We start from the raw sequence: 144,179 nt of genomic DNA, 5'->3' as shown, positions 1-144,179 counted from the left end.
GCTTCTGAACCTTCCATAGAAAGAAATAAAAGTGCTGATTAGTTTTTTAATTGAATTTTTATTTCAGTTTTCTCAAATCAAATTCTTATGATCCTTTCAGCATAAGTTGGACAGGAACACAGCCTATATCTTAAATTTATGCTTCAGACTTAATTGTAAAGCTATGTATCAGGAGTTACTGTATGAACTGAAAGGTCAATTTACATATCCATTCTAAATCCCAGGTTTTAAAATGTAAATGAAGTGGCCTGGCAGGAATAGGGGTGGCAGCACAATAGTCCCAGGAGAGCAGGCAAAGATGAAGAGTATTCAGCTCCGCTCCACAACTTCAGAGATTAAACATTATGTTTGTGTTAAATTCAGTACAAGATCTAAAATGCAGCCTTGTCAAGTACAATACCCTGAGAACAATGGGAATCCAGAGTGACAAGGGGGAAGTGAATATGCAATGACTGCTCAGTCTGTCTCATAAGAATGAAGTTATCAGGCAATGGGTTTAAAAATAAACAAAATTACCCTTTCATACAGTGAGGAATTGGGGAATGTGTTGTTATGGGATGTTGCTGATGACAAAATCATACACGGGTGCAAAAGAAAACCAGGAAAATTCACAGAGGGAAAAAAAATTGCTTAGTGGATGTGGTGGTTTTTCTACAGCCACCGGCTTCATATAGAATACAGACCTGGATACTGAAAATGCAGCAGGGAGAAATACTATCCTCCACTTATGCTGTTTCTCATCATTTCCTCTAGAGACTGGGTCTGGAGTGGGCAGATGCCTGCTCTCACTCCACCCTTCCTGCCCTCTTCACAGAATCACAAAGTTGGAAGAGACCTTAAAGACCATTAAGTCCAACCCGTTCCCTGACGGGAAATCCATGGTACAGAGTGCCACATCCAATCTTAAACACATCCAGGGATGGTGACTCCACCACCACCCCGGGCAGATCATTCCAGTACTTTTATCAGTCTTTCCATGAAAAACTTTTTCCTAATATCTAACCTATATTTCTCTTGATGCAGCTTGAGCCTGTGACCTCTTGTTCTGTCAGTTGCTGCCGGGAGAAAGAGACCAACCCCCACCTGACTACAACCACCCTTCAGGAACTACCCTCCTAACACCATGGGGCTCACATGGTCCTCACACATCCCAGCAGGCTCCTTTCTAGCACCTGCCACTCTTCTGCCCCAGTTCAGGCAACAGCTCCTCAATTTATTTAGAACAGCCATGGCCCTTCTCCAGCTCTGTGGCCTTGAGTCCAAGAGCAGCTGGATGAGCTGTGATCCTCTGACATGCTGCCTCTGGCAATGGGGTCACTGATAAGGGAGCACAGTTCTCAACTTTAGACAGGGAGACATCAACCTAGCAAGACTCCTCAGGGCTGGCCCTGCTCCATGAACTTGCTTTTCTCTCAGGATCCAACGAAGCCTTATTTTATGCATCTGAGCGAAAATCATGAAGAGAAGAAAGGATGAGTGGAGAAAAGGATTTTGAACAAAATTTTAGACAAGAATGCTCATTTTTTAGCTTTACTTATAAGCAGGAAAAGTTATTATTAGAGTCTGAAATGATTTCATATAATGCCACCCTCTGTTCTTCATACAAAAGGCTCTATTGCTATTTAAAAAGGAATTTAAAAATACCAAACAGCCAATGGATGATTTAATAACACTGCTTATAAAACTAATTGTGTGTAACTGAAAAGCTCTCCCTGGGGTCCCATTTGCAGGAGGGTTAAATAGGATTATCAAATCTAAAAGAATAAAAAAGACAAAAAACTCCCAAAGCCCTGAAACCCCAGGAAGAAGGAGTTGGGACATTTTGCTGAATAAATTATAGACCTCAGTCATTAGTACCAGGGGATTATCTTATAGAAACAGAAATTTGAATTTGTTTCATATGCCTGCAAGATTTTTTAAAGGTTTTAGGTCAGAAGCTTCATTTTCATACACACAAAAAAGTCTTTTCACCTGGGGACCTCCAGCCAACATGATGACTTCAGTGGGAAGCCATTTACCCTTCATGTCAGGGTATCAAACATAACAAACTACTGTAGCAAAACTAAAGGGACCTTATCCTTTCCTCGATTTTTATCTGCCTATAGAAGTTCTATATTGCTCCATAAAGCAGAAGTGGTGGTGTAGATGAGATGAGGAGAATGAGAATGACCAGTGCAGATCCATGTGGAGATTGGTACAATTTTCCTCCACAGGTCCTGGTTGGAAGTGTTCAGATGGGAAGTGTTCAGATCAGAAATGCTCAGACCAGTCCCATGCTACAAGCATGCCTTTACAGCCTTCTCATCCCCTCAAATTCTCTTGCCCCTCTCCCCAGAGGTGTCCTCTCCTCAGCTTAGCTGGCAGTGAGTCATTATAGACCCCACTCCACCTCACACTTCAGCTGCTCTCCCTCACCCACTGCTCTGGGTCCTGGGAAATGAGATCCCTATCTCCTCTGACCCCCAGTCCTCTGTGCTTTCTTCTTTCTCCAAAGCTTCTCCTAAGCTGAACAACCACTTCCAACAGCCTTAGCTGCCTGAGCCTTCTACCACCTGTAACACACCTCTGTGAGCTGCTCTCCAGCCCTTGCCTGCCCCATGCCCACCCCACCCCAGCCCTGCAGGTCCTTGCAGGTTTGTTACAAAACCTGTGTTACCTGTTGCTCCATTTCTGGTCAGTCGATGCTCTCCCTTAGCGCCACAATGGCTGAGCACAGCCCATTGTTTGGCTCTGTGCTCAGGAACAGACTTCAGGAGCCAGCCCCTGATGAGACTGAGAAGAACATGAGCACAGGCTGCCTCAGCCAAAAAATCTGCCCACAGATGACTTTGAAGGCAAGAGAGCTGAATATATCCAGACAAAAATCAAAAGAAAACACAGAAACGTGGTACTTGTGTCCTTAAATAGACAGAAACGAAAGATAAAATATGAATTTTGACCCTAGCCTAAAGATACTTTCTCACAGTTTTTTGGTTTCTTGCTATTTTATACATTTTAAATTAATTAAGCAAAGATATTTAGGAGAAACACTGTAGTTAAGGCCAGTATCTGTTTAATGCAAGGACTTTAACCTCAGACACCTTTTGTCCTTTTGAAAGACTTCTAACAAGTAGGATTTTACTTTGGAGATTGGGTTGCATAAAGGTAAGCACTGCTGACACAGAAACTCAGCATGTTAATCTAAGAACAATGTTGACAGACTGTTGCATTTCTACAGAAATTTGTGTCAGGTTACTTCACCAGAGAAGGAAAATATAACAAAAGACACAATAGACACAATAATTAAAACCACAAGATATTAACTGCTTGTCAACACACTTCAAACCCCACACATTAAGTCCTCTTCAGTTTATTTTTGCCTATTTTAAGGTATGTCTGGAGAGGAGAGGAAGGTAAAAGAAGAGAGAGAGGAAAAAGAGAGGTTATTATTACTCGAATGATTATGATTGTTAGCCATTTGTACTACATCAATGGCTGGTTTGAAGGCTGAAGATCTACAGTGCAGTGATCTCCAGTAACGAAAAGGGAGAAGCAGCACAGGAAGAGAAGTGAAGCTAGAAAAGCCTTTTTTCAAGGCCACAAAAAGGACATCTCCAGGACCTTTCTAAACTCTTTCTCAGGCCTTATCCATTAAGCATTGCTACCTTAATAGTTATGTGGATTATCATGAAGCTGTATATTAAGAAATACTTGTGGTTTTGCACAACAAGGTTCATGGGTTCTTCCAGGAGCATTTGCAGGCTATTCAGAGTGTGCAGGTTTTTGTCATACAAACAGCCACATATTCTTCTCTTAGCCAAACTGTGGGCATCCTCTGCACATGAGATCTGTGCATCTCACTGCACTGGAGAAAGTATCCTCCACCTGACTGCTGGTCACTTCTGGGAGGGATCATTGATACCTCACCACATGCAGATGTGGGATGAAGCTTTAGGAGAGAGGAGCTAGCCTGCATTGCAACTGTAGGACAAAACCTGTGATGAACTGAAAGATTAGCTATGTAAGAGATACTTTTATTCATATACTAATGGACATCTAAGTCAGGACATTTTTGTAGAAACCCTGACTACTGTACATCTTTTATTTCAGCCTTCTCAATGTAAATGTGGCCAGTAACAATAAAAGCTGGGAAATATCTTTAGCAGAAAAAGACACTCACAGAAGAGTCTCCCTGTTTCTGTGTAATGGTCAGCTGCAAGTAACACCAGAAACTGTGTAACACCAAATCAGGAAGTTTATCTGAAGAAACAATACTTAAATAATCCAGATGTCTTTTCTACGTAATGTCAGGCACATATCTAGAAAGGGCAGCAGTGAGTTTTTTGATCACTTTTTATCAATTAAATATTATTTCATATTTCACCACTCCCAAAGGGAATAGCTTTCTTGTAACTGTATTATTTCAGCTTTATTTAGCAGACTGCCCCTTTCAAACAAATATGATTGATTATAAGAAAATATCATCCCAGGCTACTTAATCTAAATGAGAATCTAGACCCACCTACAAGTCTCCAATAAGGTACTGACTTTGCATAATTTTTTTCCCTCAAATTCAACTATTTTTATCCTAAGGAATACCCATTAACTTAGAATAGTGCTGCTAGGTCTCTCTTTTTCTAATTAAAGCAGAAGGGACACATTAAAAGATGTTTAAAAGCAAAAGATGGTTTGGATGGCTTTATTATGTGCAGCAATAATAGTTTTCACTGTCCTATGAAAATACTTATATAACAACAGTGGCCTGTATTCTGATGGCTTTATGTCACCAAACATTACAATTTTAGGACTGCAATCTTGCAAATGCTGACAAATTACCCTGCCAAATCTCACACTCTTTCTCTCTACTTACCTATATTAAATGGCCTATACCACAAATTATCAGGGATTTTTCCCTTGTTTTTAGAAAAGGCACTTAAAAATGTAAATTGTCTCTCTCCCCAGTCTCCCTATTTTTCTGTGCACAAGGATGCAGCATTCGGTACACAGTACAAAGAAACATTTTTGTGGGAGGTACTTATTGAAATGCTGGCAGCACATGACTAAGATTATAATGAGCACAGAAGTGCTTACACAAATGCTTAGAAGAAGCCAGCACAGTACAGAGTAATAGGCAGAAAAATAATTGCTGAGGTTAGTTAGAGAGTTTCTGTATGTCATTATTAGTTATGGCCCACCTAAATTTTGCAAAACAACTTGACAAAACAAAATGAATACTGATGTCAGCCATTGTCTCAAGTCACAGACTAATAAAAACCACAGCAATTTTTTGTCATTCTGGATGTTTTTCTCTTTCCTGTGTTTCATTTAGTGGAAAAACCTCATAGTTTCCATGCATGAATGTAATAATAGAAAAACATATATTCCTTTTTCTAGCCTTGTTTGGTTCATATACAGTTCTGGAAAATATTCTCCTGTAGCTGGTATTCTCCCCAAAAAAAATGCAATCACTTCTGAACACAATACCATAACCATACTCTAGTTTGGATTATTTTGCCTGTGCTCCTATTTGTCATTAGCTTAATTATTGAAGGAGAGGATCAGAGGAAAGTTTCAAAATTTTAAGTAAGTATGAAATACCTCCTGAATTTAAAATAATGGCATTAAAATTCAGTCTTCATAATTCTGTCCTTTTTTTTTAATGATCATTGGGTTCTTATTTTTGGCTTTTAGTTGGTTTGTTTGGTTCTGTATTGTTTACATACTGCTTTAATTTCCCCCACTTCACTGCCATATTAACATCAAGACACATTAAGTTTACTTTGAAGTCAATATATAACACTATAACACTGTCTTTGTGTTTCATCACTCTTCTATTATAGCTAAACCTATTTCAGCCTCTGACACATCTTGGCTATTGATGTAAACATTGAAAAAGCCTGTGGAGAAATGTAGTCTGATGCCGATAGGACACAGCTGAAGGTCAGGAGATAATTTAGGCCAATGTATTTAAAAGATTTTATTACTGTGCTATTTGTAGTAACTGATCCAGAAACAGGCAGAATCAGTACAGTTATGCTAAGCACTGCATAAAGTCAGAGGAAAAAGCAGTTGTGAAGATCTCCTTGAATCAACCACAGAATTCAACTGTAAAGGTCACAGAGATGCTTTTCATCTATGCTGAAAGGTCACAGATGTCCACTAATTTACAACTGCCACAGTCCCTTTGATCATGACTGTTATTTAAATACCATTAGTCATCTGATTCTGCAACAGCAGTTTGGGAACCATGGATTTAGTTCTCTTGCAAACAAGGAATTCACACATTAATATTCATGATTGACTGCACAGGACAAGTGAAGGTGACTGACATGAAATAAAGAACTGAAAATCATATGTTCTAGCCACTGTACCAGCCATTTATTGCATTGGCTCCTCCTGTGATGTTTAATAGACAGCAGTCAGCTGAAAATTCAGACTGACCTAAATACCTTGGTTTGAGCACTATCAGTGTGCCTGCTCTCATTATTCACATGTCCAAACTCACGGAGCTGACAATAGAAATTATCAAGAATTACAATCTGGCTCAGCCATCTGCCTAGGTCAGCTTCCAGAGCTGCCTACTTCACTGACTTCTGTGAGTTTCTGCTGCAGAAAAACTGGAGTCCAAACATGCATCTCACAGTCTTGCTGCAACATGAATTGTTTTCATGGTCACCACCTTCTACATGGTCACCACCTTCTACTTCTTTCACACAGCTGTGGTGCCAGATCTTTAACTGGCCTGAGCAGCTGGAGTAGACCTCTCACTTCACAGATCCTCTGGAGGGACTCAGGGTGCTCCAGCACTGTTATGTAAGGAATGTCCTCTTGATATTTTATCACCATAATGTTTCAATTCATTCAAGGCAATTCAAGGTCAAATTCAAATGAAAGCACACATTTGTGTAAATCCAAAGTAGACAACACTGTTATACTTATTTATACAAGACAGATGCAAATTTGGGAAGAAAAAAAAAAAGCTAATCCAGTGTCCTTAACAACACTTAAGAAATTAGAAATATCACTCCTTCTACACCTTTTATAAATATGGCCTGCTGTCACATCCTGCCAAGGTGCTGTGTGCCTGAAATTCCTGCTGCTAGAGTCAGTGATTAGACAGATCACATCAGAGAGCACACTGTGTCAGTGTGGGATGCTGACTTTTACAGCCAGTCTCCTCTGCAATTATAAAACATAATACATAAACACACAACTTTAAAAATATTTTTTTTAAGTCTTGTTGGAAGTGTGCTTTAAGTGTGCTTTGAAGTGTGCTTTCAACAGTGACAAAAAAGAGCTAGCCACCCTCTTTACCATCCAAATGAGAAGCGGCTCTGAAGCTCTTTGGGAGCTGTGGCAACTGGCATCTGAATTTTACTGCAAAAGCCATCACGTGTTTGGAGGCATTTTGTAAATGGCTGGATGGTTTTGTCAAGCTGCTTTTATATGGTTACCTTCTCCTGGGACATATATATCTGTGAATAAACCTAGGTAACTACCTGTAAAATGAGTCGATTTGATGCCAGCAGCAGGATGACAAGAGCAGGGTAAACTGGATAAAGTTTAAAAGCAATGCCCCTAAGGGAAAAGCACTCTAATTATTTTTCAGTAACACTATTTTTTTACTATAAGCTCTTTACTTTTGATATTCACTGATCATAAACTTCAAGTGCTGGGATCTTTTTCACTTCTCTTACATCTATATTGTAAAATAGCTAAATATGTCTAAAATAGGAATTAAAAAATATAGTGTTTACCTAACTGCCTGAAGTATATAGATTATGGTTCTCATGAAAGATAAAACAAGGTCCACTGTGGAGACTGAGAAGAAAATGATGGCTCCACTTCTGATCTTGACACCTGGGCCTCAGACTGAGTCTTTTTCACCGTTTTCTTATACCTTGGATGCTGACCATCTTTAGGAGTTTAATTCACTCTCTGTCATGGCATTTTCCAAATACTGAATAAGAGAAAAAATACTTCTTTTTCTCTTCAAACACATGCCTTTGTGGAGAGAAAAAAAATCCATACAAATACAGAGCAATTTTTAGAAATATCTAGTTTGGCATAATTTTAATATCCTTATTTAAGGACTTTGAATTGTGGTTTAGTTTTATATTATAAAATACCATTACAGTCAGCTGAGGGATGCCTATCTGTGCATGTGCTATTTGATCCCTGTAAGACTTCCCAGCCTAATTCAAAGGGAAAGCAAGGGACAACATATTGTTTGGATATTGCTTATTCTAAATAGGGTTATAAAGTTGCTTGGACACATACCAGATATTTTCTAAGTACTGGAGACTACGTTGTTTTATGTTTTAACTAAGCCAAGTGGCCTCACTACAGTTTTCACTGTTCATATCTGCAATAAAATCTACTCTCTTGGACATGTATCTTTTTCTCATCTTTTAATGAAAACCACAAGTAATCTAAGTCAGATGACCGAGCCAGATTCCACCTCTTAGAGTTCTGACTCACCATTTAGTAGTGTTAATTGAGCAACACAAAGAGCTGTAAGCTCTTAATATTTAGTATTTATTCCCAGAGACTAATGTAAAACTTTTAAGACACCTTAAACTACACCTGCATGGCCTGTGCTGGTTGAACATTCTAGTGACCTCTTCTTAGGTGCTCCCTGATTAGCAGCTCAGCCCAACACCAGCCCTTCAGTTAGATGTGTCTCTATCTTGCCTCTCTTTCTAGAAAGCATTCTGCTTTGTCCTATGAGCCAAGTAGAGCTCCTGTAGCAGGCAGATCATCACCCTCACCTTCAAAACACATGACAAGAAATGCACGATCAAGAAGATAAATATCGCAGACCTCTGTAGTGAGTGGGCAGAGTCACAGCACAAGGTCCAGATTTGGCTAAAACAATTTAGAATTCCAGTAACAACTACTTAGTTCAGCATGATGTTGACTTTTTCAAAAAGAACCATGTGCCATATATTTCTTATGGACAAGTTAATTTTTGTTTTCTTTCTTTCTTTCATGCAAAGAAGTAGATCATCCTAACTAAATTACAATGAACATGTTTGGAGGAGGGAGGGACTAAAAATCTTTTAGCACTTTGTCCAAGTCTCATATAATGCCAGGAAGAACTCCCTAGACAAGGCACTGGGCTCCCCATCAAGTGTACACCATGGCATGACAGGGCAAAGCAAGCAGGGACAGACTTGTACCCTAACACTAAATGGAGAAAGGAAAAACATATGTGTGTGATTTGAAAGGGTTTTCACTGCAATGGTGACCTAACACTTCTAGTTGGGGGTTTTTTTTGATAAATGCAACTCTAGTTTAGAGAACTAGTAGTTTCTTGGTGATGTGTTACTTAATAAACATCATAACCACCTAAATCTCTTACCTGTTAAGTCTCCAGTCTAAAGGGTTGCAGTCAGATCTTGGTAGTAAGAATCCCTTTCCATATTCACTGGCGAGACCCTAAGGCACAGTTATCAACTCTTAGAGTCTAAATATTCATTAAACCTCCAGATTCTAGAAGCTTATAGTTCAGAAAATCTCGCTTTGCATTTTCTTTTAGGAACCAAAGGGTTGCAAAGGAAAGGGTGCAAAATATATTTGAAGAGCATATCTTAAAGTAAAGCCATAGGGTAAGTATAAAGCATACAAAATGCATTTTATAACTTCTCTTCTCCAAGATTTGTCTTATGATTATGAAACTTCTGAATTCTTGTGATAGACAAGTGTTTTTATAGAAAATACTTGGCACTTTTGATATCCTCTTAAATATCTTCTATTTCTGCTGCATACTGAGAAAAAATTATGAAGAAGCCACATAAGCGTTAAACAATTTTGGTGAACTTCCAGCTGCATTTTTAGAATAGGTAAGATTTGCCTAGAAGCTATTGAAATTAATTTCTCAAGCAAAGACTATTAATCCCTACAAGAAATAGAAAAAAAGTTGTACGAATGCTCTCCAATAAATCAGAATATAATTGCAAATGAGCAATTTGTTTCTAACAAAAAACCAGTCACTTTGGCAGCTATAAAGAAAAATAGATTTTACTTCAGCATTAACTTACTGGAGCGTAGCAGTCCAAGCAGCAGAAGTGAATGTGTAAGCAGGGAGATGAAGAGTTTTAATAAACTAATTCTTATAATAGCAGGCAAATTTTTTTAAATCAGATTAAAGACAGAAGAGAGAATCTCTGGGCAAAAATAGAAACAATTTTAGAATTTAAAATCCATATTAAAGGTGCCTATTGGTGAAACTAACAAAAGAGATAACAAATAACAGCAATTTAAAATATGATTCCTTAATGTTTATTGATACTGTTTTATTAGATCACTACATTTCTGTAATGATATTTAAGTCTATTATATTGAGTTTTTAGCAACCTTTAGAAAAATAATTCTGATAGGGCAAATTGGAAATCAGTATTATGTTTTCCATACTTATCAGAGATGAACTCTGATTTAAATAAAAAATCATGGATCATCTTGTTATAGTTTCATAATGACAATTAAATTATCAGGTTGTCATGCAATACATCTATATGTTTTAATGAAATGAAATGGAAAATAACATGGTAAGCTCATGTGACAAAAGAAAAAGCTCTTCTTCCATCATCCTCCCTAGCCTTGTTCTAATGAGCAAAGCTTTACAGATAAGAAATGATCCCATTCCAGCTGCCTAATTGCCCCATAGTCCATTCAGTCTTCGAGCTGCTCAGCAAGAGTGGCAACAATGGAATCAGTTTTGACAGTGATTTTTTGCTTAATAGTGGTGTTAAGCTGATTATAATTCTAAAGACTGGACTAAATACGCACATGCATTTTTAATAGACCATTGAATACAGATAGACAGTTCCTTAAGATGGGGGATTTTTTTTAGCAAAATCTCTTTGACAGAGAAATCTCCTCTCCAATTTATTCAAAATACTTGGATAAGATTAAAAAAAATTCAGGAGGACTTCAGGAAAAAACAAAAATGAGGGGTAATAAAAAATCTCCTGCAGTATCAGAATATTTTTGACATTTTCTGAACAGAAATAAATTGGCTAATTCAGACACTCTTTAAAGAAAAACATCTTTCAAAAATGGAAAATAAGTAACAGAAAATGCATGGTTTTAGCTTTGGGGTTTTTTGCCTTTTTTTGTTTGTTTTTTTTCGGGGTTTTTTTAAGTTCTTAGTTTTTTCTAGAAAAAAGTCTTTTGAGTCCACCTAAGAATTTTGTTTGATCAGTAACTGAACCACAATAAACTAAACCACAGAATTATTTGTAAAACTGCTAGAAAAAATTTGGGATCCCAGAGCCAAAAGGCAGCCTTGCATTCTGCAACAAGTGTGCAGGTCTGGTCCTACTTTTGGGCTCCTGAACTTGCCAAAAAATTGCAAAAGATGAGAGTTTTACCAGTACAGTGTCAAAATACAGCTGGCATAGCTAAGTCAAGATGTCTTTCTCACCCAGTGCATTTAGAAGGAAATGATCTTTCTCTGATGTCTGTAATATCTTCCCTTTCCAAAAGTGAGACCCAAGGTAAGCACTGCATCTCATTTCTATTTTCAAACCCTTTCCTGTGATGGTAAGGGCAGGATTCACACAATGCACTGCAGCACGCAGTAAGTGGGGCTGCACAGGAAGGGTGATGCTGCCTCAGCTCGAGGGTCTGTATTACAGTATTGATTTAATTGCACAAGGTTAACACTGAGCCAGCCCTTCCATTCTGTACTCATTTTTCAGATCTTTAACTGTACCAGAATTTGTGTCTAAGCTGAAACCTATCCTCATGACTTATCCTGTAGAAATTGCTTACATTAACTATCACGTCCCACACTTCTGAAGGAGAGTTTATAAGGAACTCTTTCAATGGATTCATCAAAATATGGTGATGACTTAACTAAAGTCTGAGATTTTCAAGATAAACTAGTGGCTTGAACTGTCTATTTTTGAATCACCAATTTAAAGCCATTTTGAAAGGATTGTGTTTCAGAAAGTGTTCTTTGAAAATCTGGCAATTTAAGTGTTTAGTCTGCTAAAAGCTTGATCAGAATCTGTGGTTTGGGCCACTCTGATAAAATTATATTGGTGCCATGAAGTCATTTACTGTTCTTCAGTGGGTTAAATTACAATGAAAATCTAATTACTGTTCTTTCAATTTTTGGTATATTCCTTCCCTAAAAGATCCAGCTAGCAATAAGTCTTCAGAATGTTTTCAGATAGGTTAAATTTTCAGCTCGTATTAAGCTTCTAAAAGGCATCATACTGAACATTTTTGGAACATTTCAGATTACCTGTCGGGTCCGGCTGTCTGTCTCTGCCCCGACACGGGTAGAGTGGTTCTTTGGTGGCGCGATGCAAAGGACGAGTCTGGACTCTTCAGTTTTTCGGTCTTCAGGTTGTTTATTATTTCTTATCTACAAAATTTTCTGTCTGCCCAACAGAGGTCTGATCTGCAAGCAGTCACAGGCACTCTCTGACCACCCACGGGGCGGTCATGTCTTTTTATACTAAAACCTACGTATACAATATTTACCTTTATTTCCCAATGCTTTTCGCCCATGTTAGCAAGTGCACCTTCACCATAAACCAATCTCTAAGTGCCAACATCATCACAGGAGATGGAGGACAAGAAGAAGAAAGAAGAAGGACAAGACACGCCCCGATCCCTCCATCTTGTCTCCATAACCCCCCTGTACCAAAAACCTTAAAGTCTATATCTCACCCTCTAAATGTGTCTCTTTTACACCTTGTACTCTAAAGTGATTCTCTTGTCCTCAGACTCTTGTTACTTCTGTGGATGGATCAAAATCAAGCCACCAAACACTCTTGGCAACATTCCAGGATTTTCGAGACCCCCCAAGGGTTCTCCTGGCATCTCTGGACATCGGGAACGATGTGCTGAGATCCCACAATTACCCATACAGTCTTTCTTGAGCATCTGGTGCATGCATCTTTTCCTAACACTTGAAAGAAAGGGGTGTTAGGTTCATCTTTATTTTACAGTTGGAAAACTGATGTACCTGAGGCCAGATAGGAAGCCTGATCAGAGGAGTACCTTGGAGTTTTCTTCCCAGTTTCCCTGTCAGACTAAGGCCTGGGAAAGTAATTGTTTGCCCATTCTGTACTAGCAGTACTGGCAAGAGGATGGCACTGTCTGTTTCCTTATCTCTACAGTTTCCAGATGTACAGGCTGAATATCACACGTTTGACAGTTCAGATGTCATGGATTTCTTCCCTTTCAGCAGCTTTTCCTCTTATTATAGAGAAGTAGCATAGTAATGGTAGACAGATGCAGGAAGCAAACTATTTACCTTTGCTCATGACAGAGTGAGTCAAGCTAAATGGCAAGTTTTATTTTCCTCACTGCAAAATGGGCATTAAACAAATTACAAGTGTGTTAAGAAAATTCAGTTCAGCTTAACTTCCACTGAAATCAAACATTTTTGTGCCTATTTAAAATACTTTGGTAAATTGACTCTTTACCATCAGATCTGTAGTATCCACTACAATTAAGTATTCCACCTTAATGTTTCTAACAATGTATTTAATAAAAAATAATTTTTAACACTGAACTGAATGCATGAATAATCAACCTTGCAGAGGCATTTACAATGGGTTCAGAAAAAGGATCAGAGATAAAATATTTAGGTATTATATAAAAGCAATTTTGCTCAATAGAAATCCCTAGTTGTTAAAGTATGTTTCATTAAGTTTTTCAACCTTCACTCTGAAAAAAATTTTATTGAGGGGTTGTCAAAAACTGCAAAAAAATTTCTGTGATTTGGTGTCATTTTAACTGGGTTAGTACATATTGGATATACTGGTTTTAGGGAAGATATTCGCCAGGAACAATTATTTTGAAAAACAGAAATTCAGAACAATTATTTTGAAAAACTGAAATTCTGCTTGATTACTTAAAAAATAAAATTAGAGTACTGCAATTATCTGAACTATTACATTACCAGCAGCAACCATAAGTGCTGCATTTCTTTTTTCCTTTTCCTGTTCTACAATTGTACCTTAATTAAAAAAAGAGTAAATTTAAAGGATATTGTTAGTCTCCTCACTTTCTATTTGCATCAGTATTCCTACTAGTAAAAAAACCAAAAAAGAATTGCATTAAAAGAGAAAATAATTTAAAAATTGATACAGTGTGCTGGAATATATTATGAAGGCAGGAGCAGTCAGAACACCTGGAGGAGCTTTTCTTGTGGGAGAAAATGTGGGGGTTCATTATCAGGAATAACCTACCAATAAAGAAGAACTCACTGCTGAGGGTGTGAGAGCTGCACTTTTAAAATGCCACACATTTGCTGACCCCACCATAAAGTAGAGGAATAGGGTTGATGACCTTTTAAAATGCCTTCCAATCTTGTTTTTCCATAATCCTATGATTTTTATGAAATATGAATCTGCAAAATATATTGGCTGATCTTGTAGATTATTTAAAATGAGCCAAGACACTCTGGAGTAAACATCCACTTGCCTCTAATCCAAGAGCGAAATTTTTGTTTTCCAAAGCTGTACTCTTTACATAAGCAGGCAATTTGAGTAGTTAGAAAAAGACTTTCTGAAAGCACTTTCCCAGATAACTCGAAAGAGAAGCTACAGTTAAGGCAAGGAAAGGGAAAAATTTTTTCTGTAACACAATTTCGAAAGAACATTAGAGCAGGTTGTTATTCTGATTTTCCAGATGTGATACTAAGAAAAAGGAATTGCAATATGGATTTTTTGCAAGCCCATTGGCTGGTACTTTTGAAGAGTGAGAGGTTACACAGAATTATTCCTGTGGACTGCTCTGTCTATACTCATACTCTTGCTATCTCTTGGATGTCCAACTACTACATTTTTAGGTCCTCTGTGATGAGAATATATTCTTATTATAAATATCATATATCTGATATGCCTGGATGGATTAATTGCTGGATTTCCTAGATGCCACAATGAACAGCAGCCATGAGATACAAGGAAGACTAGTTCCTCAGTAATGCAGGCAATTATGAAGTGAAGCTTTCATATTTTAAGCTTCCCAATCTCTGCCTAATTTCCATATTTAGTATCTTCTTTGACCACTGTGTTACACATCTTTCTACATCTTTTTTATAGCTCTATGCACAGAAACTTCTTTACCAGTGCTGGCATATCATGGCACAGTTATGGGGTGTGTTGTGACCAGAACTGGTGTGGACATATAAAGAACTTTAAAAGCTCTATTGCATGCCTTATGGACATTTTTATCTCATGTAAGATTTCTACCATTTCTGATCAATTAGTTGGTTACATGTCACTGGGAGATGGTGGGTTAGTCTCAGTTATAGATGTATAAGTTAGCATTCAGATGTCCCATGCAGATATGAAATGAGTACAGAAAGTTGCATTGCATTCCCCAGGAACATATTCCTGAAACTTTACACTCCTTCTCCATACTGGCCTGAACAGTCCAGCAGTGAGCCCTGGAAGACAGATCAAAGCTGAGGTCCAAGGACAACAAAAACCAGCTGGTTTCTCCAATAGGATGGGCATCTGTACAAGAATGGAAGAGTCTATTTGTGCAAGAAACAGAGATTTATGGGATACTTCTATCTTTTCCAGAGTACCTATGCATAATAAGACCAAAAATAAAATAAAAGCTGAATCTAAAAAAAACCCAAAACCACTCCCCCAACCCCCTTAGAAAAAGTACAGAAAAAAATATCTGTCAAACCCCAACTTCATATTATTCAAGACTTATGCAGGGACAATGAAGCTGCAGAGCAAGCTGCAGTTATAATGTTACTTGATATGAAACTCTTTGGGTATCAAGCTCAGCAATTTTCATTAGGAAGGGTTTCTCAAGTTGCAGAAAACTTTTTTTAGTCAAAACTACTGACCTATCATAAATACTGTTTTCCTTGTACTTTGGACAGTCAGATGAGAAGTAAAAAACTTTGGGTTCAAAGCCAGAGGTGTCATAATTCAGACCAGGAAATCTGAGTCATATTGCCTGTTCCATGCTTTCGTGCCTCACGTGCAGCCCAAGTTTCCTTACAGCAGAAGTCCTGGGTATTCTGGATTAGATTTGATAATGCAGTATTTCAGAAGTGGGAGAGAAAGATTAGGAAGGTTTTGCTTTCATCCTGTTTCTGATCAGTAAATTTTCTAGAACTGTCATGTAATTCTATAAGGCAGAAATAGCGTTATGCCAGTAGCAGCAGGAAAAGTAAAGGTGGGAACATTTAGCAATACAAGGTTCAGATCTGGGTGATGTCCCTGCCCTCCACTGTGTGATGCTGAGCAGCTTGGACAAGAGTTTTTAATGAAAACCCCAACTGTAATATTTGCAGTATCCTGCAGGCCAACTGATGGCCTTGGGCATACCAGATAATAAGAACAATTCTCCTGTGGTTTTGTGTAAAATGCCAAATACCTCTGTGTTCCTCAGGTTTGTTGTCTGTGGTAGGTCATTTTTCTGGTCAAATTATCAAAAACACTGCATGAAGCAATATGTTATTTTAATGGATTCTGCACCACATTAATGATAGTTCTTCAGCTGCATAGAGGTTGTTCTGTGCTAATGTTCAAATATGCTAAATTTGTCATTTTATAGCCACAGTAAGCCACAAAGGCATGCTTCAAATGATTTTCTTTTTTTCAGGTGATCAATGTAAAATTTACCATGCTACCCAGAGTAAATAGTTTCCAGTGTACATTTCTGCAGTGCTGAAATGAAAGCCTTCATTTTTTTAGCACTTTTGTTGTTTTCTGAGAGTACAAGCAAAGAATGTAGACTGTAGATGCTTTAAAGAATTCAGTAGTCTGAAGTCATGTTGCTATGTTGCATCTCATACTTGAAAATAAACTGAACACTTTAAAGCCAACATTTTTTCCCTGAAACTCACTTGCACAGCTTATCTCAAATTTTCATGGTTTCCTATCCATTAGAGTAAAAAAGAAAATTGATACAGAGAAAGTCATTCCCCCCTCCAGTGTTAGAAAATAAGCCCATAATCATAGGTCACTTAGCAGCTAAAATCAATATAGTGCTAACTAAGAAAAATTTGAACACCTAAAAAACACTCTGAAAAAAGTCATAATAAACTACCATTTACCAAGCAGCCTAACATTATTGAATCTGTGGGAAATCAGGAACGTCTTTGTGCTTAAAAATCAATGATGTGGGTACTTGAGCTTGAACTCAGCATAGAATCATCTTGAAAGAAATGTCATTAATATAAAAAGAAAGCTATTCATTATTTCTTCAAGTCAGATAAAAAATCTTAACAAATTCCTCTGATGGAGTGTGCAACCATATATATTGCTGTGATGAAAGACAGGACACTGATCTCAATGGCTCTAAGTGTGGAAGGTGAAGAAATGGGTAATTTTATTTTGCTTCCTTGGCTTTTTCAGCAAAGCTGGAAGAATTTTCTGGAATGATGAGAAACCAGCTACACAACAAGGTGACCCTGTGTGAACACCCCTTTCATTTACTTAGTGCTACAATGAAAGACATCCCTTGACAGGGTGGAGTCTTTCAGTCAATACCCAGGACCTGACTCAGAGCGTAACAAACACTTCTCAGACTTCTAAATAGATAAAAGGCTATATTGCACTTTAAGAGAAAGAAATTATCTTTCATAATTAAGAGGATCATTTTGGTACTGATTTAAATAAAAATCTTGTTCATATTAATGAAATAATAGTTCTCCCAAAAGAGTGAAGACTTTTCTATAGGAAATTATGTTCCCTACAAGCTGTAGACTTATCACTGGCTTCAGGTATTTAAAATCCTGTAATTTGGTGAAGCAATAACATCTAAAATAAACTTTACAAAAGGAATGTAGATTTAAAAAACCCCTCTAAAAAAAATTCATGCAACTCTTTTAAAAAAGACTAAATGGAAACTTATAAAAAAGGGCTTAAAATAAGAATTTGGCAGAATTGGTTTTATTAAACATTTGATAAAGATATTAGCCCTAGCATCTAAAACCAAGTCTAAAATATGTACATGCAACTTGAGTTGATGTAAATATTATTTTTTCCTATAGCAAGTGAACAATCCAGTAACTTTAGCCATAAATTGGATCTGTTAACTGTGTTACATTGATCTTAACTTTGAATAGCATATCTTGCCCTGCATCTCAGAAAGTCACCACTGTAGATAAAAAGCAACCTTACAATTTAATTATTCTCGTTAGAAAATTTTTAAAGGAATATCCCCTTTGTACCTGCTATTCTGTTTGAATTGCTCCATCTTTATCCAGACATCTCTCTACTCATTAATGTATCATGAAAACAATAGCAAATGCCTTTACTAGCATGGAAAAGAAATAATGCTAAATCTCCAATTTCTTTTGCTTCTTTACCTCTTTTTTATCATTATTTCATCATTTTTTCATAGTAAAGAAATGTAATAAAATTTCCTTAAAGCACTTCTTATGACGTGTTTGCATCACCACTAGGCTTGTTACTGGTATATGAAGAAGAAAAACTGGACCTTTTCTATGTTACATTGTGACTCCAAATACCATAATGAAACCCCAAAATTATTAACAGTGTATTTCTATCACTGCTTTTAACCTTTCAGTTAGAGACAGTGAGTTCTGTTTACACAAGTCTTTGAGACTTAAAGAAGAGACTGTGCTGAAAGTTTTTTTTCCCCTATGAAATGCATGTCTGAAAATAGCTAAGCATTTCACAGCTGGTAAAACAAGTAACTCCTGGATTAATCTCAATTTATTTTGAGGACTGACACTTCTTGCTGTGTGTTCTGAAAGTCAGCCATTTAACTGAATACCATAATTTTCTTCTTTTTAAAATAAGTCTGATGGGGGTTTCTCAAGGTTACTGCAGTGGTCCCAAGTTACAAGAACTACAGGGCTGTATTTTACAGGAGGCCAAGATCATGATTTCTCTCAGCCCACAAGTAATTCCATGAATCAAAGTGCTTTGTGCAATCCTGAAATGAAAAATGCTACATAAAAAAAGTTTTTATTATGAGGTTTTGCCTCAAAGCTGTTAAAAGCTCACATTTCTTTTGGATAGAAGTGGTTATGAGATTTTAGATGTAATGCAAAAGAAAATGCCTTGCAGTCTGTTGAGCTTAATATCGGCTGGTTGGAACTGGCATAGCTTCCTCATAAACCACAGTGGCCTCCAGAAAAATTATTTGTTCAGTGATAAGTTTGAAAGATCTGTGCAATGACACAAGTGAACCTACATATACCACACTGGGACTTCAGCGACATATACTGACATTTTCCATAGAAAACAAGACAGAATGGGGACATTTAATAATTTGATCTTTACCAATGCTTCTGAAGTATTATTTCAAGTGCTGGTCATAAATCACATGTATTTTTATGTTACTGAATTTGTCTATAGGCTTCAAACCCATGGAAATTCGAATGGACTCCACATTCCATAACTGTTTGCCGGTGTATAGACACAAAGAAAGGCAAGTGAACATCACACTAATATTAAGGACACATTGATTCTGTCATGTTATTTTAGCCCAATTATTTTTGGACAGAAAGTTTATTGGAATAGACTTGTTTTGTTTAGACAAAACAATAATGTTCACATTTTCCTTCTGGGACGATTGATATATGAAGGCTCTGAAGTGCTGCTGAGCAAAGTAAAGGTATATTTTCTAGGATACTATAAAACTGTCAGTTCTGGCTGAGATGTTTCTGATAGTCTCACTACTGAATGTTAACCTTTCAAATACTATTCTGATATTCTTCATGATCTGACTTGCCTTAATTATCAAAATCTCCAAACAACGTTTCAGTAAAGCATTACTAATAAGGGAGGTCTAAATAGTCAATTTGCTTTTTAATGTAAGACCTCCACATATATCAATACTTCATCTAGAAAATTTCTGTAAAACTTTATGAGGTTTATGGTGACTAACTTAGTAGCTGAAGGCTTCAGTTTCAGTTTCAAGAAAACCCATAATCCCACACCTTGGCTCTGAAGGATTTGTGCCTGGACGTGAGCTGGAGTCCAAGTATTCATGGAGTTGGGGATGGGAATTCTGGCTGTACTGTCACACTGGCCTCCCAGACCAGCTGCTGCAGGGTCACAGGGCTTGTGACCCACAGTGTTCTCTCTCTTCTGTCAAGGTAAATACAAACACTCCTTTAAAGAAAAGAAAAAAAAAAAAAGAAAATCCAAGCATGCAATGGTACATTTTTCTTCTAGCAACTATGTGCAAGCCTGGCCATTCTGCAAAGGGATTTCACAGCAAGAAAGAGGCATGTTCTGGAAAACAAGTTGTGTATTCATATTGCAACTTTCTCACTCTAAATTTACTCCATAGCCCAGGAGCTGTTTCTACATACATTGCTTTCAAATATTGCTTGCAAAAAATAGTACGAGAGAATGCATGCTATGTTAGTATCCTAGCCTAGCAGAGTGGGGGGAAAAGCTCCATGTGTCAAGGGTGCAGAAATTGCTGTCCCGTTTCTCAGGTGCTGTCACACTGTTAAATGAACAACCAGCATGCTCCAACACTAACCATTTGGGAAAAGCTGGAGGTAGAAGCAGGAAGTCCTGCAGAAAAAACGACTTCTTGCTGTGGGAGGTTAAAAATAAGCAAATGTATCAAATACAAAGGAATAGCACCAGTTAAAAGCTCATCTTGGAGCAGCAATTCATGTGTAAATGTTCCTTCTGAGGGGAGCTGCAGGCTGGGCAATGTGTTGCTGGTGTAGCCCGTGCCAGGTGACCCTGGGCAGCAGTGGACTGTGGGCAGTGAGGAGCATCAGCCACTGCCTTGGTGAGAGTGAGGGAGTAGCCTGAGAGCCATTGCCTGCCTGGGACTCCCCACACCAAACCACCCTGCAGGGTTAGTGTCTCTGCAGCAGCACAGTTTGATCATCTAAAAATGATGGAATGGAAATTATGTGCCCAAAACCAGTAACACCACTGTGACTGTAGGCAGAAGATTTTAAAAGCATTTCCGTTCAAGATACCTACATTATTCATGCCAAGTTAGGGCACTATAAGCTATATAAAAATTATAAAGTACAAGCTATAAATTTCTCTGACTCTCTGTGCCCCAGTGCCTCTGCCATAAGCTTGGCTTTCTGAGGACTGAATTTAAATAAAAGGTAAGTTAGCTGTGGAGACTGAAACCTGACTTATTTTTTATTATTCAAAAGAATTCCATAATTGATCTCTTAGGGGATTGGAAAAACAAGGATTACCTATTTTTGAGGCAATGCCTACTGTGCTGAGGTCCTAGAGATCTGTCTCTGCCGTAGTTTTGTTTTGCTACTTCTTTATGAGGTGTTGTGAAGCTTTTGAATAGTAACCCCTGCATAATGATCTCCCTGGTGGCTCTGTCTCTCCTGGGTTACAAAGGCAGTGCTGGTATTGCCGCAGGGTCCTCTGCGAGCTGCTCACTTCTCCATCCTTGTGAGCATTTTGTAGTTTATTCACCTTTGCTTCTCAGCTCCACCAGGAGTTTTTAAAAATATCCCTCATAAAGTTTTACACTGATTCAGCATCAGGTCTAAGTAACAAGGGCCTGCCTTTGTGGAAAAAAAAAAATCCCAGCACCTTTCAGTACCAATTTTCTTTTCAAATGTTAGAATTAGTGGCTGCTTTCTGCAGAATTTACTATTTATGACTTCTGTTGGAAAACAACTTTGTTTTTCTGTAGCTTTCAGATTTATTCATGCAGAGTGCACTAAGATCTTTTTTGGAAATAAAAGAGCAAATAAGCCAAGCATATTTATAATGCACTCAAAATTCTATTTTCTGGTAATAGCACACGGATCAGTTGAGACAAAGTTAGGCAAAAGGATCAGCTGGGCCAAAGATCTTGGGACTTTATCCATTTACTAAAGCCCCCTCTTTATTCAAATGGTGAAACAAGGCTTCCTTGTTTGTGTGTTGCAGGATTAGCAGCGTATTTTAAAGGTAGATTCATACATAGCCATCCCTTTCTAGTTGTAAAAGTGACTTTAGAAAAATAGTTGTTTTAAATCAGCCTGCTGGCCACTGTTCATTAACAGTAAAGAATGCTGATATTGCTATTCCATTTGTCCCTTTGTAAATCAGTTCCTTTTATATCGTGAGCTCCTTCCTTCTTTTCCTCCCTCATAATTTTCCCTTGAATTTCCGGTGAACTGGTTGTTCTGGCATAGTGAGCACAATTTGTTTCTTATTTCTGCACAGTCTATACCTAGACTGAGGAAGAAAAAGGTGACTGGGGAAAGAGCATGAAAGTGCAGTGCTGGTGAGGTGTCCCAGGTGCAGACTCTCTCCAGAGGGACATGTGATATTTTTTCATGAAGTGTGACATTATTTTCTCTCTTGTCCCCTTCTTTACATTTCCACCAATACACTGTTGCAGATTTACTGTTTGATTCACAAAATATTTCCTTTCCCATAGCCAATATTTCTTGAATGTTAATGTTTCAGCATTTTTCTTCTCAGCAGTGCAATAAGTGTTTTCCTTCGAAAACTTTCCCTGTCCCACCTGTAAGGACACCGTGGAGTGTCCTATCTCTAGATTTACATTTCTTACCATTTTAATTATATTCTGGTCACAGGTAGTATCCTGGCCATTTTCTATTTATGAGAAGTGAGCAAACATCTTTCTCCAATTACAGGTTAAGTCCATTGTAAGAACAAGTCTGATTAAATAATCAAAACTTGAATGACACAGAAAAGTGGGATGAAGAAAAGGGAAGTGATTAGGCAAGGGGGAAAAACACACAGGAAATATGAGGAAAAAACTTTCAAATGAAAGTGAAAATAATTACGAAATGGGAAGAAGGTGACAATAATTAAGAAATGGGAAGAAGGCAAACCTCCAGCATATTTTGAATTTAATGGAATAAAAACATAGGTTTGACCTAAAATGCCTAGTGACCCACCTTATGCAAATTCTAAACCCTCTGCACTCCAAGACAGAAGGCCTATGGAGAAACCATTCCTAAGTGATTTTCTAGTACATGACAAACACTGTTAGAGTTAGGCTATAAAATCTGCATTTACTTCTGCTGCTTCAACAAACAGTCTGAGGAGTTCAAATGAGTGGTTATTCAGCTGTTGGTAAAGACTGAAACTTTATGAGAAAGAAATGTTTAGATTACATCGTGTTCCATCATACTTTCCTAATGATTGTTTAAAAAAAAAAAATCTGTCAAGACAAAGGAGAAAGTCATGAACTGTTAAGTCTATGTCTTTCCTGCATTGCCATGGCTTGGTTACTGTCCAGCTACCAGCTAGCAGTAATTTAATACTGAAATGAGGCTGTTTGTACTTGTTGAATACACTGTTTGAAAACCCTCTTGGTATTATAAAGTGGCAGCCAGCTACTGGTGAGGTTGAGAAACCCTGCTGTTCCTGGACTCTGAAGGAAGGCAAGGAAATTCAGGGAAGGCTTAGAATGACAGTGGTTGAAACAGAATAATCCCCTTGCTACCCTTTAGCAGTGTGGACTCATTGCCAATACAAGGTAAGCTTTGCCATGACATGCTGCCTGGAGCTGGGACAAAGCACTGGAGGAGATAAAGCCTCAGTGTTGGTTTGAAAAAGAAGGAATATTAACTCAAATGTAAGATTCTAACCCCCCCAAAATCTGTGCTATATTCTGAAACTTCATGGTTAGAGGGCAAAAATTATATCAGAGATGAAATATCCCAGCTTTGTAAGTAAGGAACTGACATGACAGTGGAAAATTTTTATCTGGTTTGGTGTTTATAAATATAATAATTATTTTTAAAGTTCAGGGATGGAATAATACATTCACATATCCCCATGGAGCATACATCTTAAACAAGGTCTTTCCTCCATCAATTAAGTGCCCTAAGGGTTAGCCTGCAGAGTCAAATGTGCAGGAATTCTTCAATAATCATTTCATTCTGGTTTCTAAATCCTCCAAACTTGGAATTTTCCCTCTTTGACCTTTTTAGAGCAGGTCGGGGTCCTTTCTGCCCCTTTCCCCATCCAGGAGACATCCCCACCTACTTGTGGCATTCAAAGTTTAGTAATTAGGATGAGGGAAGTTGTAGAAATTTATTACAGGGAGTCTGTCAGAAGTTACTATAGCTGGTCAGTGTTTATATAGCATGGTATTTTGCACTTCCCGATATTTTATTTCTGTGAAGTAGTAAAACATCTCCAGCTAAAAAATCCCTTGGAGCAGAAATTTATTTTATTGAAACATGGCAGCCTCTCTTTGCCTTGTGTCAGCAGCAAGAGTTCTGACTTCTCCATGTTAATCAGCTCTCTGATATTGGTGTTGCTGAAAAGGACTACTTGGATTTTCTCAGTTTTCCTTTCCTTCCAATACCTTACTTTTTTTCTGTCAGGCATCTGTACCCTAGTTTTTTATACTTAAAAATACTTATGTCATTATAGATAGGGTATTTTTGGTCAAGAGCAAAGAGCTAATCTGACAAACCTAATGCATTTTCATTTCATTCAGTTTCTGAAACATCTAATGTCATTGATTTTCACAAAGGTATCCCTGGGTTAGCTGCTTAATCCATATTTTATGCTAACTCTTATAATTAAAGCCTGACTTAATAAGAAGTAATGATCTAAAAGATCTTCAAAGGAATTTTCAACAGTTGCCATTGTTGTTTCACTGACCACAGTGACAAAAATGACAGTAGAGGCTAAGTGCTCTTTTGCCAAGTGAAAAGGGTCTGTGTTTAGAAAACATGCCACAGTCCAAAATGAAAATAAGAAATCCAGAACCTCAAAAGAACCCTAAACTCCACCAGACAAAAAGCAGTCTTATTAAGAAAAAAACCCAAATAATCCTGAACTTCAAGTTACTTTTTAGTTTGAAGGTTTTTGGTTTTGTTTCTGAAAATGTAAAGTGAACTCAGAATAACTTTTCAAACTTTACCATGCAGTTAAAGGCCTAGAGATTTCACCTAAATGAAAGTAGAAAGTCTTACAATCACCAATCTTCAAGAGACAGGTCATTTACTTAAGCAGAAAATGTCAGGAGACTTCATCTTAAAATCACAAAAGTGCAGAAAGGCACGTTCCCTGCAAATCAAACCTATAGAGTTCTGGCACATTTGGGTTCAATCGTCTTTATTTTTAGCACAAATCCATTTCAAGAAATAGCTTTAAGAGTATTGGAATAAAAATCACACATCAAAAGGACAAGATTGGTGTGGAGGCCCATGGCAAACCTGGAAACTTTGCTTGCCATCAGGGATGTGGAACAAAGGCACAGCTGTGCTGTTGGGGGTTAGCACTACAGCTCCTCATGTGGGGCAAGGTGGGAGCAGCAGGGTGTTTCAATAGCACCCAAACCTCTGGATACTGCTGAAGAAGTATTATATATTTTTGGAAAACTTTAAAATTGTTGAAGGACTTTTCAAATACTGTAACTGCCTAATTCTGCAAATTCCCCAAAAGTGAGTTGAAGGTAGGCAGTAATGATCATGTAATTAATAACCTTGAGCATGACTGGGAGAATGTCAATGAACCTTGTGTTTGAGATACCAGAAAAGAGCAGGAAATAATATTAATCCCGTATTAATTTCTCCACAGACATTAGATTTCCCTAAATCAAATTGCATAGAAAATGACTACTATATTACTTCAGTTACAGTAGCCATTCTAGTTTGACAAGTGCATAAAACACAATAAAAGGCTACAGTAATTTGTAAATTCCAACCAAGTCCCTTGTATAAAATTTATAGTTCTGAACACTGTGAGGAAATAAAATAAATCTTTACAGAAGAAAAATCTATTCTCCCTTGAGAGTAAAGTGGACCTATTAACTGACATTCAATATTTCTGTAAAAAATCTCTACTTTTTCACTTTCTTATAGAATTCAGCAGATTCCTTTGTACTGCAGCTTCCAAATTTCCATAGCAGAGGGCAATAACCAACAACAGGAGTTTATGCTTCCATTGCTCATTGTCATGTGTTGCAACTTGTCTATGATTTGCATTAATTAAAATGCCAGAGCTTTGCCATGATGCAAGCACTATGGTCTGGACTCAAAGAAAATCTCACCAAACACCAAAGCAAAAGCTCCTGCTGGCTTGCCTGATTAGATCTTTTTATATCTGTGCCATAGACATAAGTTGGTCTGTACGTCTTGGTACATATGGAAATTTAGGTAAATTGGAATTTAGGCAAGGTAATTTTGATTTTTTTTTTTTTTTGTACCTTAGAAGAAGTATATTCTTTCCAATTTTGTTATTTTAAAGCAGTATTTACTGATACCAGCCAGTCATTTTGCTGTGAAGACTACATTTTGGAGAATCATAGCAAGTTAACCCACAAGCCAATGAGCTCCTACACATGAAAGAAGCTATCCAGATGACTTAATGGTGCTACAGCCACAAAATGAAGACAGCAATAATCAATTGGATATTTTGCACATTTCCCTTCTTAGAATGCTGCTGTGTATGCTGCTGAGGTCACTTTGCTCCAGATGAATAAACGTGGGTATGTTTAATACCTCTGGTTTGATAACAACATATGTTGTTCTAATTAAAATTTACCAGGTTTTGACGTCTGTTTAGACTCCTTGATAAGTTTCTTACCAGAAGAATTCAAGATACTGGAGCCTCTTGTAACAGTTATATATGAGACAAATTATGCAGAATTTGGTAGACACAGCACCGATACATTCACTTGTATGTGGCAGAGATAGGAGTTTATGTGGAGCATAAATCTTTTGCAAATACCAGCTTTTCTTCAAGAAATGGTTAGACCACTTCTCTGAACTGATGCCTTAAGTTTTAGCTTTCATATTTTCCAGATTCTGTACTGCATTAGTATATAACTCTGAACTGCATGTAAAGTGCTGGCAAGTTCTCTTCACAGTTTAGTTAGACAAATCCTTTTCCAGCCTGAGGACCAAGGACATCATTGCAGCTTCAGGCCCAAAAAGTATAAAACCAGCAAACTGAGGACAGCAACCTGGGAGGATGGGACTTCATAACCTGAAGCTGTAATTGGACAATTTACCCCAGTATGTAAATGAACCAAAACTTACAAAAGTGTGAAAACTCGTGACCCAGAGTCCATCTTGGGTGTAGCCATGGCCAGGATCTTGTACCGCCCAAGGTGTACCCTTTGAAGGCCTTTCTAATAAATATCTACTTCATTCCTTTAACACTGTTCTAGGTAGCCTCATAAGGCATCAGGACCATTGATCAGAAAAATATCACCACTGTTTCTTCACTTGCTTTATTAGTTAGTCTGAAAAGGTCTTGCAGGGTTTTAAAGCCATCCACCATAAAGAACACTGGTTATATGTAGTAAGAGAAAAAGAAACACAAGGAACTTTATGCTATAGTTTGAAAAATACCTTTTTGTGTACATTATCTGCAGACTCCATGTCACAAGTCCAGATGCACTTGTGTTCAAAACACTTCATAAAGCTTATAATGTTTACTTTACTGTTGATTGCCAATAATTTCTGTTTTTTCAAAGCTTTGCTCTGGCAGTATTGGGATGTCCATTACAGCAAGACCTGGACGAAGTGGTGAGAGATCTTAACATGTCAGAAGGCAGATGGAGTGCTGGGCCTGTTGTTTCTAGCCATAAGATTCTTCCCCTTGGACATTATTTGCAGGACACTGGTAAAAAGAATTCATTCTAGAGATGATTTGTGTCAGAGTCCGCTGAAGCCCCCTAATGAATCTAGAAATCTTAATGTTTTAAAAAACAAACACTCATCCCCATCCCTAAATGAGCTAGAAAATGTAGTAGCTCTCCATACTGTGAAAGGCTTTGGAGTTCTGTGGAAAAAGAATGAAATAAAAATTCAAACATTAAATAGGTAATTGGCAGCAGCAAAACTCCCAAACCAAACTGCCAACCAAGTCTTTGAAAGTTAGGATCTGAGGCAGACATATACTGCCCAGAATTTTTACTGCACAGTATGGCTCACAGGCTTTATTTTCTTCATGTTTGTAACACAATACTGTCCCTGGAATTCCAAAACTGTCAAATCTAAAACCAAGGATTGCTTTGAAGCGTTGAGTGCAGAGTGACAGTACCCTGTTGGAACTAGTGGATCTTTATTCTTCTCACTGACTTTAGGAGCCTGTCATCATTTCATCCAGAGATTTGTATTAAAATCCACCAATATTCCCAACTCTCAAAAGGGTAAATGAAAATCTTAAAAACTGGAGAAAGCACAGCATTTTCTATGTGAATGGTGGCTGTCTCTCTCCCTCCTTTCCCAACAGATCTGCTCTCTCTGGGCGGGAGGGGCTCTGGCCAGGGGATTTGCTCACCCTGCTGAGCAGCACTCTCTGCCAGCCACAGATGACTCATCATGTGCCCTGAAGGAGCCCCAGCCTGACACCTCCGTGCAGATGTCCCAGCCACTGAACATTAGTGTTCTGCACTCTTTGCAGCCCTCAAATTTAACACCCAAACTAAAAAAGCACTCATGATCATGCTTTTAATCTACTGCATGCATACTGAATTTTCCTAATTATGGATGAATGCATAAAAAGTGACCCTTCCTGTCTCCTGAGGGCATTATTACTACTATCTAAACCTAGAAATCTATTTCTATTTTAAATATATATTATTTCTCTGACCCCTCCCACACTGCTTTCCAGATGAAATCAAAAAACCTCTTAACTGGTTTTACCTGATTTCCCTGAAAATAAAGGGTTAGATTTGATGCAACTTAGAGAAGGAATTTGAAGGTAGTTCCAATTCTGAGTAAGAAGATTTAAGTCATTGCAGAAAAGGTAGATTATTGCTCATATCCTTTTATGAACAGTCAGAGCATGAAGAGCCATTTCTATACAGCAAATCCACGTAATAAACTATTCTTTTTGACAAACACACTGCTTCAGTTGCTTGGATTACTGGCTTGTGTGACCTCAGCCACACACACACACACACACACACACACACACACACACACACGACAGAGCCCAAAATAGAACCAGAAGATGAGTCATGATGTTCAGGAAGGATTTCAAAACAAATGGACCTATTTACTTGTGCATCTGTCTCCCGAAGCTGGTACTGTTTTACAATGGTATTATTGATTTGTTCTCATTATCTGCATCTGAGAGGTTAGTTTGTTCTTGTTTTTGATTGGGGGGGAATTTGCATTAGGTAATTAAAATAGCAGTTTAGCTCTTCAGAGGAAGCATTTCAGGAATAAATATGACACACACATTCTGATCTAAAATAGTAGCATCATAACTAAGATATCCTCAGCATTGTAGGAACTGTGCTTCTTGCTTGCCAAATGCCAGGCAATTGCACAGCAGTTTATTTCAGCATTAGGAAATATATTAAATAAAATTCTTTTTTTGTCATTGTATGAGGGATGCTCCATGCTTTCACAGATTGACAAGGCTGCTATGTGGTACACATGCTAACAATGTGATATTCATTATTATATCTACTTAATATTGTAATTGCTGTAAGACTAAAAGGAAAGATCCAGTCACAAAGACTATAAGTGTTTGCATGAAGGTGTTTTTCAGGTAGAGAGACATCTGTTTTAGCAGAAGCCCCAGTGCCTTCCAAAAGGTAAAAAACAATAAAGTCAGCCAAATTCTCAACTCTTTCTTTTGACCTAGCACTATTTTACTTTGACTAACAATGATCTTGTTTATCTTTAAAATAGAATTCTTATTCTGAAATGGTTCTTGCATTTGACTGCCAAACTCATAATGTTTCATCAAGCCTAATTATCTCCTTAATATGATGCTACTTTAATACAAAAACAAGATGATGCTTTAATTTTTTATTACTATTATTATTATTATTTTTTAATAAGTTCACTCCTAAAGCATTAAGCCAACTGCTCTTGGCATGATAAAACGTGCATTAACTTCAGTGGAATCTGGATCAGACCCTAAAAGCAAAAGATAATTAGTACATAAATCTCAGGAACTTGTTAGCTACCTTCCAGTGTAGCTAACTTAAATGGCAAAATCTCTGCAAGAATATTATAGATCTAATTACTTGTTATGGATTTATGTTAGCATTGCCCCATATGAAAGACTCACCATTTATATGATTGAAAATGAGAGGAAAACAAACCTCTAGTGGACAAAGTAAGAGCTAACATTTACAGCTGAAATTATGATGTTTATCACATCTGAGCCTTTCTGGAAATCAGTAGGTTTCAGGAAATGAAAACAGAGCATTAATGATTGCTTTGCTTCAGTAATGAAAGAAATAATGAAGGAAGGATTATACCAGATACTGCTTGTACCACAGACTTAAGGTCACCAGGAATTACCTGTTTGCTTCACAAAGGCTTGAGTGAAGGGTCAAAATTTCATAAGTCCTTCATTCAACAAGATATTGATAAGAAGAATTCACCTCTAAAATATGTCAATGTCACAAAAGACACCGGCTGATTTGATGTGCAATTTAATGTACAGCCAGCAGGCAGCAGAGGTGACTTCAGAAGGACTGTGATTCACTGAAATGAAACTGAGTTTTAATAATCACCTCTTACAGCTTTTGCTTATGGAATTTAGCATTTGCCTTTGGATTAATGCTGTTTAATTTACTAAGAAGATATTTATATTTCTTAATGATGCTGACCAATAGCTGAGTTGATACAGACCTTGTTTGTAAAAGACTTCATTCTGACTCCCTTAAGGTATTTCAGACTCCAGACAGGCAACAAAAAAGCCCAAATAAACAGTCTGAATACTGATACAAATACACATTACTGAATATTGTATCCAAACATACATATAGGGCTGATTACAATAAAATAATAAACCCCCCTTTTGCTAATATATTCAAGCAGCAATTGTGTCCTTTATTAAAAATCACTTGTTTCCACTCTCAAACTAAAGACTCCTGAATTTTTTAAAGAAACCCAAATATCACTAGTATAAAATGATGATCAGTAAAAAACATCATAAACCCCTCATTTATATTGGTAGATGTAGTCATAAAAACCCTCATCATTTTTGACTCTTTTCAGGCTAAGTAGTGTTTTGATTTAACCAGTGAAGTCATAGATGAGCTCGCAGAATGCAGTGATCATTCTAAAAATAGGACTTTGGCAAAGACAGCTTTGGGTCACTCAGCAGACTGTGCGTGTTACTAAGCAAACTTATTAACAGGTACAGTTTTCAATCCTTCCCTTGCTCCTTTTGTCTCTAGAAATTTATGCTGCTTATTTTTACAGGTATAGAGTTATAAAAATACTATTGCATTTCATTGATTTTTTTTTTTTATAGCAGACTAGTTGACTTCACAGTGTTTTAAAGAATATTTTACTAACTTATCTACAGATGAAGTGCTTACCTTTCCTTTTCCTTTGACCAAATTTCCATGGAAACTGAACCCATTGTGTCCTCCTGCTGGCTGCAGTTCTTGTCTACCTGAGATAGCACTTTGATTAAATGTGTTTTCACAGTTAACTAGTTAAAGCCATTATGAGTCTTCTCCAAAGTCTTTGCTAGTCTTTAAAAAAATGTTTTAATGTTTTGAATTAAATTTAACATGTGCAAGCAGAACAAAAAATAGTATTTCCTGACCTATGTCAATGCTACTACTGCTCAACTATTTCAGTGGAATTACAGAACTTTAGCAATATGTGATGAACCAAGGTGTATCATCAGCTCTTGATACAATCAGCTATGATGTCAGCTCCCTCCTTCACTGATTGTGCCTTTTTTGGTGCCAGCTGCTCCCACAACATGTTTTCCCAAACCTCATTCTCTAAGCCATTGCTCTCTAACTTGCAGACATCACAAAAAAACCAAAACCAAAACCAAAAACAAAACAACTTTACACAGTAATTCCTCCAAACCATAACCGGTTGTAGCATTTTCCAAGATATGTTCCATTTTAGAATGTACTGGTCCTGCTATGAAAGGATCAATAAGTTCTGATGATGGCAGAAAGCATTCCATTATATCTACACAGTCTAGGAAGGACAAAAATTATTTGGGAATTGTATTTGTGTTGTGGGATGAATCAACTTGTGATAGATAGATAGATGCCACAACACCCCAACAACTCCATTGAATGCTGATAATTTTTTTTATTTTCTTTGTTAATGGAGCCAACCTCCTCCTCTAGAAAGTTAAATTGGTTATAATCCTAAATAGTAGATTTTTAAAGTCTGCGACAGGGAGACCTCTACACAATACATTTATTCTATTTCTTCCTAGTCCAACTCTTCACAGTCACAATTTTAATTGTAGATTTCTCTGAAGAATTGGGGCAGGGTGGCAGAGTGCCTGTGTGTGAGTGTTCTTGTGTGAGGAATGTGGAAGTAACAACTTTCCTTATGCATAAGGAATGGCAATTGGAAGCTACACAGTTTTAGCATGTAGGCAATAATAAACTGATTTTTAAAACCTCAAAGTTTTCCACCATAGTCCTCTCCCTCGGTCTTAAAACTGTAGAACGAATTAGTCTCTCTTCCAGTTTGGATACTGGTCACTGAAGCTGGTCATGGAATCATAGAATGTGTGGGTTGGAAGGGACCTTCCAGGTCATCTAGTACCAGCATAGCTGACATGGGATCTTTAGCAAGAAAGAATGAGCTTCAAGATATATATAAAAAAATAACCTGCATTAGAGGTCCTGGGGAGAAACTGATATCTGTGCTATAGTGTCAGCTCACCCCACACCTCCCCAGTTTCACTCTCCAGGGCAGTGCCAGCATGAAGCTTGGATCCCTTACCAGCCTGGAGTTACAAATCTGCTGTTGGATTTGTCATGGAGAGGGAAGATAATTCCATTTTACTGATCTATCTTTTCATGCTACTTATTAATAGTGCCTGTATGACTTCCAGACAGTCTGGTTCTGTACATAAATGGTATAGATTCCCATATGCTACATGCTACAGGAAACCCTCAGTTTTATGAATGGGAAATCCTGATCTTACAGGTCTCTGTCACTCATTGGAGATGACTGACAGTGATTAAAGGCAACAAAGGCTAATAAATTATGGACTTTCTAAACCCAGGTGTCCCCTCTAGGTACACATGGACAGTTTTTCTTTTTTATAGTCAAGAAGCAGCAAGGCCAGGTACTGTTCCATAACCAGAGGGAGCAGGGATTGAGGAACAAGTCCACAGTATCTGAGCATAGAGAGCAGGTCTCAGATGATAGGCAAGATCATTCAATAGTCCAATCATCATCCATCCAGTGCATAGAGATGAGGCAGGTCTGAGGACAAGCCAGAAAGTCATCAGTGAATCATGGTGTTGTGCTTGATTTGACTGGGGTATAGTTAATTTTCTTCATAGTGGTTATTAGGACACAGCTGGGACAGCTGACCCCAACTGACCAAAGGAATATTTCATGCCAGATGGTGTCATGCTCCTCAAATAAATCTGGGGGAAGAAGAAGATAGAGGGAAGATTTGTAGTGATAGAGCTTGTTTTCCCAAGTAGCTATTTGATGTGACGGAGACCTGCTTCCCCAGGATTGGCAAAGCACCTGCCTCCCCATGGGAAGCAGTGAATAATTCCCTGCTTTGCTTTGCCTATTAAACTGTCTTTATTTCAGTCCACTAGTGTTCTTACTTTTATTCTTCTGATTATCTTCCCCATCCCATTGGAGGGGAAGAGAGCAAGAAGCTGCATGGTTTAGCTGCCAGCTGAGATTAAACCACAAGAGGATCAGAGCAAGGGAGGTAAAGGAACATCCACAGAGAAGGCTGCACCATAGCTCAAGAGCGGTCCCAGAACAAAGTGGGCTGGGGGGTGAAAACAGGGAGAAAAAGCTCTCACAAGGCTTCTTGGCAGAGTGTTCTGCAAGTGTTCAAGGCTTGACACTGGCACCTTTACCTCTGTGCATGCTAAGCCCAGGAAGCCAAACCCGGTGTGCTTAGTGCTCTGACACTTGTGACAGCCACTGATGGAGCAGGTACTCTGTATTTATTTTGAGGAAGGACAAGGATAGCCATGTGCTTAGGGATTGTCATCGCAAAGATGTCTCAGATTCTGGAAGTTATATACACCTGCCTCTGAATAAGAGCTTTTGTCCTGGAATTCATACTTTTCTGCTTTTGAAATTTGATCCAGCATGGTGTGCTGGTTCCTGGAAACCATCCTGTATCTGCCTTGTTAGCTGTGTCCTCAAAGTCCAATAGCAAATCTTTCTACAGCGAAGCTACTCATACAGGCCTAGGGTAAGAATATATCATTTTGAGCACTGTCCCTACAAGACTAAATAACTTGTGCAGTAAAATAAGGATCTGAAATAAGGAGAGGATTAAACAGAAGACAAGCATGAAATCACTGGAGTCCATACAAACCTGAGAGTTCTGGTACTGACATAGAATAGAGAGGGATGGAACCTCAAGAAAAGGTAAATTCTTTGTCAGGCTTCTTCAGAAAAGGAGCTGTTTAGCTCATCCCTGGGTGAAGTCCAGGTATGCATTAACATGCACCAAGTGGATAAACTGGCTCTTAGAATGTCAGTGTGCATCAATATGCACAGCTTGGATAAGCACACCCTCTATAATGTGTAGCCAATGTTCTGGCAGAGAATGAAAATCACAAAAGAATAAAAATTTTGTATAGAACGAATGCAGAGTAGGAGTATAATCTGTATTTAGCATAATTTTATTCCAAAGTAGCTTTTATTACTTTTGGTTAAAAGAAATCTCAAATAAGAGAACCTCTGGGCTGCTACAATATTTGCACTCCTGGTTAGTAAGGACAAAAATGAATAAAAAAGACATAAAAGGCAAGACAAAGACTCCTTGGTATGATTTAATATCCTGGAAGCATGAAACCAATGTTATGCTTCTTTGGAAACAGAACCAAACTAATATACAAAACAAAACAAAACAAAACAAAACAAAAAAAAGAAAAGAAAAAAAAAGAAAAAACAAAGCCCCCAAAAACCCAACACTTGCAAACAGTAGTGAGTCACAATAGGCTGCCCCAGGGTCTCGTAGGGCTATCACTCCAAACAAACAATGTTTTCAGAAACTTGTGACATCTTCCTCAAATCTGAAATGCCATAGAATCTGCCACTTTTCTTGAGAGTTGCTGCTAACAACTGGCAGAGACACCAGATCTGAGTTGAAATAAGTGGACTTGAGAGTGGCCCAAAGCTGTGTCAATGGAGACTTAGGTTAAGGGGAGATTAGGAAAGGGTTTTTTACCCAGGGTGTGGTTGAGCACTGGACTCCCCAGGGAAGTGGTCACAGCACCAAGCCTGACAGTGTTAAAGTGTTTGTTCAATACTCTCAGACACATGGTGTGACTCTTGAGATTTCCTGTGTGGGGCTAAGAATTGATGATCCTCATGGGTTCCTTCCAGCTCAGGTTATTCTATGATTCTATGACTTTCTATCTCCTGATAAGGTTGGAAATAACAGCAGAACAGATCTCTTTTGTGAACTCTGCATGTCTAATGCCTGATCCCTTGGGAAATAACTGAATACCATAGATAATTTTGGTAAGAACTAAAATAAATTATAGATAATTCATAAATTTTGGGGTTTGAATCTTATTACTGTACCTTCAAAAGAAATGCATGGCATCAGGGTGTCAAATGGTAAGAACAACTCTCGTACCAAATGTGATGTAGCAGTTGTGCTTATGGATAATCTGGTACAATATGAAGCAGTTTTTTTAAACCCTGATATAATAAATGATCATTAATCAATCCTGTTTAGACTACATGTCCCACTGTCTTTAATTAACCATTAACCTTCAAAGTGCTTAAGTCACTTTTGTAAAAGCATAACAGTAAATGTAATTATTTGAGGGTACTTTAGAAAACTGGATGTGGATGATGGTTAGAGAGACTCTAGACTTCATGTTTGGTCAGTGTTTGGCCTCTCAACTGGAAAAGTGTCGTAAGGAAGGGCAAAGGTGGTTTCAAAGAGAAATACCTTTTCTAGGGGGTCATACTAGTCACATCATCCCATTACATCCCTTAAGTCCTGTAATTCTTCATGATTTTTATTCACCAGTAATCTGAACCACAGGAAGGGTCCAATCTACTTCCTACTCTTTCACATGTGCAGCACAGAACCTTCACCTTAAAGTTGGAATAATGTCCTTTTCATACTTATGTATTATGGCTTTTTTTTCCTTGAAATTTCAGGTACCTCAGCACCCAGTGGAGCCCAGGTTTTCTTTTGTGCCTATTTTTGCAACATTTCTGCCTCTCCTGCAGAATTTGATAAATGAGGAGTTGTAAAGTTGCTTATAAGAATATGATTACACAGAATTAAATTGTCAGGCCCATTAATTATTCTGATGAAATACACAAAGCCAAACAAAGGAATTTCTGTGCCCCCTACAATGAATTGTGGATAGCCAATCTGTGGGCATTTTCACTTTTATACTCTATTACATGCCCCTTAAAATGTAAACACAATCACTGTAGCAGGGCTGGAGTTTGACTCCTGCATTGGTACACTGGCATTTGCAAGGCTTTCTGGCTTAGCCCAGTGAGTCCACCAGCCACCCTGCTGTGCCTGTGGAGCCCTGTGCACTGCAGTCATTGCTCTGCCTCCACTCACTCTGCTTTCATTTGCATTTCATTATGCAAACATGAAAATCATCCATTTTTACCATTACGAACAATTATCTTACAAGGGAAGATAAAGAAGTATTTTGTCTTGTATTCATCCATAATTATTTTGAATGGTTAAAAAAGAATAGGGGAGAGGAGGAATCTGCAATCTAATTCTAATAAAAATACTTATCACACAAATATGAAGCATGCTATCAGCTATATTTTCTTCCAAAGGCACTGACTCAATTGGTATTGTTTAATTGCAAATCTTCCATTGTGGGTAACCACTACAAATAAAACATCAATGAAAAAGAGCATGTATGATTGCAACAACAATGAGGTAACAATACATAAGATAGCAATAATAATTGACAAAGACAGACATTTTCAGGTGTCCTGGGAAGACAGAAGATTTATTGTTTTTTGATGAGAAAATGACCAATTCATGTAGCAACCAAATTAAGAATCTGATGGACTCTGTCATTACTGTTGCAACTTACCAAAATCCAGCCCAATAAGGGGCATGGGGAAGGAGAAACATGAAGAATCAAACTATTAGGGACCCTAATGTACATATTTATCTCCATAACAAAAAGGATGAGTTTTGCTTTGAGGAACAAACCCCGCTTTGTTTGAACTTTGAAACTGCTGCAAATACTACCCCAGAACCTAAAGAGAAGATCCAGGAAGAGAATGAAAACAAAACAAACAGCCCAGAAATACTAGAGATGGTAAAATCCCCCACACTCCTAAGCCCAATATTAAAGGTTTCTTAAAATCCCATTAAGAAGTTTTGTTTAGCACTGAACTTATAACTTTTCCTGAAGTCAGTCTAATAGCTCACTATATAATTTTGAGGAGAAACAACTCTTTGGGGATTCTCTTTCCATCAAGAGTATGTAAATTAGGTATATTTAACTATCAAAAATATACAATTTCTCCTCCTTATCACCTAAAAAAGGTGAAATATTTGATTCTACAATTAACTCCTTCTTGCTGGGCTCCAGTTCTAGAACCAAGTTAAACTAGTTCATCTGTGCAACTTCATATAAAGGAGACTGTAGAAAAAGCCATACTCAAATTTTGTGCTGAACTTCATCCACTTTTCTCATTGCAGTTCTGATTATTAGAGAACAGAAATTATCTGTATAATTATCTGTTAATTAATTATTTCTGTTATAATAATTATTATTAAGATAGTTATTTCTGTTCTCTAATTCAGTAAATCCCAAACTTTTGAGTCAACAGACCATGCTAATTTCAAAATTGTCCATGGAAAAGAACATACATTTACCTAATTTATGACTTAGAAATGCAGCTGAAATTTCCAGACCTATTTGTTTGATTGGCCAAAGGGAGGTTTCACAGCTCCTCAGAGCCTCTGCCCACATCAGAAAAACTTGAGAGAAGAGGTAAAAGAGAGAAGGGTGATAAGTTCTTCCATTTGGAATAAATATAAGAAGTGGCTCTGAAACAGCAGAAATACTGATTTGGACTCTGGAAGCAGAAAGGAAACCAAAGCAGGAGGAAGTCCAGGCTCACACATTAGCTTAGAACTCCCTCAGATCATGGGGCTCACATCTTTATGTTGTTGTATAACAGCAAGGAGGACATACCTGGATTTCCTGGAGAGAAATCATACCTGGATTTCACCAAGAGAAATCTCAGCTCACTTTTAAGCTTCTGAAATAGTTTAGACAAATACTTTAGAGGAAATGTGGCTCTCAATTTTACAACTGAACTTGAATGTTTTGAGAAATGCTTATGTATGGTGTTTGCAAATCTTTTGATCAACGATCTGTAAAGTAGAATAACCTAATTTCTTCCAAGCATAAAAATGCTGGTTACCTTCACTAAGAGCCTTTCTGTCCATCTCATCATTTTATAAGGCTCTCTGACATGCCATTACTTGCTGTAGTTTCAGAGGCTCATTGGAACTCTGCACAGGGCTCTCCTGAGACTCTGGCACTGCTAATACCAGGTAATATGTGTCTCTCTGACTTTGTCCATCTTCCTCTGGGAGAAATCTTCCACTCCATTACTTCAAGAAATGCCTGGGGATTTTTGCAGTTCTTCTGACAGTAACTGGAATCAAAATAAGAACTCTTACCAGCAAGGCTTTAAGAAGAAGTTTTTGTTTGAGCATTGCTAGCTGCACTCTGATGGCTGACATGAGCCCTTCACTAGGATGCAGGGAGAAGTGATTAAGACTCACCAGCAGATAAATCCCACAAGGATTACACACATCTTCTTGTGTGTATGACAATGACATGAACACTAACAATGACATGAACACAGTTTTATTGTAAGATGAATCAAAGGTTATGCAAGAAGGCTTTTTCCATATCCCATTTCCCCATTTGTCTGGAGCTGTCTCCTCTTACTCAATACTTGCTGACACATACCCAAACACTACAAGTCTGGGAACCCACCCTATTCACTGCTGACAGCAGCATTTGTGCTGGTTTCAGGGAAGATTTTTCTTTCAGGTAATGAGGGTCTACAAAGATCAACACTGAACAGTGTGTCCAAATCCTGTCACCATTCCTGTGATGTTGCCTAGGACCAGGTTGGAAATGCAGGACTTTGCAGCAAAGTTGTAGCTACCAGTTCAGAACCAATGAGTTTCAAAGGTCCAAAACTCCCCGTGAGCTTTTATGGTCACCGAAATCAGGGCCCTTTATACCAAGCAGGGATCTGTGCAATGAAGTCAACTTGCAGGGTGGCAGAATGACCTGAAGTTAAGATTCCTGATGAGTGTAGTAAAAGTACTTCCCTCCATTAAATTTCAGTCGTGGGGAAATTAAAAAATTATTAAAGAGAAACATGTTTTAACTCCTCCTATTTACTATCTTGCAAAGCAATATTCCCATTCATTTTACCTGCACTCACTTCTGTGAATCATATCCATTAAGAATGAATATATAGCAGCATATGCTTTCTTTCCCTCCTATGTCATTTGTAGTTTGTTGCTTTCCATTTTAAAGTATATATTATTGAACAGACCAGATGATGAATTTTTGATGAATTCTTGAAACAGGAGCCAGACACAGAACCACTGGTTAAGTAAATTATAACTATAAATAACTTCATAGCAAGGCCAAATACACAGTAAAATGAAGTTTGCATAAATATCTCTTGATTTAATGCCTGTTCTTCCTCCCACTAACATAAATCTCATCAGTCACTGACACACTGGGTATGTTTTTTTTCAAATTCTTTGCTGCTTGATCAGTAAATGCTTCCCACATGGTTGTGATATTTCTTGTACAAACAGAGGATTAATGTCAATTGATACAAGTGTGAAGTGTTCCAGAACATTTTACAGGGCAAGACTGCTGCTGGTCTTCATCCATGTAAAAAGGAATGGGGTTCTCCTATGATCCATATCTTCTTGGAAGTTAGAGGTGATCATAGGCCCTCAGTTATGAATTTCAAGATTTATATTTCAGGAAATTCTGTGTAATCCTAAGTAAGCAAGGAAGAAGTGAGCAATTCCTCATTTCCGATGCAGAATGAAATCTCTGAACATCAGTGCTATTAGAGAAGGAAATTCATAATTGAAAGATGTGATGGATCTTTTACATTTCCTATATGTTAAAATCTGGTTGCAAATTAGAACTGACTTTCCTTTTCCTTTTCTGTTTATTAAGTCCTCCCTGATTAGATAGCTTGTATCTACATACCAATCTGTGAAATAGGTGATTTAGCTCACAGCACTAATTTCTTTATGCAAAAGGTGACAATGTACCTGGAAGAACTAGAAAGGAAAAAAAATCTAATGGAAGAAACAGTTCAGATAAACTCCTATTTTCCTTTTGTGTAATTCTAAATCTAACATAGTGGTAAATGCAGATTTGCCTGAATAAGTTTCCTCACAGTACAAAATTTGACTGGGATAAAGCACATTGCACCTAGAATTTGCTGAGGTAAGTGATCTCTACATTCCTTATTACATTGCTGTTTATTTGTAATAGTCTTTTTTTTTAGAGTCAAAAATGCAGCCTGTGCAAAAGTGGCAGGAAATTATTTAGTTCTGTGATGGTTTTATATATTATAATTCATGGTATTTTGCAGAGTTCACAAAAAGAATATTTTTTCATTATATGTCTTTCTTACCTACATACCTTCCTTTTGCACCAGTTCTTAATTCTGCATGAAAGGAAAAGCAGGAAAAAATACTGAAAAGAAACATGATTGATAAATTATGTTAGTTTAACAACATTTATTTTATGATGTTAAAAAGCTTGCTTGCTGTTCAGAAACATATTTGGTTGCTTTGCTGCTCCCTCTGTCCAGGGTTCTCCTCTGTCACTATAATTTTTTTTTTGACGTGGTCTTTCAATTTAACTTTCAAACCTCATGCACATCACTTTGTGTGTGAATGAAGGAGCTTCCCAAATTTACCCTAAGTTCTGTATGCCTTGCATCATAAAATGTTACTATTGTTTAGAACCTTTTGCAGTTTGTATGGTGATAATTGAAAGGATTAATTTCCTTGAGGCTTGTAATCTTTTCCTTGAGTAACTCATCTTGAAGTGGCTCCTGAACTGCACTTGGATTGTGTTGTTCTTCCTCTTAGAGGGACTTTCAGCATACTGACAATACTTCTGTGAACTCTCTGTTCTGTGTTTGAGTTGTCCTGCTCTGTGCATCCATAAATAAAGACATTCACTGTCATCTCATACCTCAGAGCTGCCAGCTGCAAATGTCATGAGAAAGTGTGTTAAAACTCTTTCGTTGACTAAGTTTTTTCATGACTCTGTACAAATGCACAGCCCGTGTTCTCTGTTCCTCATGCATCTTCTGTGTTCATTTAAACTTTCAAGTTATCAGGGGACTGAGACAGGGACAGCTGGACCATTCATGGGATAAGCTGCAGAAGAGAAACGCATGTGTAAAAACTAGAACAAGTGTTTCAGTAGCTATTCTTGTAACAAGATATTCACCAGAGTCTCACTGCAGCAGCCAAAGCTTTTATCTCTTGCACACACTTCTGCTAGGCTTTTAGGAAAACCATATTGTAATTGTTGCATTGGGTAATCAGGTCATCAAAAAGGATCTTAAAAAATGAGCTAAAATCTCTTTGTCGCATTTAGCTAATGGTGATAACTCTCATGTTTTAATTTGCAAGCATGTGAACAAAAAGCTGAATTCCAATCAAATTACAAAAAAATCCCCAAACAAACAAAGGAACAAAGCAAACCAAACTGTGCCCCCCCCTCCCCCCCCATTTAATCTTATGATTTTAAAAAAAATTTAGAGAGGCAGGAGGAATGAGTAGAACAGAAGGAAACCTGCAAGTAAATTGGAAATCTGATTTGGTTGTTTGGGGTTTTTTTTCCTTTAAAAATCAAACTCTAAAAAAGAGGATTTCTTAAACTATTCAAGGGTGCACAGTCCTTGCTCAACCAAAATCTAGTAGAATCTATTGTTATCCAGGTTTTCCTGAATTTTTCAGGAGATATACATGTATGTTTAATTTAACAATACTGTGTGCAATTCCCTCACTTTAACTGGAGAGAGCCATTTTGTAAGCAGTTAAACATATGTTAAAGTCCTTGTAGATGTATTTATAATTAGCCTCCCTTGGACAAGAAAGATTTGCTTGAACAAAATTGATTTTAATAGGGGGAACCAGACACAGTAGTTCTCTGTAAACATTTAGTCTTCTAGTTATTGCCTTTTTCCTGGGAAACTTGGCATTTGCAGGCATTTGGAAAAGGAAATAACTCCTGTCACAGACTCACAGTGAAGCAGCCACTGGTAAAACTGTTCTTTCAAATACTGACCTTTCAATTTGTCTGTGTGAATGTAGCTGGGAAGTTATGACCTCCAGCTACAAATTAATGACAAATTGCTGAAGGAGTTTTGCCAGCAATCTTATCTTTCTTGTTCAAAAGTTAAGGTGTCGATCCAGAGTCCATGTAAATGAACAGACTGAATTCCCCTACCTTCAATTGCCTTCTGAATGTACCTGAAAATCATACTCATATTGTTAGGTATACGGAGTATATCATCTCTGTAGACAATAGAAATCCTAAATTGCCTTAGAAGATATTAGATTAGAATACTAGAGCCTAGGGTATAAGTTAACAGTGGAAAAAGAAAAGAACAAATAAAATGCATAAAATTTAAAGAAGAATAAACCCAAAGGAGAATGATTTTCTGACTAACAAGATGCACTTATTTGCCTCAGTAGAGTAGGAAAATAATAGGTTAATGGGAAAAATAATACAACCTATTTCTTGGTTTTCATGCTGTAAATTCTGTTGCCAAGCTATATCTTTAACTGTAAGTACCATAGACTGAAATTTTCTCTCACTGAGTTTACACTTATAATTTCTACTGATGTCAAAGGAACGGGTATGGTGTGGAATATATCAAAAGTAACATTAATACCTGAGGAGAAAATTAAGTGGTGTAGTCAATTGGATGTGCTCAAAAAGTCACAACAGTCTTAATGTCAAATGCCTCTTCTTTATGAAGTTTTCTGAGGCATGTAATTTCTTGGATTTCATGTGAAACACATGGACTGATAAAATTTTAAACGCCAAGGTATACACTATAATCTGTGTCTGGATAGACAGACAGATGCCTACACACATGCACACCCAGTAATAGTGTATCAGCAACAGAGAGTGTAGGGTGAAGATGCTTGGCAGATGCTTTTAACACCAAGAATTTTCTCATCAAGGAATCAGTTGCTACTAACTGAAGAATGTGCTTGACATTTCATTCCCTAAAAGTTACAATAAAAGCCAGAATAAAGGTGGGCATTAAGGTTATAATAAAAGAGTAGCACTTTTATTGGAAGTTGTATTATTTTTCAATAACTCATGCTGAGAAAATGTAAGTCTATAAGACTTCTAATATCCACTACAATTCTTCTTTTAATACCCAAGCAGGCGCGGCCATGGCCAAAACTTCCTGTGATTTTTTCTCTTCCATCTACTCCTTTAAATATAATGTTTCAAACCACAGAATGGTTCGGGTTGGAGAGGACTGTAAAGATCACCCAGTTCAAACCCCACCTCCTTCCAAGGAAGGGATGCCACCCCCTAGATCAGGTTGCCCCATTCAACCTGACACCTTGAACACTTCATGGGATGAGGCATCTACAACCTCTCTGGGCATTGTTTCAGTGCCTCACCATCCTCACAGTAATTAACATCCTCTAAATATCCAATCTAAACCTACTCTGCTTCAGTTTAAAGCATTACCTTGTCACTCCATGCCCTTGTAAAAAGTCCCTTTCCAGATTTCCTGCAGGTTCCCTTTAGGTACTGGAAGGCACCATAAGGTGTCCCTGGAGCTTCTGTTTGCCAGGCTGAACAACCCCAACTCTCTCAGCCTGTCCTCATAGGAGAGGTGCTCCAGCTCTCCAACCATCTTTGTGGTCCTCCTCTGGACTCACTCCAACAGGTCCAGGTTCTTATGCTGGGGGCCCAGAGTTGAACACAGGACTTCCTTATCAATGGATTGCGCCTTACCTTCCCCTGAAGTTAGATATCACTGGGTTTGGAACAAGGGATATAAACCAAAACAAGATATGGTTTCTTGTGTTCTGCTCCTGTGCATTTTTGTTAAGAGAATTGTTGAGTTTTAGGCAATGGAGTATTGTAGTAAGAGGGAAGAAAATGGTAGCAATCTACAAAAGGCAGGGATTTTTATTAGCAAAATGAAAGAGAAGAGCACTAGAAAACAGCAGATGCTTCTGGTCTAGCACCAAAAAAACCAATAAAAGATTAGCAAAAAACCAACTCATTGATATTTTAAGTGTACTAGTGAACTGAAAACAATAAAGAAAAAGCTAAATACTGTTGCTGCCCATTATTTCATTGTCACACTAGCAAGCAATTTATTTGTCCAAACCAACCTCAAAGTCAAGGAATTATTGCCTTTGACAAGTCAAAGGAATTATTGCCTTTGACTACTTGGCCTAAAAATTCTACAATACCCACCCCCTAAAAAAGTACAACAAAAACCTCACCAAAAATAAATGATGAATAGACTGAAGAAACTAGAAACATAGCACCTGTAATATTCTCAGTATTTCACAGGTTTTCTCTGTGAAAAATCAAACAAATTTTTACTGAGGTGATCCAAATAATTGATTTTCCAAAGCTGCATCTCTGCTCATTTTCCATTCCATTTATTCTTGAAATGGGAAAACAGAAGCAAAGAGATCTGATTTTCAGTCATAATCCTTTCAGTTATAATTCCCTTCTCATGGCATTCAATAGGAAAAGTAGCCTTAAAGAGAGACTTAATTATATTTTGGCCTGTTTTAAGGTTCTGTTACTGGTGGATCAAATAGCATGGTCACAATAATGTAAACAGAAGCTAAACAACTAAACTACACAAACAGTGCCCATTGGAGCAAGAAGTAAATCCAAGACTCCCAATCTTGTCTTGGAACCCAGTGTTGTCTTTGAACCTATCTTCCTTATAAAATATTACTTTTGGGGGTTTTACTTTTAATGTGTCATGTAAGACCTTTTTCCCTTCTGCTTGCCTGATATTTCACTGAAGAAGTTTTAAAATACAAATTTGAGTACTTTAAAATACTCATTTGAGACAACAAAACATGTCCTCTCCCTAACTGAATCTAGATCCTTTGCAGAACAGTGTAATGCTCTTTTAAATTAAAAGAGAGACAATTTATATCACAGAGAAGTGTTTATTCACAACAAAAGCAAAAGACATGGATAATGCTGTAAAATTAGTACAATTTTTTTCTAGGGATAATTAGTTCAAATTAAATTAAATTATGCACTTTCTGAAAGTGCATGAATTCTGATTCTATTGTTTTCCTTTTCTTAGATGCTATTCAAAGAAATATTTAATCCTGAAAACTGTTCTTTTTCTACAGAGAGTCATAAGATATAAGTGATAAGGAGCAATCTGCTTTAGCATGGATAGTACAAAGCTTGAGAGAGCAATATTTCTAATAGATACCAGAAATTGATTAAATGAACACAGAGTCAAACCTTCAAATGTGAATGCAATTTTAAATAATAAAAAAACACTTACATTTTTCCAGACATATATTTCAGGAAAGCTTACCATTTGTTAGGTCTACTTCATGTAAATTAAAAGTATTCTTTATGGTAAATGCTGTATTTAAATGCCCAGTTCTTTAGATATGGAAATCTAGGATCTAGAAATTAAAGGTATATATAAAAATATAGAAGAGCAGACCTCACCTCACATGTCAAAGTAACATGCTTTTTAGTGACTCCTAATGAGACTATTCAGGATAAACCACTCTGAATTTCCAAGTCCAGCAAGCAGATATCTAAAAAGAAAGACAACATGCTCACCCCAGTTTCTAAACAGACATGCCTAAAACCAAGGTGTATTACTGTGCCTGGAACAAGAGAGGTTCCCCAGGAAAACATAATTCAGAGCTGTTGTCTGACCTGACTTGGAGGGACCCAATAATCTTTTCCCATGGCTAATAACTGTAAGAAGAAAAAATGGCCTGTGGGCAAGAGGGACCCATTGACTAGTTTCAGCCAAAGAGATGCTGGCCAGCTTTTTCTTCTGAGAAGGAAAAGCAGTTCTATTCCTGTGTGTCTTCACAGAAAAAGTCATGAGGGCACATTAGCAGAAGCACTGCCTCATTGGGCTGACTGCAGTCCTCAACCAAGACAACCATTTCTGAGCTCTTGATAACGTGGCAAAAGAAGTGCACCTGGCTTAACACCCACATAACTAATTCAAGAATTGTATTGATTAAGTAATACAGGTTATCAAATAGACACAGTTAAAACAATAGATCTCAAACAAAGAAAATAAAAAAAAATTATAGCAGTTGTTCTCGTCTAAACACCAAACCAAAGCTTTTAGTCAGCTCTTACACTTGTTTTCACTTCAGCATGGGCTGTCAGCTATGCTATGAAATATTTAAATTTTACATAAATCTGATCTTTAATCATTCTGAGACGAAGACTTGTAATCCAAACTGCCTTCAGCAAGAGCTCTGACTGCCAACATAACCAGCAAGTCATTTTAAGAGCATAAAAGAAAACAAAAAGAACTGTATCTTGATAGGCTGTGGATTCACTTTGGGGTTCCAAGCAGTGGTACAGCTGATGCAGTCCTGTGGGTTGTAATTCACTGACATCACTGTCCTGTGGTGGCACAGAGCCATATGTCCACTCTTCAGCCCTCTGCCTGTGCACAGCTCTGGGATGCAAGCAGGCTCAGCTCCATGCCACAGCATTTAAAGCCAGTCAAAGTGCTTGGTTTTACTCAAAGGGCACAGTTTAAATCCCTCCCCCAAAAGAGAATATTTGTTGAGTTCCAGTATGTAATGAAGAGTTCTGTGAGGCATACACATTATCAGCACATGCTTTATGTAGCCTTATCAGAAGACACACACTGCAGGAATGATGATGGCTTCTGTAAATCTAAGAACCTAGAAAACAAATATCCTTCAAAAGCAATGAAGGCAAAATATAACTCTTTAATAAAAGAGTCATCTTTAATGTTGAAGTGTAAGTCTTTTTAGAGGCACAAAGGTTCTGCATACTAAACCTTTTCTTTGAATTTGTTTATTAATTTCATTCTTTACTTTTCTCTATCCAATGTATTTAATCATTTTAGATGCAAAGACTAGATTATAAGTACCAGGATATATTTGACAGAATCCTGATTTTTATGACAAAAAGGCATTTTTTTTGTGCATCTTTTTCCCTTCTCTGCCTCTTTTGAAATAAGATTATATAACTTTTATTAATTTTTTAAAAAGATTGCTTTACTTACATCAAAGAATAAAGCAAGAGCTAAACAGGCTATGAATGCAAAAGCCAGGCATACACAAGCTCAATACAAGTAAGAGAAATGCTTTTCCTTGATGATGCATAACAGAATATAACACTTGTGTGATGTCTGCTGGTTTTACTCAGATCAGAGCTGGAGTTCTGCTGAGGGCAGGGAATCAGACCCCAGGACATGCAGTCAGACAGCCCTGCAGTGGGAATTCTCCTTTTGCACCATGACAGGAACAATGAATTATGAATCTCACATCTATTCCATAGGGCATTCCGTAAATAGAAAAACGAAATGTTATAGTCTATTAGCGAGTGAAACATTCCGTGTGTGGGTACAGGTAAACTGCTAGATGTATGCCTTGTGAAGCATTGCTGAATCAATCTGTGGTTAACTCTTCAAGGAGGTTTGAACAACACCTCACATAGGTCTGTTGAGCTCTGTCCCAAATAAGACTGCTCAAGAGGTAAAGGAAATCAAGGGTGTTGGCAATGGACCAAATTGAAGGTCCCTGTTTTTTGGGGGTTTTTTTTGAGAAAGCATTATCATTTTTTTTTCTTCTGCATTTTCTCCCCTCAAATGTACTTTAAAGAATGAGGTATCTTGATGGAAGATTCTGAATAAATATGTCTGGAGTATGGACACTTATAGAGCTGGTGGGTCACATGCACATAGCCCATTTTCTCTTGGCACAATGGTGCTGGGTAGAGGCTGTGCTACTGACAAATCTCTTTTTTATGGGAGGGATTTGTAAAGCTCTCTGTAAAAAAACCCTGAGATAAATTCAGGGTGACTTAGGAGGTAAAGTAAAAGTGTTATTGATGTTCAGCATAGCCAAGGAGTCAATAATGCAGAATGATGTAATTTAAATTGTAATGCTTTTTATTTTTTGCAGTCAGAGCAGCCTAGACACTTTCTACACTTCTAAGTCCCTGAGTTGTTTGAAAAACATACCCTAACATGTCTTTGGTTGTGTCATCTTGCTTTCTACTATTTTTCAAACATAAAATTCCTGTATATGAAAAACTGGATGTCAGATAAAAATAAAGTAACATTTATTAATGAAAGAGCTTATTCAAACTGGCATTTTTATGTAGATCTGAAAACTAAAGACTTGCAATTACCAGGATTATATATTGTGTCTTCATCCTATCATGTCTCCATAGAAACAAATTTAGAAATTTATTTTTCTAACACATAGTAAGGTAGGGAATTAAACATGGAATCGGAATGTTACTATTTCACAAAGAGCCTGTCTTAGTGAAAACAATAACAATTTTGTGGAATTATGAAATAGTATTGCTTGATTAAAATAAATGTTAAGATTTCAGGCTCATGAGAAGTAATAACAGGCTTCAGGGAATAGTTCAAAATTTTAAAAAAAGCTGATAAAGAAACCCAGGGATGCCAACAGTGTCATTTCCAAACTCCATAGCTCTCTCATTAAATTTAATGTAGGATACACATGTAACCATATAAATCCTCATGGCAAGATTTTAAATGGAAGTGAGATGAGAATTGAATAAGGCTGTGGTTCTGTAGCACACAGGGTGTTGGTTCTCAGTGCTCAGAGCTGTCAACTTGAACTTGGCTTTAACCTTTAGATCTGGAAAGAGGTGACATATTAAGAATTTTATTAGGCATTGCCTTTTTGTCAGTGGCATAAACTTGATATGATTTATTGGACTGCCATGCTGCCCACCACACTGCACAGAGAATCTGAAAGCTAAAATAAAGGGATTAATAATCTAGATGCCAAAATCCAGGCTTCTGTTTTTATATTCAGGATCAGGTCCATAAAACCAGCATTCAACCTCTTGTCTTACAACATTGCTACAGGTTGTGCCTTTGCATGCAGAGCTACCAGAATTCTCTTACCACCTCCCTGACAAGCACAGCAAAGGAGGAAGCAGTGGCTGTCATTGCTTTTAAAGTCAAGGCAGAGTGGAAACCAGGGGACCACCAGTCTAACACAGTTGAGTTCAACAAATAGTCTGAAAGAAAAACTTTCAAATTTCAACTCCCTGGTCCCCCAGATGAGTTCAACATAACGTAAGCTTTTGTCCTTGTATGAGGGGAAAATAATGTAATATCCTGGTTATACCTAAGGAATATACATATTCTGCTTTGAAAATACTCATCAATTTAAACTCCCACCCCTGCCAGTGGGTGCAGTGGTTAAGAGCATCTGATCCTGCACACTTTGTATAGGCTCTGCATATTGGATTGACACCTATATAGGTTAGGAGGCTTATTCACATCTCCAAGACTGTAAGTGTCTAAACCCCAATCCTCTTTGAAGATCTTGTGGCATTTGCTGCTGAAAAAAATACAGAAGTCAGGAAATTCTGGATGTACCATAATTGTGTACTGGGTTTAGCAGAATCATTAAGTTTCTGGAATCATAAATTGTCTTATAGTGTGTCTTACATTTCTCTTTTGGTTGCAGAAAGGCAATTTTCTTTCATCTTGCTTTTAAGCATACTTATAAAATGTAGCATCATGGATATGCTGCGTGGTTCCATTAATACACAGAAATTTCCTTTTTTTTGCAGACACAATTTTTATGGATTTATGCAGCATTCTTCAGCACTTCATCCCTGATTTTGTCTACTATCTTACTGTTTTGGGAGCAATTTGGGGGCAATGAAATAAGCTCAAAGTCTAACCTGAGAATCTTGTCTTTAAAATCCGATGTCATAAGCAAGATGAATGTAATCACCGATGAAAGTTAAGCTTGATAAAACTTCTGATTTCACATTTGTCTACTCAGAAGGTAGTATTCCTGCAAGGTACCAAGTTACACTTGCCTCTGTAGAGACCACATGCACAATTTATTAAGTGCATCTCCACTCAATGAATACATAATTTTACATCTATCTCTGTCTCTCTCTCTCTCTCTCTCTATCTATATCTATGTCTACATCTATATCATCTATATCATCTCTGTCTGTATATCTAATATATATCTATATCTATATCTATATCTATATCTATATCTATATATCTATTTCAGGTGGCATAATAGTACTTCTAAAGGTGGTTGAAATAACACATAAATATGAGTTTCCTTAGTTCTTTTATTTCAAACATAACATCCTTTAGCTAAGATGACTTGGACTGTGTTTTAGAAAGCTCTTCAGAGAGGGATAACTCAAATGAGAAAAGTCTTCAATGTAGCAAGGCCTTTAAAATAATTCCAAGCAGGTGGCAATATCTGAGCCCAGATGCACTTAGCCCAGAGGCCCAGTGGGTGTGACTCTCTGCTTTTTCACTGATTTGGCCATTAACTCAGTCTTATTTGCAGTTTATTGAAAAAACAGTATAGTTTTCCTCTCTTAGGCCTGTTCAGTCTCAGAACTTTGAGATCGTATAATGAAAATTCTCAATAAGTACAAAGTAATTACATAAAATTGTGCAAGAAAAGTTAAAAAAATTGCTAATGAAGAGAAGGCAGAAGCCATTTACTGTAGTTTCTTGAATCACTCAAGCTGTTCATTTCAGCATGCCCAGCTTACAATAAATTCAGTATCAGCATTGTTGATATGAACTGGTTATGTGACATTTGCAGATGTTATGCATGACTGCAGCATAAAATCTCCCTACGTGTAAAATCTTGAGATAAAGTGTGAGAGGTACCTTTTGTTAATTATGCACATTAGCATAATTTCTTCTGCTGCTATAACATCTGATTTTCATGGATAAATCCTGTCTTTTCCTCTTACAACACTGCAGAGCTCTATCAGTGAGTGAAAAGTGCAGCTCAATACACTTCACTCAGGGTAGCTATAGTTGAAAACAGCTGTAATTCTTGTTGCATTCTTCACAGAGAATTCATTAGGAATTTATAAACACTGTTTGACACATAGAAGGAAAGACCAGAGTGGTTTGGACATAGGATAAAAAATCATATTTCATTAAATATTAAAATCATATAGTAGTTTAAAATGTAGTACCTACAGCAAGAATGGCACACATATACATATTATTTATATAAATATATATGCACATACATCTTGCATACAGTAAATACAGCATTCTGATGGAGAACTAGCTTATATTATGGTGTACTTGGTTCTGTGCTATTCACTTTGGTTCTATGGCACCAAGGGTAAGGGGACATGCAACATTTCTCCTTCAAGGGATGTACAGTAGTTTGTATATAGAGCTTTCTTTAGAGATCACGTGGCTCTTTCTGTGATCCTCCACTCTCCAGGTTATTTTTCAGTGCTTAATGCAGAAGGATATCTTGCATATTTTGGTAATAAGCTTGTCTTGATCTCAACTCTTGGCCCTCAGGTTCAATGAAATATTTTGGAAGGAAGGAAGGAAGGAAGGAAGGAAGGAAGGAAGGAAGGAAGGAAGGAAGGAAGGAAGGAAGGAAGGAAGGAAGGAAGGAAGGAAGGAAGGAAGGGAGGGAGGGAGGGAGGGAGGGAGGGAGGAAGGAAGGAAGGAAGGAAGGAAGGAAGGAAGGAAGGAAGGAAGGAAGGAAGGAAGGAAGGAAGGAAGGAAGGAAGGAAGGAAGGAAGGAAGGAAGGAAGGAAGGAAGGAAGGACAGATCTGTATCTATCCCAGAGCAAGTCCAGAGGGTGAAGCCAGAGCAATAACTCTTCTTGGGACAATAACTTGGGACAAATTGGGATTCTGCTGTGGCTGTTGCTGAGCAGAGTCATGGATCTTCTGTGCTGTGAAGGACAATGAGCAACAAGGCTTTGGGAGGAAAGAAAAGATAGGCCTCAAGATACAGAGGAGACCAGATAGGACCAAGGAAGGCTATGGGCAATTTTTCCCTTAAAATGCATAATTGAAGGGTCTCTTCCATGTCCCAGCAGCTTTCTTCTGTCTTTCCCAGCAGATCTGGCTCTGCTGTATTTAAAGATAAATGTATTTCTAGACCATTATTTGTGCACCCCAATTAAACCTCTCTCTATATAAGCTGGCTGCTGCTGGTGCCTTGGAAGGTGCTCACATACAAGGAAAGGAGGGGAATAGATGCACTTTCTATTCTGATTAATTCTGGGCTATATCAACAATGATTCCTGCCTCCCTGGAAACACTCCTGCATGTCTGCACAAAAAGATGTCAGCCATTCATTTGTTCTAGTCAGAAAGGTACATAAAAACTTCTGTAACATTACATCCCTGGGGTCTCCTCCTTTTGGCAAGATTTCTGTGGCTGTAGCAGTAACAAGAGCACTTAAAAGAACTATTCAAGACAGGCCATGATAACTCTCCACCTGCCTTCTTGCCTCCTGTACATGTGATAAACTATATGACAGAATCACAGTCTGTGTGTGTAACGTGCCCATGTATAACACAGGAGCAATATTGTCACTGCCGTGTCAGTAACTGGTCAGAGCTGGTACAGAGCAGGTGCTCAAAAAGTAAGCATACCTGTGACTCTCATATGCAGTATCTAATGAGTGACAGCTGGGATTTGTGAGTGATTTAAGAAAAATGGTTTTTGCTAGGAGTTTTTGGATGAAAATAGACTTTTTTTCAGAGGAAAAAGCAAGGGAAGCAACAAGAAAATGTAGAGGCAAGAAGAAGAAGGAATATAGCAAGGTACTTGTTCTGAAAGATGCATCTCAGAGTTTACTGATTTGAGACATGAATGATTGGGCTTACAGCTTATGTTCTGCAAGAAGTCCATCTAATATAGTCCATCTAATATCCAATAGTTCCATAGTCCTTCTATGGGACTTAAACCCTCTATAGGTTTAAATATCTATGAATCAAGAGACATAAGAGTTAACAAATATGTAAATGAGTAATATCACCTAGCACGTTAATCCAGTGCACCTTCTTCATAGTCATTGTGTCACACTGGCTAAAATTAAGATATTAAACTGTAATAGTCACAGTACAACTGAAGTACAGATGTGGGCCTTATTAAATAAGACATTCAAAAGACTCAATTCTATCTGGCCAAGCAAGGATTTTATGGTAGTGATGCTATACTAACTATTTTTTCTTGAAAACTGACTTTGGACCATTTTATTTCAAACCTCAGTTGTCAGTGTAATCACTGTAACTGTGTACCTCCTGGACTCAGAGATTTTGGTAGACCTTGGCCAGACCATCAGTTATTTTTTTTCTAGAATTTGAAGTCTTAAATCTAAAGATAACTTTTCATGTTTGACCTCTGCCAGGTGTAACCCTAGCTGTGATACAAGGTCATTAATCCTAGCCTACAAAAGGGCTTAATTTCAGAGTTTATCCTGATTGCTTATACTTAGCATTGCTACTGCATACTCTGTTCAACTCTTATTTAAATTATACATCGATTTTTCTCTTTTGTTTTCTTCTTCATCCACTAAAAGGGTCTTTAAATAGACTCATTGCTAGGGAAAATATGCCAGCAGAAAAGAGAGGCACAAGGGTGTGCATTCAGTCAGGTCACAGACCATGGCTTTATCACCAAAAGGTGTCACTAGAAAGTGTTGGGAATGGTCTGTCATGCTTCAGAGATTCTGAGGGACAACACAGCTTTTGAGCTTTACTTTTGTTGCTAATGCACAAGAAGTGATCTGAGCTGACTGTGGTGACTCCTTGAAATGTGCTATACCTGCTCTGCACTGGATATATTACAGATTTTATTCACTAGAATTTAGGCTGAGCAATCAGCATTACTGCAGCAAACCATATTATCATGTACTGGAGACCAGTGAGAAATTAATGAGAAGGACCAGTCAGAAATCAGCTGAAATCAACAGAAACCAAGAGTATGTGCAGAATATTCATTAGTTCAATTACACACACATACTTACATTAGAATAACACTGAAACGATACAGTCAAACACTGTCCAGGTAAGAAGTTTCATAAAAAAGGATGCCTCATCACCCATTATTAATTTTATTTCACATATACATTTAGATATATTCTCATGTTGGTTTTTTTCCACAAAATGTCTGTCTCCTCCTGTGCACAAAATTGGTAATGCCCATTTAATGAATAATTATATAATATATTTATGTACACCCCATCATTTCTAGCAATTACTTAATTTTCAAAATGTGTTTTGAAGACATAATTATAAGGTAACTGTGCTTAATGCTGGCAAACATTACTTAGGAATCAACCTGTGAGCTTGCTCTGAAGACCCTCAGAGTAATTGAAATCAGTATGTCAGTAGTAGCTGGGTCTGGATCTCCTTCACAAGCTCTCAGCTGGGGCCTCACTCAATCTGGTGTGTATTAATGACTGAATCTGCTCAAGATCTTTCTGAGATAAGAGTGTGCTGTTGCTGTTCTATGTGCAAATGGAAGGCATCTAACCTACAGGCATAAAAATTAAATTGAAAAATAACTGGCCCCAAAATTTGTCCATTAAATAAGCAGGTAGTACCCATACTATTAAAATATGAAGCACAGCTTCTATTGGCATGAACAAACTCACACATGCTAGGCAATTCTGCAGTCCATTCTCTAGGCAGAGGAACTTTACAGAAAGTGCAATTTTTCCATTTCTAATTGGTACGGTACTGTGGGTGCTCACAGCATCTGCAAGAACTGAAGTAGGAATTAAGCATTTCACAGTCACCTTATAGATAAAACCCCAATCCAACCCCAGAGTAGGTATTTCATGTCCACTGGAACACACTATGGCTTTTTCTTTAATTTATTTTCCTTGAAGGTTTCTTTGCAAAGTCCTGGTGCAAGGGAGTTCAGCTGTGGTTGGAGAGGGTTTTAAAGGGCTAAGATGAGTGTGCTTTCCCCTGGTGTTTCATCTTTCTGCACAAATTTAACCATTCACCTGCTTTTCTGCTTTACCCATTTTGCTGAACAGATATATGCCTCCTGACTTAAATTTTCTCTGTAGACAACCTTTCTTCTGGTGATTCCTAGATCTGCTGTATAAAGAAAAACATCATCTCATGTTGACTCTGAATGTTGTGTATTTCACTAGCAGAGTAACAGTAAGAGATTCATGTGAATTTCTGCCATTTGAGAAATAAAAGTCACTGGTAGCAACAATTTTAACCACCAGATTACCACCAGAATTAAGATTAACCACCAGAAGACCAAATTGTTTTTTAATTGTGAACAAAATTGTGACACCTAGGAATCCCAGGTTCCATGTAAAGCCCCAGAGAGTATGCACTCCAGCAGGCACACATTTATTGCTTCTTTCTCTGAGTATTGATAAATTATGCCTTTACCTGCCCTTTCCCCTTGGGTCTCTTGTCCCAGTCCAATTTCAGCATGCTTATCCTGTTCAATTCTCAAGCAATTCTAGCTCAGTCCCAATTTCAGGATGCTGCAGAAATCAAAATGCAAGATCAATTACTGAAGAATGTTTGTGTCCTGTAGATGTGTCCTACTAATCTTAGTTGAAAGCTATCAGGAAAATATAAACTTTTGTCGAGTTTCACATACTTAGTGAATCAGAGTCAATAGCTAATTATAAACTGGTATAACAGAAAGGATAGTGTTTAGCAAAAAGCCCAGTGGCAGGGAAAACTTGGAAAAGAAAATGTTTTGGATGCATTGGACTGACAGAAATGGGGAGGCAAACCAAAAAATATTGACAGTTTTATTTGGATAGAAGGATGCTATGTAGGGTGCATCAGTATCAGTTGAATTTGGGTCAGAATGGGTCTGCGGGGGCAATAAAATATGTCAAAGGCCTATGAACATATTGAAGCCCTGACAGAAAGAGAAGAAATGGAAATTATGGAGACTGAGGGCCGAAAAAGACCAGCTGGAGCCAGGGAAGTCACATGCCAAAAGTGGGGTAGTGTAAAGCATGGCTGTTAGTCGTTCCAGATGGGGAGAGTTCTGCATTTTGGCTGTGACAAAGCCCTAACAGATGTTGCCAATTCAAAGGTAAGCAAGAAAGCCAACTCGAAGTGAAGCTATAAAATGAGTCAGAGCTCTGTAAGTTGATGTCAGCCATGAACAGGAGTTACCAGGAGAGGGGCTGCCAGAAACCTGAGCAAAGGGAAGACAGCACTGCTATTTGGGCTGTTCAGAAGAAAATAGAGAAGCAGGTGAGTGGGGAGCAAAGGGAAAGCAGAAAGATTTCTCTAAGAGACAGAAATCATAGTGTTTCTTTTTGGAATGGCTACTTTGTTTTGCTTGAAAGTTACCCTGGAGTGGAGAGTACTGAGTCTTGACAAAGTTATTAGAAAAAGAAAGTAATATATTTGGAAATTCTGGATAATTTGGCACATTTTTTTATGTAGACATTGGTCCCATTTTGACATTTGTGGAAGTTTTGCATCATTTATTTCCGAATTTATTTTTTAAATAACTTCTATTTTAATACAAATTACAGGTTTTTCAAAATGTTTTAATAATAAAATGTTTAGAATTTTTGTAACAAAGTAATATGATTCCCCTAAATGTTTTTAATGATGTGTTTGAAAATATGTTTTATAGGTCATTTTAGTTCCATTTCATAATGAAAAAAAAAGAGCGAAATGTCACCATTTCCTGAAGACCAGAACTATTCCCTCCTGACCTACTTCTTTGCTGCTTCAAAAAGCATTGTGCAACTTGGATTGGAAATAGGAACACTGAACTAATTAAAGTTAAAATAGGAACAGCAAGAATTAAACTAACAAAACCAAGGCAAATGCCCACAGAATGCAGTCCAAGAAAAGCCCAAAGAAACAATTAATACTATATTTCATTCAAGCAATCAAGATAAAGGACACCAAGGTAACACTCTAAAAGAGTGCTGCTTGGGAAAAACAGTAAATGTCAAATACAAAATTAAATCCCTCCCAAGACAATATATACATACAGAAAAAAAAAAAAAGTTCTTGCAAGACTGACAATGATATTTCTACCGCATCTATTCTTGTGTTTTCCATCCATTTCCTCATTGTTTCTGCATTCCTACTTCAACTGCTATCATCTGATTACATAATTTTGCTGGAAAAGCAAATTTTAAAGTATTGCTGCTATTTAATAATAAATAACTTCTGAAATAAAACAATTCCCAGCTTGTGAGTGTTGTTGCTCCAAATTATTTCTGAAACAAAAATTTCTGAGTGAAATAACAGAAAGTGGAGAGAAATCTAAAAAGAGGTTAAGTTTCAATAAATTGTGTTAGAGATGTTATATTTACTCAGGTTAGGAACTTGATACATAGTTTCAACACAGACAGACCAGTTTCTGTTTAAAAAATCCCCCCAAAATGTATGGAAGTTGCTAAACACAATAGGGTTTAACTTGCTAGAACATATTTGTTAGACTATGAAGAGCAAATGCAAGGAAAAGCATAGTTTAATGAGTTGACACAAAACATAAACCCACAAAGGCAAAAAGAGATGTCTATTAGAGGTTAATTTTTTTTTTTTTGATATTTCATGCATTTTTCATCTCAATCACCATACAGTGACCATCCCAGAAAAATGGATTAAGGAAAAGTATTATCAATGTCATTATTTTTGACTACCTGACTTTAGGACTAATGCAGAGAGGTACCATTAATAAAAAGTCTCTAAGAGGAAGATAGTGATGGAGAAGACAGAAGAAATGGTGTGTTACAAGCAGGAAATATAGAAATGGCCACTTGAAAAATGTTGTAATAATAGAATGACAGAATGGTTTTGTTTAAGGAAGGCACCTCAAAGATCATCGAGTTCCATCTTGCTGCCAGTGGCAGGGATGCCTTTCACTGGACCAGGTTTCTCAGAACTCCATCCATCTGGGCCTTGAACACCTCCAGGGATGGGGCACCCACAAAATTTCTGGGTAACTTGTTCCAGAGTATCCCCACTCCCACAGTAAAGAATATTTCCCTTATATCTAATGCAAACCTCCCATCTTTCAGTTAGAAGCCATTCCCCTTTGTCTTGTCACTATATGTCTCATAAAAAGTCCCTCTCCTTCTTCAGGTACTGGGAGGCTGGGATTAGCTCATCCTGAAACCTTCTCTTTTCTACTCTAATGAACAACTCTAATTCTCTCAGCCTTTCCTTCTCTACAAAGAGAATTGAAATTGGTGAATGGGAGAGTTAAGAAATCCCCATGAAAAGATCAAGGATTGTAATTTTACCCCGGAGTTAGTGCAGAGCTGGTGAGGATTTAATTAAGGACACTAGCATTGAAGGAAATTATTCAAGATGTTTAAAGGTCTCACAAAACCATTCCAGGAGTTTTTTGTCAATTTTTTCCCTCATATTTTCTTCTTAAATTGTAGTATTTTCTATTCATTATGACTGTTTATTTCCTATAACTCTATAGTGTATGTGAGCAAAGGATGAATGCTACTAGCATTTCAACAATGAGATTGCAGATATCTGGAGTGGTAACTTGGCAACTCAGCATCTACCAGGTGCCAAACCATTTATTCTCAGCTTCTACAGCAGCATGTATTTGATGTAATGTATTTTGTACATAGCAATTTAGACATTTAGAGAGGAAGGAAATTAAGCTGTGTGAAGAGAAAATGAAATAGGCCTTTCAGGCCAAATATCAGAAAAGCAAAAACTAAGTAATTATGATAAAACAAAACACCGATGGATGGATAGCACAGATAGATGAGAGAAGCGGGGATTAAAAATAGTAGCAAAAGAAATTAGTTTGGAAAAATCCTAACAAATTAAATATTTTAACTGTAGTTTAGCCTTACACAAAATCACAGGACAAGCTGAGTTGGAAGGGACCCACAAGAATTGAGTCCAACTCTAATCTCTGGACAGGATACCCCAAGAGTCACACCATGTGCCTGAGAGCATTGTTCAAACCCTTCTTGAACTCTTTCAGGTTGGTGCCATGACCATCTCCCTGGGGAGCCTGTTTCAGTGCCCAACCACCCTCTGGGTGAACTTTTTTCTGATCTCTAACCTCTCTGGACAGGGGTCCATCCCATGATCAAAAGTCCTCCACAAACTGCTGCAGTGTGGGTGCGCTCTTCTGTGGTGTGCAAGGACAGGCTGATCCAGCATGGGTGTCCCATGGGGTCACAAGTCCTACCAGCAAACCTGCCTGCAGCACAGGCTCCTCTCTCTGCAGGCTCCTGCCCAGGAGCCTGTTTCAGCACGGGCCTTCCACAAGTTCACAGCCTCCTCTAAGGCATCCAGCGTGGGGCTTCTCCTGAGCTGCAGGTGGATCTCTGCATCCCCACGGTTCTGCATGGGCTCAGCTGCTTCACCATGGGCTGCACCCTGGGCTGCAGGGGAATTTCAGCTCTGGCACCTGGACCACCTCCTGCCCTTCCTTCCTCACTGACCTTGGTGTCTGCAGAGTTGTTCCTCTCACGTATTATCACTCTGCTCTTCTCCAGCCACAATTGCAACTGTGCAAAAACTTCTTTTTTCTTCTTCTTAAATATGTTATCACAGAGGCATTGCCACCACTTCCACTCGGCCCGGCCTTGGCCAGGAGCATGTCCATCTTAGAGCCATCTGGAGGAAGTTTCTGGCAGCTTCTCACACTTTTATTTCTGTCAGCCAAAGGACAGACATTTACTAAGCTTTTATTTTCATGGGCAGGTGTGAGGCCAAAACCCTTCTCTCTCACAACTTTGGCCTTCAGCAAAGGAACTTTACCTGGAGCAAGGATAATGATTTGTTACTGTTTTCTGGATGTCTTGTAGCATGCTGATTTTCTCAAAGGCTTTTAGTACTGTACAGACATTTGGGTTAAAAACTCCTCAGTTCTAGTCTCAATGATGGTATTTTTCCAGAGAAGGATCCCAGAACAGACAAAGTTTGTGTCTGAGGGAGAGCTCTTCTGATCTATCCCTATCCCACAGGCTTATGACCTGGCAAGAACCATCTAGTTCTCCTAATATCTGCTGTTTGGTGTGACATTCTTCAGCAGATGGAATTGGATTCACTCTCTTTTCTCCCTTCTCTGAACAATGAAGTTTCCTCTTTGCCTTCCCATGTCTTGTCTGTTGCCTTTTATCTGGGATATTCTGCTGCTTTCTGAAACATTCTGAAATTGCTGGAGGAACTAATAAAGAGGTTTTAAGGTAGGGCATTGGAAGAAGAGGATGTGGGGACCCAGGATCATGGCTGCTGTTGGAGAGGGAATGTGGGACACTATTGACTGGGATTTTGAGAGCTGGGACTGGGTTGGGGGCTTTAATTTTTTTAGAGTATCCTTGCAGGACAAGGATGCTTGAAGGATCAGTGATTTCAGTATCAGTGCTGTCAAATGATCATTCAAGATTTAAGAGTGATTTAAGAATAAGGATTTATTTAGAACTTGGCTGGAAGATTAACTGCTGACCTAGAAACTACTAAATGTGAATGGCAATAGTTTCTGCAGAACTATGGACCTAAAGTAATCTTGTTCAAATTCCCTCTAGTTGTGGACTATATTAAATGTACTTCACAGAGGCAATTGGTAAGGGAAAACTAAATATTAGCTGAAAGATTATAATGTCATAATCTAATTTAAATGCCTGATTATTTGGAAAGCAGAGGTAATATGCACTTCTCTGTGTTTGTTTGTTTTTTCTCTTTTCTAGTCTGACTCATAACAGTTCACTTATTGAGCTTGGAAAGATGAAGATACATTTAAAAAAAGACATGATGATATTTAAAAAGGCTGATCTCTTTAGCATACAATTTATTTACTGTGTATGGAGATAGAATGAATTTATCTTCCAAAGACTGACTCAGAGGGAATGCTTTGGAGGCGTATAATTCCGCTCCCAAAATAATAATCAATCTATATTAGAACTTATAAAATCAAGAAGTTACTGAAAAGGCAAAAAATAACAGAGACAAAAAAAAATTATGAGAGTCCCTTACATTCAGTGCAAATTTTGATGTAAATAGTAAACTCTAGATTGAGAAAAACTATGAAGCAGGTAAAACCCTGCTAGGTTCTACCCTTGTTAAGAAATGGCTTTTAATAAGTGTGCTCAAGTGACTTCCAAAATTTAATGGGAAGATTTTGCCTGCTAAAAATGGGCATCAAGAATTTGCCACAGTGAAAATACTATCTGGTTTCATGTTCCTCTTCTTATCAAAATAATATGGTTTTTTAAAAAGTAACTGAAAATCTACTTTTGCAATAAAGCTGTTTCTAAGAAACATTACATCTGCCAAGAACCCAAATTTAGATAGAGATGAAAGAATTAACCATTATTAAGAACATTAATCAATCTGAGAAAGCCTGTCTGCCTGAATCTTATACAAAACTAAATTCCATCCTAAACTTATCTAAACTATTAGCTTTCAAAAAGTCATAGAATTATATAAACTTAGAATCATTAAGGTTGGAAAAGTCCTCTAAGATCAAAGTGTTGATGATCAAACATCAAGTTTTGAATAATCACAAAAAGAGGTAATACTGTGAGTAGGATATAAAGTAAGATACAATGGGTTTCATTAATTAATTAATTTTGTTGGTTACTTAGTTCTAGGAGTTCAGTGCAATTGTACTGAATGATGAACAAGGCAATAGAACTCAAGTCTATCAGCGCATGTGCTGCCATGGAAGGGAAAACACATGACTGTATACTCTGTGAACTCCATGTGGATGCCACATGTCCCAGCCAAATAACACACAAAGCTGCACAAAAAAATTGTTTCAGCACTTCATGTCCTGTACTTCTCCTCACACTAATCCACCTGGGAGGATGTAGCTCATAAGTTGTTCTAACAGTGCTCAAAGAGAAAGTGTGGATCTTCTCCTTGCGGACAGGCTGGATGGACTCTGGGGCAGCCCTCAGCAAACACCGCACTCACTGCACTACAGAAGCCTCAGTTCCTGCAGGCACAGCCCACGTAGAGCAGGAGCAATCACAACTCTCTCAATTTACAGCGGTGCTGAGTCTGACCAGAGGTCATTGTACTTCCTTGCAGACCTCAGCACTGCAAGAGTTGTGGGCATGTCAGCTCCACTGGACACAACACAGCAGAAAGCAAAACTAGGTTAATGTTTTTATTGAAGTTAAGCTCACCTGAAAGTAAATTATATTCTGCACATAGAATATAGTCTGGGAAAATGTAGAACCACTTTTATTTTTGAAAGCAGTTGAAAATTTTCATTATTCTTCTTAGTTATGGGTAACCAACAGCCTGATAAAAAACCATTTTCCCTACTTCATTTGCTGGGGAAGGCTGTGGATGTGTCTACCTGGACCTTAGTAAACCCCTTGATGCCATTTCCCACAAAATTCTCCTGGAAAAACTGGCTGTGCATGGCTTGGATGGGTGAACTGTTCCCTGGGCAAAAAACTGGTTGCATTTCCAAGCCCAGAGAGTGGTAGTGAATGGAGTTATATGCAGGTGGCAGGTGATCTCTAGTGGTGTTCCCCAGAGACCAATGCTGGGGCTGGTCCTGTTTAACATATTTATCAATGATCTGGATAAGGGGATTGAGAGCAACCTCACTTGGTTTGCAGATGGCACAAAGTTGGGTTGGAGTGTTGATATGCAGGAGGGTAGGAAGGCTCTGCAGAGGGATCTGGACAGGCTGGATCAACAGGCTGAGACCAGCAGTGTGAGGTTCAACAAGACCAAGTTCCAACAATCCCAGGCAATGCTACAGGCTAGAAGAAAGCATTATAGCACTACAGGCTGAGGGGCTGGAAAGCTGTCAGACAGAAAAGCACCTTGGGGTGCTGGTCAAGAGCTAGCTGAACCTGATGCAGTGTGTGTCCAGGTGGCCAAGAAGGCAAATGGCATCCTAGCCTCTATCAGCAATGGTGTGCTGGTAGGATCAGGGCAGTGATCATCCCCCTGTACTGGCCACTGGTGAGCCCACACCTCAAATCCTGTGTTCACTTCCTGGGCCACTCACTACAAGAAAGACATTGAGGTGCTGGAGCATGTCCAGAGAAGGACAACAAAGCTGGGGAAGGGTCTGGAGCACAAGTCCTGTGAGAAGCAGCTGAGGGAGATTTAGTCTGGAGACAAGGAGGAGACCTTACCATTCTCTGTAGCTACCTGAAAGGAGGGTGTAGTGAGGTAGGGGTCGCACTCTTCTTCCAAGTAACTTGTGACAGAACAAGGGAAATGGTCTTAAGTTGTGTCAGGGGAGGTTTAGATTGGATACAAGAAGAAATTTCCTCACTGAAAGGGCTGTCAAGTACTGAAACAACCTGCCCGGGGAAGTGATTGAGTCAACATCCCTAGAAGTATTAAAGATGCATAGATGTGGTTCTTAGAGATGTGGTTTAGTGGTAAACTTGGCAGTGCTACATTAATGGCCAGAGTCAATGATCTAAATTATTCTATGAGTCTATGAGTCTATGATTTTCTCTCTGGTTAATTTTTTATGTAATTCCTCTCACTATGACTCTTGATGACTTTGTCTGATCATGGTAATTAATGAAGCAGTAATATTTATGCTACCCCATCTACAGTACTTATATGAGTAAAATTAAGCATGTCCCAATTAGAGATTGAAATTTCTTCCTCAAAGTGGAAAGGAGAAGAGAAGGGAAAAATAAAATTCTTCAAGGCGACTTGTTCATCCCTGTTAAGGGGCTTTTAGAGTAATAGGTCAACCCTTGAATTGAACCGGAATTTTTTCTTTTGGAGATGTATAGCAGACACATTTTTTTTCTGGGAGAAGAATTTTTTTCTCCCATCATTCATACATCCATTTAAATCAGAGGCAATTTAGAGGAAAAGAAGGTAAATGTCCAGGGCCAAAGTTCTGTGGATTATTTTCCATCAAATTAATTTTTCATGCTTTATCCTACAAAAGATTTAAAATACCTTTTTTGATACCTTACTTTTTTTAAGTTCTTCTAACTTTAGCTGCTCTGACAGCTGTGTTATTAAACTCTTAGTTCATCATGATGGAAACTCATACATAAAACCTGATGTAGTTAAGAATTTAACTGGCAGTACTCATAAATTACCCTGTTTGTGTTAAAAAATAATTTCAAAAAGAGAATGCAGCATTTTTAAAACACCACCAAAAAGAAATCAATGTTCTGCTTGTCCAGTGACATTTTAAAGGGTTTTGGAAGATGAGGTACATTATGACATTTTGCTTTCTTGTGTAACTTTCAGGCTGAGAGAGACACACTTGATGTGGTGGGATAACACAGTAGCAAAAAACAGCCATGAAGGTAAGATAAAAGAAAATAGGGGACAGCTAAATTGGTAAATTAAATCACTAAGTTAAAAGACTTGAGGATTTTAAAAGTTCTGGCTTTACTTTTTGCTTTGTCTTAGCGTGTGCAGTCATCTCACTGATCTATGCCTCACTTGCTCACCAGCGAAGTGAGATTGGTTAATCCTCCTTTCTTAGGTATTCATGTCTTGTCTATCCTAGCATTGCCAAAAGATAGAGTTGTATGGACTGGTCTCTTGATTACTACCAAACAATCACCCTCCACACTGGTCATCCAGGGTTTAGAGCCAGTAAATGACCTTCCTGCAAAGTCTTTGGCTGCATAGAGGCTGTCAGGGTGAAGGTCCAAAGAGATGTAGCTCTTCTCCTGAACACAAAGAGTGTCAAATAATTAGTCATGCTAGATTAGAATTGTTTTATACAGCACAGTAACTTCCAGAAAATCATCAAATGTGCATCTCCTACCTTCAAGCAGATCTACTTCTATATCCACTAGCATATGGTAGAACTGAAAAATATGGAGTCGAGTGGTTCTAAGAGGTCATTTTTATCTGAAAACAAAAGATCTATCTAAACTTTGTGCTGTGTGGTTTTCAGAAAATTTTGCAGGAGTGAATAATAGAATATTTTAATGTCCATATTTCTTTATTTGTCTTCTAAGGCTATACTCAAATTGTAGATCTGTTGATTTTAAATAGTCATGCTGTAGCATAATACGTTCATGTCAGTTATCATCAGCATTTTGTTTCTTATAATTATTTGTGTCCTGTTATTATTTCTTACACATAATCTTGTATTCATGGGAATAACTCTGCTTTGTTCAAGGATGTTATTTGTATGGAAAAAACAACCCTGTAAAAAGGTTTGTAACATTTATAGGATTTAATAAATGGTCTTAATGTCTCTCATTGACGATAGTATGACTACAGCCAGAGTCAGTGGGTTTATCACCAGTGTAGTAGAAATATGTTGGAATATCAGGGTTCTATTTTCTCTACTATGGGGCATTTATACCAATATTTAATTGAATTTACACTCCATTTTATACGGTTTAGAATTGAACTGCACCAAGTAGAATACAAAGAGCCCCAAATCATCCCAGATCGCCAACAACAGCGTTTAAGTAGAAAATTTGAGCAAAAAGAAATTTTCATGAGTGTGAAGAGGGATTTTTGGTCAGGTGTAGGTTGTAAGAAAAGGAGGTGCTGAATCAAAATGGGAGGAACAGCCAAAAGCAAAGTAAAATGTGATGCATGGCAGTCAGTCAGAGACAAGTTACTTGACAGATCTCTGTGTTGCTGTTCCAGTTACTTCATTCCACATATGACTCCTAGCTGGGTAATGCTGAAGACTTTCTTTTTTGCCTCTTTATCTTCCTCCTCATAAGACTTGTTGGGACCACTTTTGTTACTGAGAATGGACTCCTTTTCTTCCAAATGCACAAACCCTTTAGCGATCATTTAATCTTCAGTGGTCTATAGAAAATATTCTACAAGCCCTAAATGACCCACTCTGTAAAGCACTTTATAAAAAACTTCTAATAAACAATACAAACAAGGATTGAAAATTGCAACCAAAAGGTTTCACAGAAAATGGGAGGGGTGGTGGGTGAGGGGAAAGGACAAAAATCAAGGTTGCTCCTGAGAAGTAGTTAAAAGTAACTGAATATTAAGAATATTTCTTAATATGCTCCAGATTATCTAGGCTGTGCTTTGGAGCTGAAAAAAGTAACTGAGGCCTTGCCAATTCTTCCTGTGAAAAAGAAAGTTGAGATTCTTTGCTACATTTTGATAGTATTTGCATTTAGTTAGTACACTCTACTAAAGTCAACAAAGACTAATGATTTCTGACAAGTTCTCATTTATTAAAGATTTGGGAATTTTGAAAGAGGTTTGGGGAGGGGTGGAGATTTTATTGTTGTTCTATATTTTGACTTCATCCTCTGTTGTTTAGGTTTGCAGCTGCAGGAATTTGGGAGGTGAGAGCCTTCTGGATAAAATATTAATTAAGAAAAATATTACCTTTTGCTGCCAGGATTGCTTTCAGTAGTAGATGCTAGATTTTATATTCCTCAGATCTTCCAAGCTTCATTAATAGAATGGCATTTTTTGTTTGCTAATAATGCCAGACTGTGAGTTTATTATGTAATTTTCCCTGGCTAAATGTCCCACTCCAACCCTAGCAAGTGAAAATGCAAAATTTATCAGGCTGCTTATTCCTAGTAAAAGAAAACAAAGCTTTTGGAAGGGGAAGGTGGGGGGGGAGAAGGTTATTTTCTTTCTTTCACAAGAGTTTCCTTATAAAGGTGCAGGTCTTTTTATTTATCCAGCTCTTTGATATTCTTCCCAGCTTAGGTTTTATTATTTTTTAAAAATAAACATTTTTTATGTCATGTTTATAATCATAGTATGCCAGAGAAGAGTTTGCAATTTTACTTTTGTTCAAAGCCAAGATTTACCATAGTTGTATTAAATAACATTTAAAAAAAATTATCAGTACAATTTCTGGTCTAATTTTTAAAGTAATCTTGTTTGATAGTCTGCAATTTAAGATAATTCAAAAGTGTAAAGTTTGAGTTTTTTAAAATGTGAAATAGGCCTTTTTTTTTTAAATGAATTTGGCTGTCTTTGTGGTTGGTGATTATATAATTATCACCACAGTCTCACCCACAAATAAAGAAGGTATATCTTGTACTCTTCCAAATTCTAGTAATTTGGGCAGAGACAATAGCATCAGATAGATTCGGAGTAAAGAAGTCCTTCTAATACGATGTGGATTCTTCTTGAAGAAAAACAACTAGCTAATGGAATTTTATCAGGGAAATTAAATAAGAGTATGACTAAGGAATCTTTGCAGGCTTTTGAAACCTTGCCATATTTTAGCACTTTTCTGGGCTGTCTCTATAGAGACCAAAGTGAACTTAGTAATGTAGATGATCCATTTTCTTCAGATGTGCTCCAAGGAGCAAATATTGGCAATGTGGAAAAATTTGGACTGCCTAATTTATTTTTTTTTCATTCCTGCAGTTACTTCAGTTTTCTAGTCAATGTTGTTAATTTGGCAGCTTTGGTAAGTGCTAATTTGCCATTAAGTGTAAATAGAAAATCAATGACTAACAGCAACAATATGATTTACTGTGACTAATGACTTCAGCTAATCTGTGAATATTGAAGGTCTCAGGGTACTTACTGATGTCAATAGGAATTGGTGGTGATGCTGGTATTGGAACAAGTATTTCTGTGTCTGTTCTTCAGGCAAAAGTCACTCAACAGGATGGCAATTAGTAAAATTTTGTGTTCTTATGAAATATCAGTGGTATCTAAGAAATTACTTGAATGCTTTTTGTTGCTAACTGCAGGAGGTGCACTAAGTTGAGCCTTGCTGTAAAGTCACTTCTTATGTGAAATATGTGCGTTGTGTTGTCAGAGAGGGATTTATGATAAACGGCAAAATAATAGCCCTTCTTAATTTGCATTGAGGTATATTTGCTGCTGTCTTGGTGGTATCCTTGCTGCAAAATATGGTGGGAAAATGCCTGCTTTATCTGTACTGAGAGCAACTACATAAAAGGCTGTAGTCTGCTCCAGATTTTGGGTACCAGTGCTCCAGCTTTGGATTTTCTTTTTTTAAAAAAGAATTCAAGAATACAAAGCTGCCTTGATAAATAAGAATAAAAATAGAAATATATTCAATTCCAGATATTGTTCTCTATTTTTTTTCTACATTAATGTATTCAAGTACTGTCCTTTATATCCCAAGTCTTAAAATCAATGATTCTAATGTCAAGCACCTTAGCTGTTTTAGATAAATATTCAGTATGTGGATTCTGGTTTTTTTCTGCTCCTGGCTTTTTTTCCCATTCAGGTTTATGAGTTCATAATTCATAAACCTTGTATGGAGATCCAGCTGTGTCACTGTAACTTTGAAAGACAAACAAAAAATTGATGTCTTCAGTATCTGGAAGCCCTTAAGTCACTTTCCTAGGACATATGTCTAGCATAAGAAGCACATTAACCCACAGAGAAGTATAGAAATCCAGTGCATTTTGTCTTTCAGACCCTGGCCATTGAATGGGTTGGAAGACTCTTCAACAAGCAGAATTAAACACTCTGCAAAAGCAGCCTGCATTGCAGTGACCATGCTTGCTGGGAAGGGCTGTGCATGCTGTATGAAGCAGTCCTGTGCACATTTCCTTTCTTTGGCTCAAGGAAAGCTGCCGGGAATGCACAGCACGGGATGTGCTACACAGGCACAGTGTCTGTCTTGGTTTGAAAAGACAGGTGTCTGTTAAGGAAGGCTGGAGCCTCCCTTGAAATGGAAAATGTCAACCCTTCCCTCCAAATTATTATCATTTTGAAATTAAGGGGCTCTCAGGCAAAGATATGGGAATAGGAAGAACAGTTCTTTACTAGAAAAAATATAAAGGAATACAAATGCAATAGTTCAAAAAGAAAAAAAAAACACTGACAAAGTCAGAATATCACCTAATACCCTGTTGATCAGGGTGTTGGTAGCAGTCCTGATTAAATGGTGGCTGCAGTCCTCCTGGAGTGACAGGTGTGGTTCTGTTGGAGCAGTGATCCTGTAGAAGGGTGTAGTTTTCCTCTGAAGTTCCAGTAGTGGTGTAGATGGGCCTGGTCCTCTTCTGGGAATCCAGTGGAAAAGACTGCTGCTTCTCCCAGAATCCAGTGGGAAAAAGCTGTCTCTGCTGCTCCGAATCTCTGATTATGTCCAGGTAGGAATGTTTGGCTCCTCCCCCTGGGTGGAGCTTCTCACAGTGAGATGATGTAATTTTATCAGTGAGACTCAGTGGCCCATTAACAGAAGATATCTCCCTGGAGGGAGGATTGGTTGTGGAAGAGATAAAGAAAAACTGCCCAAATAACAGAAGATACCTGCCCCACCTCTAACAGATGGCCAATAGAATACACACCCCCAACCTCAGACAGTGACTTAGTGGGACATTTTGTTTCCATAAGATCAGCACAATTAGAGTCAGGCCTGCTATGTTTCACCAATTTTCCTCTCAAGTTGTATTCTCATTTTGACATGAGAGCATTTGATATGTAACATGCAAATTCTGGGGGAATCGCTGTTTTGATGCCAATTTGGTTATGAGTTTCTGCTTTTAAGCTTGGTAAATGAGGATAAGGAAAATTGTGTGGGAGTCATGAGTAGTGATGTATTTTTTCAGGCAAGGAGTTCCACAGCGCTGGAGGAGTGCTTCTCCAGAGTAGGCTTCATCCCTGGCCAATTCACAGCATCAGGGAAAGAGTTCCTGTGAGTAAATCAATTGTGTTCCCTTTGGCTGGGAGGAAGGAATCAGATGAGATGGACCTGTGGAGGTTTCCTCTAAAATCTTAGGATGAAGAACAAAGAGAGTTTTGTCTTTAAAGCATAATGCCTTTCACATTCAGGTTGTCACTTATTTTTTGTTGTAGGAGGTGAAGAAATTTGGGAGATCACCAAATGTCACAGATAGTGCGAATGTAACTTTTTAAACGTTTTTTAATTAACTTTGGAGGATCACCTTGAAACTTCTAGCTTTCTCTTTTTTTTCCTAAATTACATTTACTATTTTGGGGTTACTCAACAAGAAGCGCGAATTATGATCTGAGGGCTCCTCAAATAAATAATCTTTAAATAAAGAAAATTGAAGTCACAAGTATTAGGTGTCTTTCATAAAAACCTGAAACCTTAAAATAATGCTATTTTTGCTTCTCTACTTCATTTTTTTCTGTAAGTCATGTAGAAGAGACACACAAATTTATTGTAACTCATCTTTTTCTTTGATATACTTCTTTGATAGCTTCTTGAGCCTTTCATTTGGACTAATTTTTTTCATGTAACTTCTTTCCTAAAACATGTGGCTTGTCCCAGTTTTCGAAAGGAGAAATAATGCAAATTTTTATCTTTTCTATAGATGTCTAAATGCTACATTCCTAGGTATACAAGTATACTACACACAAGTATTCTATACCTATGTGTATGTATACCATGCATGCCCATGCAAGCCCATAGGTCATAGTTTACCCTCTGACATGGTGGTTATGGTGAAGAATCTTCATAAATTGGGAACTTATGATGTTTGAATAACTTTTTTCTTCCACAGACACCAAGTTCCTTACAGTATACTTGGGCAGAAGATATCTTTTTATAGCTATCCTCATATTTTTCCTTTTTTAAATTTTTTTAAATTTTATTTTAAGGTTGTTAGTTTATTTTTGCAGAGAACTACTAAAAATTTCATCTACTCTGCCTCACTGAAAAAGTCATTTAGTATGGTCCTTTCCAATATGCTACAGAATCGTTTTTTGATGGCAGAATACTTATAGAGTTTCCTGGTGGCCTTTTTTGAACTCATTTTTTTCCTTGTTTCTATATGAGGCCTCTGTTTATCTTCCAAATTTCTCTGTGTCAGCAGTTGACTCAGATGCTGTGTGCTAGCTGGTGTACCAGCTCTTTGACCTGAACTAACCCTTTCCCAGCTATTCTTCACTTGCATCCTTGCTACTCTGGTTTCTCATCTAAGCAGTGATTATTCTTTATATTCTGTGCAGTGAAATATGATGCAATGTGCTGTATGTTAAATGATTTACAGAGGACTGTGGAAATGAAACAGAAAAACTGTGTGAGAGCTGAGCTCTGAACTCAGTTTCTTGTCTAACTGTAGACTGACCAACCTTCCTTTCTTGTTCAAAAAGTAAAGCAATGAAGCCTTCTAGCTGCTTACTGTAAACAATGTATATGCTGTTTTCCATATATTTGCATTTTGAATCTAAAGCTCAAGGAAATAGAACAGGGAAAAAAGCAATGTTTTCAGGCATAAGAAAACACGTCAACAAGCTGAAAAGGGATGTCAGCTGACTGGGGAACAGAGACAGCGCAGCTGGAGTTATTTTCTAAATTAACTAGTGTTAGGCATTGCAAAGACTTTTTTCTGAAAGTAGCATTAAGTATTTTGCTTTTTCAGCACAGAATTTTTTTTTACCCATAATAAAGAGCCTGTAGAGTATTGTTGTGTGTTACTGGGGCAAAAACATTTGCATTAAGTCAATGAATGTTTTGTCATGGGCTTTGTGAGAGCTAAACAAATTGCTGATTCCACAGCTTAATGACTAGAGCCCATTTCCACATCCATTCCACTCTTTTCCATACCCAAAAGCCTGTCTGCAAGACAGAAAATGAATCTCTTCTTGTTTATCCTTCCCTTGTCTCACTGTGGTATGTGCTGTCAAAACAGGTGCTATAAAAATACACAGAGGACAGTCTCATTAGGATAGTGCTGCTCTGCTTTTCCTGATTGTTAAGATGATAGTGGAGGGCATTAAAGAATAGAGTTCCTTTCTCTTCCACAGTAGTAGCCATCTCTGTATAGCCACATCCACAAAAGGATTTTGGCCTAAAAGGATTCCAGGCCCTCAATTAGATACATAGGCTCTATATACTGATATATCTGACCTGAACTCCTAAAGACCACCAAAGCTGCCATATTTTCATGAAAATTGTGAGACATCCCAAGGAAAATGTGTATTTTCTGCACACTAGCTGGATCCATGGAGGAGTTCTTCCACTTCTGGAAGTCATAAGTATGTGCTTGAGCAGTTATGGTGCCTTTTTCCATCTCAAAATAAGGGGTTTTGCCTGTAAAGAGGGAAGTTCTTGATTTAAACTTTTCTTCCTTTTGGAACTTTGATATTACTTGCCTCAGAGATAGGAGCCTTACCAGTTCTTTTTTTTTTTTTTTAATTTGCTAGTTCTGCTAAAAAAGGCTAGACTAACTGAGCTTAAAATCTGTTCCTTTTGAAAAGGCAAAGAAGATTTTTTAATGTTTTGGAATGCTAGAAAGTGGTAGTCTAATATAGGATACACAATACTCCAGGTTTTGAGATCACCACCTTTCTATGGATGGAATGCCACTTAGTTTCATAGTTCACTGCACTCACTTTCAAAGTCAGACAACTGCTTAATGTGAACAAAATATGTGTTTTCTGTAACACCAACATTAACACAGTTACCAAATTCAGAAACAAATAGTTTATGGGGGATCGCTACCTCTTTTTAACTTCCTGAGTTCTGGACTGTTCACACAATTCAAGTGATCTGGATCTGGAGACAAACCTCTCTTTTTATATTAATGTGTTGTTTCAGGTTGCACTGCATCTTCTCTGCAATATTTCTCATCATTTATAACTTGATGATAATGTTACATTGCACTTAGAAAATGCTAGTGCCCCTTGGGTATGGCTATCTGGAGCCATCTCCTGTTCAGACAGTAAACAGGCTATGTTAATGACCATCCTTCTTAACTAATACTTGGGGGGTTTTATTGATTTGGAGTTCTTAAATTCTGAGTTTCCAGGTGGGATCCAAAGTTTAGTGCATAGCCTTTTGTGTATGAAATCTGTAATTCAGGTGAAATTGTGTCCTGGTTAACAAACTTCACATGACTTTTGTCTGTATAGATTAATACTGCAAATAAATATGGTTTTAAAACAGAGAAAACCTGTTCCTCTATTCTTGTGATTTAATAAAAAGAGCACTAAAAATCTAATTTAGACCAAAAATTGTTCTTTTCAAGATACCAGATTTCTCCATTAGTATTAAATTATTATGATTGAAGAATTTAGTTTGTCTGTGAACTTACATTTGCTCCTGTAATGTGTTCTTTATGGGAGAAAATTATTTGTTCTGATGCAGATATCTCAGGTGAACCCTGATTCTTTGTATTTGATAGCCAATAGAAAGTGTGCAGTGTTTGATTAACAGAAAAAGGCTATTGCTAAATAAATGATAAGAGGTTTTTTATGCTCTTGATCAGAGTGAATGAATACTTAAGAAATCAGTGTTAAGGAAAGGAAAGAAGAAGTTATTAAGTATTAGATTATTGAGTATTATTAAGTATTAAATATCATGTATTAATAAGAAGGAAATTCTTATTAACACAAAATGACAGCTAGAACAAGTGTAGATGTTGTCATGGCATTGTGATGTAGAAAATGAACTTAGAGTTCATAACTTTGTCATTGAGAATAAGAGAATTCCCTCTGTTTGGAATCCTGGATATTCTGGGCTGTTTCTTTGACAACTAAGAAACATTCTGGAGTGCAAATCTTTTTTTATTGCTTTTTTAGTGACCAAATTTCTTAGGTAGATAGTATAAACAATCCAGGAGTACAGAAAATGCACAAACTGCATATTTTCACAAAGATGAGGGTAAAATTACTAGGAAGGAAATATGATGGGCTCACATAAAATGATACCTTAGGACAGGTGACATATTTCCTAGGACTACTGCCTGGGGTTCAGACACAAAGACATAGTCACCACAATTGTACTTTCTTTGAGTTATATATCAGGAAATCCTGAATTCATTTAAAAGCTGACTTCAGCAGTATATTAGAGGTCCATTTTACCATACATCAACTCAGACTCTAAGCAGAGGGAATTGTTTAAAGAAATGGAATATTTTGATGATGGATTTGAATTGATTATATTTAGCAAATAACAATACAGTGGGTGTAATGGCTATGCAAAATCTTAGTATGATGGATTCAAACCTTTTTCAATCATAAAATATACAGCAGAAATGTCACATACCTCTAAAACACCATTTTTACTTGAGACTTGGTAGTAAACTTTGCTCTTATACTGTGTATAGCAAGAGACAACACAAGTAACATAACATACAATGATTTTCCTGCTTAAATTATTTATGAACTGTGATTATAAATTAATATTGAACTTGAATCAAGACAACTGGAGTTCAGAATTTTAATTTAATAATTTTGCATAGTTTTGGTTTTTATTCCTCAATTCAAATAACTTTCAAATTCACATTTTTATCTCCCTCCTTGGCTGGGAGAGGTAGTCACAACTCCACTAGCATTCACAGGGAGTATATAGTTAATACTTAAAGGAAAAATTGCTGTTGCCAGCTGCCTATGAACACCAGCAGTCTTCTACAAGCACTGGCTGTCTTAGTCCTAATGCAGTCTTATAGTTTCATTGCAATACCTGACCAGTATTTGGAAAAGCTTGATGAGATTGTTGAGTTCAAGGTGCTCTTCAAGTGTGAAGAAAATGCTGCACATGGGCGATTTTTTGTTTATTTTGCTTGAATAGGCAGATATCTGATAAAATTTTCATTTAAAAAGAAGTAATTTTGAGTATGAGACCATGGATGTAGAGTGTAAGATGCCAAATAATTTTTGTTCATAATTAAGTGAACATAGGGCTGTGTTGGAAACCTGGCATCTCTCCACAGCGTCTACTACTAGAAACAATATATGTACAAGATAAAAAAAATTCACTACTAGTATTTGACAAAAAAAAATTAAAGAATTTAAGAGATCATTAAAAAAAAAATCTTTACATTTTTCTTGCTCTAAATAACATCAATTACATTCCTGTAAGATGTAGCATGTCCATAACTCTACCACACTTCAAAAGGAGTGTTTAGTATGATGGAAGCTGAAATTCAGAAGGTCTAACTGAGTCAGCAGGGTGACATTGTGTATGAAACAAGAAGTGTACCTAGCTGATAGATACAAATGGGGTTCATCAGAGGTCCATGCCTGAAAAAACATGCCCTGTCTGCCTCCCCATTGGTGGCAAGAGCAAGTGCTTCTTGTAGCAGCTCTGTCAACATCACTGCCAGGATCTAAAATTATTTCTGCAGGATCTCTTTATGGAAAATTGTTGTCATGTGGACTGGTTTAGGAATTTTTTTGCTGATGTCTGGGGACTGGTTCACTGGATGCCTAAAAGAAACTCCATGGGGATTGCTACCCAACACATCTGTAGTGTCAAGGGAGGCCATATCAAAGCGGCCCAAGCCTTGGGCTCACAGAGCAGCATCTGAATGCTTTACCCTCTCTTTATATAGCACAGCCTATTTTTGCTCTGCTTTTTAAAGGGAATACTAATTGTAATTTTCTCCTTGATGTGGTGCAAAAATACATGGATCCTTCTAAGGAAGGACTGATTTGGAAGATCTGTTCTGTTATTTTTGCTAGGCACTAGCTTCCTTGCAGGCAGAGACAAGTAGCAGTAATGATGGTGCAGGATTTTGAGAAGTGAGATCTCATGTCTAGGTTAACTTCTCTTTGGGGGCCGTTGATGAAAGAATCCTAGTCTTCAAACTAACCTGCAAATCACTCCCTTATGGAAGTCTGCACTCCCTGTGGAGGGGAAACAGTGAAGAAATGAAAGGCAAAGATGTTTAGTGTTTGCATAGCACCTTCGCAGGGAGGTTAGAAGGTAGCACAGCAGACATTTTGCCTCTCTCAAAAAAAGCCACCCGTGCATCTGCTCAGCCATATATCTGCTAGAAAATGAAGTGCAGTTAAGGGACTACCGGCACTTTGCAGCTATTGTTTTGCTCGTACATTTACATGTTGTTAATTTGGAAACAAAGCTACGATGCTTCAGATGGTGTAATGGGTTTGATAAAGGGAGAACATGACAGATGAAAATACCTTCCTTTCAGGCATAGCCAATTGCCAAAGCACTTGTATTTAGGCTCAATGGGTCATTTATCTTTGAACTCCACAGCTGACTCGGCACTGTGGTGGGTTGAGAAGTAAGCAGTTTTGACATTTAGCAGCCCAAGGCTTCTTTTCTCCTTGAGACACTTGCATGTCAGCTCTGTTAGCTCTTTTCTGCTGCTATTCTTTCAAAGCAGATGGTTAAACCTCACCTCAGCTGGGTGGTTGAGACCCTTGCAGCATTTAGCAAGGCTAACCAATTGAATTACAACTGATTGTGCCTGTGGGTATCAAGTAGCATATGATTTATGATTATGGTGCTTTAAATATAGTCCGTGGAAGGTACCAGAGCATAGCACTGTGTATATTTTGAAAATCCAGAGAAAGAAACACTGACTCACAGAAACCCAAACACAGTAGTACAGAAAAGGGTACCTTCCATTACAGCTCCTTCATAACCATTTTGTCTATTGTAGATGTGCTCCTGCATTTATTTAGTCTTCATTTCATGTTCTGAAGTTATTTAAACATAGGATTAGCAGGGAATGTAGCTTTTTGCTGTTATCTGTGCAGTTTAGGAGAGGCAGATTTCAAAGCTGGAGTCTATAGATGCTGAAGTGATAATCCTGAAATAGCAGAGTACATTCAATGAGGTTATTGCATCGGCACCTCAGCAAGCACTGCTGCTCAGTTAGGCATAAAGCCTGAGGGTAAAGTAACGACCATTGTGGAATCAGCAGTTCTATTTTTAGACAGCTCTTTTCCAAACCTCATCCTCTTGCAACACAATATTTGCTAAATTGGAAATAATACATCCCAAACAATCTGAATAACTAGAGATCATGACTATTCAGGCTGCAATTTAACAGCAATATATATGCATCTTTCTTAAAACAATGTTCCTTAAAATGAAATGAAAATATGTTTATTCCTAATGAATGTCACCAGATAAATGCCTAGCAAGGGATATCTTATCTTCAGCTGTTTAGTAATGCTGCCTAATTATGTCCCTGCTGAAAGTGGAAAATGTTGTAGAGAAAAGATGAGCATTTGCTGCAAGGTACTGTTGCGAATACAATAAAAAAGCTTCCAGTCTCTCAGTAAAGACTGTTTAGTAATATACAAAATCTAATCCAAGGAGTACCTTGCAAATGACATTTTTAGTTGCATGATCTACATTTGCTCTGCATTGGCAAAAGACAGATGAGGTCTGCAAATTTACAAGAATTCAGTGAATGTTTCACTGAAAATAACATAGAGGACAAGTGTAGCCATTTTTAGCTCACAAACCATCAGTGAATGTGTTGAAATGTGTGTTCAGTTTTTGGGAACACTCTGATGAAATATCTTGTTAGATAGTAAGCTGCTCAGGAGGGGAGCATGCTGTACGTGCTCACGTGGTGTGTGATGGGCATTATTAGGACACAAAACTTTGTCTGCAATCCAGTACTCACTATATGCTGTTCATCAGGGCTCACTACTGGCACCATAGGTTTAATCACATATGTTATCTCCATATTGCCCTCATTCCCTGCTGGGATAAGTCTTGGGAACATACAGTTCTTAAACTGTTTCTTCTTTAACTGAAGTCTGCTGTCAATTTAGATTTGTTCATGAATATCTGCTCTCATTAACATTTGTGAGTGAGCTGCAACTAAATGTAAAGAAAACTGCATGGTTTGCAGGTGTAAGAAAAGTGAACTCAATGACATAAGTCCACAGCACTTTCAGCAATACCTCCCTTTATTTCCTACATGTATTCTGCTTTGACAACCTGCTCATACATGTTTTGGTGGGTTTTTTGAGGGTTAAAGAAAGCAGGCAAATGCACATACCTTGCTTAGCATGTTATTCACATTATCTGAACACATATGTATGTATCATCTGGGGACACATATTTTTTTTATTGGAACAGAAAGCAGAATAATGTCTCAAAAGTTATAATGTATCACAAGCAGAGCAGAGCAGAGGAGAAACTAGAAAGGGAGCCTTTCCTCCCAGCTACCCCCCTAAATATCTCTCTGTCCATCTGACCAGACAAAAACTCCTTCCTAACCACAGCACAGCACCCACTTTAATCCTGACTGAGTGAAGAACATGCTCCACCAGGCAACCAATTTTTTGCTGCTTGAAGAAACATAGGTTCTTTCAGGCAAAGCTTCATCTTTAGTTATGTTCTGCCACCAATGCTTTGCATCAGTAACTGGCTTGAGATGCATATGGAGACCTGGAGTCCTCATAAGAGTGACAAAATTTCAGACTTTGGGTTTGATTTTCCAGGAATATTAGCAAAAACTCAAATAAAAATATTCCCAAAGAACGTCCTACACTACAACATCTTTCTAGCTGTACTAAAGCTTAAATCATACTGTATAAACAAAACTCAGCTATTTATAGTGATCAAAGAAAAACATCTTGTGGTTGCATCTAACCAAATGTTTTCTTTGAAAGGCAAACAGTTTGCCTGTTAAAGGACATGAGCACAGTCTGTTTAAATGAAAAAGAACATACTTGCTCGTATTTCTAGAGTGCTAAACAGCCCTTCCTGGGAAGTGTGAAGTGCCACTTGAGAACTGAAATGCTGAACTGTTCTTAATATTCATCCAAGTTGTTGGTTTCAGAACAATGTTACAAACACTATTTCATTTGTAAGGGAAAATTTTAAAAATGTCAAGTTATGAGGCATCCATACATCAGTATTTTAGAGAAGCTGAAACAGCATTTAAACTTGAAATTAGTCTGAATTTTCACCAGTTAAGGACATACAAGAGTTCAGACATCCTTTTGTAACATCTGACAGTGACACATCTTACAACAGAATCAAAGAATATCCTGAATTTGAAAACAGATCTTGAAGAGCTAGAAGTATGCAAGTTACAATGCTTTTTTTTATGACCAGTGTAATGAATTGTACAGATACACACATAAGGTTCATTGAGACATGGAATTTTTTGATTCCTTCCATTTCATCAAGTCCTGATCAGTTTCAAAGGATAAACACTGCCACAGTCAAATAATTCTTTAATTTCCTTCAGGAGGTTAAATTGTCATTACCACTTGTTGGCATTTCTGATTTGGGACTTTTTGCCTTTTTACTTGATTCAACAAAGCCGGATCGAGTGCAAGATTCCACAGTGTCATGTTTTAACCCCAGCTGGCAAATAAGCCCTCACAGGTGATTACAGACCCTCCCTGGCCCACTGCGGGATGGGGAGAGAATGAGAAAAGAAAGATCCAAAACTGGGCAGAATTTGAATCTCACAGCCTCAGGAGGAGTGAGGATGCTATGACCTGCTGCCCTTATATTTTTTATATATATTTAGCCTCTTGTAAATCAAAATTTGACTCATTCCAGCCCTCTTTCACTGAGCTGTGGTTTTGGCAGTGGAAATAGTTCTGCCAACTCCATGGAAAAAAAAGTAGAGTGGCGTTAACAGATGCTCAGAAAGGAAAATGGACAACGGTTGACACCTCACCTAGTGTTAAATGAGAATACACAGGGGGAAAAAGCAAACAATAACCAAACTCTCTTTTCATTTCAGCAGGAAAAGAAGTATTTCTCAAGCTAATTAGGAAAATTATTCTTATAAGCAGAATTTGACCACTGAAACTTAAACAAGACTAATTTTATATTATTTAGACCTCTTAGAAAATTACTCCTGCAGACCGTTCTTTTCTACATCAGTAACAGTACACAAAAAAGAAATAACACTTTTATTAATTGCAAGGAATTCTGCAATCAGGCAGTGCATTATGTAGTAGTCACAATGTTAAGCACTAGAGAACATAATATCTTGTGGCTTCTATAAATCTTCTGGACATTTGCAGGGTGTTTTTTTTTTTCCCTCAGCTCCTAAAATACCTTTGAAACTTTTGGTTCAGTTAAAATTTTTTTTTTGGTTTCTTTTTTTTTTAGTTTCTTCTAGAACATTTTCTTTCTCTATATTTTAGTGGGACAGCTTATTGCTGTTTGCCACTCCTGCCCAGATCCTTGGTTTGACAAAGCAGACTTGATTTAGTGTAAGTTATAGGACTTGTCTGGACTCTGTAAAGTCTTGCAGAACATACTCTGCAAGATATCAAAGTATCTATTTTAGTGGGAGAACTGGGTAATATAAGTGTTTGGCTGTTAATTGAAACTCACATTTCTCATTTAAAGAATGGGAAAAAATAGATAGGAGCATCCTCAAGAAGTGCATTATGCTAGAGAAGATACAAATTTTGTCCTTTTAAAGCATTTCATAGTTTGAATCTGATTGGCATCTAAGTAATGGTAGGCATAGACCCCAAATAAAAATACAGTGAAAAAGTATCAGAAACATTTCATTATTGATACTTAGAAAGAAAACAACAGGATTATTCAGACATGAAGCTTATCTGGGACACAGCACTGTTCACTGCAGGAATCTAGAGGTGGTCTCTTCCTCAGTCTCATGGGAAAGACAGATTTATGTTTGGCTATAGTAGTCCTCTTTTACATCACCTGACTGTTGTTTAGATAAAAATCACAGGCAACCAAGTCAAGAGGAACTATGAGATCTCTTTTCAAGAGTCTATTGTTTTCCTGCATAGAAACTTGCCAATTTGTTCAGAGACACAACAGCATCACCTCAAGAATCCATTTTGGTAATTAGCCATTCAAACCACGAAAAAGTTTTTTAGTGTCTAGACTAAATATTTCTTGCTGCTTGAATCCAGTGCTTATTTATTTTATTTGAATCTTATTCCACTTCTTTTTATGGCTGCTTTTTATTTTATTGATAACTTGCTTTGCTAATAGGACTGTGGCAGACAAGGGAGGTACTGTAAGGTATTCTCCACACAGAAGCAGACAGATGACTAGGGAAGAAAGGACAAGCAGAATACAAGAGGCAGCTCTGGAGATACACCTAGTTTTATAGATTCAAACCTTTTACACATCCAGCACATGCCAGCTGCTTCCACTGGGGTTATCTGGAGAGTGTGTATAAGAGCAGGCAGGCTATACTTTGATACCTGCTTGAAGGCATCCAGCCCCTTCTCCTTGACTTTGGTGCAGGTGAAGAAGCAACATAAACCGGATTAGGGTTAGGTCCAGATATAGGGTTTGCCTGGGAATGCCAGGGAACAAGAGCTGCAGATACTGCTGGTCTCCCAGAAGTTTTCTTCCTGACTCCTACATCTGGTTCTGCAGGGGGAAAGGCAAACCTGAGATGATTTGTTTTGGAAAAACTAATGTCTCTCAGTTAGGGATTCAGTAACACTGAATGGAAGGAGGGCTGAGCTACAGTGTAGGTAAATTTGCTAACCCATCTTAAAGGTCCTAAAATTTGATGGATTTGAATAATTTCTCTAGAAATAAATCCAATATTATAATTATAATCCTGTATTAGGATATAAAATTCCAGGGTACTACTTTGGAAATAAAGTGTATGTAAACTTCACTATTCTGGTTCTGAAAGGTCTGAGCAGCTCCTGTAATTTATGATCTAGACAGATTAGTCAACCTAGGCTTATGGCTGGTTCCTTTAGGATCTGGAGTAATATTATTTCTGTATATATCCAGGGTATTTTGCCTGGATTCTAACACGTATACAATATTGGGTTTCTAATGGTGTGATTGCAAGAGTTACAATTTGGTTAGTATTCCAAAATGTAGAGAGTTCTGAGATGCAATAAATTCAGAGTTTAGAGATGTTCACTAACTAAACTAAACTTTAGGGCTTGTACATGAAAGGTCAGTGACTTTCCAACACTTCCATTATATCGTACCAGAGTTAAATCTGGAGTTTGGGATAAAGAATACAGAGAGATTATGATTAATTTTCATAATGTGTTTAAAAAACATGTCAGGGCTAAATTTAGGACAGTATTATTTGGACTTAGGAGCTTTTCATTTGGTTTATAGTCTTGTGGGCAAGAAGACTATAAGTCTTTATAGTCTTATAGTTTTGATTTGGTTTGGTTTTGGTTCTTTTGGTTTTGCTTTTTTGAGCTATCCTTCAGTCTGTGGCATGAGGTAGGATTGGCTATAAGAAAAATCTGCTGTCATTTTGGAACCACTGCTTTTGAGGAATTAAGTTGATAATCCATATGAATTATTTCAGGTAGGACTCAGTATGAGATTGAAATGCCTAATTTATGCATTTAAGTATATATAATTGCTTGTTAGTAAGATGCCTATAATATTTTTGTAGTCAGCAGAGATTCAGTTAATAAATGATTCATCTGAGACTTCCTTCATAGTGAAGAGTCAAAGAAGTTACTTCAGTTCTCAGGAACAAGCGACTGCTTGGTTCATTCAGGTTTAGGATTTGATTTTGGTATGTCTAGGGATGGGATACAGCCATGCAGTAGCTAACAAATTTTTTCACCTTGTTCCCTTAGTTCAGAATTGAGCTACTGCTTTCGTCAATCACGAGAATTTTTTGTTGCACTTTGTAAAACCTGTAACCTATGACTCAAGATAAAATTCAGCGTGTTCGTCAAGAAACTAATGCAAATAGTACTAGAATTAGGTTAGCAATATTTTTAAAATCATGGGCTGACTACTGTTCAGCTTTCCCTGAATGTATAGTAACAAACAATTTAAATACAATTTAAATAGCAATAATAATAGTAGTAGTAGTAGTAGTAGTAATAATTTATTCATTTTAATTTTAGCATTAGTCCTTTATCAATAAGCTTCTCACTTTTCTTCCTTCTTCACCCCACCTAGAAAACTTTAGAAACAAAGCTGAATAATTTTAATGACATCTATCTTGTCTTATCATTCCAACCAAACCATGCTTTCTGCCAAGTCATTCATACAATAGATATCTGACTGGTTCCATACCTCTGCATAAGGGGAAATTGTAATAACCTAAAAATGGTTTTGTAACAAACTTCACAGAATGAGTTACTCATACATTAATGACTCAGTCTTCACATTTAACATTATTACTTGTTGAAGAATGGATAGCTTCTGGACAGGTTTTTTAATCTCTCAGGAATTGATGTCTGGGCTACATTATAATCTCACACTGAATTTTATGAAATTTCAAGTGAGTTCATAAGACTGCAGCTCAGAACTCACTTTTCCATAATATTTTGAAAATTGCCAATCTTGTAATTATGAACCTTTGAACACAGAAACAAAACAAAAGGTAGCATTTACAGAAAACCTCACTGTATCACTGAAAAGTGCAGGTCCAAAAGGTTTTCTTTTAAGTTCAACTAACCCTCTAAATTATGCCTCAAGAAAAGGACATTTGCAAACCCTTAAAGAGAGAATAACATCATCATAAATACAATAATACATAATCAAAGAGTGCTCTCTCTGGTAACCTTAATACCTGTTAATGAAGAGCCTGTTGCATGATTTTGAGCTTGGTGGAAGTGGAATAACATTAACTTGCCCTCATATTGAAAGGACTGCAATCATGAAAGCATTATCAATTCATCATTTGTCAGTGTAAAGCCTGATCCTTCCCTGAGCTTTGTTTGGGAAGATGTTTGTGTGCTGTGGCACTGCTTTCACTGTCACAGCCAAGGCCCAGCTGAAGTTCCAAACCTGCAGCTCTACATTCAAATATACAGTCAACATTGAGACACCCTTTCATGAGTCGATCTTTCCACTTGCATAGTTATGCTACTTAGATGAGCTTTTGTACAGATTGGAAATTTATGTCATCATAACAAAGCATCAACATGCTTCAATTTGAAATAGTGGTTAGGATTGATGTTACGATGGAATTATGATCAAAACACAGATTACTAGAAGGTAAATATGACAATCATGTACAATATCATGTTTGGTCCTGGGTATTTGTCACAGGAGGTGACAAATACCTCCTGCACTGGATGTTGGTAAGATGAGAGGTAGAAAGAGCTTAGTTCCAAATGCAGGTGAAGCAGGTGATTCTCTCTGTGGGGAGTAGTTACTGTCACCTTCATCCTCTCAACAGCTCCCTGCAGCTCAGAGCAGGGGTGGGTAACAAACACAGAGACCATCAACATTGGTCAGGTCAGGAATACAAAAATAGTTTCAGGAACACTGAACCAAAGGTCTGGTTTCCAGTCTTCACACATCAAACCATCATCTCTGCCTAGAAAAGCTGCAATGTTGTGAAAACACGTGCATGAGGTAACTTTTTGAACGCATCAAGACTTCCCAAATCTATAGAGAGGTCGACTCTGAGGTAATACTTGGAACTTTCTGGGGAAAGCATGCTAGCCTGAAATCATCATCAACCCAAACTAAATCAGCCTTAAAAGATTAATTGCCCTAAATTGCAACAAAACATGATGTAGGCACTGCAGTCACCTACTACGCAAATGGAAATGGAAGACAAATTTGAGACCACACTGATACAAAAGACTGTGACTAAACCAAAGCTTCTAAAACCAGCTGTATTTAATTCAATCCAACAGCAACCATATAACTGCTTGCTTGCTGTATTTATCTTAATAAGCACATCCTTTAATGTCAATTTTTCTTCTATTGTTAGCTCACATATTAAATGAGGATTAGGAAGAAAACTATGATGTTTCATAACAGTACTTACTGACTGTGTGCTCTTCTGTAGTTCATGTATTCGTGGCTGCATATAAAAGAGAGCAAAACAACAGCCAAGTAGGTATTAACAAGACCAAAAAAATAAGTACTCAATTGGTATCTCTTCAAGTGTTTGTAAAGAGCACTTACATGCATGGCAATTTGATGACTCTCCTTAAAAGAAAGTGAATTGTATGTTTATAGAAGTCAAAGACATTCTTTGAAACACTTGAAACACTGCTTTTGAATTCAGATCTAGAGAACGTAACTTGTGAGGTTCTGTAGGCCTATTGGTCTTGGGAGACCTGCTCTCTAATCTTTTATTTCTGAATTTACACTGTGTAGAAATCATGACTCATGCCAGGTGGTTTTACTTTGGAAGTTGCATGTATAGGAACTGGAACACTACCAGCATCTTGCAAGTTTAAAATTTGAAATATAATTTACTGAAGGGAGTGAAAAGCATATCTAAACTTGTGGCATGCAGATCATCATGCAGGTTCAAAGTGATTGGCCATTGAATTTCCTGATATTTTGGCATAAATAAGTGAATTTTCATGGAGCATTTTTCTGCGAGTGCACACATTTCTTGGAGCAGTTTCAGTTGCCCCCAGAAATCTGTATCAACTGCTTTCAGACAATTTATATATATTTCCCTCTTTCTCTGAGGCAGGTCCATGGACTTCTTGTATTACAGGAAGGAATAACCTCTCTTACTGCCCTTGCAGAATGATAAAAAAAATTCTAGGAAAGGTTTGTTTAACATATGGAAAGAGTTCTTTGTTTAATATTCATCATTAATCTTCTCTCTTTGTGTGAAATTTCTTGCTAAGCTCAAAGCAAATATATATTAAAAATGTCTGTTGCACTGAATTTTTTCTGTCTTGTGTAGCAAAGTGCAATAGTGCAAGATAGGTATGTTGCATTTCAACAATTTTATAATTTCATTTCTCTTAGCTTTACAGACTTCTGTCACTCTTTTGATACAACTATCAAATTGAAGAATTCATGATGATCCTCTTCTTAAAAAAATTAAGCCAAACCACTCATGAAAGCTATGAGACAAAAATACACTTAAATTCAAATCCAGGTATCACAGATACAACTAGTGAAACTGATAAAAAACCAAACCCACAAGTATCCAAAGACTTCATTGGAATTGCATGTCTTCCTTTTTTTCTTTTTTCTCTTTTTTCTTTTTTTCTTTTCTCTTTTTTCTTTTTTTCTTTTTTCTTTTTTCAGTCTTTTTTTCTTTTTTTTTTATTTTTCTGGCACTATGGATGAAATTATTGACTGTGCTAGTGTTCCTGTCAGAGCTGTAACAAGTTTGCAAATTTTTATAGTTATGCTGAGCTTACTGCGATGAAATGCTAAACAAATCTCAGCAATACTTCTCACAATGGGGAAAGCCTGAGTAATTTTGAATTCTGCTCTGCAATGTTTCAACTTGCTTTAAAGAGTTTATAATTGAGTTTTGCATAGAGTGAAAATTTGCTTGCATCTGTGGAAATGTAAAACAAAAGTAGCCAACCTTTTTTTTCTACAGTTTTTACTGAATATAGTTGAAAAATGCTGTCATTTTCTTAATCTAATTTCCAAACAAACTAAGCACAAAACTACCATATTAAAATGCTAGTTTGAGGTGTATTGTTAGCTACATTACTACCATGGAAATTAATTTAGGAGTCTTAAATACAAAGATATTATGCTTTCTACCTTATATAGTTCAGCATTCTAATAGATTCTCTCGGCCAGAATCAATTATTGCAGAAGCCAAGGAAGGCTTGACAATAGAAGGAAAATTTGAATTGCTTGGCACACATTCAGGAGGTCAGCATTTATCTCTGTGTTGGTCCCTAAACATCATGACACAAACAGACTGTTTAAAACTTAGAATATCTTTGTTTGTCTTCTCTCTTTTTCTCCCTTCATATCCTCTCCATCACTCAGCATAGTAATATGTTTGCTTGATCTTAGCCTCTCTTGAAAAAACTTTTTTATCCCACTTCTCACTTAACTCTTTTTCTAGACTTGAATTTCAAATTTGCAAAGCTCTCCTCAATGTGGCTGAATGAACCATTTATGAGAAAAATTAAATTCAGAAGGAAAAAACGCTTTCAAATTGTTCAAGGTCTGCTGCCAGCTTGTGTTGTTGCCTCAGAAGTATTTTCTGAATGGCTGAACAGCTGAACAGGGATTCTCCAGGAAATGCAGAATAACTTTTGATCTGTGACATCAACTTTATAAATTATATTATTTTCTTATTTCTACTTCTGCTTTCCTATAGTTTTTGGGGTTTTTTGCCATATTTTTGAAATCCTAGCCATAACTCTCAGTATTATAATCACAACATCTGATTAATATTAAAACCCAACCTGCATATTTCATATTGTCCATGAAGCAAAAGGTCTTGGAGGCAATAATAGAGGTACTGGTAGAACATTTTCCATCCTTTTATGTATATAAAGAACAAAATTGCACTGGAGTTCATTAGTGAATCATTAATTTAAATACTTAGGCAAGGTAACAGAAGAAAAACCTGCTTCTTATTGAACAGGAAGACTAACAACATCCGAGATAGGACAAACAAATATTCAATTATCTACCACTCCAATGTGCACATTTTTGAAGAAAAAAACAGTATAGAATTGCTCTTTATGTGCAATGCTGACGGCCTGGGTTACTCACAAATCCTTGCTTAGCAGAAGGCCCTCTCTAGAGGCTCTCATCTATCTGCAAGCTGGCTGCCTCCAACATCCTGCTAGTCTCAGGTGAAAGCATTTAAAGGAACTGTACACTTTGCTGTACAGATCCAGGCAGATCTCTCACGATGGAGGTATTAGATGAACAGAGGAAAAATGCACATGTCTCCATGGCATTGTAAACTGAACAGCAGATACATTTTTGGTCTAAGGAAGAATGAAATTTGGGCAAAGCTGAGGGCTACTTTTCTTTAATGGTGCAAAGCACTGAGCAATCAAATATTTTCAATAGTTGTCTGAAAAAATGTTTCCCATAAGTCAAAAATAAGCAATGAGAGGATATGGTAGTTAGACAATGAGGAATGTGCAGTGAGGGAATGAAGTTTCCTGCAATCTACATGTCTGATTCTATTGTAGGTCTAAAAGATGTAATATAAGATGCCATATAAGATTTTTAACCCAAAATGTAATTAATTATTCTGCCTAAAAATTCTGCTTTTCCACTGGCAGACTTCCACTTGCTCCTCTCTCCAGCTATTCATTCTGATGACATAGGACAGCAGATGTTAATCAAATAACATTTCATATTTACTGTGCATAGGAAGCACACATTTACTGGGAATTCAGAGAAGCTGATCTTAAGATTTCCATCCAAAACTCAAGACATTATTATGACACTTGTTCTTGGGTTTTTTTTCAGAATTTTGTTTCCCTAGTAAAGACTGTGGACTGGCTTTTCATTCTGTTTTAAGAGTGGACAAGAGATTAGGACTCAAATTTTGTCTTAAAATGATTCACTGCTTTCCTTAGAGGAAGCCAAACAGTCAGGTTCTTTGGAACTGCTGTTCATATTGATTCCATTATCACTTCCTGGGCCATGCTGTAGGCTGAACAAAGGAGCTATGCAGCTGTGGTTTTCACCCACTTGTTGGTTGAATGTGATTTTTGTACTGTGATGAACAAGTCCCCAAGTAAGTTTAAGTGTTGTTCTAGCTCTCCTAGGAATGTTCTTCTGCACAAAACTGTTGCAGTATGTTGTACAAAAGCTTTGTCCTTTCTTATGCCATCTGGGGAATTCCCAAATGCTGACTAAACTGGCAGCTGCCTGCATACAGCGGATGTAAAATCTTTCAATAAGAGTCCAAGAGAAAAGTGGAATTTACTGGGACCAAGAATTTCATGGCTTTTTTTGTTTATTCTTATGAATATTGGACCATTCTACTGGATGGTTCAGGTCATGGTTTCAGAAAACAAACCAAAATTCCTAGGTTATATTCAAGCCATGTTTGTACTTCAGATATTCGGTGTTTTTCTATCCCTTGGATCAGATTATTTGACCAGTTTCAGAGAAAATAGCCAATTTGGGCTGGCCCTGTTGGTATGAAGATTAGCCCAAAGAAGTTGCTTGTTTTCTTTCCTGTGGCTGAGCAAAACTGTCTATATTCTATTTATACCTGATCAAGATGAGAAGCAGAAAGAAGCTCTAATTCACTATGTTCGAGTCTTAAGAAATTGTTCTAAATTAGAGCAGTCCTGAGACAGCCCTAGGCTATGTTTTAAGCAGCAAACTAAAATACCTGGAGTATATAAAATTCACTTTCAGTGACAATTAATGTCTTCTGCACCAACTGGATATAGGTTGAGGAGAGGATCTGGCTCAGTGTACTGCAAATTACTGGAGACAACCATGGAATGAATTCTGCTTGGCAGCCACAGCACTTCAAGCCCTTTACCTTTTCTGTCTTTAATGCCTGGCTTTCATATTGAATTCCTGCAAAGTCAGTGGGTTGGATTTCCTCGCTCTGATAGATCTGATTTTACAGCCAAATGCTTTGCCTTCATCTTGTTACTTTGAAAAATGAAAAGCTCAATTGCTTTCCATTTGTGGTCAGTAATTAACTTCTAGATAGCCCACCACACTATATTCATCTGCAGAGGATTTGGCATCTGGGTCAAGTGTTAATAAGACATAAAATCAGCATATGAAAACTCTGTTAGGAACCATGTCCCTAACCAGTTTGTCCCTCTGATCCTTCCCTATTTTTTAATACACTTGATAAACATTTAATGCCATTTTTACCATCTTTTAACTCACTCTTTTTTTTCTCTCCATATCTCTTTTTATGTTTTATAGCTATAATATCTGTTTTCAGATATTATTAGATTGTCTTTGTAGCTTGGGTGTCATGGCAAACAGGATACTGGAAAGAGGAAGACTCCCAAATCCTGAAACTTTCATGGTTGTACACTGCATTTAGGAAAGAGTGACACTTGCAGTTTAGGCTAACTGGAACTTTATAAATGTTATGTGAATCTTTTACAATTGTAGCCTTAAATTTCCATTTTGAAATATTCATTGCAATGGATTACCCTGCTCCATGTGAAATTCTCTAGAGTAGCCCTTCATGTTTTCAAGTTTTACTTGAATTATTCTACTTTGAAATTAATAATACTTTTATTTCCCCATGGTAACAGTTTCTAGATATTCAATAACCTTAAGATGAAATTATTATAGGAAAATTACACAAACTTATACCCTCGATGACTTAAAATCATTGGGATTATTAGAATGAGAAGGAAGGCCCTATAAGTAAACTGGAAAGAATAGCTGATACAGATAAGGGGTTTTTTATATAATTTAATCTTATCCAGAGATTTCTTTAACAGTTGATATATTTAAAAGACTAAGCCATTCATAATCAGATTTTTCGTTTCTTTTTCTTCCAGTGATATACATTATATATATTAAATTAATATATATAATTTATAAAAATGCTAATAAGGCCAGTAAAACCAGACTGCTAAAATATTTGTCTGTATAGTTTACAAAATATTTGTTCTGCATAGCTCCTGCCTTGCCTGTCTCATGACTTTCTGAGCCAGAGAAGGAATGAGCCTTGATCTTCCTGCCATGTGCACAAGGTAACAATCATTGAACACCGGCTAAAACTTCTGAAATCAGAAAATTCGGCTTCTTAAATGTGAATAGTCTGAGAGACTTTAGGAAATTTTTCAACTGTTTCATTTTTCAATGTTTATATTTGTGCCACTTCTTTGCAAATGTTATGATAAATTAATACAGTTTCAGAAGAATTTACCAGAACAGCGGCTTCTAAGAGAGAATTACAAAATATTTTAAAAATTAAACTTTATGTTTTGCAAATGTAAATATTCATGCCTGACTAAAATTAATGTACCCATCCAGGATCAGGGCAGAATCACACTAAGTGATCTATGTGCTGAATCATCTCAGATTCAACTCCTTCATGGTGAATATTTGTATAATTGTATAATTATACATGAGTCTGTTTAAAATAATGAATTAATCATTTCTAATGCAGTTTGAGAAGCCCATACTTGAGTTTGCCAGTTTTATTACTAAGGTTTGCTTCCTGAATGACAGAACTTTCCTCAGGGGGAAAAAACCCAAAAAATAAACGACACAACAGGACAGATCAGCACCTTTAGTGTTGATAAACAAGAATCTGCAGTAGGAAATATTTCCTTTACTCATATTCTCATGGATGTGTATTGAAAGCTATCCTAAAATCACAGGGCAATACAAGTCAGGAAGAGACTTTAGGAAGCCTCTTAACCAAACTCCTGCTCAGAGCTGAACCAGCTCAGAAATCAGACCATGCTGTTTCAGGTCTCTGTCCAGCCTGATAATGAAAACTTCTAGGGGTATCAACAGTGCGATCTTTCTAGGCACTTTGTTCCACTGCTCAACTCTTTGCATGATCAGTCATTTTTGTCTGTGTCATATCCAGTCTGAAGAGCTCTCTGAAGCCTCTCATCCTGTGTCCCTTGCCTCCCAGCCTCCCACCATTCACAAGTGTACACACAGCTGTTAAGAACCTGATTTCTCCATAACTTCCCCCCAGGCCCAGCTGGGGGCTTCCAGGAACTACCTTTTCTCCAAGTTGGATGAGGCCAGTTCTGTCAGCCTCTCCTCACAAGGCAAAATCCTGCAGCCTGAAAATATCTTGGTGGCCCTCTACTGACTTCATTCCAATTTATCAGAATCTTTCTTGTTGTGAGGATCCCAACACTTAATGCAAAAATATCTACATAGAATGATTTGTAGTCTAAGTAAAAAAGAATATTTACTTCCTTCCATCCACTGATTCAACTGCTGTTTGTTCACTCTCAGATATTGCTGACCTCCTTTGCTGCCAAGGGAGCACTCCTGTCTCATGTTCACAGACTACCAATACCCCCAAAATTACTCTGCAGCCTGGAAGTCCCCAGCCACTGCTCTTCCTTCATCCACAAATCCAGCCATACCTACTCATAGCTGTATATTTTACTTCAGCTCTATGACATGCCTTAATAAAGACCAGAGCAGAAGTAAGCTTATACACTTAAATTGGAAATAAATTGCTTAAAATGTTGTTGGGAATCATGATAAAGAAAAACACAGGTCCCTATGTGATGTAAATTGATACTTATGGCAGCCATGCATGGGTTCAAAACATTTAGCATTCCACTGTTAGCTATAGACATTAATGGGATATTGGTTGCATCTTCATCTCTTTCTCCACTAATCTGTTTTAATTAGATACATGCAGGTTTAACATACCTGCATACTTGGTTCTTAAGCTCTCAGTGAGTTGGACCTTGTGTTATATTAATTTCTGCTGTAATTGAATTCAGGTAAATATCAGAAAGTGGTATGACTTTGTAGACAATAATGCAGTTATATTAACTTTGAATTTGATGTTTTCCCCTTACTTCATTTTAATGTTAGATATAATTCTTTGTCAATATTTTTATGTGTGCTACATAGAAAATACTTACTATGCACAAACATATGTATGTGCACAATAATAGGAGGAACACCTGTCAAGAGTCAAGCTATATTCTACAACTCCATCTGGAGTTCTGCATTGTCTCAGATGAAGCTATTTCATATACAGGTTTGTATAAAAATATGTCATGGTTTTGCCTTATGACCTTTGGAGAGATGACACCAGAAATGCTTTTTGAAGTGTGCTCTGCTATTTTTCAGGATTGGTGCATTTAGATATGATTTTATTAGATATTATTTTGTTCTGATACTTTATCTCCTGTCCAGACTTTTGCATTTCTCTGTACATGATGCTACCTGGAATTTTCCTGCTAGATACTACAACCTCCTTATTTCTCCCACCTGCTTAAAATTAGAAGCCCTCTATTTTATTTTTCTCCCCCAAAATGTAAAATCCCATCGTTTGTAGCTTTGTTGACAGATTTACTGAGCTGAAGGATGACCTTGGTGATTGAAGTAATGCTGCAAGTTTTCCATTTTAACAATTATTTTGTAGTTTAGGAAAGTATAGAACAGTTCATAATGTACACCCAGTATCCTTCTCCCAGGATTCTATCGATTCTTTTGTGGTACAAAATGAAATAAAAATGAAAGGGGTATGTTGCTTGCTCTAGGCTGAAGATTTTTTTTTTATTCTTTGTGTGGAGAGAATTCTTTAGGATTTTTTCTTCTTTTATATATTCTTCCTTATCTTTGGGAGATTGTTTGATTAACAAAAACTTTTACCCCACTTTTTGAACTTGATTAGGACTTCTCAAAACACAAACTTTAAAAACTAATGCTGGTGTGTTGCATAAAAAGGTCAGCATGGCCTTGTACACACCTTGTGCAGAATCTTCCTACACAGGACACATTTTATTCTCTCTTCATGAGATCCCAAATATGCTGGTTTAGTCACTCAAAATCCATCCTTTTGAATGTCTGTTGTGATGCAGCAGTCAGCTGCATTGGTGTTTCAGGATATAAAGAAAGAAAGTTCAGGTATTTTCTTAAGGATTTTGTTTTAGCAGAAATCTAAACCTAATGTTTAGGAGCTGGTGTGACAATTAGAGCTATTTCTTCTGTAGAGTCAATGACTAATTTGCAGTGTTACTTGGGTCCATAATAGTTGTCTGTGGTTTTGAGCATCATTTAATATGACCTCACTGAGATTTGTGGCAGATCTCACAGCTGATTCTCATCGTGTTTTGCCTAAGCTGCACTGCTGCTTTACATAGTCAGTCTCAGAAAATGAAAAATAAGCTGATGATTCACAAAGGAAGAAGGAGCTAGTAGGAAAGTTATAACAAATATGTCTATTTTTGCAGCATTCAAGAGAGTTACCTGCTTCAGAACTAGCATTTGTTAAAGGAAAACATTTTGTTAGCTTGCTGTGAGCCGTCAGAGAGAACTGATTGTTTATCAGGCCAGCCTACAATCACTGATCCCTCTGGATTATCCACAGTACTATTTAGAAAGACTTCTTCTTCAGGCAAGAAGATTTCCCAATGTAATTTACGGTCCAATCTGGCTATCCAGACAGATCTTTGATCTCTTGAGTAATGCAGAGAAAAGACTCTCTCCCTTATTCAGGCTAACTTCTTTTATTCAGAGAAAACTTTTCTTGGGAGTACTGTTGGTCTCTGCCTAAAAATTTTTATGTCTTGTCCAGCTGGATTAACAAAACACTCACCATTGATCAAACAGTCCTTCCACCAAGGCCAGCCCACCAGAACCACAGTAAGCCTATAAAGCAGAGGTCCTGAAAAATCATATATCCTGTTAGCCATCTGAGTGCTCTTAGCTATAACAGCAGGCACTGTAGGCAGCTTCCAATGTTTATGATTTTCACTCTAAAAGCATCCAAAACACGTCCTACTGTGTGTCCACACCCCCATAAAATCAGGCCTGAAGGACTTCTTTCCCATTTTGGCATTGCTTTAGCACTAGCAGAATTTCCACTGAGTCCTTGACTCAAAGCATTTACTTATGCTATAAAAGCAGGTTTGTCTGTGCTCAGTATGTATAAATAGCTTGTCTTGGGTTGATGTATTGTATTTAGAATTCCACTTGATTTTTTTTTATTTTATTTTCTGAGAACATTGTCAAAGCTCTATTGCTTGTGCTTTGCAATGTATGAAGAACTGGAAGGCTGGCAGTAAACTTACCTCAACATTTTAATGTGGAGAAACCATTTACCCCGACAACCACATAAGACTAATACTGTGAATGTTTTACCTCTTGCATTTAAGTAAACAGAAGAAAAGTCTACAAAATTAAGTGGCCAGGCAAATAAAATTATTTATTTTGTTTGTTCATGCTGATTTCATTAATTTTTAATGTGCATTTTGTAGAAAATACTCCATTAACTCTACCAAACTAGAAACCTACTGTCCAAGAACACAAATAAATGTGATTAGTTAAGCGGACATGTATTTAAATTAAAAATTGATCATGAGCAAATACAGTTTCTTTCTGGTCTTTCAGTTCTGTTGCCTGGTAGAAAAATGAATTGCACCATTGATGGTTCACTAACCTAGGGAAAAAAGCAGGCAATGAGCTTGTTGTTTAGCAATTTCACCAAAATTGAGCACAGAGTCAAGTGATTTGCGAGGCCAAGCAAACATTCAGAGAATAACAGAGAATGAGCTTTACTGAAGAGCAGAGAATGAAATTTTTGTATTTCAGCACAGTATCAAGCAATCATTCTATTATTTGGCCAGATCAAGACTGAGCATGTTGCACCCTATCTGAATCAGCAACGAATATCCCACAACTTCTTCCTGTGCCCATGTTGGATGCTTTGAGGTGAACACCTTGGCTGAAGACACTGAGAAAAACTGCTAGTACTCAGTGTACTTAAAATGTTTTTAACCTGATATAGCATCTAATTTGCCTGGATTTATTTAAAGCTTTCTAGAAATAAATTGCAAAATACCAGTGTAGGATGTTTCATTACACAGACATTATCATTACCATCATCATCATCAGGTGCCTGGAGCCCGTGAGACAGATTTAATTATGGAAAGGAATAGCTACTTATTAACAGAAAACAAAAAAAAAAAAAAAAACCAAAACAATTAAACCCTTTCAATCCTTCTCCCTTTTTTACAAAGCTAAGGCAAAGTCTTTACTGTCTCCAAACCTTCTTCTTTTTGTCATGTTCTTTGTAATTTTACCACTCTTTTCTGAAGAGATTTTTATAGTAGCTGCTTCTTCCCTCTTTCTTTAGATTTCTAAAGTTGAACCTACCAGTTCAACTGTATGGGATCTTGGTGACGTGGAATGTTCTCTGAAATATAGGGTCTTTTTTAAAAAAGGTATTTCTTTGTATTTCAAAGTAACTGCACAGCAATATCCCCAGCTGGACAATCACTGATGGAAGACTACTATTCTAGACTCAGTCTTAAAAAACAAACTTTAAAAAAATTTAAAAATTGAGTATTCTTAAACAAATTGTGCAGCTCATGACTTTTACAAAGTTGCCATTATTTTTTTCAGAGCACCTCTCCTTAAATGATAAAGATGCCATGAGAAGATGATCCTCAGAATAAACAAAGTGCAATTACAGAGTGAAATAACTAAAAGGCAAGGATAAAAAGAGGCGGAGGGCACATCAGAGAGAAAGGAAAGCTTTTCTAATTATATATGGAAAGGAACAAAGATTTAGACAAAGTTATTCTGGATCATTGAACAGACTTGCTGCAGAATTTTTGTTTATACTGATTTTTTTCTGAGCACAAAAGGAAAGAGACTACTATACTGCAAAATCCTGGGCATGTGTGGTGTTGAAATAAAAAAGTGAGCAAGATCTCACAACTTGTCATTGGAGGAATTCAACTGTTATTGTTGTACAGAGAAGAGAAAGGGCTGGCCAAATTCTGGCATGGGTTGAAACATGAATATCTTACCCTGATGTTGATAGTTGTCTTCTTGCATGTTTCTATGTCACCTTCTTCCAAACATTAATATCTGTACACTTAGAAGAAAACAACCCCCATAGGCAACTTTGAATTTAAATGAAAATTATATAAATGTAACTGAAAACAGAAGAAGAAACATTTGAAAATTGTTATTAGAGAAATAATACTTATCTTTCTGTCAGTAAGTCTCACCCATATAGATGCATCTTTAAGTGGTTACATTTTCTCTCAGATTTAAGGAACCCAAATACATGTTCATACCTTACATGATGCCTGTCATTAAGTTCACCCATACATCTGGTACGATGTTGAACTAACAAACTATCTACTCTTCCCCTGGTTCCACCAAGAATTACTGTGAAATCTACTTTCTTGTACTTTGAAAGGAGTTGAAATATACAAGAAGTACAAAAAATAGCCAGGAAAAAATAATCCTTAGAAAAAAGAGCATTACATGGTGGGTTGGCCCTGAGTAGCAGCCAAACACACGGAACCACTCACTCACTCACTCACTGCCCACCTTCCAGCAAAACTGGGGAGAAAACAGGAAGAACAAGAGAAAGATTGTGATTTAAAAAACCCAAACACTCAGCAGTTACGATCATAAGCAAAGCAGACTTGGCTTGGGGAATTTAACTTAATTTTTAATATGTAATCACCATTTCACATATTGGGAAACAAAAATGAAAAACATTTAAATACCAAGGGCTGCCATGGGCGCATCTGTTCTGGTGCAGGCTTGTCCATGCCTTCGGTTGCTTTGGGGGTGTCCCTGCTCCAGCACAAAGCACCTCTTGCTCCTCTGGCCTTTCTGTAATTTCTGAAATATGATTTCACTCTGTCACTGCAAAGTTCTCTGATTGGTACAGAGGCAATATCAACTCCGCTGTTGAACTGGGCTCTGTCCTGCCATGGAGCCATTTAGGTGTCTGGAACTGGCTGTGTCTGGACCAGGGCAGTCCCTGACTTCCTCCCCCAGAGGTCAGTCATTAGGATCCCCACCCAACCATGTCATTTAGCAATATGATTGCAGAGCATCAGGTTCTGTGAAGCCATGCTTTTGGAAACCAATTCATTTGCTTGTAAAAAGGGCATGGCATCTCTTACAAGACCAATGTTCTTCTCAAGAACAAAGTTGAACCACAGGGTACAGACTGCCAGAGCATGAGTCTCAGCTCATTTGGTCTTGAACAAAGCTCTTCAGCAGTGGTGCTGTAGTCCATGAGGACCTGAACACAAGCAGCAGTTGAGTGTTAATGGGAGTGGAGACACAATGTACTCTGCAAAGCTCAAGAGCTGGCCTGACTGCCAGACAGCCCTGGTTAGCCTGGCTGGCACCAGCAGTGAGGTGGCCTTCGCTCCCCTTTGTTCCCCTCTAGCATTAAGACAACCTACAGCTGTGTTCAGTCTGCCATTGACCTGAAGGTTATGAAGTTCAATGCAAAGCTGTTAGAGGAGATTGCAGTCTGCTACTGACATGAAAAACTGGTACAGCCAGTGTCATTAGGGTGAAGAGATGCATAGTTATACAAAAAAATGGTATTGTTGTATCAGTTATGCTGTCAGAATTGCTCTATGCCAACCCATGAGCAGGTATCTATTAATGCTCTTCAGACACGAAGCACATTCCATTGGCCAAAATGAGTTGGAGTGCAAAAGTAGATGCAGGACCCATTTTTCCAAGAAGCTGAGAGATCAAAAATTATTAGCAGCTGCAATAATTAACAGTGTTAGCTCTTTAGAACAATCAAGTGTTCACTCAAGCCTTGAGGATCCTCTGAGTCGGTGCAGTTAGGGCAGAACAGACTGTGCAATGAGTGCTGCATGGGGAGCTGGATCAGCCATCTGTTCCTTACTCCTGGGCTCCAAAGGATCAGGAGGAGCAATGGTACTCAGTCTTTTGGTATGGATTCAGATCAGTATGTGCCATTGACAGGCATGTTTGTTGTTTTGTCCTACAGGTTAGTGGAGAAAAGGCTAAGAGGAAACACCTTAGAAAATCAGCTCCAGTGTAGCTAATTTTATAGTAATTGGTTTCAGAAAAGTGATGAGAAGCAAACTTCTTTATTAAAGATTCTTCCTTACAAAGGTTTATTAAAGCCAAGAATTTAAAAACTGAATTCTATCAAAATACTTTAAGCAGTTGTTACTGAAACTATGTATAGGAACTTTATTATCTTTCTGTGAAGCTTTAGCTGAAGTTATCCTCTACCTAAAACTTTGTTCTCAAAATAAATAAAAAATTTCCTGTATTTTGAAGAATCAATATAAAATGCTTTTAAAAGAAAGTGGCATGTTGATAAATGCATGTGATTTGAATTCTTTAAATATTTGACTGATGTTCCTCTTAATAAGCAGTTTTCCATAGAATGAAAATGTTTAGACAAAGACTAGCCAGGAAGACCATGGAATAAAAATTACCAGCATTGGTCTAAATAATTTATTACAAGGAGGGAAAACCTAGCTTAAGATTTAGAAGATTGAATATACTTTTGTTGTGACAATGAAAAAAATAAATGCAAAATAAGAATGTCAATACTATGGCTCAGAAAGCAGAATTTGGTCCCCCTGCCTGTTAGCTTTTTTTGTCCATGACACATATTTTTGAGGTGAGATGACTTTATTCCAATTCTGGGACATTTTAGAATCATTTCTTACTTTCTACAAGCATGAGCTTGGCAAGTGCAAAACAGAAAAGAATGAGCTCAAAGACCTATTCTCTGCTACCAGGCATGAGATTTTACAAGAGACACCAGACTGAGGAATGTCAGATGCCTGTCTAAATAATTGACAACTACAATGAAGTGAGGGCAAAAGTCATTCCCAACCTGACTATATTTAAAACTGCCAACCTGAGAAGGATGCATAGTCTAGGGAAAGTGTTTGAGATTCATCTTAAAACCCTGCTGTGTGTTTCCAAGTTCAGTCATCCATCGGCTGTGGAACAACTTTAAATGAGAGATTTACTGAGCTAGTTACTGCACAAAACTGGCTATATGGAAAGTTACATTGTACTGATGAAAACAGAGTATATAAATGCTATATTATATTATGGCAAAGCTGATTTACAAACCATCTGCAGCCACACTAGACTTCTAGCCAGACTTGGACATTGAAAGGAATTGTCATTTTGATTTGAGGTTGTGATTTGCTCAGAAATCAATCAAGATCGAGATTAGCTGACGATGTAATGTTAAATTATAGTCAATACATAGACAGATGGAACAAGACCACAAGATCCAATGGGTCTGGAGGTTGTGTGCCAAACCACTAAAGAGGCACCAAGTTCAGGGGTCAAATTCTTCCCGTTGTGAGTATGCCCTGCTCCTGCCAAAGTTGGTGGGAGCAGCATGTCTACGCTGCAAGGCAGTGTTTTTGACAATGATATATTTCTACAAAGAAACCTTTCTTGTGTTATTTACTAATATTGTTTGGTACTGTGTTTTTTGTATTGTTTTGGTGGTTGTTGTTGTTGTTGTTGTTTTTTGTTTGTTTTTAGGGTATTTTTTAATAAGCCTGCAAAACTGCAGAATGTTGAGAAAAGAGATACTGAATGAAATCCTGGTTTCACTAAAGTCGTTGGCAAAATTCCTATTGACTTCCCCAGGGTCAGCTTCACTCTTCAGTACTGTCCCTTGTATATTTTTGCTTGGTGACACCCAAATAAAATGTGGTTTGCTTACAAATCAAAACATTTTTTTATAAGCTGCTAGCTCTTTCAGCGCAGCATGGTAGATGAAATACAAGCTGTGCTCTTCTCTGCATCTCCTATTATTACCTGTCATAAAGAATCCACAATTAGGGTTTAGCTAGCAATTTTGCTGCTGATACACAAAGATAAAAATCCAGATTGTTCTTCCAAATCTGTTTTAGCTCTATGTTACTGATACAATAGCTTGTGGTGGTGAAACAGTAAGCAAATATTTACTTTCATCTACGTTGCCAGGTAAGATGCCCAATGAAAGAGGAGGGATGGATTCCCACACAGTGGAAAATTAATATATTCCACAATGTTGCTGTCATTGAATTTTTAAAATCTTCCATTTGGGTTTACTGCAGCAGCTATTCCAGTGTACCAGATCTTGGCAGACATTTTAGAATTACTTCAGGGACAGCAAGATCAAATCTTTGAGAGCTGACACCAGTTCCTGCAGACACACACAGGAAGAAACCCATAAATTATTTTTTCAAACAAATGTGACTTTAAAGAACATAAATGAAAGAGTAGTACTCAATATCACAGCATTGGTATTTCTAAAATTCCACAGTAATCTCTTGGAAATCTTTTACCAGCTATGGAGATAGAAATGGAAGATGAGAGAGAATGAGTAGGAATGAGTAGGGAGCAAGATGTGATGTTCTGAGTATGAAGAAGGACTATTTTCTCTTTTACAGATTGACCAGTGGAGCGGGAAATATCTTGTACCTGACTTGGGATTGTAAGTAAGACAATTTCTTTTTGTGTGGAAAACTGGTTTTTCAAGTTGTATGAAGAATAGGCAAACTAGTTGGCCTAAACTTAATCTCTCTAGCTGTGGAACAAAACCAGTATGATAAATTGTAGAAGGTGTAAAAAACCTCTTCTTCTTTGAAAGATGCTTCTTTTCTGGGAAGAAATTCTTCTAACTTGATTTCTGTCCTGTTTGAACAAAGTAAAGTTAAAATATTTTCTTTTGTTACAGCAACATCAAGTTGTTATCATTATAGAGAGAGTAATTTCACATTGATCCAGAAAAAAAAATGGAAAACAAAATGACTAATAGGAAATAAAGCAAATATGTAAATTATTTTAATTTTAAAAATTACCAAAATAAAATACTTTTAATGTTGTTTATATTTTTTCAAAGGAATGGTTCTCTTGAAATTATTTGACCCTATTTATAGACATTGCTTTTTCTCCTCTTGTTTCTTTTTGCATTACTGTTCAAATAATTTCAAATTTTGATTTATGCTTGTATGGCAACACAAAGGGTTGAAGCCAGTGACATCTATTAAAATAGCCTGTGTCATAGATCATGCTATGTTTCCCTCATCTGGAGGCATTTTCCTGTGATCTCTTTGAATTAATTTAATTTGAAAAATGTTGTTCTGGAGTTAGAGTACAATGAATTATAGTCATTTGTTTTGGAAACTGAAAAACAAGAAATAACCAGTGCTTTTTTTAATATACTAATTGTTTTGTTTATTTAAATTAAGAAAACTGTATGCCTACAGACATGGTACAAATTCTCAAGACTATACAGCATTTTCTCTGCCCAGCAGCAAAGATTAATAAAATATAATTTGTAATTAGTTTCTTTTCACACACTTTTGTAAAAGGAGAGCAAAGGAATTTAAACCAGAAGGCACTAATTTATTTCCAAATAAGGAAAACCTAATTTAGTGTTTCTCCAGTTAGCTGAGGATCTTTATCATCTTGAAACAAGAGGGAAGTCAGGGACATGGCCTGTTCTCAAGAGCCCAGGTGGGTACCATGAAGCATCTCACAAGGAAACCTTAAAGCCTAAACAGCTGGGGACCTTCCTTTTAGTGAGGATACTGTCCTGCTGACAGGCTCTGGGCTGGAGCATCACCATGTCTGTCCAGAACCACACAATATTGTGCCTTAGGCTGTCATAACAGCCAAACCCTACTGATTCAGAGCTGGAATGACAACATTTACTGCTTTCTTCCCTGACAACAAACAGCGCTGAGTGAGGCACAGTGCTGACACGTAATGAGAGCCAGCCTCTGAGAAAGGGCCTGCTCTAAATCAAATCAGACAAAAAGAAAAGCACAAGGAATTTTTTTTCTGTTTTACAAATGGGAAATGTTATTTTCAGGGAATGGCAGATTCTTATTTAATTGACTCAAAACTTAATGGGAAGCAAATATTCTGATTCTAATATATACTTAAATCTCTTTAAGCTGCTCTGGAAACATAGGTACTATACATGAGCATGTGGGGTAGAAATTACTTACCCTGTCACAGAAGCACTTCCCCTCATTTTTACATCTGCTGATGGCCCACTAGCTTCAGGTACATAGTCCTGATTCATAGTGATATAAGGGAATAGGAAGTATATCTGGATGAGACATTTTTCATATTTAACTCTAAATATGACTCTGAATTTTGCTTGGTATATTACTAGCCTCGCAGATTTTAATCTGGTAAATTATTTCTGGTTTGGGGGTTTCTTTCCAAATTGTGATGCCCTGGGTTTAGTTGGGTTTTTTTGTTTGTTTGTTTGTTTTAAATTAATATTAAATAGATTGGGCAACGTAGAAATAATTTACCTGTGTTGGTATGCTAACGAAGATTTCAGTAAAGTGTTTGCTTATATTGTTAACAAGTAACATCATTTGGTTTATAGATTTACATTACTTGAATGCTTAACCAGGGAAATCATATTCTTCTCTGTGAGAATTTTCCCTCTAAATCAGTAATCAGAAAAAGGAACGTTAAATAATTTGAAGGAATGATAAAACAAGTATAATATTAAAAAGGACATCGCATGTAAAAACCTGAATATTTCTCTAAATCTTCCAAATTCCCTATCTTGGTTTGTAATCTGTATCTACAGTGCATGGAACCTTAAATAAATTATGAATGACAGGACAATCTTCCAGGGGTGAAAATTTTCCCCAAGGCATTATAGCTCTGAGAAATAGCTGACAAATAAGAAGTTGTATCTGGTGCGGTAGGAATTGGTAAATTTAGAAACCTTAATTACTCTGGTGTTAAATATGGGTGAGGAAGTTTTTATTAATGTCTATTCCTGCAGGGTAGATTTTTGGGTGATAACTCACTGGTTCAGCTTCACCAGATTTGAAATAGAATAATGCAATGCATGATTATTTTGAAGCCTATTTAAGTCTGTAAATGACAGAAATTTATCTTTTTAATGTATGTTGAGTTGCATTTGACCACAATAGCTAGGAACCAAATAAAACAGGCTTATTTCAACAATATTTTATCTTTTCCTTCCAATTCCCAAATATCATGTAGCAGGCAGAAATCTATGCTGTTATTTCTAGAGTGCTATTGGAAGGAGATGAGGTAGCATGGCTAGAGGAAACACATCTCTTTATTATATTGAAGTGGTTTCTCTTTTTTTCTTCAAAATATTTTTTTCATAAAATCATCTATTTCTGAACTCTCACCATTTTTATGTAGGCATCTTACAGACATGATAAAATTTGCATTATTTTTTAACTTTAATCTCAAAAATAACTTCAAAATATTTTTATTAATTGTACATACATTTAACATTTCATTTTCAGAAGGAAAATATTGTTTAAGAGGCATTTCATTTAGATCAAGACTTAATTTTTAAGAAAAATATACAGTTCAAGCATGTAAAAAAATTATTGATATGCCTGAGAGAAAAGTCTCATATTGAATGTACTAAAAGGGAAGCATCCTCAAATGGTTGACAGATCATAAAAATGGTTTCCACTTATTTTTTGTGGTAGTTAAACCAGTCAAAATAATGTAAAGCATGATCAGTGACATCTATGAGTATGGTTTAAACTGAGAAAGTTTGGAAGGTGAGGGAAATCATGCTTTCACAAGAGGCAGTCTGTTCAGTCCCAACGCAACAAGAAATACAAAAATCAAATGGGAATGGTCTCCTAGAAACAGCTGAGATGACCTCAGACCTTCTGAAGGTCTGGTGGACTCTGTCTCTCTCTCAGTAGCACAGTCCCAGCCCTGGAAGGAAATGTCAATCCCATGAAAATAACCTGCTTCCTTCCAGCAGAGACATGAGACAATTGGTGAAAGTCTTTTAAATACACATTTCTTATGTTATCACTGTTTTATTTTAAGGTGCTTTGATTTTCTCCACACACACACAAACCAACCCTCAAAAATTATTATGCAGTAATCAGCAATTTTTAAAGTAAACTAATCATCATATATAATAGACAATGCCAAAAAATGTATTAGAAACATATATTGGGGAATAAGCTTTGAATCAGAAACCAAAACAGCTCTGTGCTCACTTTTTCAAGCTAGAAAGCACCAAGCAGAAGTGAAAATACTACTGTAATACGACAGTTAGAAATTATTACAAAATCACTATTAGCTAGAACTCATTGTTCTGCTGGTTGAGAAGGTATGAGATCTTTTTGATTGCTCAACTACAGTAATTGCTGCCAGATGGATGCAATTTTAAGATCATTATTTGTAATCCTTCCTGTGCCCAGAGTACTTTATCTTGAAACAATTGCAATTAATATGTTCCTCAGCAGTTTTTTGCTGAGATAAATTCTTTTCTTGCTCACCCAGGTTAAAACACTACTAAATTAATCATTGAACAATTTAGCTAAGGAACATAGCTTTGTTGGTGTGCTGTTGTTTTTAACATTTAATTAGAGGGAGTCTGAGAGCTGATTAGCTGATGCTGTACTCAGTATGATAGTGCAGATCATTAAGAGTCAGATGCAAACCAAAGCACAGTATCTTGTCTCACCATGTGCAGAGTACTTACCTGAGTAAGCAGAGCTCTCCTGGTGTGAAGTATGTCAGTTCTTAGGTGAAAGGAGATTTTGTCTAAGAGACCTGGTATTGTCAGGTATGTGTGTGATCTGACCAAAACATGTGGGAACCAAATGCACCAAGGGCAACCAACAGCCCAGAAACATGTCTCTAAGGATGTTTGCTTCAGATATGCTTGCTTTTCAGAGCTATATTCTAACTTATAATACCACATCTGTAGCATATATTCTTACAAAGCCCAGGTGTGACTTTACCAATGAAAGAAAGAGCCAGGGTAACTATGGCTTCTTCCTGCTGTTAGCATTGGTCATTTCTGCACAAGCCCCTAATTCCCTGACACTGATGTGACTGGACAACTTCCCCAGCTAGACTGGGTCTGCTGCTGCTAAACTACCAGCAGCCTACAGATATTACTGGAGAAAAATAATCTGATCTTTATAGACTGATGTAACAGGACTTTGGTCTAGCAATATACCCTGTGTTTTTTCAGCTGAAAAAATTGTTCGTAAATGTTGACCAGCAAATACCCATAACACACTGATACCTGATTCAACTTGCATTTCATTCAACTGTAAATTTTTTATTAACTAGACAAGGAATTGGGTCAGACTACAGATATTCCATCATGTGTTACAGTAACTAACAATTCGCTGGGTATGGTCCAAGAAAAAACATGAATTCTAGGCATGTTGACAAATCACTCTTTCAACTCTGTGCCCTCTGAGCTTACTATTTTGGACTCTTTCTTCACTTTCTTCATGAAGTGTGGTTTTAATAAAAATTATTATTACAGTTTGGCAGAGAAAAGGGGATGATAGAGGCATACACATACACAGTTCAAGGAAACTCTTTTTGTTAACCATTAATTCCTACTTTTGCCTAACTTTGAAAGAATGTGAATAATTAAATTTTTCTCCCTAAATACTTTATTTTTTATTTTAGACTGCTAATGATTTTTTTTTGTACTCTACCTTGGACTCAAAAATTTTAACAATTGTTTTTCAAAGAACAATGCCACAAAAGAAAACCTCATTTCAAATCTTCTCAAGTAACAGCTCAGATGCTTTGTGGTCAAGTACTTTTTTCAACACAATGTATCTCATCACTAGAAAAAAATTACTCTGTGGGAGATAAACTCTGATCTAATTAAAAGAGCTAGTGAAGGAAAAAAAATAACCACACTCCTTATTCAAAAGAAAAACCATCCTGTGGGGCTTCAGATTAGGGCTCTTAACAGGGTTTGCACCAGGTGTTATCTCTTTCATGACTCATCCAAAAAGTGTGAGCAGGCAACAGCTGGAACTTGGACTCTGCCTTTTTCTACAGGGTATTGGATGCCAAAAAATGGGAGCAGATACTGGTCCTGAGGTTCCTGAGTGCTAGTTTCTGAGTTGGCACTATTGCTGGTCACTGTAGCAGCACAAACTCCTTTCATGCATGAGTGATGTAGTCTGGCAGGACACTTAACATGTGCAGGTCTGTTCTAGCCCTCATTCAGGCTGTGCTCCCATTTAAGCAAATGTAAGCTTTGGGAAACCACATGATGGAAGCTGTAATGACTCTGTTTCACAAAGCATATCCAGTGCACATTTAGCTGTACATGTGTTAGATTCACCCTTATTCAGAAAAGTGTTACTCTTAGGTGAAATCTGAACTCATTTGACAGCTGTACTGTATGAAGGCTGATATTCCTAAGACACCTTCTAACCTTACTGCTTCAAAGTGCTGCAGGATTCTAAAATTCAGTGGCAAATCTGAAACATACTGATGTTTTAGTTAGACACTCGTTTCACAGCCTTTTAGGTTTAAGGATGCTTTATTACAATCTTCATTGTCAGAAAATATTTTGACTCCATTTAGATCAGAAGAGTTTAATTAAATCTTGATTTAATGGGCTTCTCTGGAATACAAAATTCACCCCAAAAAGGGAAGGGCAGAGACTGAAAGATGGCAGGATGTCAGACAGGTTATGTAAGTCATGCAATTCAAAGCACATGTTAATTTACTATCCAGAAGAGCCTGTTTTACACATTCTTTTTATATAGCAAGACAATAATGTTGTTATCTCACTTTTTTAGTTTTGAACATCCAAGGTTAATCACAAATTTTCAGAATAGTCTGAGTTGGTGGGGACACACAAGTCCAACTCTTAAGTGAATGGCCCACACAGGGATCTAACCTGCAACATTGGTGTTATTAGCACCATGCTCTAACCAAACGAGATAATAAAACAAAAAGAAGGTAACCAAGTCAGGATTCTTCTTGGTCATTGCATCAAATAAATTATTTGGATTAAAGATTTATGTTCCTTTATTTATTTCGGATCAGTATTCCCAAACAGCAGAGTAAATAGGAGGAGACTCTTGCCAGCAGTGACAACAAGAATGTCACTTGAAAACACTCAGTTTGTTGCAGAGGACAAGATGAAAATGAGATGTGCTCAGAAGACATCAGTGAGATTCTCGTGGCACAGCTAGGAACTGTATCTGGAACTTTTGTATGCTCACACCTACTATGGTAGTGCATTACTGAAAAATGCAGTTTCTTCATGGCTGTAGGCAGGTTTCAGAATGGTCTGAACGAAATGCTCACTGTCTTGGTAGATTTAATAATTATTGAGCACAGTACAAGAAGGCATTCCATGGCAATGGTTTTTCTCTTTGCTGAGCTGCTATACGCTGATCGTCTCCAACTGATCACGCTGATCCTCTCTAACACCTCTCCATGGCTCCACAACTTCAGGAGTGGAGCTATGAGATGTACTACAGAGCTGTAGAATAACTTTCTGTGACTATACAAAGAGTGAGAATGAAACTATGTGCCAAGTACTTTTAGATTATGTCATCAGGTTCTTTTGTGTGCGTTACAAGCCAATGCCTTAATGCTTGATCGAAGAAAAACAGTCGTGACCTAACAAGCTTAACAGTCACTAGAGTGACCCAGATCCTAGCTTTACTGGGCCTGAACTACTCATTCAGCAGAAAGTTTGCATGTGTATTGAACTTTGAACAGACAAAATCAATGACACTCCCTTATCTTCTCCTGTATAAGTTTTACATTAGGTTTTCTTCCCATTTTAGAACACCAGCACATGCTAATTTAGAGTATGAGCAGACGAAGGAATAAAGTTTACTGAGTTGATTCTGCACCAAAAAAAAAAAAATACATAAAAGGAATGCTCTAAGGGCTGTTTCACACACATTTCTATATATAGGATGCCATTGATAACAGCTGCTTTTAGAATAAAATCAATAGGCAACCCTTCGTAGAACCCAAGGCAGAGTGTCACCCCAAACACTTAAAAGGTGTTTGTCAGAGTACTGGTTTTCCTTGTTTTTTCTTCAGTCAAACTGAATTGAAGGGATCCAGGTGACAAAGAAGTGTAAAGAAATGGAATCTGCAAAGCAACTTGAAAGCATAAGGTACTTGTGAAGAGAAGAGGATTTGCAAGCTGCCCTTGAAGCTGAATTTTTCCACTTCCCAGAGAACATCCTGGTAGAAGTCATTTAGTCTAGGTCAAATATTCCAAGATAGCACAACTGATAAGTCCTGGTACTGACTAGAAAATAAATCCATAAGGTAAAAGAGTAATCCAGCTTCCAAGATCACTCGAAGTTATGTTGATTTGTCCAAAATTGCTATCTTACACCTGCCTATTAATAACACCAATACTTAGGGAGTATTTCCCCTCTAGGACTGCACCAGCTTGTTTCTCATCCTCTAAGCAGTCGCAGGATGGTGTACAGTTTCAATTTTATTCACATTTTCCTAGGGTGAATTGGATTCAATGGCCTGAGTTCTGATTTAATGCCATAGGACCAGTTCTTATTCATAATAAAAATCTTTACAGTAGTGTTTTAGAGACTCATGGAATTAGGAAATCAATAAACTGAACCACTTGAACAGAGTGTACTCAGCTATGAATACATGCTCAGAAGTGTTACATAAAGCTGGTAATTTCCAACAGAGAGGCTATAACCTTGTTAGGGTCTCTTGGTCATCAGAGACATGTAAAAGGGACTAAGTATAAATTAATCTTTTTGCTCTGATTTCTACTTCTTCATTGCCAGTACTATGTCATCCAATTACCCTTCATCCTGCTGCATGACTAGAATTTTTTTGTCATGAACGATTTTTAAAGTCTCCAATGACAAAAAAAGAGAGGAAAAAAAGTTTTCCTTCAAAGTCAAGAAGAATAAGATTGATGTCTTTTGTTCATGAATCCAACAGTTTAAATTAAAAGATCCAAAGCCCTCATGACTCCAATTAATTTTACTTTGGAGATGGAATTTTAGTATTTGACTTTCTGCAGTTATAATGAAAACTTGCCTGCATATTTTTTTTCCTTTCATCATAATATTTCTGTTATTGTAATCACAAATACAGGAAACATTTCAAAAGCAGCCAGTTGAGACAGCAAGCAGATAAATAACTTAATATTGCAGAGATGTAAGCATATGCTGAAATGTATGCATGAAGAGTCCCATGTGTAAAGTTAATTGGCTAGATTAGCACATAATGATGATGCAGCACCATAGTACACAAGTTACATGGACAAAGACTGTACTTTTCATTTTAAAAAGTTTGTAATTAGAACTTTATGTTTTCTTCCTGTCTTTATTTAAAAGGGTGCTCCTCCTGAGCAGTCATTAACCCTGGCTATGGTCTTGCTCAGCTCTTCACCTCTCTGTAGCCTGCTGATTAGAAAGCAGGCACCCAGGGCACTTCCCCTCCTGCTGTTGGGCCCAGTTTTATATCTCTGTTTTATTAACTGTTGCATGAAGCGATCTCCATCTAGGGCACACTTTTCACAAGATCTCTTTCCCTCCATCTTTCCGACAGCTTATTATGACTGAAGTGGAAATGTTACATAAAACAAGCTGTTTATGGAAATCTTATTTCTGTCACATGAGCTCTATTCTGATGTGACAGGCTCTCTATCTGGCTGCAGGCATTAAATATATTAATTATGTCTGTCATTATGCAATTCCCCTATTATCACCACTGGATTTTAAAGACCTAGTAAAATATACTCTGAGCAGTAAAATCATTGCACCTTAGCACACTTCAGCGTTTATAACAATCTGACATAATAAGGATACTGTCATTGCAGAAACACCTTCCTACACCCATGTGGGTACTTGAAAATCTGTGCTTTCTCCATCCTCCTACATAAATATAGTAGCTTAGGAACTTTTATGCTGTGCCTTGATTTTTAATGATAAGAGATGTCAGGTAACATTTAAAACATGAGAGATGAAAAGGGGCAATTCAGCTTTAACTATAACAGAGCTTTCCTTTAAATGTAGCCAACTGTTCTGCTTCTGTGAAGTGGGAAACGTGTGAGAAAATAGGAAACAGATTAAGTATTAAACTAGAAAGCATTAAGATCCTGTCTCAGCACCTCTTACTCTTGTTCTTGGATACCTAAAAAGCATAAACACCATAAGGTGACAGACTTTGATCCAATCTATCTCCACTAACTGCAATTAAATATTGAAGATTTCTACAAATGAGAACTAAACTCTGACTTGCAATAGTGGATCCAACCTTCCCAAGTGTATATAATACCTATTCTCAAAACACAAGATAGGTTGTGAAGTCCAAAGGAAAATATTCAATCAGGACCTTGCTAATCCTATGCTCTTGCTACCAAATTGCACCATGAAATACTGGACAAATCTAGACTGCCATTCTGGATTCTGACATCTGAGTGTTGGATTTATATACAGGTTAAGAATTGCAGATATTTTGATAAAAGGAAAGATTCCATATAAGTTTTTGGTAGAGTAGAAAACACAGCATATATATAGAGGAAATAATTAAGTCCTGCAGGATGCCAATATTTTTTGAATCCTGGTACAAACTTGGGAGATATAATTGTCTATGTCATTCTTTTGCTCTCTTCTTAAGGTAAATATCCAAATGTTGGTGATCCATATTTAGGAAAGCCAAGGTGCTAGACTGAGTAGCTGTGTGTTACCATGTTGTGCAGCACATCTGGATTGTAAAACTGTAGTCAGAGTGGCAAAACATTCTCTGTATCTAAGCACAGTAATAAAGATTGGTACCAAGCAATCCAGCAAGGCTCAAGTTAGCAGCCCTGAATCTCTTGTTCTATTTTCCTTTATTGCTTATTTGCTTTGGGACTGACACAGTTCTGGCCATTGTGAGTGACAGGAATGGCTACAAAAATCGCCTATTTTGGCAGTAAGGTTCTGCAGAAGACCAGAGTTTTGCAGTGGTGAGACACAGCATACTCAAGCCCTTTAACTGATACAAGAGGAAGACGAGCTTCCTCCCGAATTTTGACAGCAGCACCTGGGAGCAGGGAGGCCTGCGGACCCCCGCTCCGAGCAGGGTCACCTCTCAAGCGTCCGCCTGCGGCTGGCTTCGGCTCCCGCGTCCCGCCGCCAGCCCGGCCGCCGCGGGACGGCGGAGGTGTGCGAGCGACGTGCCGGGGGAGGACCGGGAAGGTGCCGAGCCCTGTGGCCCTGGGGCGGGGCTGCCGTGCGCCTTGCCCGTGCATTGGGTCTGGATTCATACATAAGTATAGCCGGGCTGGGCTCGCCGCACTCCTCTACCCCCCGCCCCCCAGCCCTGGAAGAGAAGGGGGAGAGAAACAAGAAGGGGGGGAAAAAAATCCCGGTGAGGTCATTCCAATGAGAGCGCAGGAGGAGAGCGGACAAGGTCGACTTTCCCGGCGGAGGCGGAGCCCTTAGGAGCGCGGAGCCGCGCACCCACCGCCGGCCCGGCACCTTGGAGAGCTCCGCCGCGCCGGGGCCGCGCTCGGGGCCGCGCCCGGGGCCGCGCTCGGGGCCGCGCTCGGGGCCGGCGCGGCGCTGCCTGCGCGGGGCCCGGCGGCGCCGGGGCCGCCCCGCCGACCCTCGGTAGCGCCCGCCGGCCGCGGATGCGCCGCTCCGCCCCGGCTGCCTGCGAAGGAAGAAAAGTTTGGGGGCGACTTAGGGCCGCGGGAGCGCCCGAGGAGGAGGATGCGCGGTTTCCCCGGCTGATCGGGAAGGAAGGATGACCGAGGGAGGATGTGCACCAGCAGCCAGATCATCGGGAGCCTCCTGGTGCTCTCCGTGCTGGAGATAGGGTTAGGGGTGTCCAGCGTGGCCGTGGGGGCGGTCAGTTTCAGCCTGGTCCTCACAGAGCATAAACCTCAGCTGGGAGACTCTTCTCCGGTATGGAGCGGGGTGTGTGTACGTTAGCCATTTCACTCTCTCTTTAACTCTTTATGGTGATGGTCAGACCGTGCGAAGGCATCCCCTTTTCCCTTCCCTTCCCTTCCTTTCCCTCCCGCGAGTGCATGCTGCGCCGGCCGCGCCGGGTCCATTTCCGATGCGCTTGGGGTACGGTCTGCAGAGTCGTGGGGCTCGGGGGAGGCACGGCGGGGACAGATGTGCGTGTGTGTTGGGCAGCGGGAGACCTCTTCTTTCTCGCTCCTTTCCGTTTTTCAGTCTTGCTGTGAGCAATTGAACTTTCTCTGAACCCCTTCTCACACCTGGGGAAGCCCGATGCTTGGCGTGAAACCCGGGCCATAGCTTAGGGTCTTTAAATTGACTGCGAGTTTTGCTTTTTCAAAAGAACAGCCCTGTCCATGATGAAGAGACTGCCAAAAGGTGCTTTAAATTAATGTCAAGGGTATGTCAGTTGAGTCCTGAGTTTTTGGAAGAAAAATAGAAAGAAGCATTGGGAAAGAAAAGGAGAAAGATGTTCTCATGTACTGGATGCACTGAGCTTCTTGTAAAATGAACAAAAAAAATGAAAACCCAGTAATGGGTTAATAGAAGCAGCATGTTCTTATCAACAGATCATTTTTCACTTCTCAAAAATAATTCTTATTTTTCCAGTTTGAGATATGCATGTTTCTAGGAAGAATTTTCCTCCAAATGGTTATTTATATTTATGAAAGAATAGGAAATGTTGAATATTCAGTCTAAACATGAGTGGGCATTTTTGAAGTCCAAAGCTGGTTTTGGCCAGCTTGTATTGTACAGCAGTATTTCTAAAAGGATTGTTTGCTTAGCTTCAGATAACATGATAAATGTAAAACACTCTTGATTATTCACCAGCATTACCTCCTCTAATTTATAGATTAATTCAGACAAAGTGCTTCATGTAGTATTCTCCCTGTCAATAATTATTAATTATTGACAACAGTGATAAATATTTTTGGCAGTATATAACCACACATATAATTCTGCACTGCAGAACAGGTAGGTGAGAAATGAAAATGAAGACTGGATCAGACAGGTAATGACATTACCAGGCCAACAGGTAATGATATTATCAAAATCACTTCAAAAAGGGAGGTTTCTGATCATTGTTAATGAAGAAAAAAATTACTTAAAACCACGTCTATCTGAAGATTTAATGGCAAAGATCAATTTCCTGGGTTTCACTGAGGTCAAAGAGCTTTGATCAGTCAGTGAGATCAGTATTTTATGCAGTGATTGCATTTTGTGACAAGGCTATCACAGCTGATATCATTTCATGACGATGCACATTTCCTGCATAACTGCCTCATTCATGTTTATGCTGTTACCCCAGAGTTTGTACTAGGCATAGAGTAAGATTCTGTTATGTTAGATGTTGGCTTCCAAGGACATTATGATCATAGTAAGAGACAGATACAGTGTAAAAGGGTGTAAGCGAGTATGAAGAAAAAACAAACGAAAACTGAGTGGTATAACAGGTGGTTGCCTTAACACACCAGCAGTCTGGCTGATTTAGAGCTGTTCATAGGTAGTGTTTTAGAAAGCAATAAGACAGAGAACAGTGAAAAGGTTTTGCAGATATTTATAGGAAATTATTCTCATATGTGAGGGCAGAAGCATGGAAGGTAACCCAAAGGGACTTGTTTGCAAATGTAACAAGTGCGCAAAGGATGACCACAACCAGAGCCAGCAAAGGCAGACATCAGGTTCTGGGAACTGAGCAAAAACTGCAGGTTGAATAGGCAGAGAGAGGCCTCAAAGAAAAGCAAAGTGGAAGAAGGAACCTTATGCTTCATGTAGCAGAGGAAATTACAAAATCAAGGTGACATGCAGAGTGGGGTGACATGTTTCTAGAGGCTGACTTACTTTTCATTGAACTAAAGGTCTGTGGTCTAAATTGTCACCAATATACCACTCTCTTTGTACTACTCTGGCAGTTCAAACTGTTAGGCTGCATTCTTCTGACTAGGGGACTAGCAGGCGAGGCAAGCAGGCCAAGAAAGGGGCCAGAGATTTGCTGTTCTCCAGGGATACTTATGGCCATGGGTAACTACTTTCAAATTTAAACAACTGGACAAAGGTTTGTTCGGACAATCCTGAGGATTGTGCTGCTGCAGAAGTGGCATAAGCCTTCTTTCTGCTCACTGTAGCTTGCACTGGGCTCATGTTGCCGATATTAAAAGATATGTCTTGCATAAAATATGTTATTTTTTTTCCAATTCACACCCTTGAATCAGGGTTTTCCTTTGAGAAGTGAACACTAAGGAACAGAAGGGGACATTAAAGAAAACCTAATTTTTTGACATGTTAGATACAAAACACATAAGTTGAACAGTGTCATTCCTCCTGTTGCAATTTACTTGGAAATGCACAGAAAACCTTTGACCCTGTTCTATCCTTTTATGTGGGTGGAACTCAGCAGAGACCCAAGTTCATAAGGAAGTAGATGAAGATAGCATCACCATGGAAACCTTAACCTGAATTCCTAAAATTTGGGCATCTTAAAAATCATGCACATTCCATCTTCTATACTTGCCTCCCTATGATGGTTTGCACTTGACAAACGTTAGCTTTTCTATTAAAAGAGTTGTTCTTATTGTTCACTGCCTCCATTCAGACAGATTATTTACTAACATACCTAATTTTAACCATATGAATTCCATCCATAGCATTATGGATATAAGTGAAGTTAAGCATGGGCTGAAGTACCCTGATCATTGCATGCCCTGCATTATGTATAAGCAAGCCAGGGAAAGTAGAGTACGCCAGAATGAATAAATTGAAAGCCTAGGCTATATCTGTATCAAAAAATACATAAAAATGGTAAAAAAGAAGTTTCAAATCTGTTGTTCTCATTGGAGCTGAATTGGATTAAGATAGTACAAATTGTTTAAAAAGTAGCCATAAGTAAACAACTGAAGGTGTGACTGTCTTCTCAAATTATCTGGAGCATGTGAAGACAACTAACCAGTTTACATCATCACCAATCTGTTCTTTTTAAAATAGGCCATGGCTGTTAAATTGAAAAAATGCTAAAAACTAAAACAAGCCCACAATAAAAACAGTCCCAAATATCCTGAAGTGCACATGTTGGTGATCTCTAAATTTTCTTTCTGTTTGTTGTTTGTATTGGGATATTCTACAGGCTGTAACCAGTGTCTCCCAGATTTCTTTGTTTCCCAGAAACTGAGGGATATTTCTGAAATCCACCATTCCAATTCAGTTATATGACGTACTGTAGAATAATTCAACCAATGAGAATGCTGAACCACTAACAGTAACATAGCAAGAATGACAGCATCCATAGCAAAGGCTTTTGCACAAAACAAAAGTCAGAAGATAATCAACCTAAAAGTATTCACAGATATTTTTTTTAATGGTCACATGCTTCTCCATCTATATTTAGAACACAGTGGTTTCATCACTCTCACTATCAGTAGTGAATAGATATTCACATACACACACATACATTTGTGTAATTTATCATCATTTATCCTGCAGTGGTGAATAAATCCTTGCTGTAAATGAGTCTCCCTCACAGAGGGAGAGAGAAAGAGAGACAAAAGCCACATCTTTAGACAAATATGCCATCTATCTTCATATGCAAGAGAGATACTCGATGCTTCACTTATGGCTATGCCCCTCAAGAGTAATAATTTCTTCCCTTATAAAGGCAAATATCTGAATGTATTTGAGAGATATGCACTTTCTGTATGTTGGTCTGTTTGCCTGTCTGTAGATAGAGGCAGAATTACTGTTTCCGTGATTTGTGATTTGATCACAGTGGAAGTCTGCCTGCCCATTAAAAATCTGCATTTGGCTACAGAAATTTGTTCCAAGTTGGCACTTGAAATATTTGATTTAAATTACTTTAATTTTTTTGATCCAAGATTTGAAGGAAAAGAAAAAGTGTCAGTCTGTATGGACTTTCCCAGAGTAACAAAACCTTTTTAGACTGTTAAATCAATGTTGGTGGCCTGAAATTTTAAACCACTAGATTTTACATCTAGATTTTACTGTTGCCAAGTTTCCTTTGGAAAGAACAGTCAAATTTTATTTTTTTTTTCAAAAACAGCACTAAAAAAAAAAATCACATTATTGTTTAGCATGCAGACAAAATGCAGATGTGATCCTATTTTACTTTAACATATGCATTGCATTTTCATCAAACTGACCATATTTCTTTCTGGCTCCCACTCGTGATGAAATTAATCACAGGACTTTCAGTGAGCTCAGTAGAAGCTGGAAAGAGTTCTGTGCCTATAGATAGGGAAGGGCATACCAAGGGTGGAAGCTTCTTGCCTTGCATGGAGCCAGGACAATTCACTGAATTCAGCTGAGGTCTTTCAGTAGGGTGTTTTGTCATTTGGAGACTCCAGAGGCACATACAAACCTGGAAGAAGTTCCATCTAGCTCCTGGGTTGTATTTAGTGGATCTGTTGTATATAGACTGACTTAAGCACATGCCTAAATTTTTTACTACTATAAGACTGTAGTTCACCTGCAGGGAATAATCTTTCATTTATTACTTTTTTGAAATGTAAGCAGTCACATTCTAAACCAAATGCTTTATACAGAACAACAACAAAAAAGCATTCTTTTTATTTGTTATTCTGATAGGCTCTAAACAAACAAAAAGTAAACATTATTATTTCGTGCTGATAATTTAAGTGTTTTTAGAGATGGATGGAGGTTTTTTGAATCATTGATGTCAGATTCAGAAACACACTTAATTTCCTTGATTGTTTCTAAAAACCATTCCCCATTTTTAAAGCATCTCTGTAGGTCTATAATCAGATGAGTGGAAATACTAATCACAGGGACTGGGATAGAATATAAACTGCTTGCATATGGCTTGAATCAGTGGGAAGGGTAGCAGCACCTGATCTGATAAGACCCAATAGCACACTGCCAGACAAGGTATTGGCTCGGATTAGACGTGATTTAACACTATGCCTCAGTTATAGGTAAGCCCCCCCTCTCATCATGACAGATTTGGTGAGACACAAGGTTGGGTTTTGGCAATGCTGCTGCTTCTGTTTCTGTGTCTGGATGCCTTTCAGCCAGCTAGACATTGCTATCCCCACGATCACTTGCATGGGACAAGAACATCATTAGGAGTTTCCATCCCCCTTTTGCAAAAGATTATTGTGTTTCTCTGTGGAGGTAATAGGCAAACCTGGTACCTAGGCTTGATCTTCTTGCCTGCTGTAATTTTTATTTAGTTTGATGTCTTTGTTTTCATTAGTAGATTCTGTGCCCTTTATGTCTGTGTTTAAGAACATTTAGTCCTTGTTCTGAAATACTGCTTTGCATAAGAGTTACAATTAGAGATATCTGCTTAGTTCATCCATTAGGGATTTCAGCTTTTTTTCTCATTTGGATGGAGTTGAAACAACATTATTAAATAGAATCTTTCTTTCTTTACATTACTAATTTCAAATTCCTAGTTATTGTCCTGAAAGTCACATGCTTATGCAGCTTTAGTGTAAAAACACAGAATTTTCTAGTTTACTACCTGACAAGGGTAGATAAAAGTGAAGCTATTAATTCTGTCTTGATGGTTTAGTCCTCCAAGTAGAGTGTCATTTGACTAGGTATGATACAATTGCTTTTTCATTATGTTACATTCCATTTTGGAATAATTTCCCTTCCTCTGTTTCATCAGATACATATGGATGACCTACAGAGAATTTTCCATACAGTCTATACAGTTTAGCTGTCTTTTTTTGTCATGAACAATGACTAGGGATCAAGTTGTCCTTATATTCAACAGGTTTTCTCTACTATTTTATTCAGCCTGTGTCCAGGAAATTTTTCTATGAGCAGTTTTCATTTTTTCAAGGGAATTACACTCACCATTGCTTTTGCCTTTTCAAAACATAAGACAGAAAGGTTTCTTAGCTTCAAGATATAAAATAAAAATAGTTCCTTTTTTTCTGCCTGATGGAAAAAACCAAATCTTTGGCTTCCTGCAGATTAACTAAAACTGAATCTTTTTCAGACTACCAGGGACAAAGTACCCATTTTCCAGAAGGAAGTGAAAGAAGCCAAGTCTTTTGTTCCAGAAAATATGAAATAGGGATAGATCCAAACCACAGACCTTGAATATAAATTGAGATTTTAGCCTTCTTACCAAAATTTATGGGGTTTTGGATGTGAGGTTTTGTTTCAAGGCAATATTCAATATAAAGTAAATTAAAGCAGTCTCAAAATAAACATTCTTCTTTTCTGGGAGGTCTTTGGGGTTCTTTTCCAAAGTTGAACAGACAAAAAGAGAAATTTTCCAATATGCATATGGAACATCAGCAGGTACAGCTGCAGCGTGAATGACAAAAACGCCACAGACAGACACTACTGCATTACCTTGCAATGACACTGGTGCTATCAGAGCCACTCTGACTTTGGTGGGTCCATGGTAAATCATCACTGAAAGTGGGATTGAGGCACTCAGTCTCTAAGTTGCTTTTGTGCTTTGTAGTATCTTTGGATTTTTTACCATTTGCCCAAGAGGGGTTATGCCCTTGGCTATTACTGATGATACATTCGCATAAACTCATAGAATCACAGAATCATAGAATAAAGATTGGAAGGGACCTTAAAGATCATCTAGTCCAAACTGTCCCTGCCATGGGCAGGAGCACCTCCTACTAGACCAGGCTGCTTAAGGCCTTGTATAACCTGGCCTTGAACATTGCCAGGGTTTGGTCACCCACAGCCTCTCTGGGCAACCTGTTCCAGTGCCTCATCACCCTCACAGTAATGAATCTCTTCCTAATATCTAGCTTAAATTTCCCCTCTTCCAGTTGCCTCTTTAGTCCTTGTCCTGTAACTACAGTTCCTGATGCAGAGTCCCTCTCTAGCTTCCCAGATATTGGAAGGTTGCTATGAGGTCTCCACGCAAACCCATTGATACTTGTGGGTCCCTTCCAGCTCAGAATAATATGTGAATCTCTGAACCTTCTCTTCTTCCAGGTTGAACAGCCCAAATTTTCTCCACCTAACTTCTTAGGGAGGTGCTCCTGCCCTCTTACCAACTTCCTGGCCCTTCTCTGGACTTAGGCCAGCAGTTTCAATACAAGGCTTCTCTGCTAGTCTTGACACAAAACATACCTCCCATACATGTGTGTATAGGAGGTATGAATAAGTCTGCAAACAAAAGTAACCCTATAGTCAATAGGGTCTGGGCTTAATTGGTGATCTGTGTAGGTTTTTAAGTGAGCCTTTCAGTCTTTTAGCATTTTATGATTTTTAAAATTATGAATAATAATTTAAATGGAAGTCCAACAATGAAACACCTGTTAAAAAAAGTTCCAGCTGAAGTTCCCTCTCTGGCTTCCAGGGCATTTTGTAGGGCTTATTAGCTTAGCTTATCTTTAATGAAATGTTTTAGCCTTATTCTCTGCATAAATTGTGAACACTTCAATAACAGAGCATTCTTACAAGAAGCTTATCGTCAGTGATATATTCCTTTTCCACTCCTGATTTCCTGTATTTTCAGTATAAGTCTGTTTGCCTAACTTACCTCAGGTAAGTTAGGTTAAATTGTTAGAAAATATATAGTTAGAAAATACATTTAAAAGTCTATGAGATTGGCTGGTAAAAATTTATTAAGGATGATCAATGATCAAGTAGAAAGGAGCAAGTCCTCACCACAACAGTATTAGTAAGTCAAGGGTAAACAGTAGTCCAGAGTAGCTCAACAGTTACAAACCAAGTTTTACTGTTATAACACATTGACAACTAGTCTTTCAGAATAGCCAAGAACAGATAGAGAAAATGTCAAGACAACAGAGCCCCTGATGGCGGCATTCCAGTTGGCAGTATTATAAAATAGAAGATTCCAAGTAAAAGACACCTTCAATCTGATTTTTACTTCATCATTTTTCTGGTATGAAGGGCCAGTGTAGTTTTTCCCTTCCACTTTTCACTACTGCTGATCACAACACTGAGACATCAAAAATTTTATAGGAAATTCCTATAGCACCACAACAAAAAGAGCCCAAAAAACCAAAAAAACAAAAAAAAGAAAAAGAAAAAAGAAAAAAAGAAAATAAAAAAAAAATTAAGTTGCTATGCTATCAAAAAGCAGAGAATAGAGTTAATCACATAATATCTCACTGAAATCCTAACTGTTCTAGATGTCTCCAAATTGGAAAGCTTGGCTAAAGAAATTCTACATGAGCAGTGTTCCTGAGCCATGGCTATTACTAATACTCTCTTCATAGAGCAGGTTTCCACTGTTTGCAACGAATCAGCCTTAGAAGAGAGTCATGAACTTGGCTCAGAAGTTTCAAAGCTTTGCATGAGGTATAATAGCCTGACCTTGTGGCACAAAGCCATCCATTGGTTTTAATTGCAAAATGCATGCTGACATAAATAAATATCCATACTAGGTTTTGGGTAATCCTCTTCTCCATGAATGTAATACACTGTTGTCTTAAAAAAAACCCAACCTAAATAACATTAATCCTTTGCTACTGCCCGAATACTTTTCACCCAAGGTTTTTTAACATATTCAGGCACTTGAGTGCATTCGGTTTCACAACTTGTTTACCTCATAGCCATACAGATTATAAAACTTCAGCATGACCTCAAGATTAAACAGAAGAATGTTGAGGAAGCATGAATATGTAATTCATCTGAGTTAGAATACAAAGAACTCTTTTAGCTCTTTAACTGTGGAACATGTTATTCCTTGCCTATATCTACAAACACTATAGATGTAGAGAGAGAAAATACATACAGAGTATACATGACACAATACAATATAATCATAAAATTGTAGAATTTCTCAACTTGTAAGGGACCCATAAAGATCACCAAGTCCAACTCCATGCTTCTTGCAGGACTACCTAATAATAAATCATAAGACTAATAGCAGCATCCAGAGTGCTCCTTGACCTCTGACAGTCTTGGTGCCATGATCCCTTTCCTGGGGAGCCCGTTCCAGTGGCTGACCACCCTCGCAGTGAAGAACCTTCCTCTGATGAAACTTCACTCCCTTTCCTTGTGATCACTGATCATCAAAGAGAGATAAGCCCCTCTCCCTCCGCTGCCTGCCTTGAGAAAGGTGTAGACTGTGTAGAGGTCACCCATCAGACTTCTCTTCTTCAGTCTGGTCAAACCAAGTCACCTCAGCTGCTCCTCATAAGTCTTGCCCTTAAGGCCTTTCACCATCTTGGTCATCCTCCTCTGGACACACTTTAAAAGTTTGATGCTTTTCTCATACTGATGCATCCATCTCAGCACACAATTCTCAAGAAGGAGCTGCACCAGAGCAGAATAGAGCAGGACAATCACTTCCTTCCACCAGCTGGTGATGCTGTTCTTGATGTACCCCAGGGCATGGTTGGCCTTTTTTGCTGCCAGGGCACTGCTGACTCACATTCAATTTGTCATCAAGCCAGACACCCAGATCTCTTTTCCTGTGGCTGCTTTCCAATCTCTTGACCCCCAGTATTTATGTATAACCAGGATTACACTGTCCTAGCTGCAGAATCCAGCACTTGGCTCTTGTTAAATTTCACATGATTGGTAATTACCCAGCTCTCAGGTCTATTCACATCTCTCTGTAATGCTTCGCTACACTTAACAATCCATGGTGTCTCCTAGTCTAGTATCATTAGAAAACTTAATGTACATTTAACTACTGCATCCAGATCTTTACTCCAGGTAGTCAAGTGCTTTAAATGGAATAGTCATCCCTTGTTTTGAAAAGCTGGTACATTAGGGCTCATAGATGAGCTTCATTGACTCAAACTGGAGCAGAATTAAAGCATTCCTGAAAAAAATGGGTGACCTTCTCTTTCATGCTCTTTCAGCTTTAAAGGTAAATTATCAAACACAGAGGTTTTTAAACTAGTTAACAAGTTAAAACTATCTATGATGATAGCTTCCAACACTAATTAATTTTTCTATATACAAAAATTTCCTTTCAATCCTATTCAATCACTACAGAGAGAAAATATATTATTAATCCACTTTATCAAATCTGACTGAATAGAACTTAATTACAAAGATGTCTTCAACAAATTTCATTTGAGGTTTCTTCATTTTGAGAAATACAAAACATGATGTGTGGAAATCTGAAATGTGCCTTCAGCTGAAGGCAATCTGCAATGGCAGGATTGGGAGTAAAACCTCAAAATTTCACAGAAAGCCTGAGCGAACACTTACAAAGCAGATGTGATGAGTTGAAATCTTCTTTGCCTGTGGGAAAGTGCAGAAGGAGCACTGCCCCTTGGTGATTTGCTTTGTTTTATTGTTATTCTAGGCAGTGGTTCTAGCAGCAATTACCAGTTGTGCCTTCTGGTATGTCCTGAACCATTCAGCACCCTGGTCCACGTGACCCAGCCCTCTCTATAATCTGATTGGTATTAAATTCACATCCCATGCTTAGTATAAAAGTAAATAATATACACAATTTATCCACATTCATTATGGGGAACTGTTTTCATGGATCTAACAGAGTAAAAAGATACCTCAAGGCTTATACTTAGCTATACGCATGAACTATTTTAGTTAGAGGGAGATAAACTATGAGTGAAAGCAGCTCCTCAACTGAAATAGTGAAGTGGCAAAATTTTAGAGTGTAAATAAGAAGCACCTGCAATATATTACACAGACCCTGAATGCTTTATAGAACCTCTTTGGGGTATGGTTTTTGGGTTTTTGTTTGTTTTTTTTTTTTTTTTTTAATTTCTTATGTAACAGCCATGTCTTTTCTGTGATTTAATTCTAAATCAGGGACAAGCAGAGCCTTTTGCTAGAATTACCATCTCAATGCAAAAATAGTGTAGAAAAATACAGTTTTAAAACAATAAAATTACTTTCCAATGGGGGAGTAGGGTTAGCTTTATTGAAAATAGGTAGCATAGATTTCTTAATAAAAGACTTTATGAGGTATCAGGAAATCTTTTGACAGTATTACTAATAACTGGAGAAGGCCCTATTGCTTTCATACAACTACTGTAGTTCCTACCCTGACTGCTTCCCTGGGGACTATTCATTGTTTTTATCATTAAACTTTTCTGTAGGAGGAAAAAGACATCAGAGGACATCACTGGTCTTTGACAGAGGTCACTATTAAGCATTATCATCTATTTTTATCAGCTGGTAGGCATTTTTCTGGTTTTGGTAATTAATTTTTGCCTAATGCTTGGTGCTACAATTAGCAAATCAGTTTATGTGAGGGAATGACATTAAAAAAAGTACAGATACCTTCATGCTCTTTCTTGCAAATTGGGCCATGAAGTCTGAAACAGATCTTTCTGCATGCCCAGAGTAGTCACACCAACAGACGTACTGATATTTACACCTGCACCCACAGACATCACTGAATTATATTCTTGCCCAGACTTCCACTGTCTTGAAGACAACGATCCATATGTGATCCTTCAGTGGTTCAGATGGTAGGATCAGGGCATTAAGTCCCAGTGCTATGCTTAGAAGTAGATGATTCGGATCACTGACTAGTACCTTGCTAAACTCTTCTGAGAGAAAAATAAAATGGTAAAAAGGCATTTTTGTGCTCGCAACACTGGGGATTTTTTTCCAGCTTCTTTACCTAAGCAGCTTAAAATTTGTATTTCTTTCTTTTCTCATGACTTATGGTCACTAGTACTTCTCATTCCAGTTTCTTATCTGGTAAGAGTGTTTATGGTTGAGTTACAACCTCCTGAAACATAAGGTTTGTGACAAAAATGCTGACATTGCCTGAACTGTGGCCACCACCACAGCAATAAAGTGGGATTTGAACTATGTACCTTAAATGATGAAATAATTGTTTGGTTTCTTGTTTTTTGCAGTTCCTGCTTTGCGGTGTGTGCGGAATATTGTGCGCCAAAAAAAAATCTGGACTTGTTGTAAGTTTTTCCACTGCACCCATAACACATAAGTATTTGAAAGGCTTACCTATCTAATTTGAGCTCTTTACTGGGGGCTTTCTGCCTGCAAGGGTTTTTGATAAACAATTAGAAAAATTACAAGTTGGCAACCTAAAAAAAGCAATCAGCACTTTGGAATAGTCACAAAAAACAAGGCAGTTTTGAAATAGCCTATGCTACTTAAGCCATACATCCCTATTTATCTGTATCTGGATAAACTTTGATCAGAAATCACTTGACATAGATTTATGTCAAGTCAATAAATGCTTCTCAATAATGTCACTGGACTGTATCTTCTCTCCTTCAAAAACCAGCACTGGGTTGCTATCTCAGTAAGGCTGCTGACCAAGTTTGTTTCTACATATCATAACTGTAAGCAAGTTTGTTTAGCAATCTGAAACACATGTATGTAAGTTTTAAAGTGATGGAAGATGTCTCTTCAGGTACAGTAATTTTCTGACTGCAGCAAAATGATGTTATTACTCAACAAGTCACAGCAGAACTCTATGTTAAAGACATGATCTTATTTTAAGTGATAATGCCAGTCCTAATTTTCTGTCAGCTTGATTATTCTGCACATACAGATGGAAGTCACATAAAAGAAGCATAAGTGTGATGGGAATCGAAAGCTCTTTCCAATTTTTTTTTTAATATCAATCCTAAACTCTGTTAAAATGACAGTCCCATTTCTTAAAACATGTGTACCATAGCCAGTTTCTAAAAGCTATCTGTTCCGGAGGTCTCATGTAATAGTCACTTGCCAGTGGACTGCAAAATACATCCTCAATGCCACATTCCTAAGGAAATTGTCATCCTAGTTGTGTACAGAACTAGTCTGTAAGGCTCCATAAATTTCTGCCACCACAGTAGATAAGTAAATATACAGAGCCATATCGAGAAACGTTAAATGCCCATATAGATCACCTTTTGACAAGTCAGCAGTATCAAGGGAAGTGAATAAGACAATCATTTAACACTGTCTCCATAAGGTCTTTTGCTACTGAATCATTTGAGGTTAATGCACATCCTGAACCAGTGCAACATCTTTGTGACTAAAAGCAATAGGAGGTCTTTAAAAATGTCTCATTGATTGCAGCCTGTTTGACAGATTTCTAAAATTCCAGGAACATTTTAGTCAAGTTAAAATCAACCAAACTGACCCACCAGCCATATAGTCACCAAACTGACCTTCTGTAAAGCAGCATCACAGATTTCTTTGTTGTTTTTTTTTGGTTCTTTGACCAGCACATTCACCTTGAACACTCTCAAAGACCCCACAAAAACTGCAGAAAGCCTCCAACCTGGTATCTTACTGAATAAATTATAACTGAGCAGGAGGCACAGTCAGAATGCACACAAAGCAAGAGAGATTCACTACAAATACATGAGGCATTCACTCCTGAGGCAGGGTGATAAACTGCACAATAGAAAATTGCGACGCCTTCTGTCATGTTACTGTTTTGCATGAACAGCTGGAAATCAGTTTTGTGTCCTAGCGGTCCTTCCATTGAATAGGTTTTAACTTTACCTACTCATTTTACCCAACTTTTTTTTACATGCAACATCAATCTTAACTCTTGTATACCAAAAGTTAATATATTCCCTTGGTTTTTTAAAAAAACCTGTTTTTAAGAGAGTTAAAAACAAGGGACTGTCCAGAGTTTTGCAGTCAGTGATGCTATCAAAGAATTAAACTATAGTTATCTCATATTTCATATGCATTAATCAATTTCTGAAAAATATTACTGTGACATAACCTCTCTTGTCTCTCCTGACAGATGATACTTTTTTCTGCCTGTTGCATCTGTGGACTAATAGGAGGAATCTTAAATTTTCAATTTCTTCGTGCTCTGACAAAGAAGTCATCTGCTCTCTATTCTTTGCATCTTGCCTCCATGTCTCTTGCATGCATTGGAATTGGTGGTTGCACCCTTTCTTCATGGCTCACTTGTCGGCTAGCCAGCTATGAACAAAGGCGAATGTTCTCAGAAAGGGAACATTCATTGCATCACTCCCATGAAATGGCAGAAAAAGTGAGTTGTGTGTCCTCCTTTATTTGTTCTGTTTATCCTGAAATGCTACTGTATGCGTTAATGTTTACAATTGGCAAGAGATGTGTTCAGTTTTCAGTTTTATATGAGAAAGAGATTCTGGAAAATGAAATGCTGCCATTCTGTGTAAGCTTTATTATGTTGCATTATATGGAGCTATTTTTAGGTACTGTATATTTGCAGTACATCCATTTCAATGAAGTACATCCATTTTCAACATAATTCCATTGTATAGCTATTTAGGGGCTTAGCCGCTAAATATAGCACTTCCTAAATAATTGGAAGCCCTATTAATATGAATTATCATGTCTTGTACTGTAAAAAAAGCACAGAAAGCTTTCTGTAACCACATCATTGCATGCTTCCAGGATTTAATCAATCTCTTCCTCTCCCAAGTACTCAGCTTATAAATTAGGTTTTTTAAACAGAAAAGCCACAGTTCACAAATGTAGGTGACTTAACCTAAGCACCTAAGGGCATATTTAGACACCTAAATAAAACTGGTCTCATTTGCAGAACTGAGCATTTACTTCCTTTTTGTATTAACAGGAATCCTACCGAGGTGTATAGGCATATAACTAGGTGCTGAAACTGAAGCTCCCAAAGCTGAGCACATAGGATCAAACCAAGTAATGGAGTGGAATTCTTGAAATCATCTCCTTGTCTTAACAGATCTGAATAATATTTGAGGAGTTAACTGTCCACTGTAAACCTGTGCTTTGCATTTGGACTTAGTATCTATCCAAAGCCTTTCATTTGAGAAATGAGCAGAAAAAAAGAACAAAAGTCAAGTGGACTGCCCACCTAAACCTCCACTTGCAAGTCCGCATTACTGTTAAGTTCAAGAGTCTGTTGTCTACTGAAACCTCTGAAGAGCAGAGCAAGGATTAGTCTGCTCAGACTGTAGAATTGTTTTCAGATTCCCTGAAAAAACATGATATAGCAGTTAAAAATGACTTGTCACTATTTAGTTTCTTAACTGAGATGAGACTCCAAGTAGAAATATAAACTGAATTAATCTTAGATGATGCTTGAAATGTGTCTTAAAAACAGGGAGTTTGAAATATTTTAAGAAGATGACGTTTTAAACATGTTTTAAAAAGTTAAATAGTAGAGGTTACAACAGTAACATAAAACAGGGTGATAAAATCAACAAACAAGATACATTTCTCCATCTCATTTCAAAAGGAAGAATTATTCTGATGAGCTTTTAGGCAAATATGATGGTCTTGCTGATGGAAGGCTAGATATTGACTTTCAGAGAGACTCTTGCCTCAACAAGGACAAAGATAGGAGAAAGGAAGAGAGGGAACGGAAGAAGAAACAGCTTAGAAAGGAAAAGACCTTTCAAAATAAAAAAAGCCAAAACCCTATCAATTTGGGGTGAGGATGACCACGTGTAACAGTAGTTCACTGCCTACCTTCCTGGCCTGTTGACCTACTAAGCTTTTTGACACTTGGCAGCAAGGACTGCCAGGTGTCCACTTATCCTAGGTGAAGGGCCACAATGTAGGTGCAGAGCAACCCTACTGTACACACTCAGCAGATCTGGGATGTGCCCCACTGATGGCAAACTTCCTGCATGTCTGCTGTAGAGCCAAGTATGCATGTACACATGGCCTGACTTGGGACTTCTCAGACCCATAGACCGCCTGCTACTGGCAGGGTTGAGTACACTAGGTCACAGCACAAAAACTTACATTAAATTAGACCCTAATTTAGAAAACAGCTTAGAAGTGTTTTATATCTATGACTATATTGTATATTTATACTGATATACAGTAATGTAGACATGTACTGCATTTGGTGCTATATTTATTGTATATTGGTGCTATATTTATTGTATAATTGTTATATTTATATTAGAGATTGAGGGGTATTGAAATAACCGACCTGCCCAGCTGCCCGGTGATTCCCCCGACACCAGAGTTACCTCCAAGGTACGCTGAACACTAGGGAGAGACCATGTTGTTATGTCACTTCAGGAAGGGCCACCTCTACGAGGAAGTCATAGCTTCAGCTAATCAAAGTTGGCTGATGCTGTGATGTTACTCTGAGGCAGGAATGGTGCTTCCAGGTAGTGACATAACTCTACGTGGTGAACGCTGCAATCTGGAAGTAAGTTGAGTATTTAAAATATTCACCCTAGTTACAGGCATCCAAATACTCTTATTTGGATGTAGCCACCATTGATTCACTCTGCTTCTAATCTATGTGCTCCTTCATTCCCCGAATTCAGCAACTTTTTTTTTAATTAACTTTTTTTTTAGATAGAAATATTGGGGAAAATCATTGGGTGTTGCTATTTTCCAAAACTGTGGTGGTATTCTAATAGCTGATGTCTGCAGACAATTCAAGTGATGATGCTTACAAAAGGAAACTCATGAGTAGCCTTCTGACACATCATTACTATCAAAATATTATGGCTGACTGATAGTTAGTATTTGGTATTCTTGGTCTCTTTTGGCTTTGGTATTCTTGGTCTCTTTCCCAGCTGACAGTTACCTTCAGTGTAGATCCAAAAAAGTCTTTAGGCACCCACAAACAAGCAAATTACAGTGCCAGACAATCCCCAAACAGGGATCCATAGTCCAGTGTTAGCCATGCATGCTTCTCTTCAATAAATGAGGAGAATAAGGCACAATACCAAAACATCCAACACCATCATCTGCAAATGGAGACCTGGGTGGTAGAAAATACTCAAAATTAGTTTCACACCTGATTTTCTCTGAAGCTTATGCTTGATTCAAGAGATTGGCAAGGCTACTTGGTTTGGTGACATTGTAGAGGAGAATAGAACATCCCTTCTTTCACAAAATGTGAAGGGAACAATTAAGTCCTGTGATTTGCTTTAAAATGTAGCTGGTAATCTGAGAAAGGAGGCATTAGTGCTTTACAACTTTATGTTACTATGAGTTCTGGTCTCTGCTTGCCAAATATTGTGGACTAAAAGAAGAGAGAGACAGAGTAAGACTACTAATAAAGACCAGGTTGAATAATTTTCTCTTTACCACAAATCTCAGCTACTATGCTATAGAGTTTGGTTCTTTCTTTCCGTCTTTTTCTCTCTCTCTCTCTGTCTAGCCCAATGAATGTTGCTTCACTTTTTTACAGAAGCTTCCACAGGAAGGGGGACAAACAAATCCCTTTTATTCCACATTTTCTCCAAGTGTACCTAGGAGGAAGAGGTGAATTTAATCTTTCCATGCAGAGAAGAGCCTCTGGTCATCATGAAGCTATTTTAGAACTAGTCCAACACTGGCACCTTCACCTCATCTACTTGAATGTTAGAAATACTCCAAGCTGCAATTTTGCCTGTACCCATTCCTCTTGCCATAGCTGAATATTCTCTGTCATTGGACATAATAAGCAGCAGATCACTTATTTCTGCATCCAGATTCAATCTGGTATGAAATAGCCCTGGGATTGCTCAGAATAAGGTAGTTCCGACCATAAACTCAATGTGGCTTTGAAGGCTTGGAGATCAGGGAACTGTTTAATTAATGTAGCCATCTCTATGCTTAGACAGCTGCTAAGGGGGTATTGTTTGCATTTCAATTTGAGAATCAGAAAATCTATCTCTGAGCAAATCTTGGTTCAGGTGCTTTAGGATTCTGACTCATGAGCCAGTCAGCTTACTCTGGGATGACTCACCTGCCACTGGAGAAGCAATCCCTGAACTGCTAAAAATTGTAGACTGGCATAATAAGGGAAAACTAAAATCAGACCCATCCCAAGGGAAAACAAGTACTTAAAACCCTTAGATCCTGTTTGGATTTAGGTCTTCCCAAATGTCTATTTCAGCAGGCATTGACTGGCATCTGTTTGTAGCATGTCAGCACAGACAGAGGTTTGAATGGAAACAGAACTAACTACCATTCCATTCTTTTGTAGATCAGCACACAAGCTTGAGTTGATGCAATTTCAAAGGACAACATCACAAACTAGTACAGATGCCATCAATGCTCTATATGTGGTCTGAGTGTAATGTCCAACTCAATCACTATCAATGAATCTATCGGCTTTCAAATGTACCTAATTTATGAAGGAAAAAATTGATTTTTTATAAGGAGGTTTATCAAGTTAAATAAATATGTAACGTGTTTCTGAATGTTTGAAATTCTGAGTTTGTTCAAATTTCATCACAACCTTAGATAACTGAATTTTGAACACCTTGCAATAATTGTAATTTTAATTAATGTTTTCTACTCTTGTTCTAGGAAATGACAGACAACCTAAGCAATGGTGGCCCACATCTGATTTATAATGGAAGTGTATATTAAGAAATTTTTAAAAGTTCCATGGAAGGAAGTGGTTTTAGAATTTTCTTCAGGAAAAAACCAGACTCCAAGAAATTAAGAAAATGAAACAATCTTAGCTTTTATGGCTCAAATGTCACAACTGCAGACCAGCACAGTTGCAATTCCCTTTTAGAACCATGTTCAAAATTTCTCTCCTAAACATTTTGCGGATATACAATATTTACTCACTTCCTGGCTACTCTCTTTCAGTTTTTTGTCTGAATAATCTTTCTGAATTGTGATAGTATTTGAAATAGACTTTGCAAGACTCTTATTCTCATGAAGACTCAAAAATCAGAAAAAAAACTGAACTGCATTTAGCCCACTCAAAGGAGAAGGCAGAGGAAGAATGGCTCAGGGGAATCTTTTTCTCCTCTTCACTTAGCAGCATCTGGTTTAGTATGATGGCTTCAGATCATGGCATGGTACAGCAACACATTTGCACAGTCCCTCTCCTCACATTCTGAATGCATCCTGCCTCAGTTTTCCCAACAGATCATATCAAAAGAGAGTGCAAACTCCTCTTCTAAAAAGCTCCCATCTCACATCCAGAGTGTAAATGAACAGTGTGCTGAAAACAACACCGTTGTCTTTGTTTTGAAAGACAGAATGCTCTAAGAATGCCATAAATCAAAACCTCAATAATGCCTTGTTGTAAAGAAATTGTAAATATTTCCGATTTGTGAATGAAGTATATTTCGTAACTTGTTCATAAAAGATGACAAATAAAATGAAATCTAAACCAGAGATTTTAGAGAAATCTTTTGGGGTTTTTTTCTTGTTAGAAAGATCTTGCAAAGCTGAACTGTCATGCTTGCAGTTTAGCACAATATATTGAAAAGTTTCTAAAAGCACAGAAAGGAAAAAAATGAAGGCTGAACAAAGTCATGGTCAAGGTCAGAAGTTACTGGCAATTCTCCACACCAACAATAATGTTTGGAGGTATGTTAAAGCAGAAGGTATGCAGCTTTAACTGACCCCAAACTTTATTGTTGAACCTGGTGGTTGGTACAGCCATGAAAAATGGAAGGAATTGTCTGTAGCAGAATATTTACAGCATAATACTAATATTCATATTCATATTCATATAAAATCACTCATATGTTACATAGTGAGTCCATGACTTTGCAGTATTGCCCAGCACAGCAACATGAATTTCTGATGTGAGCATCACTGATGACTGGCAACATTTGGTGATTCATAGCCATGTTCCCAGACAGGTATGAATAGAACCCTAGTAATGTTCAAACCACACCATAAAAAGCCCTATAAATTACATCAAATTGTTTTGTGAATCCATATGGCATAAAATAATCTTTAAATTGACTATCTTAGAATTGTTGAAGTCCATAAGGGATCTAATTACAACATAGGGAATTTCTTCACTGCAATTTAAGTCTCTCCCTTAAACTCCAAGCTAATTAGTTGGACGGCTAAGCTTATGAGTTGAGAAACAGTCCACCTTATAAGGCTTCTCTTTACTTACTTACTGTCCCAAAGAGCTTTTGAATTTTCTCAGAGGCCCTGGTTGACTAGTATTCATTACATACCTTATAAATTGCTAATGAGACTGTTCAGGTTCATTGAAGAATACAGATAGTGTCATAGCAAAACAACTAGATGTTAAGGTATCTCTGCTCATGGAGGTTCTCCCCTTTTCAGGCATTACCTATCTTTAAACTGCCTCCTTCATTATGTTATAGATTGTTTGTGCTCTTTATAGGTGCCATTGTCCCTTCAGTTTGATACTCCTCTTCCTTTGCAGCACGAAGCATGAGATAAATCTGTCCCCAGTATAGGCCCTTTATGGGAGCATTTTTGCTGCAACTCTGGACACAACCTGCCAAGGCAGGACCATGGTATAAATGGATGCAGAGATTCACATATGTTGAAACATGCACATTGAACATACAACCTGGGGAGGTGGTTCTGTAACTTTCCTTCCCTCATTGCCTCAGAAAAAAACAAGGGCCTTATAAAATCAAGACTAAGTTAACTGCCTGGCTGAGGTTCATCACAACTATAATATCATAATTCACCAGAGTCTCTTGTGACATTTCAGGACTAGGAATGGTAGCTTCAGATCCTGGAGCAGTTTTGAGTTGCAGTTCAGAATCTGCTCAGGAATGACATCAAACCACTGACCACAACACCACCCAGTTACTTATCACAAACACCTAATTTCCTGGCACATTAGTGAGAGTATGGGATAGTGCAGGGAAATAGCTGATTCTTCTCTATCCAACACAGTAGTGCAGTATGACAGCCACTTCCTCCTACTTTGGAAAGGAAAGGAGGATGCATCCTCTAAGCTCACATTGTTTGAAGCCCTGTTGTAAATTATAAAACACCACCACATCAAGTCTGCTTACAGAGGTGCTGGAAGGAGAAAGAAGAGATCTGGGCCCCAAATTCAATTGATACAGGTTTTTTCCTTCTTTTGGTACCATGCTTGTAAAATGCAGAAAAACTGGCTGGTCTCTACATAAATAAAAGCCTTGAAAATGCAAATTGGAATTAAAAAGACTTGGGAACAAATGTGACAGAGTGCTCCTACTTGAGACATAAAAAGAGGATCAGAATTCAGAGTAAATTACCACAATATGTGTATGTGGTAGGGGAATTCTGGGAAAAGTTTAACTGTGTTTAATGGTTTTGTTCCATAATTGCATACAGAATTCAACTGTAATGGAAACATTCTCTGTATGTTTTTGTTACTGGCACAGATGAAAGAACACTCATTCCACTTATCCAACTGCATGAAAAACAAAACTTTCACTTTTCAGAATGCAACCAGCCAGTGTAACTACACCAATAGCTTGAAGGCTGGGCACCCAAGTCCTTTTCAATCTAAATAGGATAAAACATGTATTGCTGTTGACACAGTTGTCTGATTCATGCTGCTGTAAAATCAGATGCTGGCTTAGATTCTCTCTGAGATATTCAGCTGTTATTTACTAGGTCAAGCAACACTCTTCCTGAAGGAACTTGCTGAACTTTGTGCAGAGGACTTAGCTGGTAAGTCCTTGATGCATGTTATTATACCTTAGGCTATGTTTTATGCTATACTTAGCATTTCATTGAACCTCAGCTGATGAGAAACACACACGTTTTGAATTTACAACAATCAGCAGTGCTTATTGCAAACTGTGCAGAACAGTGGGTATAATGTTTTAAATCTGTCTTGCACAATCTTCAAAATATATTTGTTCTATTAGGACATATGTATTTCCCTTCAGATGGTCTGGAGAGGTATGAATGACAGTGAAGCAGGCCACATTCCATAGGAAATTGATATACATTAAGGAAATTGATATACATAATCACAAATAGTCATGCCTATAGCAAAAAATTTCCTTACAGTGTGATTTTAAAGATGCAGTGAAATGAGAGTCTCATGGTTTAAGACATTTTTAATCCTTTCAGATCCCAGTCCTAGGCAGGTTAAGGAGTTAAAAGGAACCTTTTATAATTAAATGCTTAAAAATATCTAAAAGCAGACTGGTATTAGTCTACCATATCATTGTAGATACTACTGCATAATCTTCCTGCCTAAAATGGTTCTATCTAGCTTTCCTTTTCTTTATCAAAGTGACATCTTTAGCTTCACCATAAACCTCCAAATCAACAATCAGTATGTACAACCAAAGCTGTTTTACATGCATCTGGAGACAGATTTTGAGGAATATTTTTAGAACTTGTACAAGGGCTAACCAGACAGACTTGGAGTTGCCAGAGGGCGGGAGAAAAGAAAAGGAAGAAAATAGCAGAATATTTTTGGTAAAACATAATTTGATTGGAGTAAAGATGCTAAACCCATTGTAGTTTAGTATCATCAGCCTAAGGAGCTCTAAATGACCTTGGGAAGCTTGCTCAGAAAGGCTTTTTTACTCCTAATTATAAAATTATGAGAATGCAGCATGCTGTTTTGAAGGGAAAAAAAGGAACTGGGTGAGATTAATCAGTAGCTGGGATTTCAGCAGAAGGTGTGTGCCTGGAGAGACTTGCTTGGCTATGAAATTGTTGCTCTGCTATAGGAAGAAGCAGCTTTGACTTGGAGCAGAAAGTCCAGAGGGCTGCACCAGGGTGTCTCTTGCCACCTCTCATCAAAACAGTCCAAGACACACTCAAGACACAGCATAGACACACCTACTTCTGCCAGAGAACCAACAATAAGCTGTGCAGAGCACCCTCACTATTGCTCTCTGGTTCCCTCAAATGAGCTCCCAGCATATACAGAAGCAGCAGGTTAATTGTCTTTTCCTCTTACATTGCATTTGATTTGCTGCAAGGTATCTTTTACGTTCTTTAACCACAAGTCACAGCAGGCTGCTATAGTGACTTCCACTTCATTCCACTTTTGCTTCATAACCTGTAGAAGGTTTGTTTTGTTTTGGTTTCCTAGGGATCTCTCTGAAATGCATTTAAAATCCTGCCATAAACTGCAAAATGTGTCTTTCTAAAAATACACGCAATTATGGCATTTTGAACAGGTTGATCACGTACATTAATTAAAAATAACTTCATCTGCATATTGAAAATAGCTGTTTACATGAACTGGCATAATGTGCAATGGCAACATGCTAGGAAGGCAGGGATGAAGGGGCACCATAAACAGAACTGAAAAGCTGCATATAATTCTGCTGATATAAACCAGGTATAGGAGTCAACACAACTTCCTTCAGCAGCCTTAGGAAATCATACATACATTTAAAAATATCTAGTGAAGATAAGAACCATTAGGATTTCCTACCCTCTTTCCTGAGTCCCATGGCTAGTAGTAGTGGGAGACAAATCAAATTATGTTACCAGGACCACAAACATATTCAGCTCCTCTCCCACATCGTTATGTGAACCCTATTTTCTCTCTTCATGCTGGTTCAAGCTAGGAGACTGTCTTATATCTACCCTTATCTCTTTTCTTCTGTTAAAATACAGCTAATACAGTCCTTTGAAGTGTTAAACATTGAATCAATTCTTACCTTTCTTGCCCAGAGAAAGGAAACAATGATCACTGCCTTCATTTTACAGTGAGATTGCAAACAAAGCAAATCTAAATCTAAAGCATGAAATCCAACCATGCAGACTGACACTATTAAATTCCTGTGGTTTGCTACATTACTGATATCATTGCTGTCTTCCACCCTAAATCCAGGAATAAACTCCAGGAATGTTGTCAGCTAGTATTTTTGTGGCATATTTATTAACTGTGTAGCACCCTGGAAAAGTGTGTGTCAGAGCTGCTTTTCTAACTATTACATGTGAAGAACAGTGGGTTAATATTTATACTCACACTATGGTGGCAGCAGCAGAGATCTTGAAATGGTCCAAGGGTTCTGGATCTAAAAGGCATGGAGAATCGATTCTGCATGATCATATTATGCAATGGATTGTTTTGTTTCTATTTTATGCTTGCAAAAAAAAAAGTATAAAACTATGAGGAAAACTGTTGAGTTTGTCAATTTAGATATACCTGAAGAAACACCTGAATGGATTTTATGATTAACTTTTCCTTCTGTGTAGCACAAGACAGGATACTTAATCTGAGAATCCTTTTATAAATCATATAACATCTTTGAAAGCAACATACACTTTTCCATAAAAACATGTAATCTATCACTTATTCCAATGATCACAAACTTTCCTACTTTAAGGTAATTTGTTTCAGTGCAGATTTCCCAGGCACTGGCTCTCACTATGCTATTGTATGCTAAATAAAGAGCCTGGGACAAATTTCTTAACCTTCTCTTGAGTTAGCTTCTTAAAATCCCTCACTGTGGGGCAGCTTTCAAGACCATATGCATGTACATGTACATATACATATACATATATATATACATACATAACTTCTCTTCTAAACCCTTTTACATTTTCCCATGTAAACTTATTATTTCTGTCCTGTGCATAGGAATTATGTCAGTATCTTTAATTTCTTATCCCATTCATCCCTGCCTTACCAAAGATACACTGGTATCGGTGTTCTCATCTCACCTTGACTGCTTTGAACTAGTCTTGATCCTGCAAGGATAATAAAATGGAATAAAATTCCATACTGTCTTAGCTGTTTCTCCCCAGTTTCTTGTCAGACAAACAGCCTATTTTCCCTGTAGGAGTAATGAAGAAAATAAGGAATTACTTTTTATTTTAGAATCTGTCTCCTCTGATTTCTATCAATAGATAGATAGACAAATGTCTTGTGTGAATTTGTTTCAGGCTGGCAAGTTTAACACTGATACATATACACCTAGGATTTTAAAATGTGCTGTAAGGAATTCTGCAGAACCCAGATGCAGAGCAAGTTGAATTACTGAGGCACTCCTGACCTGAGCTTCTCAGCCATATGCTGGGAGGTGGGGCTGACAAACATGAAGACAGAAGCACCCACACACATGAATGCAGTGCCCCTGCACCCTGTGGGTCATGCACAGGAACACATTGTGTGGCACAGGACACCTACACTGCTTCAAAGCCGCGCCTAGCTTGGCACAGACAGACTCTGCTCTCTCTAGCTTTCAAAACCAGTCATCAAACAAGGCTGAAGGCCTACACAGGGATTGCATTCCCATCTGTCAAAGGAAAGATGCTTCCCTTATGCTAAATGGTTTGCTCAAGAGGGAATGACCTTTCTTCCCCCTCTCAGGACACATGTTAGCTTTTTCAGAATCTGTGCTATGTACTTGAGTCACAACAGTCTCTTGGCAAGTAATGGAGCCAGGATGAGCATCCAACAAAACAGCTTCAAGGATACATAAATATTAATTTGTTGCAATTTGTCTTTTAAGAAAATGTTGCAACAGTCTTAACTCTGTGGTAATTCTATGGCTGCAATTATGGGATTGTGTACGTACAAAGGAGCCAATTGCATCTCTGTTGTAATACTGGAAAATTTGGGAAAAAAACCTCTGAGAAAAAGGGCTTAATGGTTTAATGACATAGTGACACATCATGCCTTCAATGGCTGACCAAAAAACCCCAAAACACAACACCCAAAAAAAAAAAAAAAAAACAACAAAACAAATCCAAAATCAAACCAAACCAAAACATACCACTAATGTAGTCTTGTTCAACATATCTTTACATTCTTCATTTTCATTGTAACAATTTTTTTGTGTGTTCAATTTATTCTTTTATGTCATATACTTGTGACTCCCCAGTGCTCTATAGTATTATATTCAATATTTGGTTTGAAAATTACACAAGCAGAAAAAAAATTGAAGAATATTTGAAAGCAAATGCTCATGCTTTATGAACAGAAGTCAGTATTGTTCATAAAGCAGGGGGTTCAGCTTCTCAAATGCTAAATTAATGTCTCTTTCGAGGACTGTATTTAAAGGTATGCTTAAGAAACTGCTTCCACTGAGAGTAACTGGACTAAGATTTATGTTTAAAGTTAAACCTGAACAACTGTCTCAAATAAGGATTCTTTTGTAATGGCAGACTAAGACAAGTCCAATGATTAGCACCTATTTTTGTAGTGGTGTCAGTATGAGAATCAGGGCCTTAACCCGCATTGCCCTGAGCACTGCAAAAAATAGTAAGTGGATGCGCAGGCACAAAAGTGATCAACCAGAATAAATGAATTTTATAGGTACAGATCTACTGAAGGACAAGAAAAGGAAAGGGACAAACATAGGAATTTTTGCTCCTTTCTCCCCATCTTTCCATTAGCACACAATAGTGAAAAATGCCCATTTCCATCAGTCAGTGCAATCACAGCTGCCTTGTCTGCGCACTCCTACAAGATAGACTGCACCATCCTTCCCCCTCACAACACCTACATTTATAGTCTGCAATACCTGCAAGCCTTTAAGATTACTCTTCTTAATGGTTTCCTCAAATACACTATCTTAACCCCCTCAAAAAGGTTAATGTTTGAACATTGCATGGTTTGTTTGGAAGCATTTACTTTTGATTTCAAGTAAATGCACATTCTGGGGACTTCCTTGATATATATTGGTTATATCAAGGAATGGAAACATTACAGATGCCCCCCAGCTTACTGGCAAAGAGAGGACATTCTGTCAAAACAACACATTTTTTTGGGAACTAAGAATTTAATTTAAAAACTCCTTCTTTGATGGCACTCAAAGCATTTACATTTGGCATTTACATTCCCAATGTTTATATTGACATCTTAAGAACACTTAAGTAGAATATTTATTTGCAAAAAAAATTTCATAACTTGGCAGACTTGGGTTTTCTTTATAAATCTAAGAACTATAAATCCTTTTCCACATAAACATATGTATTATTTCCTACTGAAAGTGTGTGACAACCAAAAAGTTTATTCTCAATCTATAAACCTGCATCAGACACCTCACCCAACATTATGAGTTTGCACAGGCATAATTAAAAATATACATGTCCAGTAAAGGTAAATAAATAAATAAAAAGTATGAAATAGCAGTGACTTGCCAGGAAAATTATACTGTATTTTAGAATAACCCATAGGTTCATTGGGATGCAGTTGTGGTGGAAAATTACCAGAGAACCTTTTTTTCATCATTCTTCTGAACTGAAAAATAGCAAAAAAGTGAAAAAAAAAAAAGACACCCCAAACTGTCCTTTTTGCTGGGATGCACACAGCCCAGCAGTGAGGGGGTTGTCGGGGAGATCTGTTCAGTTTCTCCTGTCTGCAAGTATCTGTAGAGATGGTCCAAAGATTTGCAACACTAACGTGGGCATCATGCCTTCTGTTCTGAGACACAGAACAAAAACAGAATAAAAATACAAACAAGATAAAAAAAAAAAAAAAAGAAAAAAGAAAAAACCAGTGTATTTTTCCAAATGACAACCTCAAGTCTCAAGTGCCACACTGACTGCCCCACTGATCACTGATTGCACTGGGGGTCACCACAGAAGTGACACTACTTACCAAGAAAGAGCTCAGTACTGGCTTAGCTGTACTACTTAACTTTTTGGACAGCTCATCAGCAAGAAATGAGGAACAGGCCTCAGCATGGGTTTAAGTTGCTGGACCCTGTGGCCTGCATGGTTTGTAGCTGCCTCCAGTTGGCCAGCCTGGCTGCCACCACCGTGCTGCCCTGGAGGGACACCACACCCAGCTCATCCAGCCAAGGAGAAGCTGGGAGCATTCCAAGGCACACAAGGTCCTCAAACCACTCCTCTGGAGTTCCACTTGAGCATGGCTGAGCTAGTGAACTCCAGTCTGACAACAGGTCTGCATTTCAATCCTCCAATGGAGATGGTGAACAGGAACTCAAACTGAGAGTAAGCTCAATTCAGGACTGTGTAATGTTAAATCCTACTGGTGAGTCCAGCATTAAAAGGCATTATATTCTGATATTTATCAGCTTTGGGGAGCTGCAAACAAGGCCTTGCAAGCCTGATATCTTATGTGCCTTGCTCTCAGAGTGGAATCCAAAGTTTATTTAAATATTTGGCTAGTTGTGGAGAAAGGGGGAGCTTTGGCTCTCCAGAGGAAACACTTCTCCTAATCCAGAGCTCAGAATTTTTACCATAAATCAGTAACCTGTTAAAGAACTGAGCATTTAAAAACTCAGGCTGCCTCAAGAGGACTTCAACATCCTACCACCTGAACCACACCTGGACAGCAAGAACCTAATTTGCTCATCCTGAGAGCATCCAAGCTCCCATTCTGATTTCTCAGCAGCATGCACTGTCTCGCTCAAGGTGACACTGGGAGGCCCTCTTCTGTCGGAATGAAGCAAGAATGATTTACTGCACAGAGGAGCATGAAAAGAAGCACTGCTCTGGGAACTGCTGACTAGCATAGCCAGCTGCAGGCATTGAATTTTGCTGTTGGCTTGTTGTAGTTTCTCTCAGGTTTGGCTGTTGGGGCTTCCTTCCTCCATCACCACCTAAGCAGAGAAATTTCTCATGCTCTTAAGTGATTTGGGTAAATGAAAAGAGAATCTGATAAGAGAGCAATTTAATTTTTTTCCTACTTTCACCAGTGTAGGGAACATTAAAATTGTTTCTCACAGAAGAATCCCTGACACTCATGTTTTGTTTTGCATTTGTTGTTGGGTGATTGGTTGTTTTGGGGTTTTGTTTTGTTATTGGTTGGTTTTGGTTTGGGGGTACAAGGTGGGGTTTTCTGGGGGGGGGGGGTGGGCAGGGGAGGTGGTGTTTTTTGGCTAGTTGGTTGGTTGGTATCAGTTTTTTTACTATTACCATGGCTTGTGAAATCTTGGGATTTTTACATAGAGGGGGGTGGATGTGATGGTAAGTAGTTGAACCAGGTAAATGAGAATGTGACAAACTAAACCAAACCATCAACTCAGCAGGAAGTCGAACAGGAACAGAAAATTTTCTCTTCAAATTAGGACAACTTGACAATTGCCTAAATTTATACTACCTTATCTTTATCCTTGACATTCAGTGACCATTCATGCATCAAGTGATACCTAGCAATGACACCTTCAGTGGTGAGGGACACTGTAACAGTTTTCAAGATAAGGCACAGCACATTGGAGATTACATAATCTACTGAAGGTGCATTTGCTTGAGCACCTAAAGCTTCTCTGCCCAAATGCAAAAATTGACAGTCAAGCTCTTCAGTATCCACTCAAAATAATGACTACTACCCTTTATTTTCCCAAAGGTAGATAGTGCTGCTATTGATAGTCATAGGCTCAGCTCCTCTAAGAAAATCAATTATATTACAGACTTTCTGAAGTAGTATACACTACCTGAGAAGGGCAGCAGAAAAATGACAAATCTAGAATTGTTTTACACTGATGTCATTTTTTAAATTCTCATTCTTAAGCAGAGATTTAGAAAGGATTTCTTCAGCATTTAAGCAGATTTTCATGTACAAAACACTGATTAAAATAATTAAAAGCTTATCTTTGAGTTATCGTATTCTTGGAAAAGGGATCTCAGTGGTTCCTGAAAATAAACAGGATAAACAGGAAAATGCTGTAATGATTACTCAGCCTCTTTGGCTTGCAACGTGAAAACAGAATCCCTATCAGATTTGAGATTTTTTTTATTTTTTTCATCCTCATAGGATGGAAATACAACACGAAAAATTGTTTTGATATTATCCAAGCAAGTTCATATTTGATCCAAAACAAAAGCATATACTTAGGAGAGTAAAACTAAGCACATTTTTAACTTCAAAAATAATTGTCTCTCATTTCTATTACATTTGGGGCAAAGGCTTCAACTTTTCCAGTCTATCAATACTGCAGAAGAAAATACAGACAAAAATCCCCAAGATTAATGTGTTACCGTGAACACAGCTGATAATAATCTAAACTCTGTAGATAAAAAAAAAATCCCCATAACTGAATTATTTATCTTTGTTTTTAATACTTCTCAAGTGTCAACCCTCCCGAAATTCACTTGTAAAAATCAGATTGCAGTACAGGGGCTTGAAAACAGCCTAGGAGATATAATCAGCTATTTTTCTTTCAAACAGATGGTTACTTTGGACCTCTCTTGAATGGCAAATTCCTCAGATCTGGGACCTGTTTTCCAGGCCAGAACGATTGTTTTCCATTCAAAGAAAATAATATATATAGGAATAGGACTGTGCAAGAAAGGATTAAAGTATAAATGCTTCAATGTTCTTCATTTCATTTATAAATGTCTTCACAATTATTTTTGTAACAGGACTCAGGATACGAGGAACACTGAAAAGACAGAGCAGGCTACTATTGGTAGAACCAGAAGATTATTTTGTCTTTTGCAGTATCTGGAAGAAGTATAGGAGTCATAAAACAGGATGACAAAAAGACATTTTCTACTCTTAAAATAAATAGGATCTGACTTTTCTGGAGGCAATCCCCTGTGGATCCTTAATTCCCATCTTTCCTGACATTTTAAAAACACCAGAGTAAAAGGTAGCTGGAAGTTTCTCAGAATATAAATTGCAAAACAGCACAGACAGATTGTCAAGAGACACCTCATTTACCCCATTTACAACCTGTGCATCCATCTCATTTGTTAGCATCATTCATCAGAAGCATTCACAGTGCTGCAGAAAAGCCTTACTGTGCTTGCAGTGGCACAGGCTGCTTTCCTCCCTTGTTTCTGTGGCAACATCACCTCTTGTTTCTATGAGAAAGGTCACGTTACCAGATTATTTAATCCACTATCTGAACACACTTCACTCACCAGCTGGAAACACACAGGAGGGTTTCAGCATTGGACCAACAAACAGCCAGACCTCCACAGGTCATGATGTCTCTGCTATTGAAACTATGCCTTCAAGCACCAGTGGAGCTGGAGAGGAGCACCACAGTCAGCACCAGGCATCTACAGCAGGCTCCTTATTTATGCAGATATAAGGCCAGGGAGCTACTTGAACACAGGTCTTTCAGTAATATATTTATTTCAGTAAATATATATTATATATTTTTATATATATTATATTATATATAATATTTCAGACGTTTCTTTCTATAATATCTTATAGATATTTTATCTTCACAAGAGTGATTGCCAGCCATATCAGCAATTTCACAGCAGGCAATAGCCCACTTAGAGAATCCACAGCCAAAGGCAGATCTAGTCAATCCCCAGCTGCTTAAAGATGTCCATCCCAAGAATAGAATCACACAATTGTTTGGATGGATGAGACCTGAAACATTGTCTAGTGCCAACTCCACCAGCTGTGGGGAGGGATTCCTTCCATTGGCTCAAAGTCCCATCCAATCTGGCCTTGAACACTTCCAGGGAAGGGACATTGACAACTTTTCTGGGCACCATGTTTCAGTGCCTCATCACCCTAACAAGGAAGAACTTGTTTTTCATATCTAATCTAAGCTCACCCCTTTTAAGTGTGAAGGCATTCCTCCTTTGGCCCACCACTCCATTCCCCTGTAAAAAGTTCCTCTTCAGCTCTCTTGTAGGTCTCCTTTAGGTGCTGGAAGGTGCTGTAAGGTCTCCCTGGAGTCTTCTCTTCTACAGCCTGAAGAACCCCTCAGTCTCAGTCTGTCCTCACAGAGAGGTGCTTCAGCCCTCTGATCATCTTTGTGACCCTCCTCTGGACTCACTCCAACCGCTCCCTGTCCTTACATCATGAATGTCACTCCAAATCAAGACAAATTAGTAGCTGAAAGAAATTAACATAATTGCTGTCTTATCGCATTTCTTTCCCTTAATGTTTTTCTAAGTCATTTCCTAGCTATTAGGGATTGACCTACTAATTGCTGCCAAAACAAAGCAGAGTCTGCATAGTGTAACACAGATTAAATTTTCAGCCAGGCATGCAGTTCCTCTCCTTCCCTTGGATGACGGCACTTATCCGTACCAAGGCTATTGTGTGCCATCTGGTGGACTTTCAGCATTTGGTACAATTTACTTAAGTACAAGTAAAGAGAGTTCTGATACACTGTCAGGGGAATCTACCTTTTTGGCCATTGACAGTTTCATCTTATCATCCTATATTTGCTCAAATTAATGTGTGCCTGACAATAACAACCTAATTCCTGTCACATTTGCAGTCAAATGAGCCTGTATTACTGTAACTGTAGTTAACTTTAGTTAACCCTTTGCACTGATAGATTTTATACATAATTGAATGGTCACCCTCTTAAAAATAACTTACACAAAACAGAATTCCTAAGAGAATTTCATACAGAGGACCACAAGCTGACAATCCTCAATGGCATTTAGGTGTTTAGTTCTCAATGACCAAAAATGCTAGGATTAGTCTCTATTTGTCATGAGGATCAAAGATATTGAAGCAAACCTATTACCACACAACTTTAAAAAAAAAACCGAGAGTTTGAGTACTCATTCTTCCTTCTAAGTATGACAGCAAGAACTGTCATTAAAAATACTGTAGGGTTAAAAACAAAAAAGGAGAAGCCAGCTAAAGCATTTGAAAAAAAAACCCAGAGCACAATTTTTGTACCATATCTAACCTATGCAGCTGAGGCATTTCTTCATTTATCCTTTTTATAGAGTGCAAGCTGTGGGATAAGGAACCTGTGATGGAATAAATTTCAAGATGCACAAATTCCTCTGGGCACACAGTCCTAAGGGGGAGTGTATTTCCTGCTCCAGCACACTGCCATCAGCATTCTTCCACTCTGCAAGACTTCCAGGATTTTGAAGCTGGGTGAGGGCCACTCCCTGAATGAATGAGCTGCACGTGCCACAACAGAGCATCAATAAGCAATTGGCTGAACTTTCTACCCAACACACGTTGCCAATTCAGACACCTGGATACAAGATGGCAGTGACTGTATGGATAGAAAAGACCGGCTGTGAGGTGCTGAAGCTGTGGTTGTCAAGGAATCTCCTTTTTGGAAACTGGCCATCCTTTCACAGAGAAAACAAGACAAACCCAGATAAAACAGGAAGAAAAAGAACAGCAGTGACTGCAAAGGCAGGTTTTGGGTTTGGTCCCCATTGTTACTTGCAACCTGACCTCTAGAGAAAAAGTCAGCACAGTCTTATCAGCCACTGTGGGACTTGGCAAACATACCAACAGCTGTGCTGGTTTAGACATTGATTTTAGCTGCCTTTTTGGACACAGGCTCACTGCGGTGCTGCTGAAAGGTCAGCTGAGACAGACTCTTTAGGCTGAAAGCTTACATCAAGAAGTGAAAAGTTATACAACCAGGGAAGAGAAAGAAGCCAAGAAATGAATGTGGGGATATTAGGATTTAAGTCCAATGGTCCAGATGGTTTTAAGAACTGGCTGG

At 37.8% G+C, this 144,179-nt stretch overlaps 1 protein-coding gene across 6 annotated transcripts; it reads left to right on the top strand.

Moving 5' to 3' along the window:
- Positions 1 to 28,898: 28,898 nt before the first annotated feature.
- On the top strand, positions 28,899 to 130,278 carry TMEM196 (transmembrane protein 196). Of its 6 annotated transcripts, XM_071429152.1 has the most exons (6): positions 28,899 to 28,973; positions 99,982 to 100,025; positions 123,102 to 123,158; positions 124,958 to 125,212; positions 127,097 to 127,170; positions 129,451 to 130,278. In XM_071429152.1, exons 4-6 carry the CDS (start codon positions 124,958 to 124,960, stop codon positions 129,455 to 129,457), a joined length of 336 nt encoding a protein of 111 aa, XP_071285253.1. In that variant the 5' UTR covers positions 28,899 to 28,973; positions 99,982 to 100,025; positions 123,102 to 123,158; the 3' UTR covers positions 129,458 to 130,278. The 6 variants fall into 6 exon arrangements, with proteins under 6 accessions (XP_071285253.1, XP_071285249.1, XP_071285247.1 ...); XM_071429148.1 differs by lacking the exons at positions 28,899 to 28,973; positions 99,982 to 100,025 and adding an exon at positions 110,382 to 111,267; XM_071429146.1 differs by lacking the exons at positions 28,899 to 28,973; positions 99,982 to 100,025 and adding an exon at positions 110,386 to 111,273.
- The last annotated feature ends 13,901 nt before the right edge of the window (positions 130,279 to 144,179 follow it).

This window comes from Agelaius tricolor, unplaced genomic scaffold, assembly GCF_023055355.1.
Source record: "Agelaius tricolor isolate 1412-34295 unplaced genomic scaffold, bAgeTri1.0.p SCAF_6, whole genome shotgun sequence".
NCBI lineage: Eukaryota > Metazoa > Chordata > Aves > Passeriformes > Icteridae > Agelaius > Agelaius tricolor.
Note: the sequence above shows the minus strand (reverse complement) of the source record. Positions and strands in the feature narration are given on the sequence as shown.

What these genes read in the sequence shown, in the direction of transcription:
- TMEM196 (XM_071429146.1), top strand. Translation starts at nt 111,109, where the DNA reads ATGTGCACCAGCAGCCAGATCATCGGGAGCCTCCTGGTGCTCTCCGTG. An exon ending in CGGTATGGAGCGGGGTGTGT is followed by an intron (nt 111,274 to 123,101) that starts GTACGTTAGCCA and finishes TGTTTTTTGCAG; the next exon opens with TTCCTGCTTTGCGGTGTGTG. An exon ending in CCCATGAAATGGCAGAAAAA is followed by an intron (nt 125,213 to 127,096) that starts GTGAGTTGTGTG and finishes TATTTATATTAG; the next exon opens with AGATTGAGGGGTATTGAAAT.